This window comes from Schistocerca piceifrons, chromosome 7 (genome assembly GCF_021461385.2).
Source record: "Schistocerca piceifrons isolate TAMUIC-IGC-003096 chromosome 7, iqSchPice1.1, whole genome shotgun sequence".
NCBI lineage: Eukaryota > Metazoa > Arthropoda > Insecta > Orthoptera > Acrididae > Schistocerca > Schistocerca piceifrons.
In genome coordinates this window covers 335,216,557-335,360,735 of record NC_060144.1, presented here as the reverse complement: position 1 = coordinate 335,360,735, position 144,179 = coordinate 335,216,557, and the positions used below count along the sequence as shown (strand labels likewise).

The 144,179-nt window shown below is 43.2% G+C and overlaps 1 protein-coding gene across 1 annotated transcript; it reads left to right on the top strand.

Annotated features, from left to right (window-relative positions):
* The first annotated feature begins 25,677 nt into the window (after nucleotides 1-25,677).
* On the top strand, nucleotides 25,678-97,624 carry LOC124805685 (myrosinase 1-like). Its single transcript, XM_047266254.1, has 11 exons — nucleotides 25,678-25,813; nucleotides 40,301-40,434; nucleotides 45,216-45,350; nucleotides 53,911-54,033; nucleotides 54,103-54,286; nucleotides 67,379-67,473; nucleotides 67,718-67,865; nucleotides 71,332-71,450; nucleotides 88,665-88,799; nucleotides 88,884-88,990; nucleotides 97,504-97,624. The coding sequence occupies exons 1-11, from the start codon at nucleotides 25,678-25,680 to the stop codon at nucleotides 97,622-97,624; spliced, it is 1,437 nt and encodes a 478-aa protein (XP_047122210.1).
* Nucleotides 97,625-144,179: the final 46,555 nt, after the last annotated feature.

Sequence of the window (144,179 nt, the reverse complement as noted above, 5' to 3'; positions counted from 1 at the left end):
AGCTGGCCAGCTTGTAGTACCATAGAAGCCACGAGATGTCATTCCAGGCACCAATTAAATATGGAACAGATAACAATACTTATATTACACACTCGTCATTATTCTGATTAAAAATTATATAAACAAACCTTCCTCGTGAATCAATCAAAATATAAATGAAAAATAGAATGAAATTTTCACTCTCACGACCTACTCTCTGCCAGGAAGTTTCATATCAGCGCACACTCCGCTGCAGAGTGAAAATTTCATTCTGGAAACATCCCCTAGGCTGTGGCAAAGCCATGTCGCCTCAATATCCTTTCTTCCAGGAGTGCTTGCTCTGCAAGGTTCGCAGGAGAGCTTCTGTGAAGTTTGGAAGGTAGGAGACGAGGTACTGACGGAATTAAAGCTGTGGGGACAGGTCGTGTGTGGTGCTTGGGTAACTCAGTTGGTAGAGCACTTGCCTGCGAAAGGCAAAGGTCCCGAGTTCGAGTCTCGGTCCGGCCCACAGTTTTAATCTGCCAAGAAGTTTCAATGAAAAATATGTCAAAATCCCAACAGCAGTTCCTGAGATTATCCTTCACATAAACACAAAAAAGGTGACAGCGGACTTTAATTTATATACGGTCCACTCACGTTAAAGTGACCATCACGTATGTTCGACGTCAACGTGCTGTAACCACTCACAGACGGCAGGTGGCAGCATTAGCAGTGGATGGTATATGAAGCATGTCAGGGGGACACAGAAAACAGTGCAGCTGTCGTAATGCGGAACTGGAGCATTTTATCTGACGTCGAAAACTGCGTAATCATTGGCTTTTGGGGTAAGGGTAGAAGGATTTCCGAAATAGCTAGTCTTGTAAACTATTCGCTTGCCGCCGTGGTTAAAGTGTACCGTGAATGGCAAAATGGTGCTATCCAAAAGCTGTGGCTAGACAATTGTGGTGCACTACGGGCGACAGCTCACATGGGTGAACGACAACTGCAGAGACGTGTACAGGCGAATGGACGCGCAAATGTTGCGCAGATGACTGCCCAAGTGAGCCAAGGGGCTACCAGCTGTGTCTCCTACTCCTCAACAGCTGTTCAGCGAACGTGGTTTATGCACCCACGCTGACTGCTGTTCATCGGCGACAAAGGCCAGTACCGCAACTGGACGTCCACTGAGTGGCGACAGGTGGCTTTGTCAGATTAAGGCCGGTATTACACTATCAAATTTCTTTGTCAAAGCTTTGATCAAAGATGTGATCAAATATTCCGCCAAATATATTTGACAAAGATCTTTCACGTAGCGCTACAAGGGGTATTACACTGTCAACATATTTTTCGTCAAAGTTCAAGATGGCTGACAACAACAACTTGTTATTAACTGCAGCAGTTGCATGTACCACAATTGCACTGCGTGCACATGCGGAAGAGAAGTGGGGGAAAACAGGAAACATACCTTGGTGAAGCCGTGGGTTTTACGACAACACGATAAAAGCATTCAACAAAACTTGTTACGTGAGCTTATAGTCAAGTCGTACATCAATTACTTAAGAATGAATGAGCATACATATCTGTATGTCCTCAGTGAAGTGTATCCTCATATCACAAAGCACAATATTCACTTAAGAACTGCTACATCTGCAGAAGACAGGCTCACTGTAACACAACGATTGATTCCTTGCTACAGGGGGACCGATGACCTTTGCAGTTTGGTCCCTTTAATCTTTAAACCAACCAACCTTGCTACAGGAGAGGGTTAGGTTAGGTTAGGTCAGGTCAGGTCTCCAATCTTCTTAATCTATTTTTGTATTCAGCGTGCCTCCCGTTGTAAAGCGCCTCATCAGCTTCATACATCTCAATTAATTTTGTAGTTGTCAGCACACACCAATTCTATTTACCAGCAATGTTTATGAAAACACTACAGACGACAGAATGCTGCAGCGATGCTAGCGCTCCAGGTGGTAACATGTCACATTGCAGTGAACAGAAGACAAGCGACTTCTTTGATCAAATCTACAGCGAGGCCCTAGATTTGATCAAATATTGGACGACATTTGACAAAGTTCCCTATTACACCATCAAATGTCTTTGACAAAGATATTGGACAAAGATATTTGACAAAGAAATTTGATAGTATAATACCGGCCTAACCACGTTGTATGCTTCTTCAGACAGAAAGCAAACACTATGCAATAATCGTCAGAAGGGTCGAGGCAGGAAAAGGAGCGTTCTGTTCTGGGGAATGTTTTGGACGCATTCTCTGCGTGATCTCGGCATTCTGGAAGGCACAATGGATCAACACAAGTATCCACCTATCCTTGGGGACCATGTCCCCCCCCCCCCCCCCCCCCCACCCTTCATGCAGATTGGTTTTCCTCGAGACGATGGCATGTAGCAGGAGGACAGTTTAATGTGTCACACTGCTCGCAATGTACGTGGGTAATTCGAAGTACACCGGGATGAGTTCGCTGTAGTCCCCTGGCCACCAAACTCTGCGGATTAAAACCCAGTTGAGAATCTGTGCGACCATCTCAATAGGACTGTTCGCTCCACAGTTCTTCAACCAAGGAACCCAGCGCAGCTGGTCACAGCACTGGAGTCACCAAGGCTTTTCATCCCTGTCGGTACCTTTCAGAACATCATTGACTCTCTTCCAGCACGCCTTGCATCGGTCCGTGCTGCAAAAGGTGATTATTAAGTCTTTTGGCAAGTGATCACATTAACGTCACTGGACAGTGAAATATGTTGCACCGATATAGCGGATTCTTTGTGTTTAACTATTTGAGTATGTGTGTGTGTATGTGTGTTTTGCGTCTGAGTGTGCGTTGTGTTTTGTGACGTTGATCTTTTGTGATACGAATATATTAGTTATTTTGTAGGAGGGTTTACCAACGAGTGGTATCCAAGAACTGGGCTTCTTTCCGAAGTTACGAGTACCTGTTGCTTTTCTCTCTCTCTGTTTTTTTTATGAAACTGTCTACAAGTGTGTCAGCATATGAGTGAAAAGAGGCTAGTGGCACTAGTAATGCCCTCCACCAAGAAAGGTTCTGTTCACAGAATTGTAGACTTCAATTGACGCCTCATTGACAAATTCTCTGCTCTTAAGAAAAGAGCGATAGATTCTTTTGCAGAAAGCTTCAGCAAAAGATAGTTGTATTTCCTTATAATACTTATTTTGCTACTAATTTTAGGCAATTTATGTTAGTTACTTCCAACTTTGTAGTCCATCTACCACTCAAGATGATCCAGGAACCGCCACTGGTTGGACGAAGACAGTGAGGTACTACCCTGACGAAACCACGCCGAGTAAAGCATTTAATGTCCATGATCAGGTTCACTGACACTTCACTTTCCTTTTCCATCCTAAAGAATATGATAAATGAACTTTTTGTGGCAAACAACTGCAAAAACCTTTGATTACGTGCCTAGGTGTATGAACTATTATTTATAATCCTTACTATTATATACTAGGCCATATTAAGACTAGAATAGAAAGGATAATTCCGTAATGACGCAAGTTTCTATTTTAGGGGCAGAAAGAAGTATGTGGTTTAAAAAGGGCAACGCCTAATGTAGTCTCTGTTTGAGTGAATGTGTGTTCAATCGAGCTTTAAATTCGCTACGCTTCTGATTACCTTATGCTTTATCTCTGATAAAACAACTGAAGTTAATCTTTAGCTTTTGAAAGTGAGCTCTTTACTCGTTAGCACTTTGTTACGCTTATCTATAATTCGTCACAACTGTATCTCATCTATCGGGCATCAGAGGTAGATATTATTTGGAAATACCTCGTTCTTGATAAGAACATTCACGCTTCCACACTTGAGGTGGTACTAGGATTGTCGCGTCCCATAAGTCTGTTCATCGCTTTCACATCAAAACGAAAAATAGGAAAATTGTCAATCAGATTCAAAACTCATACTTTGGTGTGTTCTTCTTCGCACCTGTACATATAATTGACTTGACCTTTATTACTACACTCATGTTCAGGAAAAAACAGGAAACCTTCAACGACTGGAGATAGACGTTCAGATTCACAGGACATGTCCATAATTATGTTCCGCAGAAATGATAAACGTTTCGGTTACCTCGGTTCAGCATGTGTCATGTTGCCTAATAGGTACATGGCTGGCCATGAGCCCTGATAATTTGTTCCAAGCGCGTATAAGGCGCGAATAGGGTCTGTGGTATAGCCATTCATGCTGCATTCACCGCGCTCCAAAGTTCGTCTGTGGTTCCTAGCACTGCACCCGTCGTTTCACCATATCACACATTTTCGATTGGCTGAATGTCTGATGGTATGGCGGGTCAGGGCAAAAGGCTGACATCCTGTGACACCAAGAAGGCACGTGTTCTTGCAGCAACATGTGGTCGTGCATTGTCTTGCTGAAAAACGGCATCTGGTGTGTTGTGCAGAAAGGATATGCCTACGGGTCGCAGGATGTCATTCACGTAGGTCATACTGGTCACAATACCCTGGACACGCTTCAACTGTGATTTATGGTTGTACCCAATAGCGCCCCGCGCCATAAGGCCTGTATGTCTTGAACGAATGCAGTCACTGTGATGCCACTCCCCCTGTCCTCGGCGAACCAAAATGTAGCCATCATTTCCAAAGAAACAGAACCTGGTTTCGTCCTAAAACACCATCTGATACCATTACTGTCCCAGTGACGTCGTTCCATGCACCATTGCCGTCTGGCATGTTTCTGTGCATTCGTCGAAGGAAGGCGGAGAAGTGGACGACGCGCACGTAAGCCATGCCGCAATAAATGGCGACGGATTATCACCCCCGATAGTGTACGATGTGTTACACTGTTCCTCTATTGCGCCAGAGCCAATGAGGACGCATATCTGTCCTGTAATGCCATTCGGATGAGTGTCGATCTTCTCGGGGGTAAGGGGTGGTTTGGGTGGTGCGACCTGACCCATCTCGTCGTGTCCTATGACCTTCCGTGGATCATTCTGCACACACCTGTTGCGCTACAGAAACATTTCCTCCCACAAGAGCAGCAGTTTCTCGGATGGATGCATCACATTCTCTCATGTCAATAATGTGCCCTCTTTCAAACCCACCGTTTTGATGTTTCGGTTCGTGCATATGTCTGCGAGGCATGCTGCATGTCTGCTCGGGTAACACTGATTCATTTCCTTTGGTCTACAGCGACAACGAGAGCCGCATGCACATTTTACCTGTAGGTGGTGTTGCGGCGCGATATCGATGTTGACATTGAACCCACTGGTCGATATGGTTCAAACGCTAATCATTTCTGCAGAACATACTAGTGTACGTGTCCTGTAAATTTAAACGTCCTGTCTCTAGTCATTCAAGGTGTTCTGTTTTTTCTGAACACGAGTGTATATGTAACTTCCCCATTCTTGACTTCCTACACCGTTTTAGGCACACGTCAATATGAAACTGGTAAACACCACACGTGCAGGTTTGTTGATCTAGCTACAGTTATAAATTATTAACTTTGTGCTCGATCGTACTGTATAAGGCTGAAAGTCCACAAATTCAATTATTGGTTCGTTTATATGACAACTTGTAATAAAACAACACGATTAGAAATATTGTTTGTTTTGTAAACACAACAAGAAGAGCATCTCTCTTACTTAGAGCATAGATGTACGCAGACCTTGCGTGCCCTTATAAGTGATGCTGAGCCTTCAAATGAACGTCGAAGTAATGCGATAACGAGAATAAAACTGAGTGGCTGTCACTACGCGCTATCAGAAGTAGCGTTGGAAGTCACAGTTTCTCCCATTTATAGCTGAAATCTACATCTATAGCTACATCGACATTCCATAAGTAACTTTATGGAGTATGATGGAGGGTACTTTGTGTACCACCGTAACTTCCCTACTTCCCTGTTCCAGTCGCGAATGGTGCGTGGTGGTAAGTCTTCGTGTAAGATCGAATCGCTCTAATTTTACATTCACGGTATTTTTGGGAAAATAAGTAGGGTGCAGCAACGTATTGGTAGACTCTTCTACGAACTCTCGTAACTTTAACACGAAACAATGCTGTGGTGCGCTGCGCCTCTCTTGTAGTGCCTGCCACTGAATTTGGACAAGCATCTTTGTGGTGCTTTCGTTCTAGCTATAAGAACCTATGACGACAGTCACCGTTCCTCTTTGCATCTTCTCAATTTCCCCTTTCAGTCGCATGTGCTAAGGGTCTCAGACTGACAAGCAATACTCTAGTATCGGTCGAACATACCTTTGCAAGCGCTAAGTTACTTTTATGCCTGAAGATTTATCTCCATTAAGAATGGCGTGCTGTTTTCCAGGAACACTTCAGTGGATGAAGTAAAGACCTGAGGATTCTTCCAACGAATTTTAGTCTGAGATTAAGCGAGAGAAGTGGCAGAGTGGTCACCACACTGGACTGGTATCCGGGAGGACGACGGTTCAAACCCGCGTGTTACCATCTTGCTTAAGAGAGGTTTTCCGTGATTTTACTAAATCGCTTCAGGCAAAGGCCCTGATGGTTCCTTTGAAACGGCACGACCGACATCTTTCCCCATCCTTCCCTAATCCGATGGACCGATGACCTCACAGTTTGGTCCCCTCCCCCAAATCAACCAACCAATCAACCAACTTGTGATTAGTCTATGTGGTCGCTCCACTTTAAATCGCTCCGTTTGCGTAGTTCCAAATATTTAATTGATGTGACTACTTCCGCTGATTGATTGGAAGTCCTGTAATCATAAAGTAATGGGTCTTTCCGTCTGTTTATGCAATACGTTACATTTATACTTGTTGACGGTCAACGACAATGTCTGCACCCAGAGTTGACCCTCTTTGGGTCTTCCTGGATTTTGCTACACTTTTCTAGCAATACTGCTTCTATACATACAACAGCACCATCCCCAAAAGCATCATGGAACTCCGAAATCTATCCACTGGATCGGTTATGCCTATTGTGAAAAGAATGGTCCCGTAACACTTCCTCGGGGTACGCCTGAAGCTACTTTAATGCCGGAAGATTTCTCTCCATTAAGAGCGAAATGCTGTGTTCGGTTAGCTAGGAACATTCCAGTTCAATCTCTGATACGCCGTACGCTCGGTTTTTTTTTTTTTTTGTTCGTAGAGGGACAGTTGGAACTGTAATGAACGCCTTCAGGAAGTCGACGAACACGGAATCTACCTGAACACCTTTATCTACTTCCCTCTGGGACTCATGGAAGAGCAGACTGAGCTGGATTAAACACGATCGCTATTCGTGCAGTCGCCTATGTTGATTCCTACAGATGAAAATATCAAGCAGTGATATTAAAGCTGAGCAATGTAATGTTTGGCACTTAATGTGTGTAGCACTACAGTTAATATAATTTGTGCGAATTTCCCAATATTAATGCGAACATTATCGTTTTAACATTCTAACATGGAAAAGAGTAACAAATTTGGTTTGAAATACTTCATCCACGACCCCATCTGCAGCCGAAAGTCAATCCCTGTTTCGTCAATCGGGCGAGTTGGTTTTCTTAGTTCCGCCAGCTGCGGCGCTAAGTTTTGATAAATCCACGTGGCATCTGCAGCCTGGCTCTTCAGAGATACACGACTGGCTGGTGGACAAGGTTAAGGTTTTTACAGGTCAGGTGCATACTGCATACTTTGGTTCCGAATTAAAAATGTTTTTTGTTAAATGTCTTGGCCTGCTTCAGGTTGAGAGGATATTATTATGACACTGTTCTCTGGTTCCCTTTACTCATCGTAATGGTTTCACAAGCATGGTTCTTTTGGCGAATGCAGTAGTGGCCTGTACTAACATTTGGATTCTTGATCTTCTGCCAAACGTAGATGACTGTTTTCCGAGGTTCTTCCTGCTCCCTTATGTGGATAAATGGCATATTTAAAGAGAATGCTAGTGTGCCCAGTGCCTTTTACAAGTCTATAGTGGTGTTCCGTCGGCAGAAATGGTGATTAAAAATTATTCGCTCTCACTGGCAAGTGAGTCATTATCAGCTTAATATTACTTGTGCCGGCCAGAAAGGAACCTGCTTCATTTGTATTCTGAGCGCACAACCTCCGTAACAATTGTCCCGTCGTCTGGTCGTGTTAAAACCTGCTTACGAACAGCGTAAAAAATTGACTTTAGCAGCTCTTCTTCTACAAGATTCCGCAGCTGAGCCAACCCCGCTTACTGATGGTCAAAGTGGGTCTTTGAGGGGTAATGCTCATGATTGTCCCCCTCTGCCCATCCGTAGGGCCATTAACGCCGTCACTTCCGCGATGCCGGCCCGTTTATTCAAAACAAGCGTCGCAGAAAGCAAGACGATGAAGCAGTTGATGAGCATTTTCCTTTGGCTCGCCCTTTGTATAGCACTCCATTGAAGAACCCTCTCCTCCGAAGCGTTTGGTCACGAGGATGCCGCGGGTGCTTCTACAGCAGATCAGATGATACTGACAATTCACCTGGCGATTCTCCCTCATCGAGGCCACCCCGTTGGCGCCGCCTTTTCGGGAATCTGTTTCAGGCTCCCACTTGTCTCCCCCGGCCCTATCGGATACCTTTCCTGTTGTCTCAGCTTCCCAAATCACTTCTGCGCCTTCTGTCGCGGCCTCCACGTCACAAACTCTTGATGAGCACAACTTCATGAATTCCCAACGGAGGGAGGACCATATCGTTGCTAAGCAAATCTCCATACGCGAGCCCCTGTCCGTCGACGAGTGGGTGCGGATGTCTCTCCTTATCTCTCTGAAACGGATTTTCTGCTTGACTGACCCACACAACCGCATGAGGTAGCGACAGTTCCGAGGAGTCACAGTAAACACTTATTCAGCCTGAGATAGTCGCATCTGGGAAGAAGAAACAAGAATTGGAAGATAGGGCAGACGCTGGCACTTCTTCTCCCTCCATTTTGTCACTTGATTCTGCCATGGATACTGGAACATAGCTCTGTCAGATGATGGTTCAAATGGCTCTGAGCACTATGGCACTTAACTGCTGAGGTCATCAGTCCACTAGAGCTTAGAACTACTTAAACCTAACTAACCTAAGGACATCACACACATCCATGCCCGAGGCAGGATTCGAACCTGCGACCGTAGCGGTCCCGCGGTTCCAGACCGTAGCGCCTAGAGCCGCTCGGCCACTCCGGCCGGCGTCAGATCATGGTTTCGTAATTTTGAAGTTTTTGTATCGGTTCAATTGTCTATGCAAGCATATACTTTTCTTACTTTGAATATTAACAGGGCTGGTTCTGAAATGCGGCTCATCGCTTTGCGACATTTTATAAATGACTCTCGTGCAGAACTATTATTTGATCAGTTTTCAATCCTTGGGTTGTCGACCTTTTTTAATACGCATTCCGAACTTTCTTCGGAAACTGCCTTGTTTTATATTGAAGGTATTCCATTACGAAATTTAGAAGTTCTCGATGATGGTCGGATGCACCTTTTGTGATCTCACTTTGCTTCTTCTCTATGCCCCTTCTGGCTCTGGTCGTTCTATGGAACATTCATGTTTCTACAAAGAGGAAGTCATTTACCTACTTTGTAAATCCCATACGAAGATTTTATTGGGTGATGATTTTAATTGTGTTTCCGGCCGTAAAGAACTCGATGACATGGTGCGCTCCTTGCGTTTACGTGACGCATGGGTTTGTCGGTATCCTACACTTGTCCAATACAGTTATTTTAATGTCACCTCTAGCAGTCGACTTGATCACACTTTTACCTTTCTGATTCCTTGTGCGGGCACCTTTCGGACGTTGACATGATACCCGCCTGTTTTACTGATAATTGTACCGTAGCCCTCACATTTAATTACGTGGAGCAGCCGGTAAAACTGTATCGTCTTCGCTGGATGCTCAGTACAGCCTGTCTAAGAGACCGTTTCCTTGGCGTTGTCATTCAGGAGGTATGGACCTGTTGCTCTCGTGTTATATAATGACAATAGTCTATTGTGGAATGGTGAACACTGCATGTCAAACCACACATTCGTAAGGCTCTTATGCGTTTTGGTGCCGTGAAGGCGGCAGACGTCGGGCAGCCCAACAATTTTCAAATTCAGTTGGAAGGACTCCAGACGAGATCTCAACCACGTTCCTTTTTAAAAAATTGACTAACTTCACTATACCAGCTTATCCGTATGCGGGCATGTAGGAGACGCGTTTGCATTCCTTCCCTCGCTCACGCCGATGGTTGACTGTCAATTCCCATCATGACATTTTCAGTTTAATTTTTAACTACTTTACTGAATTTCATGATGCCCACATTCCGGACGAAGATTTTTCTTACGATTTTCCCCGCTTTACTGGATTGTTTAGCTACTCCCGAATTAAATGATACCTTTTTGAGTGATTTGCACAAGGACGATAATGGTGTTGTTACAGGGTCTCAGTCACGCAAGTCACATGGACAGGATGGAGTTTATAAAGAATTTTATGTTAATTTTTGGCCTCTCATAGGTGACACAAAAACGTCGATCGTCAATGGTGTGATACGGAGTGTCTCGTTTCTTGCTCCTATCAAAGAAGGTAAAATTGTGCTCATCTCGGAAACCAAGTGTCAACTTGATCTTGATTCACTTCGTCCGATTACTCTCCTAAACTTCGATTATAGAATTGTCGCTCGAGCTGTAAACACCCATCTCTCGAAGTTGGTCGACAAAATAATTGTGGTTCACACCAAAATTATGTACTTGGACCCACGATATTGAATTTTGTTACCGAATAAAGAAATGTCTTTTCGGTGACTGCAGCCACTAACATCTCGGATGCCTTGCTTTTTTCGACTTCCAAAAGGAATTTCACTGTGTCAGTCACACGCCTTTGGTTTTCCTCACCACATGTGCCATATCCTAGCCAATCTCTCCACTGGTATCCGTGCCTCATTGGTTGTGAATGTTACCCCTCGGATTTCGATCCCGGGATCTACCTCAGGGACGCCCCTTGTCTATATCACTCTTCGTTTTGTTCTCACAACCTTTGCTTCGCGATTTTCAATGCAACTACGTGGCTGGACTACATTAGGGGAACGGTTTTCGGTGCCTCTCTTTTCGGTGTGAAACGAAATGCTGACGACATTTACAGGTTCAAGGATACATTGGATTCATTCTGTCGCCTTGCTGGTGACCACATTAATGATCGCAAACGTGCGTTCCTGCCGTTTGGGGATTTTAATCAAGTGGTAATTCCTTGAGCGATAGTGGTCGATTGGCACAAGACTTCAGGGATCATAGAGGATCGCAACCCGATCAAAATGGCGGCACTTAACTGGCGAAAGGTTAAGATTCGTGTTCAGGAAGCGATTCTTGAACACAAACGCTATTTCCTTAGCCTCCTTCACCATGTGTGGGCCTTAAACACATGTATTTTCGGTACAATGTATCACATTGCATAGATATTCCCGTTTCCATCGATGATAGCCCACAGATTCGAACAATTGTCTTGTCGAGTCCTGTGGCGGCGACACATCTTTCGTGTTCGATATGAACTGGTGCCTAGGCCTCGCAAGCTCGGAGGATTAGGTCTGCCCGATATTAAAGTGACGGGGTCCATCTTGTTTGTACGACGCAATATCTTAACATGTACACTGGCGCCGTATTCCATTATGTCTCGTTTATTTTCCTATCTCCACAAGGGCAATCTGACTCCTCCCATCGATAGTGGACGGATTAACCCTAAATTGCAGCATATCCGCGAATATTTTATTAGTTTCAGTTTCTTAGGAGTAGATATCCTTTTAAAGACGCATTTCACTACTGGAGCGTTATTATCACGATGGGGTGAAACATCTTGCCTCTTATCTGTTGAAATAGCTTCCCTGTCAACATGCTGGTAAACTACGCGATCTCATGTTAGTCTTTCTGTATTACGGATGGAGACTGCTTCATCGTGGTATAATGTCATTCATGCTTTGATACCGCCTGGCGAACGTCTTTTTCGCATAGGCCCTCGCTCGACTGGTCAATGTGACGAATGCCATTACGCTGATAGCTTACTTCACAGGCTGGTGTCTTGTGGAAGGGATCATTGGCTCTGGATTCGTCGAAAGTTGGCTTTTCTTTCTCCAGGGTCTGAATCCGACTTTTCGGGTGAATTTCTTATCCGTCAGGACATATTATTTTCTCCTCAGACGAAAACCAATACGATCATATGGCTCCTGGGTCACTACGTTCACTGTGTTGTTGAGGGAGAGAACAGCCCTGATCCCCGTGTCTTTCATCAGTATCTGGAGACCGCACATTGTAAGTAGGTGCCGGTGCCACGTTATCGAACGCTTTTTGCGAATATACTTTTTCTTGTCTTCAGTTGAGAGGATGATGGTTAAATTCCCATGTGCTCTTTGATTTTTCCATGTTTCTTATGCCCAATCACCTGAAGCCTCATTTTGTTAACATTTCTTCCTTATACACAAATAAAAAACAAAAACAGAAAAATATTTTAAGAATAAAAAATAGACAAATTGTGAGAATATTTTTCTTTTGTTTTGTTACTAATAATTACTTTTCTCAATTTGCAATTCATACTACATGATGATTTTGACTATGCACGTCTGAATGTTCATGAATGTAAATTTGATAATAAAAAAAGACAAAACAAGTTTATCGTCGCTGCCTTTGGGGTGAAAGGAACCGCTTTGGGATCCTAGTACATTCTCAAATTTTTTCTGAGGTGGGGATTTCTGCAACGGAGTCCACTCAGCCCCATCAGGCCAAATGAGGAACTGCTTGAATAAGGAAGCAGCTGCATCACCAGAGTTCATCTACTCGCAATAACGGCTGCAGGGACAGGCGAAATGCGCGTCACATGTCCCGCCATCACAGATCGCTCCTCATACTGCCTGGTAAGTAGCAGTTCTTTAGGTTTATATTGGATTTACATTTCTGTCTGTATACATTATTTGTGAGTGTCAGAATCTTCTTTTATTCAGAGGATACTCATATGGTTCGTCGTTCTGTAGTGGCTATAAGACATTATATTAGTTCCAGAGGAAGCACTTAGTTTTCAGACGAATTCTGAAAAATGTTTTTGATGCTGTTATTAGATTTCATGCATAACGTGCCAGCTTTACAAGAAAATAAGAAGGCTTTTACGTTCTATGGCTATTACTAAGCTGAGGATTACTGAACCAAGAAGCAGAACATATTAGAAATCGTTGTAATTGAGAAAACGTTTCTAGTGAGACAGATAATATTAACATTTTTTTCGTTTCGAATCCTTCGGCATTTATTAAGTTTTGAATGTGAAGGGCAAAATATATCACACCTTCCTGCACTGATTCAAAATACAAATAAAAAAAATATTGCTAGTAACGTATACAATTATGTAAACCACGTTATAGTATTGAATCGTCCCTTTAAATACTCTTATTTATTACGCTCTGATGATAGCAGCTCTTATTCGACAATTCCAATCATTGTGCTTCTAATAGATTTTTACGAAGACTACACCAAATGAAGTTTCAGCTGGTATGAAACTGCAATACTCATTTAAACTACTGTAACTTGTGGATAACAGTTTTCTTCTTATACATCGATAAAAGTGCGCATAAAATACTTCTTTCATTTCACTGTCCATTTCACTTCTCCAGTATTTCTGTGAAATGATGGATTTATCTTTTTTCGTAAGGTGCTAAATTCGAAGAAAACTTGGAATTCATCCGACAACAAAGACCCATTGTCATTAAACAGAAGCGAAAAATCTTTACGTCATAGCTTTGTATTTTCATTTCCGTAATTTTCTTCTGTTTTTCTTAGCAAGGCTACAAACATTTCACCTTACTTCAGCAGTGCGTAAGTTGTTACCAGTATTAACATATACGTAAAAAGAAGTTACGAAGCACATATAGTGGACAATCTAATTGAAATTTAATAAATATCCATATATTTTTATGAGTGTAACAATGGGAAAGCCATTACCTACCTCCACAGAAGATTGTTTAGTTGTAACAACATTAGAATTCTCAGGTCACAGCTCACACACGACGCGGCGCACAATCACTCTCTTGTAGATTTAGTCGCAACCAAAAAGACTGACAGAGTAAGAAATATCGGTCAAACTTCGGTCCCAGGCCTCTCAGAACGTGACGTAACATTCTACTTCTCACACCCACCCAACCTGTCACGTAACTTGCAGAACTATTAAACATACAGCGAATCGCTCTGAAACTCAATAAAGTCAAATAACCGGAGAGACAAATTCATGAGCTTACTGATAAGATCTTGGCGCTCTACGACAAACTTGGTCCTATAGTACAATGTGAGTAAGAATTACTCCTGCACCATGACTGACAACTAACTTATGACAAACGGTGAACAACACGAATTCTGCTCACAGACATTTCAAGTCCAACCCAAAACCCGAACGATGCGAAAAATAAAGAAAGATACAGAACAGCAATACGTTCGCAATGCCAAAATCAGGCACGCTCGTTCCGCTGTCTGCAGTGAAATGAGTCCTCCGATCCTGCGGAAGAACCTGAAAAACTGTTTTTCACGTGCTAACAGATGAACTGAAAGAATTTCTTATTGTAGTACCAGCGAGCCCCCATTCTGGGAAGAACTATCGCCCGTAAGAACACAAAGATCGCACATCTAATCTTGACACTTTCTGCCTAAAATGTACAATAAGCGCAATAAGCAAAGCCACAGGCAATTACGGCATCAGCATAACCATGATCAAGGATGTCGCAAACAGTTCAGTACTAATATTGACAAACATATTCAATTTTTCTATAGGGCATGGAATGTGTCCCACTCAATAAAAAAGAAGCCTACTTCGACCTACCACTAGGAATGAAAATTCACAATGATCTTGTGATTATCAACCAGTCAGCATCTTACCCACTATATCAAAAAGCCCTGGAATATATCGCATTTTTCATGACCAAATTATTGAATTCTTACGCGAATCCAGCTTCAGCTTACATGACAAATACCAGTCCGACTTTCGTTAACACCATTAACACGAACACATTACTAACCAATGTAACCGATGATCTGTTGTTGACAACCGTGAAGTGAGTATTGACTCTACTAGACTTCAGCGACGTGTTTAATATCGTCAGTTTGGACGAACCGCTCAGAAAAATATGACAGCTAAAGTTTTTAGATAGTTCCTGAGGAGGTTCGAAACCTACCTGAGAAACACACACCAGCATGTTGTTTGTAGCATTGAAAAGCTGTCTTGGAAGCATATTCCCTCAGGAGTGCCACAGAGGTCAATGCTGGGCCCATTCATGATCACATGAGCAAAAGTGACATAAAATCGGTAAAATTAGGAACCGATGGAAAATAAGTATACTGTAAATTCGAGAAACCACGACAAATTCGGGAGAATTGAGGGGAACGAGAGGATACTTACATGTCTGCTTGTTGCAGAAAAATTGTTGCACATGGAAACTAAATTGTGACAGCAAGAGAAATACGAGAAAAAGTCGACATGTAACCACTGGGAACCAAGGAAACAGTAATTTTTCATGGACAGCGAAGGGAAGAGAGGAACAGATTGTTTATCGTTGAAGACTACCAATTCTAGAGTAATAAATTTAAATATTAAGTTATTGGCAACCACCTTATAGATTTTTATAAAGTGGTCGAACATGTGACTACGATAAACTTTATGTCCTCCTTAGCTGAAGAGCATTGTATTGCCAGCTTGCGGCTGCAATACACAACTACCGAATCGATCACATGTTTGACCATGTGCAAGACAGTTTAAGTGTTTTTAACTCTAACGAACAGTATTTACAATATGCTTCTCTGTACTCTCTACCAGTCACAATCATGCGGTGTCGGCTAACAAATACAGAACAGTTGTTCCATTGTTTGTAACACCATTCTGCAGTATTCGTACTGAGGTAACAGGAATGCACGCAAGTTGACTGCTGTCTTGGATGTTTCCCTGGAAAAGAGAACCGATCTCCTCTAAACAGACATGGATCTGCGTTAAAGGTCGATAGCAAGTAGATGGAGTAATCTGCTGAGAGGGGTTGTAACGATTTGGGGTTTAATGGTAGACTGACAATGCATTCAAGATAGATAGAGATGTTGTGGTACGTCATTTACCGCACATTTAACCATTTTTTCCTTTGTTCTCTCGGGGTGTATCAATTGTGTAGTATAACCTGCGTTCGATTCGTATACAACTGCATGTTCTGTTCGTGACTTAGAGCGTTATTTACCTGCAGTCCTTAACAGGAACCCTCCCCCTACCCCGGCTATACCACAGTCAGCAGAGGACTTCCAGTGCATGTGTGATGCATTATGTCCACCAAACCAACGGAAAATCTATTTCGCACCCTCCTCTAGACGAACGAAGATTAAGCGAAGTACTTCATTTTCCTGTTGCATCTTGGACATAAACTGCGTCTTCACTTTCATAACTGCAGCGGTTTTAAGTCAGTGACAAAGGTTTTTGAGGTACTGCAATCCCTGTGTATACATTTGCTTGACAGATGATGTCTGTGGAAGCGACTGTGTTCTGTTCCCGGAATTAGTGCAACACGGCGTGTAATTTCACATGTCAAACACTGCTGCTATACACGTGAGTATTTTCTCATAAGATGTCGTTGTTTTATGCACCTTTCCTTTGCCAACCATCATTTTATAGGACTGACGCAAACGTGGCGTGATTTCTGAATCGTAATTGGATGTGGACAGTGAGCGCTATACACCTCCGGAAAGCTATACAGTACATATCACAAGGAATCTATGTTCTTTTTCCTTTGGTGTAGCAGGTAGTGGTTTTATCATCTTACAGTTTCTCGCCTTAGTGAGTAGGATAGAAAGCTTGCAGGATTAATGCATGTCAAGTGTTGGAAATATATTTCCTGCATTGGAGTATTAAAAACTTTGCATTCCGCACGACTAATATATCGGAAACAACACTGCTTTAACATTATAGCACGTTTAAGTACAGAACCATGTAGCCTTAGGAGTGTGTGTTTATGTTCTACAATCATTTTTCTCTTACCAGTATCTTCTTGGTATGGAATCCAAACATTACAACAATACTACAAAATTGATAACACAAGAGATTTACGCAAAATGTTTCAAGCTCTTACATCTGGAGCTCCATCATGCGTAAACCTTTCGTTTCTTCTTCTTTTTAACTGTCTGTTATACCGCCACAATACTCTCTAATGTATCAGGCTCATATCTACTATACACCAAAAGGAGTGCTAACCTTCTCAACATGCATACATGAAGAGAGATCGTGTGTAATTGGATGGGTGACGTAAGATTGGAACGGAACAGTCTTCGCAGAATGGCAGTAACAGTACTGGAATGAGAATACTGGTCTATATCACTTGCATCAGTCGGTTGTGCCAGTTTGGAAAACGTGTTATGCTCTTTCCAAAAGTAAAATATCGAACTGTATTGTTTACGTGGAACTCATTTCGTTCAGTTCCTACACAAGACGTTGAATGCAACGTGTATAGTGCCCTCCTACTTCTGGTCAGCTCCAAATTAAATCGGAGACAATGTTGCAGGGTGGGTTGGTTAAAGCCAGAGGAACTGTTACAAGATGCATATAGAGACCATTTAGAGGTTTGCTCAGGATCCACGAATGCGAGAATACTTTGTGACCCCTATCCACATGAGGAAAGATGGGTAACCATAATGAAATCCCACCGAATTTTCGGTAAAGGACAGTAGCTTTTGCATCTCCTCTCCGCTATTTCCTACACTAAGAATCAATATTTGTGTCATGTGATGTAGGCGGCGTAACAGTGTTCGTGATCCGTCCACATTCATATAAACCTCACACAGAATCGGAGGGGGTGGTTTAGCAATGATACAGAAACTGAGAATCATGCTGCAATGTCACTGGCTGATAGCATAATGAGACTGACTTGATGAGACATTTTGTTGACTTGACAGGTCGTCGAGAATGGTGGTTTGGAACTCAAGTAATTGGGTAATATGTGTTTCAATCACTGAAAACGTGGTAAAATTGCGAAATTCGATGGAAAAAACACATAAAATTGAGGTACATACGTAAAAAATGTGAATTATTGAGGGTACTTACATGCTCACCTGAGTGTATGAAAATCAGTCCATTTCTCCACTGGCATTATTTACAACTGGTTCATAATATCCGTGCTCTGTGCGTATAAGTCTCTCAGGATACCCTCTTGTTCCACATTTGATTATGCATTTTAAGCCATAAAAATGAAAGACAGAGTGGTCAAAGATTTGGAGTTATGATGACCACCACGTAGGACACCAAAACAGTGATCATATACCTGATTGTTCAAATGGTTCAAATGGCTCTGAGCACTATGCGACTTAACTTCTGAGGTCATCAGTCGCCTAGAACTTAGAACTAATTAAACCTAACTAACCTAAGGACATCACTACAACCATGCCCGAGGCAGGATTCGAACCTGCAACCGTAGCGGTCGCTCGGCTCCAGACTGTAGCGCCTAGAACCGCACGGCCACTCTGGCCGGCACCTGATTGTATTATGCATTGCCAATATGAGTAATCAATGCTCTTGGTCTCTTTGAAAATGGAACACTGAGACATCTGCTACAACATCACTGTGGGAGATGGGTTTAAATGTAGAGGTCGTCATCTTTTGAGAGCTGTTTGGAAACACTCCACAACACAGCAAACTCTCCCATACGTTGCGATGTCTTCCACATTTTAGTCGGTAAGAAACGCCTCTGTCTTTTATTTCAACTATCCTGTATGTTGTGGGAGCAGCTTACCTTACACCATGCGATGTCCAGCTTTCTGTGAGAGCCAACGGAACGAAACATGTTAATGTCAGTTTAGCAGCTGACATGTACCTCAAAGTCGTAGTAGAAAAACAAAATGTATGGTCGTATACAAAGATTTAGTCATACACTGCTTGGATGTGTTATAGCGAAAAAAAGTATTAAACCACTTATGAAACAACAACACAGCAATCCTCCATTGTGACTGATAGTCTGTGGGATTTGGTCTTCCTCCAGTACAGGTGACAAAACTTTACACAGGTCTGTAGAAGCGACTCTGATCACTTACTACCTGCTCCAGTGGACCGGTACATGTATGTTCAATGGGATCACCACATAAGCTCGGTATCAACACGTGGACAGTATTTGTTTTTTATATATCAGAAGAGAGAGTCACAGTAAAGTCTTATCAAGTTCCCTACAAGGTGAAATTAGTGAAGTTTTTATGGTTTGTAGTATTACTCTGTTGGTTGTTATAAAAATAAAGATGAGACAGAGAGAGAGAGAGAGAGAGAGAGAGAGAGAGAGAGAGAGAGACTGAGAAAACACTGTACTGTCAATGAAGACTATGACATCATTGCACTGTAGTAATCATAAGAATATGATAAAGGAGATTAGGATATGTACAGGGAGATATTTGTAGACATACATTCAGTATCGATGAACTGTAGGTGTTATGCTTCTGAATTTCTTTGTGCTGTCTGCATTTACTCTGAATGGTTGTGGAATTCCTTCAGTGCATTAGTGTGCTATTTTTCTCATTGTGATAGCTCCCTACCTGTCAGCCTTCTAATAATGAAACAGTACTATCGGAACATGATGAGGTTTCACGAGAATTATCAGGGGTCTGCGACTTGGTGGCGAGACATCTCTTACTCATCGAAATCAGGTGGATTCAAATGCTATATACCGCAAACTGGAAGATTCGTGAGAATATAGTAGGTAAGTGATACTCTGACGAAAAGAGAGTTAATAGGTGAGCTCTATACCACTTCTAAGTGTTGTGGGCAACCGTATTACAACCTCTGATGTATGGCTCGTGACCTGACTGCAATGAGAAAATTAGGGGCTAATACGAAGATTTTTCCTGAGAGGCAATCAGCAGCAGAATTTCTGTCATTTGTTTTCTCGATAAATAAGACAAGATTCTTCCATGAGTTTCGTGTACCTGTAAATGGATGGAGAGACGTCCATGTAGACTAAATTTACATTTACATTTACAACTATATGCTTACTTTGCAAGCCATCGTATGGGGTGTGGCGGAGGGTATCCTGTAATTTCCTTCTCTATTTCACTTGCAAATAGAGCGGGGGAAGAAGACTTCTATATGCCTCCATATGAGCTCTAATTTCTGGTACCTTATCTTAGTGGTCGTTACGCGAAATGTACGTTATTAGCAGTAGAAACGTTCTGCAGTCAGCTTCAAATGTCAGTTCCCAATTACCACCACACAAAATGACTCTCATGATCAATTTAATTAATTCTTCAGTCAATTTGACATCAATGATGTGCCGCTGGGTGGGTAAAAGCGAGGGCGTGAGTATCACAGATATGATTTGAGAGTTGGAGCGGTAAACATGCGTTTCTTCGTTGCAACAAGATCTTTTAACGAAATTTCAATTTCCCACCGACACAGGGATAGATGACCATAGCAATAAAATTGCTATATTACCGAATATATACACTCCTGGAAATTGAAATAAGAACACCGTGAATTCATTGTCCCAGGAAGGGGAAACTTTATTGACACATTCCTGGGGTCAGATACATCACATGATCACACTGACAGAACCACAGGCACATAGACACAGGCAACAGAGCATGCACAATGTCGGCACTAGTACAGTGTATATCCACCTTTCGCAGCAATGCAGGCTGCTATTCTCCCATGGAGACGATCGTAGAGATGCTGAATGTAGTCCTGTGGAACGGCTTGCCATGCCATTTCCACCTGGCGCCTCAGTTGGACCAGCGTTCGTGCTGGACGTGCAGACCGCGTGAGACGACGCTTCATCCAGTCCCAAACATGCTCAATGGGGGACAGATCCGGAGATCTTGCTGGCCAGGGTAGTTGACTTACACCTTCTAGAGCACGTTGGGTGGCACGGGATACATGCGGACGTGCATTGTCCTGTTGGAACAGCAAGTTCCCTTGCCGGTCTAGGAATGGCAGAACGATGGGTTCGATGACGGTTTGGATGTACCGTGCACTATTCAGTGTCCCCTCGACGATCACCAGTGGTGTACGGCCAGTGTAGGAGATCGCTCCCCACACCATGATGCCGGGTGTTGGCCCTGTGTGCCTCGGTCGTATGCAGTCCTGATTGTGGCGCTCACCTGCACGGCGATAAACACGCATACGACCATCATTGGCACCAAGGCAGAAGCGACTCTCATCGCTGAAGACGACACGTCTCCATTCGTCCCTCCATTCACGCCTGTCGCGACACCACTGGAGGCGGGCTGCACGATGTTGGGGCGTGAGCGGAAGACGGCCTAACGGTGTGCAGGACCGTAGCCCAGCTTCATGGAGACGGTTGCGAATGGTCCTCGCCGATACCTCAGGAGCAACAGTGTCCCTAATTTGCTGGGAAGTGGCGGTGCGGTCCCCTACGGCTCTGCGTAGGATCCTACGGTCTTGGCGTGCATCCGTGCGTCGCTGCGGTCCGGTCCCAGGTCGACGGGCACGTGCACCTTCCGCCGACCACTGGCGACAACATCGATGTACTGAGGAGACCTCTCACGCCCCACGTGTTGAGCAATTCGGCGGTACGTCCACCCGGCCTCCCGCATGCCCACTATACGCCCTCGCTCAAAGTCCGTCAACTGCACATACGGTTCACGTCCACGCTGTCGCGGCATGCTACCAGTGTTAAAGACTGCGATGGAGCTCCGTATGCCACGGCAAACTGGCTGCCACTGACGGCGGCGGTGCACAAATGCTGCGCAGCTAGCGCCATTCGACGGCCAACACCGCGGTTCCTGGTGTGTCCGCTGTGCCGTGCGTGTGATCATTGCTTGTACAGCCCTCTCGCAGTGTCCGGAGCAAGTATGGTGGGTCTGACACACCGGTGTCAATGTGTTCTTTTTTCCATTTCCAGGAGTGTAAAATGACACATAGTATAAACTTGATATCTACAATTCCTCTGTGCTGCTACCCTAAGGGACTTCATGGGTGACTTTTGAGAGAGTTCGAAAGCGAGGGGGCATCGTATGCCAGAGGTAGAGCATGCTCTTAACACTTCATTATAATCCAAAAAGGACATTAATATTCTATTCTTATGGTGCTGGGTGTAGCAGACATTAAGCTGATAAGAAGAGATATTTTTTACCTGATGAAAGAATACTTAGAGGAAATATAACCTTATGCCATACTGTTGTATAGGATTGTCACAACAAGTACCAACACTTGAGTAATATGTAAACGTCTGTATGCTTCGATTTCTTCTTTCTTCGAAAATAACTCACATAGAAGGGAAGAATCTACATTTTGCCTGAAAACTTTGAGGTGTATGGACAACAACATCCCTGAAACTTTCTGGCAGATTAAAACTGCATGCCGCACTGAGACTGGAACTTGTGACCTTTGCCTTTTGCAGGCAAGTGCTCTACTGACTAAACTACCCAAGCATGACTCACGACCTGTCCTCGCAGCTGTACTTTCGCCAGTACCTCGTCTCCTACCTTCAAAACTTCACAGAAGCTCTCCTGCAAAACTTGCAGAACTAGCAGTCTTGGAAAAAAGAATATTGCGAAGACATGGTGTAACCACAGCCTGGGGGATGTTTCCAGAATGAAATTTTCACTCTGCGGTGGAGCGTGTGCTGACATGAAAGTCAAATTCAGGACCTTCATATCAGCGCACACTCCGCTGCAGAGTGAAAACTTCCTTCTGGAAACATAACTCAGGCTGAGGCTAAGACATGTCTCTGCAATATACTTTCTTCCAGGAGTGATTGTTCTGCAGTTTCGCAAGAGAGCTTCTGTGAAGTTTGGAACGTGGGGTACAAGTCCTGGTGGAAGTAAAGCTGTGAGGACTGGTGTTTGGGTAACTCAGTAGGTAGAGCACTTGTCAACGAAAGGCAAAGTTCCCGAGTTTGAGTCTCGGCCCAGCAAGCAGTTTTAATCTGCCAGAAAGTTTCATATCAGTGCACACTCCACTGCAGAGTGAAAATTCCATTTTGGGAGCAACATCCCTGTTTCAGACTGTATAAAGTGGATTTTTTAAAATAGGGAAGTCTACGTTATGGGTGGAATTGCAGTTAAAATGTTACATCCAGGCTTCACCCGTTTGTGTCACAGCATCTATGGCCAGCAGCCGACGGGAAGCCATGGCTTAGTAGCCACTTGAAAGGAAGTGGAGATGGTTTCCCAGGTATCAAATATCAATGGACGCCATCTTCTGCTCCACAGTCATTGGACTGTCCAGGTGATGACACTTAAGGCAGTTTCTGGGTTGCTGAATAGCAAACTACTGCTCGGTATGTATTTGGTTGACTTCATGATAGCATGGGTTACAGGCAAAGCACGGAGGAGGGTGCTTGTGTTCTCAAACATCCCTACATACAAGACTACCAATGTATTATTAATATTATTATTATGTAGCATTTTGCCTAGTGGCTGGTCCATGTCTTTATAGGGAGAATTTCTGATTCCACTGTTCCCTGTCTTCAGCTTCTTCCTTCAGTCTGTTGTATCTCCTTCCATCTTTCATGTCGTCCAGATGTTGAATTCTTATTCTTCCTCGTCCTGCGTTTCCTCTGAGTTTCCTTTCGAGGACATCATGTATAAGTCCCTCGTGTCTAAGTACAATTTTAATCTAGTTTGCCTTTCTCTGAAGAATTGTACGCAGAATACTTCTCTTCTCTCCTACTCTTCGCAGTACATCGTCATTTTTTATGCGATCTGTCCACTTGATCTTTTCTATTCTCCTCCAGCACCACATTTCAAAGCTCTCTAAGTTTTTTTCTCCTTCTTTCTCATGGTCCATGTCTCTGCTCCATACAGTGCAATGCTCCAAATGTAGCACTTTATCAGTTTTTTCCTCAATGCCAAACTCACTTTGCTGGTAAGCAGAGTCCTCTTCTTGTTGAAAGCAGCTTTGGCCATGGCGATTCTTGCTCGAATTTCGTTGGTGCAATGGCATCCTTTGTGATGAAACTTCCCAGTCTGATATCGCATGTGGCAAAGATCATTGCAAGAATACTAAATAGACGGCTGGAAAACAAAATTGAAGAAGTGATGGGAGAAGACCAGTTTGGCTTCAGGAAAGGAAAAGGGACCAGAGACGCCATTGGCATGATGAGGATATTGCCAGAGAGAGTTTTGGCCGTTAACGAAGAAGTTTGCGCTTGTTTTATAGACTGGCAGAAGGCCTTCGACAGAGTCAATTGGAATACATTGATGAACATCCTTAAGGAAATAGGAATCAACTGGAGAGATCGGAGACTAATAAGGAACTTGTACCTTGGACAAAGGGTAAAGGTACGAGTGAACTATGGAGAAACGAACAATGTGGAAATAGGAAAGGGGGTGAGACAAGGATTTTGTCTGTCGCCAAGTCTCTTCAACCTGTATGGAGAAATGCTGGCGAGAGAAGCGCTGAAAGGATGCGGAAACTTCAAAGTAGGAGGACGTCTCATCAACACCATCAAGTATGCAGACGACCTGGTAGTGCTCGCCAAAAATCAGAGATAGCTGCAACACATGATGAACAATTTGGTGGAAACAGGAAGAAAATACGGCATGGAAATCAACATTGAAAAATCAAAAGTGATGCGCATATCAAATCGTGAGAAACACTTGAAGATAACTGTTGACAATTGGGAACCAATGTATGGTGAGTGTTTTTGAAATTTAATTAGCTGATCTGCCTTCTTCTGTCTATACATGTGAGGACTGATCATGTCACTCTTTGTGGTGCGATCACCAGTCAGTAGTTCCCACCAATGTCGCTTGGAGCCCTGGTATCCCTCGCTAGTTGTCTGTGGGCCTGGGCACAAGGCCTCCAGACACTATGGGAAGCAGATATGTTGTCGTGACTGTTCCAATAAATTGCAGTAAGGGAGTTATTTTTTTAGCACGGCGCATGTGCTTGGAATTGTTACCACATGCATGTTTTATAGAGTCTATCTGCAGTAAACGTGATGGTGGGGTTCTTTTAAGCTTTGTGGAATCATTAGGTCTTTATTAGAGATGTTTTTTGTGATATGTTACACCCGCCACCAATATGTAGCACTGTAACCAGAGTAGGACACCACATCTGTATCAGCAGAACGCTAGTGCTTCCTACCACATCTTACCTGTCTGCATAACCACGCAAAGGGTTGTCGTCACCTGACATTTCGTTCATGGATTATTATGACTTCTAGTCTGTGCATCACCTGAGCCAACCTCGTGTGCGGGTCTCTCTCCCGACCTGTTGGGATACGTGAGGCGGCCGGCGTGGCTGCGGTTCCTACTTTAACACGAACTGTGAAACACCGTGTATAAAGGGAAAAAAATCTACTTTTGTACAGTTCGCTACAGCATACCCGGTATTACTTCTGTTTCCTATGATTGTATCCGTCCAGAACACCACATTGGTTTCTGCTTGACAGTAAATCATCGATATATTGGGGTATCGGGCATTCCACAGTCATATACGTTATCGATTAAGAGATAGCGCCAATCAAAAAGTGCCAAAGTCATGGACAACGACATTCACCTGTTCGCTGATATCTCAAGAGTACAGAGACCGCGACGTGGTTCTCAAGATCCTCGTCTCCGAAATCTATTCTGCTTTTGACATGGAAGATAGTAATGGTAATGGAAAATCGTTATAGACAGAGTAATCTCCTTCTCCTTTCATTATCCTAGCTACTATATGCAACATCGCGAAAATGTTCATGACGTAAATCTAATCAAAATCTTTCATTAATTGGAGTGCTGGCAGATTACGAGAAGTAAACACCACGTTATCTTCCTGAAGCACGAATTCAGTGCGACAGCCATCGTTCCCACTTGAGTTCGCAATTGCTTCCCTGACAATGTTGGTGCATGTGCTCTTCGCAGCCGTTTTAGCTGTGGGTTCTGCACAGACTCCAGCTAACACGTTTCCGGATGGATTTCTTTTCGGTTGCGCAACAGCTGCCTACCAGGTAGAAGGGGCATGGAACGAGGATGGTAAGTTGATATTAACGGAACATGTCCACACACTACTACTAATAGAGGGGTGACTGAAGACTAACGTGAGAAGTACGATCTCAGCAACTGACTGAATGGATCCTTAAACACTCTTTTTCATTGTGATCATTGGTAGGTGAGAACGAATGTGAAACCCATACACACTGCAACTGAGAGTATTTGCTTGAATTTTAATTTTATTTGCGATTATTGGCGAGTGTAAGAACACATTTGCAGCCACTGACGGTACATTCCCGATATTTCATCTTTACTCATTAAGTGTAGGCTATTATAAGAACACGATTATAGCAACCACTTACGTTACTGACTTTGTCCCTTCACTACCACAAAAATGAGTACCATTCCTAGGAACATATTCGAAACCGCTGACTATATACGAGGCTTATTCGGAAAGTAAGGTCCGATCGGTCGCAAAATGGAAACCACAGTGAAAAAAAATGTTTTATTTACAACAATTAGACACCTTGCCGCTACTTCTGTACAGAATTGCCGCGCCGATTCAAACATTTGTCGTAGCGTTGTGCCAACTTTCCAACACCCTTGTCGTAGAAGGAAGTCACCTGCGCTTCCTACCAATTCTCTACGCTGGTGTACAACTCGTTGTCTGTGTCAGAACGTTGTCTTCATGGCTAGGGGGTCATGTAAGCAGAGATGAAACTCAGGAAGAGTCAATTACGAGCTCCATTGTGGGTGATCAAATACTTCCCATCGAAAACGCTGCAGGAGCGTCTTCATTGCCCCTTCAGAGTGTGGCCGAGAATTGTCATGCCGAAGGAAACTTATGACAGTTATGTTATGTGGGCAGTATGACATCAGGCGAAATCTCACACCGGACCCTCATACTTGGCGGGAGGCACCGTTGTCCTAAGCATCTTTACATGCTCACTGTACGCTCAGTACTGAAAAGAGCGACGTGACGCAATCGACGGGCATACTAGAGACACTGCCCAACACGTCTGAGCAAAGCTTCATCGGATTTTCACTGTGGTTTACATTTCGCACCCCATCGGACCTTATTTTCAGACTAGCCCTCGTAACCCCCCCATGAACCATGGACCTGGCCGTTGGTGGGGAGGCTTGCGTGCCTCAGCGATGCAGATAGCCGTACCGTAGGTGCAACCACAACGGAGGGGTATCTGTTGAGAGGCCAGACAAACGTGTGGTTCCTGAAGAGGCGCAGCAGCCTTTTCAGTAGTTGCAGGGGCAACAATCTGGATGATTGACTGATCTGGCCTTGTAACAATAACCAAAACGGCCTTGCTGTGCTGGTACTGCGAACGGCTGAAAGCAAGGGGAAACTACAGCCGTAATTTTTCCCGAGGGCATGCAGCTTTACTGTATGATTACATGATGATGGCGTCCTCTTGGGTAAAATATTCCGGAGGTAAAATAGTCCCCCATTCGGATCTCCGGGCGGGGACTACTCAAGAGGATGTCGTTATCAGGAGACATTAAGCTTTTGACAATGTTGACTGGAATACTCTCTTTCAAATTCTAAAGGTGGCAGGGGTAAAATACAGGGAGCGAAAGGCTATTTACAATTTGTACAGAAGCCAGATGGCAGTTATAAGAGTCGAGGGACATGAAAGGGAAGCAGTGGTTGGGAAGGGAGTAAGACAGGGTTGTAGCCTCTCCCCGATGTTGTTCAATCTGTATATTGAGCAAGCAGTAAAGGAAACAAAAGAAAAATTCGGAGTAGGTATTAAAATTCATGGAGAAGAAATAAAAACTTTGAGGTTCGCCGATGACATTGTAATTCTGTCAGAGACAGCAAAGGACTTGGAAGAGCAGTTGAATGGAATGGACAGTGTCTTGCAAGGAGGATATAAGATGAACATCAACAAAAGCAAAACAAGGATAATGGAATGTAGTCTAATGAAGTCGGGTGATGCTGAGGGAATTAGATTAGGAAATGAGGCACTTAAAGTAGTAAAGGAGTTTTGCTATTTGGGGAGCAAAATAACTGATGATGGTCGAAGTAGAGAGGATATAAAATGTAGGCTGGCAATGGCAAGGAAAGCGTTTCTGAAGAAGAGAAATTTGTTAACATCCAGTATTGATTTAAGTGTCAGGAAGTCATTTCTGAAAGTATTCGTATGGAGTGTAGCCATGTATGGAAGTGAAACATGGACGATAAATAGTTTGGACAAGAAGAGAATAGAAGCTTTCGAAATGTGGTGCTACAGAAGAATGCTGAAGATTAGATGGGTAGATCACATAACTAATCAGGAAGTATTGAATAGAATTGGGGAGAAGAGAAGTTTGTGGCACAACTTGATCAGAAGAAGGGATCGGTTGGTAGGACATGTTCTGAGGCATCAAGGGATCACCAATTTAGTATTGGAGGGCAGCGCGGAGGGTAAAAATCGTAGGGGGAGACCAAGAGATGAATACACCAAGCAGATTCAGAAGGATGTAGGTTGCAGTAGGTACTGGGAGATGAAAAAGCTTGCACAGGATAGAGTAGCATGGAGAGCTGCATCAAACCAGTCTCAGGACTAAAGACCACAACAACAACAACAGCCCTCGTAAATCCTTCATTATAGATCCTCCATTGTTCCTCGCTATAACGTTATGTGGGTTAGGACTAGTGAGGGAAACAAACATTCAGCAACTGACTGTGAAGGTAAGCAAACTTTCTTATTCATGTATAGAGTGGAATTGGAAAACGTTTTACGTGGCATCTTTTTCACAAAACGCGTTTTCAACACTATTTCTGTAACGTCCCCTTTGAAAGTTAAGAATGACTGTGCTGATAAACTTCTACGTTATTTGCTTTTCAGACAGCTGAGCAAAACTGAACGTACTCAGACATTTCTCTCTTTACTCATTCTGATCATCACTAAACTGACACACAATATTATTTTAGCGCAACGCAATCTGACTTTCAATAATTCCTCACTAACAATAACCTATACCTTTCATGAATCACTTACCTCACAAAAATCTTCTTTACTCGAACTACTACAATACAGCGAGCGCCAATGCTGCCAGCTAAATAAAAGATTCTAACTACTGACAGCACTAACCACTGATAGGCATAGTTAGCAAATGAAAGATTTTGATAGAGAACAAACAATGTATTTACCTTAATAATGTTCAAAAGTCATTATATATATGACATCCATGTTTACAAATTTCCTTTTTCTGGCGGACACACGTCCAGATCGTCCGCTCATAGTAACCTCTCAAAACTCTGGCATCTCTCTCTCCACATCCACCACTGCTGGCGGCTCACATCCAACTGCCCAACACTACATAAGAGAATATTGCAACAATGAGTCCAACCAGCCACAGACTGCACACAGCGCAGTCAGCGATTTTCATACAGAGCACTACGTGGCATTACCAACAGCCTACTTACATTGTGTTCTTGATGCTCTGTTGCATGTCCGTAGACTTGAACTAGGTGCCAGACAATGGAGAAAATTTTAGTATAAGGGGCAGTCAGACGAGAACGAGACAGATAACAAACTAGCTAAACTGTTTATTATTTCGAAAGTAATCGCCATAACTGTTGATACATTTATCAATTTGAGACAGACGGTCAGTGCCTCCATGGAAAAATGTTTGTGGTTGCCTAAGGTACCACGATTGTACCCAGGTGTGCACCTTCTTCTCCGAAGCAAATCGACGGCCAAGAATGTCTTTCTTTAGGGTTCCAAAAATATGAAATAGCGTAGGGAGAAATCGGGTCTGTATTGAGACTCTATAAGGGCTTACCAGCGAAACTACCGTAGCATAGTCGAAGCAGCCTTAGCAACATGTGGACACGGCTGTTAAGAGGCGGCTTTCTAAAATTACAGCTTTTAAACTTGCGCCTGCACCGGTTGTTTGCTACTCGCTCCGTCCCACTGGAGCCACCTAAGGCTTGTTCAGTGGAGTGACAACCAGAGCCCTGCTATTCGCGAGATGCTGAAGACGAGGAAAGAGGAGGGGGAAGTGGTCACTTCTGCCATAAGTGTTTTAAAATACTATTCGAGAACAGTTACGTAAGTCTACGCGAAAGATACTAGAAAAGTACTAAGCAACATGAGTACGCAATGTGTTAACCTCACACATACATACGCTATATTAAAGGCATTTTCGTGTTCACATTCTGCAGCTATATATATGCCTCAAAATCAGAATTAATGAACCTAATGAAATGAAGAATAATTATGAAATCAAGTTAATGATTTTCAATTTACAATTTAATCATTGCAATCACGTTGAAGAATAGCCCATCTGCCGGAAATGTACTTCATAAAAAAAGAAAGCTTACAACACCGATGTTAATAATTAACTCATTGTAGCACTGTACAGTACAGTATTTCACACTATAGCTTATTTAGTATAGAGTTTGCAGGAAGCTGGTGTTTTGAGAACTAACCATCGGCCCTACGAGTGGTTCCTGGGCTGATAAGATAACTTGCCCTTTTCCCTAGCAAGCCAGATCAAGCGCTGCAGGGAGCCTCCATGAAACTAGCAAATCATGTTTGTGAACTAACTGTGCGCATAAAGGGAACGCCTTCTCTCTTGCAAGATTTGATCGTGGCCGTAATCGCTAGTTTTTGATGAAAGAACCCGTTGCAGTCAATGTAAAAAAGGTTCCTCTCCCAGTTACCAAACGAAATTATAGATCTGGTGAGACACAATTTATTCAATAAATTAATTATTTGCCTGACACAAAAATGAATTAATACAGAATAGCACAGTGTCGCCACCAGAGGAAGTCGCTGGACAATTAGTATCCGAATGGCGGTCACTAAAAATATGGCACTACATTAAAGTTCATAAATTGATAATTTTTTGAGTACAAAAACAAAACCGAGGACAAAACCCATAATTAGAATATTAGGGAAAAGAAACTCACCTACATTTAGCATCAGTATTTTCGCGGCTATCTCTGCCCTTTATTAATAACGTGAGTGACTATTCGATAAGTTACCCTCACAAGAAGAGTAAGGGAATACGAATGCTCGTACTGCCCTCTGAACATGCGCACTGCATAGATGCTAGGAATCCCCGTGAATTTAAGCGTTCTAATAAAAAGATCCGTCTCCAAACTATTCCACGCTTTTGTGTCTGTCTCTCGCGTCTTGGCGACCGATGACGCGGCTCTGAGCGTTTTTTAGTCGTGAGCAGGACTGCCCTTACAGCGGCACTGCTTGTAGACTCAGCGCTCCGTCTTAGCAGATGCCGTTCCGAGAGAAAAACTATAAGACGCAAAACTCAAATGGCCAGGTCACTTGCCGCCCCGGAATGGGCAACCTACAGTTCGTAACACTTCGTGTAAACGTGACGTCATTTTGACGTCACCCGTTGTATCGAAGACGGAAAGAGCTGTTTGTCGACTTTCATCATCGTTCGGTTCACAACACACGAGTCGAACATGACGTTCAAAACAGTAACGTTCACCTCAAGGAGAGGGAACTGGAGAATATGCTTTTTCTTTACTGCTGGATACGTTAACCTCAAAGATGCGTCGTTCATAACTACGTAAAGTAATGCATTCATGTACATTAGATTCTGGATAAGGAAGAAATTAAATTTTTTGGCAAGAATTAACTATGAAACGTACTGAAAAAGTACTTTTTCTGATTTCCCTTCGTCTACACGGTAAGTAAGACGAATTAATGATTTACAAGACAGAAGAAAAAGCCGAAGCCAGGCAGCACTGAATCTAATAACGTATTATTCACCGGTATTCAACAAAATAAGCTTACTTTTAGAAACTCTCAAAACTAGTTTCACGAAATGGTTTGTAATCAGAAAGCATCGGTAGCCATTCCGGCAGACGAATTAAACCAGTAATTTATTTTCTTAGGTCCAACGAATAAATGCTGTTTCAAAACTCCTCGTTGAGGATCTCTCGGTAACGCGTCGACATTGGTAAAATTCGTTGTAACAAAATTACAAAAACTTCTTATTGGTGGCTGAAGATGTGCTTTAATGGAAGACATTTTTGTTTGGCAAAGAAGTGTCCTAAAAGAATTAGCTCGTCAGTTTTCTTTTATACTTTATAGACGGCTGAGACTACATCTACATCTACATGGATACTCTGCAAATCACATTTAAGTGCCTGGCAGAGGGTTCATCGAACCATCTTCACAATTCTCTATTATTCTAATCTCGTATAGCGCGCGGAAAGAATGAATACCTATATCTTTCCGTACGAGCTCTGATTTCCCTTATTTTATCGTGGTGATCGTTTCTCCCTATGTAGGTCGGTGTCAACAAAATATTTTCGCATTCGGAGGAGAAAGTTGAAGACTGGAATTTCGTGAGAAGTTTCTGTCGCAACGAAAAACGCCTTTCTTTTAATGATGTCCAGCCCAAATCCTGTTTCTGTGACACTCTCTCCCATATTTCGCGATAATACAAAACGTGCTGCCTTTCTTTGAACTTTTTTGATGTACTCCGTCAGTCCTATCTGGTAAGGATCCCACACCGCGCAGCAGTATTCTAAGAGAGGACGGACAAGCGTAGTGTAGGCAGTTTGGTACATTTTCTAAGTGTCCTGCCTTTCAATTCTTTTACAAACGTGTCAGGCTTTTCTGAGCTTTTTATTCTGAGTGATAGTTTGTTTTAACAGATGGTCAATGTGTTTTTAATATTTAGTCGTATTTGTGTGTTTCATGTTTAACTTATAAATTATTGACAATAACAGTTCATTCTGAGAGAGAGACTATTATATTTACATAACATCAAATATTACAGAACGTACTTCTATCAACTGAGTAAGGTAGTCTCAGAACATTTTAGAAACGTGAAGGTAAAAAAAAAAAAAAAACTGTTTAGATATGACAGGATACGAACGTGCTGCAAAGCTACACTACCCTCCACCACTCAACGCTTATGACCATTACACTACGATCAACCAGCAAAATTTTGTTTCATGTACTGTAACTTGCAACTAATAAAGGCTTTGACGGCCAATACGTCATTATTTGATATTTAATATAACAAATTGTACCAAGAATGACGTGTTTTTGTAAAATCTTCAATGTTCCATTTCCCAGGAACAGCATACTTGCATAACACTCCAGTTATGATACAAAATTAGGGAATCCAAAATAATGTTGCCCAACTAGCCACCATCGACTGTTAACGAAAATCTGTAAGTGGGTGTGGCGTCAAAATGGCGTCATTTTTGTGCAAAGTCTTGTGAACTGTGGATTACCCTCCCAGAATAAGAGTGGCCAGACTTCACCTATCTGACTTCCCATCTAAACTTAGAGCAGTGCTTACGCCTCTCCCTTGCGGTCAATCCAACGCCAGCCCCGAAATGCTCTTCCAGTTACAGCTAATTTTAATGAACGTTTGCCTCCCACCAGTATGGTAACCGTGAACCAACGAGTCAGCAGCCGGACGTCTAGCTCGATTCCCCACGCTATGGCGGTCGTTCGCCCTGGTCGTAAGATTTTGAACAGAAACGGGAAATTTTAAACGTGTACGTCCGCACGGAAGGCTCTGAGTCTGTATTCACCAGAGTATTCTCGAGACGATATTATTTCGACTAGCGAGCTGTGTTACGCTGCCTTCGAGCAGAATGTTTACTATTCAGGTCAGCTGAACCCACTCCACTCTTGCTTTGGCTGATGGGAATGGCTCGACCTTGCCCTGCCCCTCTGCTCAGGTACACTATTGTGTGGACCGCATTTTGAGGAAACTGGAACCAAAGGTCCACTTTTGTTTCCCCTATAAGCGGCTTAGCCAAGGTCCGCTGAGCGCCAGACTCTTCGTGTCTGGCGCGGAGGTCGCTTGCCGAAAGGATGTTATGAAGGTACACCTACATCAGACCCACGAGAAATGCGAGCTCAGAGAATCACACACGTAGCTCCAAAAACCACTCCCACATGCAGAAATGTTAGATACAAAAAAAAATATAGTACTGAAAACATACAGAAGGTTGTAATCAGGATAAAACTAACTACAGCACTCTTAGAATCCAAAAACCATTCATTTTTCATGTTATCATTAAAACTGGAATGCAAGACTGAATTATTTACACGTGATGCGGTTCTAAGTTAACTGAAAAATATGAGGAAAAGGCCAACACTAGGCCAAAGGCTCAAAAGTCTAATGTCTTCTAATAGTTTTTGGTGGAAGTGAATTTCAGCATAGTTATTTAATTTCAGAGATTTGGCGGCACTTTTATCAGATAGAGTTTACGTAAGCATACCACTTGCATTGTTCGGGATTACAGTACAGACACACACGGTGTCAAAGAATAGGATTGGTTGGTTGGTTGGTTGGTTGGTTGATTTGGGTGAGGGGACCAAACAGCGAGGTCATCAGTCCCATCGGATTAGGGAAGGATAGGGAAGGAAGTCGGTCGTGCCCTTTCAAAGGAACCATACCGGCATTTGCCTGCAGCGATTTAAGGAAATCACGGAAAACGTAAATCAGGACGACCGGACGCAAATTTGAACCACCGTCCTCCCGAATGTGAGTCCATTGTGCTAAGTACTGCACCACATCGCTCGGTCAAAGAATAGAAAACCAATCCAATATAATTCACAATATAAAACCTCTTAACACAAGTTACACCGCAACGGCGGCAGCCACATTGCAGTAGTTTTGCATCTGTCTCAGGCCTGTTGCATTGTGGGTTCTGTGTTGTCCGTTTCGGTAACTATACGTTACAGGATTTTGTAATGTTTATTCGAAACAAAAGTAATACTCAAATATTCTTGTGCAGTGTGGAGCAGACGACATGCTGTTGATAAAAACATCTATGTAACAAAAAATATTAGCTATCTGAAGATCGGCATGGTAGCGAAACAGGTTATGGCACTAAAATAAAACATTTAAAAAGTATATGTGGCTGGTTGCCTCATTCAGGAACTGTCATTAACGGCCGCGGAGTTCACCAGATCCAACATGGATAAAGTAATATCAAAAGTAATTCGGATTAATATCGAATATATGTGTAATGTCTTGGGACTGACGACAGAAACAACAAGTAGAAAATGTTTCTGTGCTGCCTCCGAGATTTTGTCGGTTTTTTGTCGGGTTCACCAAGTATATTGCAAATTTCATTTCTACAGAAGGGTATAACATCAACGCAATCAAACTAAGGATACTGATTCTGATGCCTGGCGACCCTAAATGGAGATGGTATTAGGCTTTTAACGTACTCTCAGCCGTATGACCATGCCACCCACTCAACCCCACTTTCATTCCTCTCGCCCACGACTCCCCATCCGGCGGTCTGCTTGCCAACAGCCGACAATTACATCACAGCAGTACACAATACTCAATTACCGAATCTCTCCCTGACCAAAGAGTTGACCTTTAATATTTCGATTAAAGTTCTAATACAACTTTGAAATTAATTTCTGCCTCAAGGCAGGCTGCACAGTGTAATTGGATTTTAGTGAGGGTAAAGCCTCTAGCGAAATGGAGTCCACTGTTATTGACCTAGAGTCAGAAGGGACATGGAATGTTTGTAGGGAAACACGTCGATGCGGAGGCTAAAAACAATTTACTGTGTGGGAACAGTTAGACTCTCGCGGTGAAATGTATTGTACATTAATAAAATTAATGATGTGGAAGGCCTTACACTAAGACTTGTTTGAAGTGACTGTAAGTTGTGGTTCTGCGGCTACATTTATGTTGTGAGGACTGTTTTGATTGAAAGCTAGGCACAAACCTGAAAAGGAGTGAAGAGTTACATATACAGCGCGCTGTTTAAAAAAAGTGTCACATTTACCTAAAGGAGGTAGTATTGGTCAAAAATAGAAGAAATGTTAATCTTATTATTTGCCGGGAAACCAATACCTGTTGAAATACGGGTCAATTTGTCCTTTCATGCCGGCCGGAGTGGCCGTGCGGTTCTAGGCGTTCCAGTCTGGAGCCGAGCGATCGCTACGGTCGCAGGTTCGAATCCTGCCTCGGGCATGGATGTGTGTGATGTTCATAGGTTGGCTAGGTTTAATTAGTTCTAAGTTCTAGGCGACTGATGGCCTCAGAAGTTAAGTCGCATAGTGCTCAGAGCCATTTGAACCATTTTGTCCTCTCATTGCCACCTGTCTGTTACGTAGAAGTAAGCACTATAGGCAGTGCTGTATTTGTTTACATCCTGTCACATCCTTCAGTCACCATTCGCAGTGAATCATGCACCCTTTCAGATATACCTGGCTTCATTCGGACTGCGTCACATGCATTGATCACACATACCCTCCTGCAGCATCTGGACATTGTAGATGCGTTGGGAATACACCAATGCCTTTAAGTATCCTCGCAGTCAGAAATCCAACGTATTCAGGTCTGGTGAACAGGCAGACCATGCTACCGGACCGGCTCGGCAAACACATCACCCTGAAGCATTGCGGTGACCTAAAGTCGCGCTATCCGCAGAAAATGGGGTGCTGCCGCGTCGTTCATAGACAGTAGTCGTTGTCTTGCTATAAGGGTACCCGGTAAGGATTGTAACTCTCTGCGCAGGAATCCTGTTAATCACTCAGATGAAATTAGTGTATCGCTAATCCCTGATCATACACCGATACGGGGGTGATCCTTATGTGTCACCTCCATGACTGCACGAGGATTTGCATATGTCTACAAGTGCATATTGCGGTAATTTACGAGTACTAGGCAGTCTCTTCGAGATCCTGCTTACACCATTGAAAACTACACATTACTCGTCATAAACTACGCCCAGGAAGAAAACCGTTGCTGAGCTACTGGCAGAAAAAGGTAGCCAGTCAGCGACGAGCGAGCGAAAGCGTGTACAATTAAATCAACTTAATCCGACTAACAGCTTTTTTTTGCTAAAGAACGTAGTTATTGTTTATATTAGTTCTAGATATATACGAGGGTTATTTTTTGTTAAAAGTTCTATCGGTTGCAATATCCAAATCACAGTGAAAATCAATAATGCTTTATTTGCAACATTTAGCTACACCTTTTAGCTACTTCTGCTCATAGTCACCACTTCGACTTACAACTAGTGGTACCCTGTACCACTAGTTGTCATATCCTTTCCTGTTCCACTCCTAAATAGAGCGAGGGAAAAACAACTGTCTATATGCCTCCGTATGAACCCTAATTTCCGTATCGTATCTTCTCGGTCCTTACGCCAATGTACTGTATGTTGGCGGCAGCAGAATCGTTCGGCAGTCAGTTTCAAATGCCGGTTCTCTGAATTTTACCAGAGGTGTTTTTCTGGAAAAGAACGTCGCCTTTGCTCCAGGGATTCCCATTTGAGTTCCCAAGCATCTCTGCAACACTTACGTGTAGTTCGAACCTACTGGTAACAAATCTGGCAGACCGCCTGTGAATTGCTTCGATGTTTTCCTTCAGTGCGACCTGGTGCGGATCCCAAACACTCGAGCGGTACTCAAGAACAGGTCGCATCAGCGTCCTAGATGCGGTCTCCCTTGCAGGTGAACCACTCTTTCGTAAAATTCTCTCAATAAATCAAAGTCGACCATTCGCCTTCCCTACCACAATTCTCACATGCTCGTTCCATTTCATATCTCTTTGAAATGTGACGCCCAGATATTTAAACAACTTAACTGCTTCAAGCATGATACTAGTAATACTATATCCGAACATTACAGGTTTGATCTTTCTACTCACCCGCATTAACTAACATTTTCCCACATTTAGAGCTAGCTGTCATTCATCACACTGGGAATTTTGTTTAAGTCATCTTGTATCTTCCTACAGTCACTCGACTTCGACACCTTACCGTACACCATAGCGTCATCAGCAAACAACCGCAGATTGCTGCCCACCCTGTGCGCCAAATCATTTACTTATATAGAGAACAACAGCGGTCCTATCACACTTCCCTGGAGCACTTATGACGATAACCTTGTCTCTGATGAACACTCGCCCTCGAGGACAACGTACTGGATTCTGTTACTTACTAAGTCTTCGAGCCACTCACATACCTACACTACTGGCCGTTAAAATTGCTACACCACGAAGGTGACGTGCTACAGACGCGAAATTTAACCGACAGGAAGAAGATGCTGTGATATGCAAATGATTAGCTTTTCAGACCATTTACACAAGGTTGGCGCCGGTGGCGACACCTACAACCTGCTGACATGAGGAAAGTTTCAAAACCGATTTCTCATACACAAACAGCAGTTGACCAGCGTTGCCTGGTAAAACGTTGTTGTGATGCCTGGTGTAAGGAGGAGAAATGCGTACCATCACGTTTCCGTCTTTGGTAGAGGTCGGATTTTAGTCTATCGCGATTGCAGTTTATCGTATCGCGACATTGGTGCTGGCGTTGGTCGAGATCCAATGACTGTTAGCAGAATATGGAATCGGTAGGTTCAGGAGGGTAATGCGGAACGCCGTGCTGGATCCCAACGGCCTCGTATCACTAGCAGTCGAGATAACAGGCATCTTATCCGCATGGCTGTAACGGATCGTGCAGCCACGTCTCGATTCCTGAGTCAACAGATGGAGACATTTGCAAGACAACAACTATCTGCACGAACAGTTCGACGACGTTTGCAGCAACATGGACAATCAGCTCGGAGACCACGGCTGCGGTTACCCTTGACGCCGCATCATAGACAGGAGCGCCTGCGATGGTGTACTCAACGACGAACCTGGGTGCACGAATGGCAAACCGTCATTTTTTCGGATGAATCCAGTTTCTCTTTACATCGTTATGATGGTCGCATCCGTGTTTGGCGACATCGCGGTGAACGCACATTAGAAGCGTGTATTCGTCATCGCCATACTGGAGTATCACCCGGCGTAATGGTATGGGGCTACACGTCTCGGTCACCTCTTGTTCGCATTGACGGCACTTTGAACAGTGGACGTTACATTTCAGATGTGCTACGACCCGTGGCTCTACCCTTCATTCGATCCCTGCGAAACCCTACATTTCAGCACAATAATGCACGACCGCATGTTGCAGGTCCTGTACCGGCCTTTCTGGACACAGAAAATGTTAGACTGCTGCCCTGGCCAGCTCATTCTCCAGATATCTCACCAACTGAAAACGTCTGGTCAATGGTGGCCGAGCAACTGGCTCGTCACAATACGCCAGTCACTACTCTTGATGAACTGTGGTATCGTGTTGAAGCTGCATGGGCAGCTTTACCTGTACACGCCATCCAAGCTCTGTTTGACTCAATGCCCAGGGGTATCAAAGGCCGTTATTACTGCCAGAGGCGGCTGTTCTGGGTACTCATTTCTGAGGATCTACGCACCCAAACTGCGTAAAAATGTAATCACATGTCAGTTCTAGTATAATATATTTGTCCAATGAATACCCGTTTATCATCTGCATTTCTTCTTGGTGTAGCAATTTTAATGGCCAGTAGTGTACGTATTCCCTGTGATCGTACTTTCGTTAACAACATGCAATGGTGCACCGTGTCAAACGACTTCCGGAAATCTGGAAATACGGCATCTGGCTGTTGCCCTTCGTCTACAGTTCGCAGTATATAATGTGAAAAAAGGGCACGCGGAGTTTCGCACGCGCTGTCAAAGACCAATGTAGAATCCACTTTCCAGTTTCCATCGTCATAGTGAACAGCCGTCTGTGCTTTCCGCCAATTTTCTACGCCGGTCTGCAGCTCGTCTGTGCTAAAATGCTGTCCCCATAGCCTGCGGTTGACGTAATCAGAAGGACGAAAATCAAATGGAGCCAAGTACAACTACTGGAGCGCTTTTGTAGCACCTGCAGTGTGAGAACGTGCATTGTCATGAAGGACAATGGCTGTTGATAACATTCTTATTCGATTGGTCCGAATTTCCCTTCGTAGAAGATATTCTGGAATCGTCTGACCCACACGCCGAACAAGATCATCAGTTCACGCTCGCTTCCTTCCCTGGCCTGCTACGTCACGAAGGTCTGTTAAGTCCTGCTTCAAAGTTTCCAAGAGGATTTCATCACTGCCGGCTAGAGTGACTAGGCGGTTCTAGGCGCTACAGTCTGGAACCGCGAGACCGCTACGGTCGCAGGTTCGAATCCTGCCTCGGGCATGGATATGTGTGATGTCCTTAGGTTACTTAGCCGGCCGAGGTGGCCGAGCGGTTCTAGGCGCTACAGTCTGGCACCGCGCGGCCGCTACGGTCGCAGGTTCGAATCCTGCCTCGGGCATGGATGTGTGTGATGTCCTTAGGTTTAAGTAGTTCTAAGTTCTAGGGGACTGATGACCTTAGAAGTTAAGTACCATAGTGCTCAGAGCCATTTGAACCATTTGAACCTTAGGTTAGTTAGGTTTAAGTAGTTCTAAGTTCTAGGGGACTGATGACCTCAGAAGTTGAGTCCCTTAGTGCTCAGAGCCATTTGCACATAGTGAACTTCACATGGACCAGATTGTGCTATCATTGTATTCAAAATTCCTTATTTCACACTGCTAATACTTTAAGACTCCTCATATCTCGACTAACTAGAAATAACTTACCATTTTTTTCAGTCTTTCTATCCATGCACTTTGCATTGCAAAACTTGTCTGGTAATACAATGTCAAATGAGGTTTGTGTCATTTACAGGCAAGGGCGAGAGTATCTGGGACCACATGCTGCACGAACATCCGGAATATGGAAACAACGGAGATAATGGAGATGTGACGTGCGACTCTTACCACAAATACAAGGAGGATGTACAAATGCTGAAAGCCATTAATGTGAGTGAATTAAAATGACGTTATGTGCTTTTTTTATGCGAAGTAAGAATCAGCGACAAGACGATTTTATTTTTCTTGACGAAAGGATACGACAGATCGCACCCATTATAATTACAACAATCTGGCGATGTGGCACTGTGAAATCAGCTAATTTGTTTTTACTGTGGTAGTTGGAGACCCGTGGTCTAGGTGTGGCGTCTTTGACATATCAAAACGTCCTTTGACACAGGTTCGAAACCCGCCACCGCTTACATTTTGATTAATAATCAGTGTTAGTGGCCAAAGCACCCTCATTTTGATAACGGCCTTGTCAAAGAGGGCGGAGGAGCGGTCAGAGTTTCAGGGCACTCTCCTGTCCTTGTTTTGGAAAACTGCCCTCTAAAGGCGGAAGATCAGCAATGAACAACGTCATGAGGATGCAGAACTGGAATCACTGCATTAAAGGCGCGTAACGAGCATCCGCAGGACATATGGCCTGTAATTGAAAAAGTGTCATGATGATCTCTCCATCAGCAAAAGATTCCGGAATAGTCCCCCATTCGGATCTCCAGGAGGGGACTGCCAAGGGGGAGGTGACCGTGAGAATAAGACTGAATAACAAACGTCAGGATAGCGTTCTACGAGTCGGGGCGCGGGAAGTCAGAAGTTTGAACGAGGTAGGGAAGCTAAAAAATCTGAAAAGGCTCAATCTAGATATAGTAGGGGTTAGTGAAGTGAAGTGGAAGGAAGACAATGATTTCTGGTCAGATGAGTATATGGTAATATCAACAGCAGCAGAAAATGGTATAACAGGAATAGGATTCGTTATGAATAGAAAGGTAATGCAAAGAATGTGTTATAGTAAACATTTCAGTCACAGGGTTGTTCTTGTCACACTCAATAGCAAACCAGAGCTGGTCTTGCGGTAGCGTTTTCACTTCCCGCGCAAGGGGTCCCGGGTTCGATTCCCGGCGGGGTCAGGTATTTTCTCTGCGTCGTGATGACTGGGTGTTGTGTGTTCATCATCATTGACGCACGCAAGTCGCCGAGGTGGCGTCAACTACAAAGAACTTGCAATACCGCGGCCGAGCTTCCCCGCATGGGGCCTCCCGGCCAACAATGCCATACGATCATTTCATTTTTTTCACCGACAACGATGGTTCAGGTAAACATGCCGACGTCTCAAGCTGAAGATGAAAAGAAAGAGAAAATATATGAGGATATTGAAAGGGTAATACAGTACAGGGAGATGAAAATCTAATAGTCGTGGGGAAATGGGATGCGTTGTAGGGGAAGTAGCAGAAGTAAAGGTTACAGAAGAATAGGAATAGTAATGAGAGAGGAGAAAGACTAATTGAATTCTGTATTAAATGTCAGCTAGTAACAGCGAATACTCTGTAATAAGTTTCAGCTAGTAATAGCGAATACTCTATTCAAGAATGACAAGGGGAGCAGGTATACTTGGAAAAGACTAGGTGATCGAATAGATTTCAGTTAGATTACATCATGGTCAGACAGAGATTCCGAAAGCAGATACTGGATTGTAAGGCGTACCTAGGAGCAGATATCGACTCAGATCACAATGAAGTAGCAATGAAGAGTAGGCTGAAGTTGAAGAGATTATTCAGGAAGAATCAGTAAGCAAAGAAGTGGGATACAAAAGTTCTAAGGGATGACGAGACACGCTTGAAGTTCTCTAAGGCTATAGATACAGAAATAAGGAATAGCTCAGTAGAAAGGGTATTGAAGAGGAATGGACATGTCTAAAAAGGTCGATCATAGAAGCTGGAAAGAAAACATAGGTACAAAGAAGGTAACTGCGAAGAAACCATGGGTAACAGAAGAAATACTGCAACTGATCGATGAAAGAAGGAAGTTCAGAAATGTTCAGGGAAATTCAGGAATACAGAAATACAAGTCGCTGAGGAATGAAATAAATAGGAAGTGCAGGGAAGCTAAGACGAAATGTTTGCATGAAAAATACGAAGAAATCGAAAAATAAATGTTGGTAACATGAAGGGTGCAACGGGAATTCCACTGTTAAATGCAGAGGAGAGAGCGGCTCGGTGGAAAGAGGGGGAAGATTTGTCTGATGTGATAGAAGAAGAAACAGGAGACGATTTAAGAGAGATGGGGAATCCAGTATTCGAATTATTAGCATTTAAAAGAGCTTTGGAGGACTTAAAATCAAATAAGGCAGAAGTGATAGAAAATATTTCATCAGAATTTCTAAAACCGTTGGCAACAAAACGATTGTTCACGTTGGTGTGAGGCAATTCTGACGTTGCGGTTGATAATGGAAGCAAGACTAAGGAAAAATCAAGACACGTTTATAGGATTTGTTGACCTGGAAAAAGCGTTCGACAATATAAAATGGTGCAAGACGTTCGAAATTCTGAGAAACATAGGGGTAAGCTATAGGGAGAATCGGGTCATATGCAATATGTACAAGAGCCTCGAGGTAATAACAAGAGTGGACGACCAAGAACGAAGCGCTCGTATTAAAAAGGGTGTAAGACAGGGATGTAGTCTTTCCCCTCTACTGTTCAATCTGTACATCGAAGATGCAGGAAATAAAAGAAATGTTCAGGAGTGCAACTAAAATTCAAGGTGAAAGGGTATCAAGGACCCGATTCGCTGATGACATTGCTACCCTGAGTGAAACTGAAGAAGAATTACATGATATGCTGAACAGAATCAACAATGTAATGAGTACAGATTATGGATTGTCAGTAAAACGAAGAAAGACGGAAGTAATGAGAAATAGTGGAAATGAGAACAGCGAGAAACTTAACATCAGGATTGATGTTCACGAAGCAGAGGGAGTTAAGGAATTCTGCTAACCAGGCAGCAGTATAACCAATGACGGACGGGGCAAGGAGGACATCAAAACCAGACTGGCACTGACAAAAAGGGCAATCTTGGCTGAGAGAAGTTTACTAGTGTCAAACGTAGCACCAAATTTGAGGAAGAAATTCCTGGGTATGTACGTCTGGAGCACAGCATTGTATGGTAGTGAAACATGGCCTGTGGGAAAACCGGAACAGAGGAGAATCGGAGTATCTGAGATGTGATGCTAGAGACGAATGTTGAAAATTAGGTGAACTGATAAGGTAAGGGACGAGGAGTTTCTGCACAGAATCGGCGAGGAAACGAACATGTGGGAAGCACAGACACGGAGAAAATACAGGATGACAGGCCATCTGTTAAGACATCAAGGCGTGACTTTCATGGTACCAGAGGGAGCTGTAGAGGGCAAAAACTGTAGAGGAAGACACAGATTGTAATACATCCAGCAAATAACTGAGGACGTAGGTTGCAAATGCTACTTTGAGATGCAGAGGTTGGCACAGGAGAGGAATATGTGGCAGGCTGCATCAAACCAGTCAGAAGGCTGATGACTCACAAAAGATAAAAGATATGGTATCCATTAAATTTCGACGCGAGGACACACAAGTAACACAAAATAATCATTGTATTGTATGTATTGTATTGTATGTTAACCGGGGGCCCAGAAACGATGGAGAGGCTCTGTCCCCGCCGTAGCCACAGTGGTCCACAACCGCACGACGACTACCGCAGCCCACCCCTCCGCCGCCCCACCCCTCTTTCAGGGTTATTGTGGGGTTCGGCCCCGGTCGACCCCCCCACCCCCACCCCCACCCCAGGGAACGTCTCCACCAGACGAGTGTAACCCCTATGTTTGCGTGGTAGAGTAATGGTGGTGTACGCGTACGTGGAGAACTTGTTTGCGCAGCAATCGTCGACATAGTGTAGCTGAGGCGGAATAAGGGAACCAGCCAGCATTCGCCGAGGCAGATGGAAAACCGCCTAAAAACCATCCACAGACTGGCCGGCTCACTCGTACCTCGACACAAGTCCGCCGGGCAGTTTTGTGCCGGGGACCAGTCGCTCCTTCCCAATCCGGAAAGCCGTGCTGGACTGGCAAATAGTCATAATTCGATATGAATCTTTTTAATGGACTTCACGGTGACCTTAACTATAAAATTCACTTTATTTACAAATCCCTCGATGGCCGTTTCAGTCTTTGGGACCATTTTCAAGCGGAAAAATTTCGCTCTTTATCTTAAAGACTGAAATTACAATCGTAGAAGAATGTTAGGGCGACAATCAAGACCTAAAAAATATTATGAAAAAGGATTAGTGTGTATTTTATCCATTCTACTGGAACGATGTCTTCTGCTAGATTGTGAATCAAAAATATCTTCCCACACCAGCACTAGTTAGGCGTAATGGAAGTGAACAAAATTAATTTTTTCTAACAACATTGTGATTATTTCCAAACAATTTACGCAACAAATGATTTGTTCTTACAGTTTTTTTTGTTGTATTCATTTATTATTTTTAATATATTTGAAACTACTATAGGAACTACATTTTAAGCTACCTTTTCTGTACAACGACACACAACAACATATGCCACCATTAATTACGTTGATTTTATTTGTACTGAACCGGCCAGAGTGACCGAGCGGTTCTAGGCGCTTCAGTCTGGAAACACGAGACCGCTACGGTCGCAGGTTCGAATCCTGCCTCGGGCATGGATGTGTGTGATGTTCTTAGGTTAGTTAGGTTTAAGTAGTTCTAGGGGACTGATGACCTCAGAAGTTAAGTCCCATAGTGCTCAGAGCCATTTTTTATTTGTACTGAAGTTGAATTTGTATGTTTAAGAAAATGTGGTATTAATCAGTTTGAAGTCTGGAATGTTTTATGCTGTGACTGGGGTGTGATGTTTGTATACCTAATTTTTCCATAGCTGCGATTTTCTTTTTTTTTTTCAGGCGGACGTGTACCGCTTTTCCATCTCCTGGTCTCGCATTCTGCCCACTGGAGACATCGACGTCATCAATCAACCAGGCATCGATTACTACAACAACCTCATCAATGAGTTGCTGGACAACGGGATCCAGCCTGTGGTAAGGAAGGCGTCATCACATCAACTCCAGTCAGAAGGCGATAAATGTCTCACGCTTCTTGTTATTTAATGAAAATGGTCTAGATGACACGAAGGTACAGCGTGAAATAAGTTTATTCGCGGCATGTATCCTGCCGTATTTTAAATATTTGACGCACCTACTTGGGAAACGGGCATGACGACTGTGTGCCAGGGGATGGCCTGAGGAAAGTACTGTGTACCGAAACGTTAGCCAGTAGGCAAAATACGAGGGTTATTCGGAAAGTAAGGAACGATCGGTCGCGAAATGGAAACCACAGTGATAATCCGGTGAAGTTTTGCACAGGTGTGTTGGGCAGCGTCTCTATTATGCCCGTCGATCCCATCACGTTGTTCTTTTTAGTTCTGAGCACACAGGGAGCGCACTGAGATACCTAGAACAATAGTGTCTCCCGCCAAGTACGAGGGCCTAATGAGAAATTTCACCTGAAGCTATGCAGCCAACATTACATAACTGTCGTGCGTTTTCTTCTTCAAAACAATTCTCAGCCGCATTTTGCAGAGGCAATGAAGATGCTCCTGCATCGTTTTCAACTGGAAATGTGTGATTACCCACAATATAGCCCGTAATTGTCTCCCTCTGAGTTTCATCTCTGCTCACATGAACCGTTGGCTATGAAGACAACATTTTGGCACAGACAACGAGCTGTAGGCCAGTGTAGAAAATTGGCGGAAAGCACTAGCAGCTGCCTTCTATAACGAGGGTATTGGAAAGTTGGTACAACGCTACAACTAACGTCTATGTCGGATCGGCGAGTATGGAGATACGTAACTGGATGTTGTAGTTAACTGATGCTAATAAAACAATTTTCATTTTCACTGTGGTTTCCATTTCGCAACCTATCGTTCTTTACTTTCCGAATAGCCCTCATAAATACATTCCGACTATAGACTAAAAAATATATTATTCTAAAACGAATATCGCACAAGACTAATTTGAGACGCCTGTATCGAGAGGGCAAGTAAAATTTCACTTTAAAAATAGTTTTGTTTGTAACTAGATACAAAACAATACTGTCCGTTGGTACTGGGCTTCACATAAAAGACGTGATAAGCAGTATTTATTTGGGCTGACTCCAGCTACACATTGCAAAAACGAAATTGCAAATAGTTTTGGAAACACCAAAGAATAGGCGGCTGACAACCCGCAAGAGAGACACCCAGTATACACGCTCTAAGAAAAAAAAAATAGACCCACAACAAAGCAAAGAAATTATCCCAATGTGATGGAAATCAGGACGGGAATTAGTGTACCCTGGCTGTCAGCATCTAGTGTAAGCCATGAAATAGTGCAAACGTTTTCAAATGTCTGCGAACCGTGTAACTGAGGCGGGACGTGAGGCCCAGCCAGGTATTCACCTAGTGGTATGCAGAAAACCGCCTAAAAACCACAACTAGGCTGACCGGCACACCGGCCCGCCCTCGTCGTTAATACGCTGGGCGGTTTCAAACCTGGGCCGGTGCGCCTACCCGAGTCCAGGAAGCAGTGCATTACCGCCCTCGGCTAACCTGGCGGGTCCATCTGTGGCCCACATGCAAGCGGTTATTTGACTTGGAATTTATTGACAGAATTGTTGTATGTCCTCGTGAGGGACAACGTGCCAAATTCTGTCCAACTCGCTCGTTGTTGTTGTTGTTGTTGTGGTCTTCAGTCCTGAGACTGGTTTGATGCAGCTCTCCATGCTACTCTATCCTGTGCAAGCTTCTTCATCTCCCAGTACCTACTGCAACCTACATCCTTCTGAATCTGCTTAGTGTATTGATCTCTTGGTCTCCCTCTACGATTTTTACCCTCCACGCTGCCCTCCAATGCTAAATTTGTGATCCCTTGATGCCTCAAAACATGTCCTACCAACCGATCCCTTCTTCTAGTCAAGTTGTGCCACAAACTTCTCTTCTCCCCAATCCTATTCAATACCTCCTCATTAGTTACGTGATCTACCCACCTTATCTTCAGCATTCTTCTGTAGCACCACATTTCGAAAGCTTCTATTCTCTTCTTGTCCAAACTGGTTATCGTCCATGTTTCACTTCCATACATGGCTACACTCCATACAAATACTTTCAGAAACGACTTCCGGACACTTAAATCTATACTCGATGTTAACAAATTTCTCTTCTTCAGAAACGATTTCCTTGCCATTGCCAGTCTACATTTTATATCCTCTCTACTTCGACCATCGTCAGTTATTTTACTCCCTAAATAGCAAAACTCCTTTACTACTTTAAGTGTCTCATTTCCTAATCTAATCCCCTCAGCATCACCCGATTTAATTTGACTACATTCAATTATCCTCGTTTTGCTTTTGTTGATGTTCATCTTATATCCTCCTTTCAAGACACTGTCCATTCCGTTCAACTGCTCTTCCAAGTCCTTTGCTGTCTCTGACAGAATTACAATGTCATCGACGAACCTCAACGTTTTTACTTCTTCTCCATGAATTTTAATACCTACTCCGAATTTTTCTTTTGTTTCCTTTACTGCTTGCTCAATATACAGATTGAATAACATCGGGGAGAGGCTACAACTCTGTCTCACTCCTTTCCCAGCCACTGCTTCCCTTTCAAGCCCCTCGACTCTTATAACTGCCGTCTGGTTTCTGTACAAATTGTAAATAGCCTTTCGCTCCCTGTATTTTACCCCTGCCACCTTCAGAATTTGAAAGAGAGTATTCCAGTTAACGTTGTCAAAAGCTTTCTCTAAGTCTACAAATGCTAGAAACGTAGGTTTGCCTTTTCTTAATCTTTCTTCTAAGATAAGTCGTAAGGTTAGTATTGCCTCACGTGTTCCAACATTTCTACGGAATCCAAACTGATCTTCCCCGAGGTCCGCTTCTACCAGATTTTCCATTCGTCTGTAAAGAATTCGCGTTAGTATTTTGCAGCTGTGACTTAGTAAACTGATAGTTCGGTAATTTTCACATCTCTCAACACCTGCTTTCTTTGAGATTGGAATTATTATATTCTTCTTGAAGTCTGTGGGTATTTCGCCTGTCTCATACATCTTGCTCACCAGATGGTAGAGTTTTGTCATGACTGGCTCTCCCAAGGCCATCAGTAGTTCTAATGGAATGTTGTCTACTCCCAGGGCCTTGTTTCGACTCAGGTCTCTCAGTGCTCTGTCAAAATCTTCACGCAGTATCTTATCTCCCATTTCATCTTCATCTACATCCTCTTCCATTTCCATAATATTGTCCTCAAATACATCGCCCTTGTATAAACCCTCTATATACTCCTTCCACCTTTCTGCTTTCCCTTCTTTGCTTATAACTGGGTTGCCATCTGAGCTCTTGATATTCATACAAGTGGTTCTCTTCTCTCCAAAGGTCTCTTTAATTTTCCTGTAGGCAGTATCTATCTTACCCCTAGTGAGATAAGTCTCTACATCCTTACATTTGTCCTCTAGCCATCCCTGCTTAGCCATTTTGCACTTCCTGTCGATCTCATTTTTGAGACGTTTGTATTCCTTTTTGCCTGCTTCATTTACTGCATTTTTATATTTTCTCCTTTTATCAATTAAATTCAATATTTCTTCTGTTACCCAAGGATTTCTACTAGCCCTCGTCTTTTTACCTACTTGATCGTCTGCTGCCATCACTACTTCATCCCTCAGAGCTGCCCATTCTTCTTCTACTGTATTTCTTTCCCCCATTCCTGTCAATTGTTCCCTTATGCTCTCCCTGAAACTCTCTACAACCTCTGGTTCTTTCAGTTTATCCAGGTCCCATCTCCTTAAATTCCCGCCTTTTTGCTGTTTCTTCAGTTTCAATCTGCAGTTCATAACCAATAGATTGTGGTCAGAATCCACATCTGCCCCTGGAAATGTCTTACAATTTAAAACCTGGTTCCTAAATCTCTGTCTTACCATTATGTAATCTATCTGATACCTTTTAGTATTTCCAGGGTTCTTCCAGGTATACAACCTTCTTTCATGATTCTTGAACCAAATGTTAGCTATGATTAAGTTATGCTCTGTGCAAAATTCTACAAGGCGGCTACCTCTTTCATTTCTTCCCCCCAATCCATATTCACCTACTATGTTTCCTTCTCTCCCTTTTCCTACTGACGAATTCCAGTCACCCATGACTATTAAATTTTCGTCTCCCTTCACTACCTGAATAATTTCTTTTATCTCGTCATATATTTCATCAATTTCTTCATGATCTGCAGAGCTAGTTGGCATATAAACTTGTACTACTGTAGTAGGCATGGGCTTTGTGTCTATCTTGGCCACAATAATGCGTTCACTATGCTGTTTGTAGTAGCTAACCCGCACTCCTATTTTTTTATTCATTATTAAACCTACTCCTGCATTACCCCTATTTGATTTTGTATTTATAACCCTGTAATCACCTGACCAAAAGTCTTGTTTCTCCTGCCACCGAACTTCACTAATTCCCACTATATCTAACTTCAACCTATCCATTTCCCTTTTTAAATTTTCTAACCTACCTGCCCGATTAAGGGATCTGACATTCCACGCTCCGATCCATAGAACGCCAGTTTTCTTTCTCCTGATAACGACGTCCTCTTGAGTAGTCCCCGCCCGGAGATCCGAATGGGGGACTATTTTACGTCCGGAATATTTTACCCAAGAGGACGCCATCATCATTTAATCATACAGTAAAGCTGCATGTCCTCGGGAAAAATTACTGCTGTAGTTTCCCCTTGCTTTCAGCCGTTCGCAGTACCAGCACAGCAAGGCCGTTTTGGTTAATGTTACAAGGCCAGATCAGTCAATCATCCAGACTGTTGCCCCTGCAACTACTGAAAAGGCTGCTGCCCCTCTTCAGGAACCACATGTTTGTCTGGCCTCTCAACAGATACCCCTCCGTTGTGGTTGCACCTACGGTACGGCCATCTGTATCGCTGAGGCACGCAAGCCTCCCCACCAACGGCAAGGTCCATGGTTCATGGGGGGCTCGTTAGATAGTCAAAATCCCGAGCTGGTGACGAGTTATGACGCGTTTGTGTTAACTTCTTACGATGGAGTTAGCGGCTGAGTCCTAACAAGGGAATTATACCCGACCAAGAGGGAGATACAGTATTGCATTGCATAGGAGTACTCAAGGTGTGAGCTGATGAGGTTCAAGCAAATATACTGAAATATTTACCCATTTAGTTTTTGTTGCTTTCAATAAGAGCATGCCGCACTCCTAAACTCGACTTCTGAACCTTGCCTCTTGAATGCAAATGTCACACGACGGTTTAGTTATCGCAGTTCATCATATATGTCAGAATCGAGACTTGCTGAAAGCTGAAAATCGTTCATGCCACAACGATTTTCTTGAAAGTAGCAAATTCTGTTCTGACGTGCTTTGCACGAAAGCACTCGCCCCATATACAATAAAAAGGATCAGAACTGCCACCGCTGTCTTCACCTCTCTACTAAACCGCCGCTGCCGCTATTAAACCCAAAGCGAAAAATATGTCACAAATGTTAGACATTTTTCCACTTAAGACTCTATTTTATAGTACTTACATAACGTTACACGTTCCAAGTAAGCGAAATTCAATAGGTACCTGCAAGATACATACCAGGACTTCAAACAAGACAATGACAGTTGACGAGCCGGCCGGAGTGGCCGAGCGGTTCTAGGCACTTCAGTCTGGAACCGCGCGACCGCTACGGTTGGAGGTTCGAATCCTGCCTCGGGCATGGATGGGTGTGATGTCCAAAGGTTAGCTAGGTTTAAGTAGTTCTAAGTTCTAGGAGACTGATGACCTCAGATGTTAAGTCCCATAATGGTCAGAGCCATTTGAACCATTTGACAGTTGACGAATACACTCACCACGCCTTTGTAACCTGGTCGAACGGCACTTGTGAGGCGGCGGCTGCCATGTGGCCTGCTGCCGGTAGATGACGGCCGCGGAAGGGAGAGGAAACTTTCGAGGGGGTGCTGCTGTGACCTCGATGCAGCCGCTAGCTCGTTTGCGGAATTGTTTCCGGAAGTTTTTGCTATTACTGATGGGTTAAGATGTGAACCGAATTATTTTTTAGGCTCCATCATACTGATAACTTCGGCAGATAGCCGAAATGCGGTGTGAAAAATAAGGGAGCGTGTGGATCCGACTTCGTGTTTACTTTTCGCGATCTTTACCAGTAGACCACGAGCTCATAGAACTTTGTAACACCTCGAGAAAGAGACACTTCCTTCAGACACTGCCGCATTCTACAACGTTGCCAAATCATGCGTGTGGCCCGACTTGGAGTTTTGACGGGCGATCGGTTTTATTGGCCGCATTAAGTGAAAGACTCGGACTTAGGCTATACGGCGACTGGCTGGCAGCCAGGTTTTACGTTTAAGACTGTCCATTATCTTGGATGTTTCAGCTTTGTGATTCAGTTTGTCTAAATGAACTACTTTCATTATATATTCGTTCCTCACTCATCTTGGGTACATTTAAAAGTAAAGGTGTAAGCATTAAGGGTAGAATGGGAATTCCACTGTTAAACGCAGAAGAAAGAGCAGATATGTGGAAAGAGTACAGTGAAGACCTCTGTGAGACAAACAAGCTGTCTGAAGATGTGATAGAAGAAGAAACTGGAGTCTATATGGAACAGAAAGGGGATCCAATATTAGAGTCAGAATTTAAAGGAGCTTTCGAAGACTTCCAAATGTGACAGATAACATGCCGTCGGAATTTCTGAAGTCATTGGAGCTGTGGCAACCAAACGACTGTTCCAGCTGGTGTATAGAATTTGGGACAGGCGACATAGTGTCAGACTGCAGGAAAAACATCATCCACACAATTCCGAAGTAGCAACTAATGAACATTCTGCTTAACGGCCATGAATTCAAGTTGCTGCCAATAATAATATACATAAGAACGGAAAAGAATGTTGAGGATCCATTAGCTGATGATCGGTTTGGCTTTGGGAAAGGTAAAGGCACCAAAGAGGTAATTCTGACGTTGCGGTTGATAATGAAGCAAACTCAAGACACGTTCATAGGGTTTGTAGACGTGCAAAAAGCGTAAAGTGGTACAAGATGTTCGAAATTCTGAGTAGTAAGGTGTAAGCTATCGGCAAAGACGGGTAATATACGAGATGTACAAGAACTAGGAGGGAACAATAAGACTGGAAGTGCTCGGATTGAAAAGGGTATAAGATAGAGAGGCAGTCTTTCGCCCCTAGTGCGCGAAGACGCAATGACGGAACTAAAAGAAGGTTTGAGAGTGGGACTAAAATGGAGGGAGAAAGAATATCAACGATGAAATTCGCTGATGACGTTGCTATCTTTAGTGAAGTTGAAGAAGAGTTACAGGATCTGTTGAATGGAATGAACAGGCTGACGAGTACAGAATATGCATTGAAAATAAATCGAACAAAGACGAAAGTAATGAGAATTAGCAGACATGAGAACATGAGAATAGCGAGATGCGTAACTTAATATCAAATTTGGCGATCACGAAGTAGACGAAATTAAGAAATTCGACTACCTTGGAAGTAAAATAAACATGACGAACGAAGGAAACAGGACATAAAAAGTAGACTAGCACAGGCAAAATGGGCATTCCTGGCCAAGAAGTCTACTGGTATCAAACATGGGTCTAATTTGAGGAAGAAACTTCTGGGAATATACATCTGGAATGCTGCATTGTATGGCAGTGAATTAAAGACTGTGGGAAAATCGGAACACAAGAGAATCGAATCATTTGAGATGTGGTGCTAGAAAAGAATGTTGAAAATTAGGTGGACTGATAAAGTAAGGAATGGGGAGGTTCTCCACAGAACTGCCGAAAAAAGAAACATATCTAAAACACCGAGAAGAAGAGACAAGATGATAGGACATTTGTTAAGACGTCAGTGAAGAACCTCCTGATACTAGAGGGAGCTGTAGAAGGTAAAAATGATAGAGGAAGACCGAGATTGGAATACATCTAACAAACATTTGAAGACGAAGGTCGCAAGCGCTACCCTGCAATGAAGAGGTTGGTGCAGGAGAGGAATTCGCAACAGACCAATCAGAATAGTGACGGATAAAATACCTACACAATATATGTGACAGGCTGCTCCTACCGAGCAATACACCTACTGTTTCAGCCGTTTTGTTTTCACCAGTAAATATGAAGGGTACAGCGGAACAGCTGTAGTAACTGTGATTATTTTATGATTTTAGGTTACTGCTGGTAACACAAACAGATGTAATATCATTTGGTTCAGTATAATAGTAGCTAACGTAAGTTTGTTTCATAATAGTTACTATTGACATTATGTTTTTTGCGAAAGTGATGCTAATGTTATGTTTCCTGTATCTAGGGGCCTGATGAAGGGGCTTGACCACCATAACCACTGAAAATTAAATAAGTAACAAAAACAGACACACAGCAGACGGTGTTATTCAGAGGTTCACACAGCAGCTGTTAATTGTTTTGAGCTCAGTCGCCATGCAGATTGCTAATAATCAGACACTTGTCTGTTACTGCGGCTTTTTGTGGCACAGTGTTACAAGTGCGAGCTGCACAAGCTTGATAAGTGTCATCAGATGCTAACCACAAAAATGATTTTTATGGTGCAGGTGACTATGTACCACTGGGATCTACCACAAGCGCTTCAGTACCTCGGTGGCTGGCCCAACGGGCTGATCGCAGACTACTTTGTGGAGTACGCCAGAGTTCTATTCGACAACTTCGGTGACAGGGTGAGTGAAGGTGGCGACAACCGCCCAACAAAGCCGCCACAGCTCGGCTGACGGTGCGCGTTTCCGCAGGTGAAGTGGTGGATAACGTTCAACGAGCCGGGTGTCTTCGTCTCGGGCTACGCTGAGGTGGGCACCGCGGCGCCGTCGCAGCCCGCGCCTGGCATCGGCGACTACCTGGCCATTCACACGCTGCTGAGGGCGCACGGCCGCGTCTACCGCCTGTACGACCAGCAGTACCGGGCCACACAGAACGGTCAGTACCACAGCACAGCCACTGCCACGCCAGGCGCACATAGGGGCGTGCGCGAAGCAAAGTGAAGAGCCTTAAACACACTTCAATTCATCGACCGACCGGCTGACAAGTTATCCTAATGGCCATTAAAATTGCTATACCAAGAAGAAATGCAGATGACAAACGAGTATTCATTGGACAAATATATTATACTAGAACTGACATGTGATTACATTTTCGCGCAACTTGGGTGCATAGATCCTGAGAAATCAGTACCCAGAACAACCACCTCTGGCCGTAATAACGGCCTTGATACGCCTGGGCATTGAGTCAAACAGAGCTTGGATGGCATGCACAGGTAAAGCTGCCAATGCAGCTTCAACACGATACCACAGTTCATCAAGAGTAATGACTGGCGTATTGTGACGAGCCAGTTGCTCGGTCACCATTGACCAGACGATTTCAATTGGCGAGATATCTGGAGAATGTGCTGGCCAGGGCAGCAGTCGAACATTTTCTGTATCCAGAAAGGCCCGTATAGGACCTGGAATATGCGGTCCACTGTTCAAAGTGCCGTCAATGCGAACAAGAGGTGACCGAGATGTGTAACCAATGGCACCCCATACCATCACGCCGGGTGATACGCCAATATGGCGATGACGAATACACGCTTCCAATGTGCGTTCACTGCGATGTCGCCGAACACGGATGCGACCATCATGATGCTGTAAACAGAACCTGGATTCATCCGGAAAAATGACGGTTTGCCATTCGTGCACCCAGGTTCGTCGTTGAGTACACCATCGCAGGCGATCCTGTCTGTGATGCAGCGTCAAGGGTAACCGCAGCCATGGTCTCCGAGCTCATAGTCCATGCTGCTGCAAACGTCGTCGAACTGTTCGTGCAGATGGTTGTTGTCTTGCAAACGGCCCCATCTGTTGACTCAGGAATCGAGACGTGGCTGCACGATCCGTCACAGCCATGCGGATAAGATGCCTGTCACCTCGACTGCTAGTGAAACGAGGCCGTTGGGACCCAGCACGGCGTTCCGTATTACCCTCCTGAACCCACCAATTCCATATTCTGCTAACAGTCATTGGATATCGACCAACGCGAGCAGCATGGCGCGATACGATAAACCACAATCGCGATGGGCTGCAATCCGACCTTTATCAAAGTCGGAAACGTGATGGTACGCATTCCTCCTCCTTACACCAGGCATCACAACAACGTTTCACCAGGCAACGCCGGTCAACTGCTGTTTGTGTATAACAAATCGGTTGGAAACTTTCCTCATGTCAGCACGTTGTAGATGTCGCCACCGGCGCCAACCTTGTTTGAATGCTCTGAAAAGCTAATCATTTGCATATCACAGCATCTTCTTCCTGTCGGTTAAAATTCGCGTCTGTAGCACGTCATGTTCGTGGTGTAGAAATTTTAATGCCCAGTAGTGTATGTGTTAGGCTTGTTGGCCGACTGACCTACCGGTTTTTCTTGTCAGTTAGTCGGTTAGGCACTGCCCATCAGTCAGAGCTCTGTCGGAAGCCAACGCAGATGGACGTGCGCCTTTCCAGCTATATCCCGAGAGGTACTTGTCGGCCATCTACGCCGAACGCTCAACCTCCGTCGTCAGGGATTATCAGTGGCATAGTCTTCACGTCCCACTGCGTTCATTCACTGTGTCTTAGAAGTTGAATTATTTATTATTGAGAAGAGTTCTCCTTTTGTTTTTAAGGTCTTGTTTGGCTTATTTTTTATATAGCATCTCTCCATAGGATATACAGCAGCGGGTCAATTTCATCCTTTGCATTAGCCATTTATTTGCTTACAGCTTTCTCTCGGATTTTTTCTGGCCCTGTTAGTTCTAAAACAAATTTCAGTTTTGGTGTGTGTGTGATACTAAGTGGCACCTCATAGAACATTATCTCAAGGCACGTAAGATAAATAATTTGCATACAGCGATAGGAACAGGGCAGCGCCATGTGCCCAGGTAGCAGTTCCTGGCCAGGAATTCACTGACATGAATATCAGTACTTCCTTATCATGGCAACTGGCCACATGTACCAAGGCCATTCCCATAATCCTGATATCATCGTGTCTTTGCCCTATGTACGCCATTGTGTACGCGATACTACCGCTATCTGCAAATACACTCCTGGAAATGGAAAAAAGAACACATTGACACCGGTGTGTCAGACCCACCATACTTGCTCCGGACACTGCGAGAGGGCTGTACAAGCAATGATCACACGCACGGCACAGCGGACACACCAGGAACCGCAGTGTTGTCCGTCGAATGGCGCTAGCTGCGCAGCATTTGTGCACCGCCGCCGTCAGTGTCAGCCAGTTTGCCGTGGCATACGGAGCTCCATCGCAGTCTTTAACACTGGTAGCATGCCGCGACAGCGTGGACGTGAACCGTATGTGCAGTTGACGGACTTTGAGCGAGGGCGTATAGTGGGCATGCGGGAGGCCGGGTGGACGTACCGCCGAATTGCTCAACACGTGGGGCGTGAGGTCTCCACAGTACATCGATGTTGTCGCCAGTGGTCGGCGGAAGGTGCACGTGCCCGTCGACCTGGGACCGGACCGCAGCGACGCACGGATGCACGCCAAGACCGTAGGATCCTACGCAGTGCCATAGGGGACCGCACCGCCACTTCCCAGCAAATTAGGGACACTGTTGCTCCTGGGGTATCGGCGAGGACTATTCGCAACCGTCTCCATGAAGCTGGGCTACGGTCCCGCACACCGTTAGGCCGTCTTCCGCTCACGCCCCAATATCGTGCAGCCCGCCTCCAGTGGTGTCGCGACAGGCGTGAATGGAGGGACGAATGGAGACGTGTCGTCTTCAGCGATGAGAGTCGCTTCTGCCTTGGTACCAATGATGGTCGTATGCGTGTTTGGCGCCGTGCAGGTGAGCGCCACAATCAGGACTGCATACGACCGAGGCACACAGGGCCAACACCCGGCATCATGGTGTGGGGAGCGATCTCCTACACTGGCCGTACACCACTGGTGATCGTCGAGGGGACACTGAATAGTGCACGGTACATCCAAACCGTCATCGAACCCATCGTTCTACCATTCCTAGACCGGCAAGGGAACTTGCTGTTCCAACAGGACAATGCACGTCCGCATGTATCCCGTGCCACCCAACGTGCTCTAGAAAGTGTAAGTCAACTACCCTGGCCAGCAAGATCTCCGGATCTGTCCCCCATTGAGCATGTTTGGGACTGGATGAAGCGTCGTCTCACGCGGTCAGCACGTCCAGCACGAACGCTGGTCCAACTGAGGCGCCAGGTGGAAATGGCATGGCAAGCCGTTCCACAGGACTACATCCAGCATTTCTACGATCGTCTCCATGGGAGAATAGCAGCCTGCATTGCTGCGAAAGGTGGATATACACTGTACTAGTGCCGACATTGTGCATGTTCTGTTGCCTGTGTCTATGTGCCTGTGGTTCTGTCAGTGTGATCATGTGATGTATCTGACCCCAGGAATGTGTCAATAAAGTTTCCCCTTCCTGGGACAATGAATTCACGGTGTTCTTATTTCAATTTCCAGGAGTGTATATACAGGGTGTTACAAAAAGGTACGGCCAAACTTTCAGGAAACATTCCTCACACACAAAGAAAGAAAATATGTTATGTGGACATGTGTCCGGCAACGCTTACTCTCCATGTTAGAGCTCATTTTATTACTTCTCTTCAAATCACATTAATCATGGAATCGAAACACACAGTAACAGGACGTACCAGCGTGACTTCGAACACTTTGTTATAGGAAATGTTCAAAATGTCCTCCGTTAGCCAGGATACATACATCCACCCTCCGTCGCATGGAATCCCTGATGCGCTGATGCAGCCCTGGAGAATGGCGTATTGTATCACAGCCGTCCACAATACGAGCACGAAGAGTCTCTACATTTGGTATCGGGGTGGCGTAGACAAGAGCTTTCAAATGCCCCCATAAATGAAAGTCAAGAGAATGAGATTTTCACTCTGCAGCGGAGTGTGCGCTGATATGAAACTTCCTGGCAGATTAAAACTGTGTGCCCGACCGAGACTCGAACTCGGGACCTTTGCCTTTCGCGGGAAAATGCTCTACCAACTGAGCTACCGAAGCACGACTCACGCCCGGTACCCACAGCTTTACTTCTGCCAGTATCTCTGCAAAGTTCGCAGGAGAACTTCTGTAAAGTTTGGAAGGTAGGAGACGAGATACTGGCAGAAGTAAAGCTGTGGGTACCGGCCGTGAGTCGTGCTTCGGTAGCTCAGTTGGTAGAGCACTTGCCCGCGAAAGGCAAAGGTCCCGAGTTCGAGTCTCGGTCGGGCACACAGTTTTAATCTGCCAGGAAGTTTGAAAGTCAAGAGGGTTGAGGTCAGGAGAGCGTGGAGGCCATGGTATTGGTCCGCCTCTACCAATCTATCGGTCAGCGAATCTGTTGTTGAGAAGCGTACGAACACTTATCAGGCACTTCATTTATTTAATATATAAATTTAAAATTTTTTTAAAAAATTTGTTTATGTATTATTCGACTGAAATGTGCAGGAGCTCCATCGTGCATGAACCACATGTTGTGTCGTACTTGTAAAAGCACATGTTCTAGCAGCACAGGTAGAGTATCCCGTATGAAATCATGATAATGTGCTCCATTGAGCGTAGGTGGAAGAACATGGGGCCCAATCAAGACATCACCAACAATGACTGCACAAACGTTCACAGAAAATCTGTGTTGATGACGTGATTGCACAATTGCGTGCGGATTCTCGTCAGCCCACACATGCTGATTGTGAAAAAAATGGCTCTGAGCACTATGGGACTTAACTGCTGAGGTCATCAGTCCCCTAGAACTTAGAACTGCTTAAACCTAACTAACCTAAGGACATCACACACATCCATGCCCGAAGCAGGATTCGAACCTGCGACCGTAGCGGTCGCGCGGTTCCAGACTGAAGCGCCTTTAACCGCTTGGCCACACCGGCCGGCGATTGTGAAAATTTACAATTTGATCACGTTGGAATGAAGCCTCATCCGTAAAGAGAACATTTGCACTGAAATGAGGATTGACACATTGTTGGATGAACCATTCGCAGAAGTGTACCCGTGGAGGCCAATCAGCTGCTGATAGTGCCTGCACACGCTGTACATTGTACGGAAACAACTGGTTCTCCCGTAGCACTCTCCATAAAGTGACGTGGTCAACGTTACCTTGTACAGCAGCAACTTCTCTGACGCTGACATCAGGGTTATCTTCAACTGCACGAAGAATTGCCTCGCCCATTGCAGGTGTCCTCGTCGTTTTAGATCTTCCCCAGTCGCGAGTCATAGGCTGGAATGTTCCGTGCTCCCTAAGACGCCGATCAATTGCTTCGAACGTCTTCCTGTCGGGACACCTTCGTTCTGGAAATCTGTGTCGATACAAACGTACCGCGCCACGGCTATTGCCCCGTGCTAATCCATACATCAAATGGGCATCTGCCAACTCCGCATTTGTAAACATTGCACTGACTGCAAAACCACGTTCGTGATGAACACTAACCTGTTGATGCTACGTACTGATGTGCTTGATGCTAGTACTGTAGAGCAATGAGTCGCATGTCAACACAAGCACCGAAGTCAACATTACCTTCCTTCAATTGGGCCAACTGGCGGTGAATCGAGGAAGTACAGTACATACTGATGAAACTAAAATGAGCTCTAACTTGGAAATAAAGCGTTTCCGGACACATGTCCACATAACATCTTTTCTTTATTTGTGTGTGAGGAATGTTTCCTGAAAGTTTGGCCGTACCTTTTTGTAACACCCTGTATATCGCTATCCCATGACTTTTGTTATCTCAGTGTTATTACAACACTGTCTCAGTTTTCGGGAATTGTCGTTACACAATATCATAATATTTTTGATAATAATCGTAGGCGTACTGAGTCAAATACTTTTCGGAAATCGCGAAATACTGCATCTACCTCACTGTCTGGATCCATGGTTTTCAGGATGTCATGTGAGAAAAGTGCGACTTGTGTTCCACATTATCTATGTTTTCGAGATCCATGTTGATTGACATGGAGGAGGTCGTTCTGTTCGAGATACCTTATTATGTTTGAGCTCAGAATAAGTTCTAGGATTCTACAACAAATGGATGTCGAGGATACTGGACGGCAGTTTTGTGGATCACTTCCGCTACTCTCCTTGTACAGCAGATCTGGCTGTGCTTTATTCCAACTAGTTTTTTTCCTAGGGATCTACAACAGGTAGCCTCACTCATACTATGAGTACACTTTAGCACAAACACCTTGTGCATTTTCCACCCCTATAACTACTTCAGAATCTTCGTTGGGTGCTACACCTACATTCATGCGGTCAGAACCATTGGCAGTCACACTGTATGTGTTGACAAATGAGAGTACTCCTGCAGGACTTAGCTGAGACTCGAGTTGTGGTAGCTGCTGCCGCTGTGGTACGGCATAATCGAAAAACACCGGATCCAAAACTTCGGGAAGACATGCTATGGAGAGTGACTGTTGTTGGTGCTGCTGAGGCGCTAGTATGTTGTAGAACACTGGAAGTCCTCAGCCAGCACTGGATCAGGGGTTCATTGCTGCTGCTGCGGCTTTTGCATAGTCGAACGACACCAGGTCAGGCAGAGATAATGTGGTCAGTGGTTTCTGCCGTTATGTGTGCAATGCCTGTGTGTCCTCGTCTGTAACAATAGTAACAAAGCCCTAAGTATAAAGACACTCACACACAATACTACTACTACTACTACTACTACTAATAATAATAATAATAATTTGAGACTGATTGACAAAATACTGTACTTACTGATAGCCTTCTCCTTTCCACCTGATGGCTACTGTTGAAGGCACTTCTTGCTGGGCAGCAATCAAATCACCAAAACAATTGTTCGAAGGGTGTGGAGCTGAACCTGCACGCCATTAACTAAGAGGGGCACAAGGACGCGGGGGGGGAGGGGGGGGGCGGAGAGGGGGAGGGGGGTCGCTGGGGTTGGGAAGAGATTTGGGGCGGGAGGCTCGGGGTGGGTGTGGCCTTTACAGGGCAAAGACACGATGATGTCAGGATTCTGGGAAGAGCTTTGGTGCACGTGGCCGGATGTGATAATAGGAAAGTGCTTATGCATATGTCATTGAATTCCTGGCCAACAAACACACACATACACACACAATTATCAGAACCCCTGGTGGATGCCTTGGAGAGCATTTACTGTTGAAGATGGCCGACTATGCTAGGATATAAGCCCGCTCTTTTAGCCGTGTGGTCTAACGCACTGCTTTCCGGGCGTGAAGGCGTGCCGGTCCCCGGCACGAATCCGCCCGACGGATTAGTGTCGAGGTCCGATGTGCCGGCCAGTCTGTGAATGGTTTTTAAGGCGGTTTTCCATCTGCCTCGGTGAGTGCGGGCTTGTTCCCATTATGCCACCTCAGTTACACTATGTCGGCGATTGCTGCGCAAACACTGTCTCCACGTACGTGTACACCATCATTACTCTACCATGCAAACATTTGGGGTTACGCTCGTCTGGTATGAGACATTCCCGGCGGAGTCCACCCGGGGCCGAACAGCACAAAAACCCTGGGTCGGTGTGGGGCGGCTGTGGGGTGAGTGGACTGCTGTAGCCTGTTGTCGGGTTATGAACCACTTAGGGCTATGGCGGAGACGAAGTCTCTCCGTCGTTTCTAGGTCCCCAGTTCAATACAATAGAATACAATGCTAGAATATTCGTAGCTTCTGAGAACTGTCTGTAGATAGCAGCACACCAAGTCACTCATTGTACATGAGTACGTGGACTTCTCGCAAAGAACGCAATATACAACGGACAATCAACCTACATTTTATAAGAAACCCATGTTTGATCATCGGTCATGATGTGAGGAAAGAATTCCTCTCCATCCCACCTGAATCGTCGATAAATTCATGCAGAGATATTTCCAGTCCGTGTTGTGCGCAACTGTCGAAATTTCTAGTATTGTTTTTCATCCAGTTTAGACAAATTCAGTTTCAGTCCGTTCGACTATGTCCCCGTACTTACAGTGAAGGCATGCAGAAAGAAAAGAATGGGAAGCAACGTGACAACACATTCACCATCAATATTACAATTTTCTGACTTTTACCTCAATAAAATCGTGATTTGCGGCTAGGACATATGGCAGACAGCACCTAACTGCCTTCATTAAAGTGATACACTTCCATCACGGCAACTTCTCAAGTCACCTTCACAGAATGGGCTCGGAAACTCCCAGAATATTTCGTGCGACTCAACTTTAATAGTTGACTTAAACGGTCTATCCCTTTCGTGTGTGTGATGTCGCGACTATCAAGTTCCTCTGTGGAGGGAGATGAGAAAAATGGAGCACAAATTTTTCATTAGTATTACCACTATACCTACACCAGAAAATGCAACAATTCATTCAATCAACATGGATTTTTTAAGAGATTGTAACCTGCATTTATAATCGAATGCCTCTTAAGACGGAGAATGTTTGTACTGCTGGTCTACAGTGCAGTAGCTACATATTGTGCAATCGTTATCGTATGAGATCCAGCGTGTAACTAGAAGAATAGGTAAAATTATAATTTCACATTAAATTAATGTATTTTTACTGCACTTCTTTACCTTTCTTCTTCAATAACCTGAAAGAATTATATTTGTTGTCAGTTACTACAATGTATTAAAAATACTTGTTATACCTGATGTATGTTCTGTGTGTCAGTACCCACGTCCTTTAATCATCAGATGTATCACATTTGTAATACTGAACTAGCTGCATGATACGTACACCATATACCAATAAATTAAAAGAAAAAGTTTGCAGCGGTCTGAAACAGACGCATAAGTGTGGCTCAGAGCAGAGCTCCTATGCGTCAGCTCCAGTGACGCTTTCATACTTGATTGGGAACAACTTCTTTTGCTCAAAAGGTCTGCTGGTATCTGTGGCTGGAATGGAACATATTCAGCTGAAATTCCATCCTGATAGGTATTCTCATGTTGACATTTTTAGGAGTAGTCCTTTTGCAGCTTTTAGTCATAGCTGCTACTAATGTCTGCATGCGTTACGCGCTTGGTGGAAGAACAAGCTCCGTGATTATGAAATAACATTCGAAAAGAGACTCTAGCATTTCCGATTTCGTTTCATTTTTGTCGCTTTGAGTTCTAATGCTGTAACCGAGAGTCTGGGGAGTAATTACTGTACCATTCACTGTCTTTACGCATCAATACTAGAAATAAGAATAAGCTTCACAAGGATTTAAAGTCACTTAGTTTTGTACAAAAAAGGTGTGTATTATTCAGGAACACCCATTTTCAATAACTTGCCAGCACCCATAAAAAGCTTAACAACCAATGAAATTCTGTTTAAGAGAAGCCTAAAGGATTTATTGGTGGCCAACTCCTCAGTAAAACCAACTGATTTTTATATATATTTAACTTCTGCACAATTTCAGTGCAGTAATGTGTTCACACACACACACAGACATATATATATATATATATATATATATGTCTGTGTGTGTGTGTGTGTGTAAGTACAATCTAACTTCTGCACCATTTCAGTGCAGTAATGTGTTCATTGTAAATAAGTATTATAGTAGTTGATTACATGTTTATTACCTTATAAATAAATAAATAAACTTTTTTATTTTAAATTCAGTGCATTAGTATTTGTAAAATGACTCTTTCATATTGTATTCATTAAAAAATGACGATCATTCTACTTGGGACCTGTGGAATGGTACATTAGCTTATATGTTTTAGTTGTAAATATTTGTCATGTATTGTTGTTTTTCTGACATGTTCTACATCGTGGAGGACCTCCTCACTACGGATCAATTGAAATGAAAGTAAATCTAATCTAATCTAAGCCTATGTGTGAAGCACGTGAGACACATCTTTAAATAAGGGCGCCATAACCCTTCTCTTAGGAGCTCTCGAAACGTAAATATAAATTCCTTAAACACAATTTACTGACATCTAGATTCGCAGGCAATAACAGAGCCACACTAACTGAGAGATTAACTTCCCTACGACCCACCTACGTCAAAGCATTTTTCTCATATTTTATGTTCTATAGATAAAATTAACAATTTTATTGTGGTCATTACTAACGTTCTGCATTTTTCTGAACTACGACCTGACAATTTTGATTTTATTGTAGAGAGATCTTCCTTTAAGAGTGAATTCTGGAAAAAATCTTCAGCTGTGAACTGGACACGACAGGTATTGGACGTGTTAAGCGCGCTTAGCCCTGATTTTGTAGCTATCTGAATTGACAGGAACTCTTAGAACGCGGAGAATGTACCTGGAAGGCCATCATTACATTTTGGAATTGCTAATAGTTATTCTAATGGGTCCATTTTTTTCCAGAATGCGTGAAATAGTTCCACCCGTTTTCTCCCAAATAAAGCACGATTGAATGTAGTTACTACCGTTGAACAAAAACTTCGACTTCAGTTAAAACTTCCAGGCTGAGAGGCCGTGGCCGATGTATAAAATTTCCACCTTTGGCAGTAGCCGGACGATCTCAGAAGATGTCTCCCGCAGATGGAGACGAAACGTAGGTGGAAATTTTATACAGCGACCACGACCTCTCAGCCCGGAAGTTTTAACTGAAGACAACACCGGCCGTAAAAGCCTACATTTTACGACTAAAAACTTCGACTGGCACATCTGTACCTCTATGTAAGACCAATATACACTGTCCAGTCACATTAAGGGGGGGGGGGGGGGGGTACGACGTCAAACGGGCCGACTTGGAGCAGGAGAGGCACCACAGGACAATTTAATTTCCACTGTCTATACTTTTACAAAAAAATTCATAAAACTTTGTTAGCATGACCAGGAAGAATTCAGAATTCACACTCATAGCAGTGGAAGTTCGAAAACATAACTAGATAATTTTTTTTACAAGTGAAATTTCATCATTTTTTTCACTTACTAATGGCAGTTATTGTTACTATAGGTACACTTTTCTTCATAAGTAAGAGAGATTCTTCGATGAATTGTGGACAGCATACAAACCATCCTTAAAGGTGTATGAAACTCTAGAATTTTCCAAATCTATTAAAAACTGTGGTAAAAATTGAGGTAATCAACTATAAAATTTGCGTTTTTGCTAAACATGAAGTTTAAAATATAACAGTTCATTTGTTTTTTCATAAATTAAACAAATTCTAGAGTTTCATACAGCTGTGAATATGGTATGTACGATGTGCAAAATTCATCGAAGAATCTCTCTAACTTATGTAGAAAAGTGTACCTATAGCAACGAATGCAGCCATTAGTAAGTGAAAAAATGATGAAATTTCACATCTAAAAAAAATTTATTTTGTTACGTTTTGGAACTTCCACTGCAATGAGTGTGAATCCTGAATCCTTCCTGGTCATGCTGACAAAGTTTTATGAATTTATTTGTAAAAGTATAGACAGTGGAAATTAAAATGTCCTGTGATGCCTCTCCTGCTCCAAGTCGGCCCGTTTGGTGTCCTACCCCCCTTTAATGCGACCACATGTCCAAAGCCTGAATAACCACGTTTTGCAGCGCGGATCGTTGCGAGGCGTGTACGGAGAGCGTCAGTGAGGTTCTGGAAGGTGGAGCCGTGCCCACTCGAGTTCTGGAAGGTGGAGCTGTGCCCACTCCAGTTCTGGAAGGTGGAGCCACCCCCACTCCAGTTTTGGAAGGTGGAGCCGTGCCCACTCCAGTTCTGAAAGGTGGAGCCGTGCCCACTCCAGTTCTGGAAGGTGAAGCTGTCCCCACTCCAGTTCTGGAAGGTGGAGCCGTCCCCACTCCAGTGCCGCGGTCAGCTGCTCTAGGTTTCTCGGTTTAGAATTCATGGTGCATACAGTCCGATCGAGGTGGTCTCTCAGATTCTAGATTGGATTTAAACCAGGGCAGTTTGGCGGCCAGGAGAGCACAGTAAACTCGTCCTGGTGCTCTTCAAACCATGCTGTACACTGGAAGCTGAGTGACACGTTGCATTATCCTGCTGGTAGATACCTTTCTGCCGAGGAAAAACGAACTGCCTATCGAGGTGGACATGCTCCCCAAGGATAGATGCATGCTTTTGTTGATCCATTAAGCCTTCCAGAATGAAGAGATCACTAACGAAACGCTACGAAAACATTCCCCATTCCATAACGCTCCCTACTTTGGCCTGGACCCATTCCAGCGATTGTTGCAGGCTATTTGCTTCCAGACCTTTCACGCGCCGTACACGCCAATGGCCATCTGTCCGATGGTGCATAGAATGAGATTTATCTGAAAAGGCCACCTGCCACACTCAGTGGACGTCCATTTTGCGGTATTGGCATGCTAATTCCAGCTTCGTCGGCGATGAACAGCAGTCAGCATGGATGCTCGAATCAGGCGCTTGCTACCAAGGGCCATACGGAGCAACATTCGCTAAGGGGTGTTGAGACACTGTTGGCAGCAGCTTGGTTCAAAATGGTTCAAATGGCTGTAAGTACTATGAGACTTAACATCTGAGGTCATCGGTCCCCTAGACTTAGAACTACTTAAACCTAACTAACCTAAGGACATCACACACATCCATGCCCGAGGCAGGATTCGAACCTGCGACCGTAGCAGCAGCGCGGTTCCGGACTGAAGCCCCTAGAACCGCTCTGTCACAGCGGCCGGCAGCTTGGTTCATCTGGACGGTCAGTTGTTTAACGATTGCACGTCTTTCCAACCGTAAACATTTTACCAACCGTCGTTTACGACCATGCTGCACCACAGTTGCCTCTGCGCCTGTTTTGGGTAGCGCCATTTTGCCATGCAAGTTGTACTGTAAACATGGTGGCATGCGAACAGTTTACAAACTTCACCGTTTAGGAAATGGTTCTACCCCTGGCCCCAAAGCCATTACGACAGCAGCTGCACTGTTTTCCGCATCCCCCCAACATTCTTTATACGCCCACCACTGCTAGTGCTGCCCCCTGCTCACTGTGAGTGGTTATTGCGCATTGACGTCGAACGCAGGCGTAGGTCACATTAACGTGACCGGACGGTGTATTTAATAGCAGACTATGTTTTCATCCTGGTACAGATACTATGATTGCTGGAGAATGTCGTTAATTTACTCATATTACGTTTCAGGCAGTGTGGGAATCACGCTTAACATCCAGAATATAGAACCAGCTAGTAATTCTACTGAGGACTTAGAGGCAGTCGACAGATACATGCAGTTTGAAGTAAGTATAGTGTGAAGGTCGTTTTACGACCTTTATGCTCTGAACTATTGGTTAGAGTATAGCTGGAATAATTAAAAATGGACTCTTATTATTACAGTGGCACATTCGTATGGCTAACACAAACACTTTTTCGCATATTAGTCAATATCATGCAAATAAAATGACATCCATACTAAATTATCAATCCCTTAATTATTAAGTTTCGTGGTTGTGACAATAACAAGTAACATTTGCTTTTCTGTAGGATGGCATCTTCGCACATCCGATCTTCAGTGAAGACGGGGATTATCCGGCAGTCGTCCGTCAGAGGGTAGACGCCAATAGCGAAGCGGAGGGAAGACCTCGTTCAAGGCTGCCAACTTTTACACAGGAAGAGATCGAGTACCTTAGAGGTGAGTACTGTAGCTGTCCTACAATTCAACACTGACTCGCATTATTTCATTACGATAAACACTTTAGTAGTTTAGTCGTGTACTGACACAGTTAATTTAAAAGTGTTATAAATTAATGGATAAGATCATGAACAACACTACTGGCCATTAAAATTGCTACACCAAGAAGAAATGCAGATGATAAACGGGTATTCATTGGACAAATATATTATACTACAACTGACATGTGATTACATTTTCAAACAAATTGGGTCCATACATCCTGAGAAATCAGTACCCAGAACAACCACCTCTGGCCGTAATAACGGGCTTGATACGCCTGGGCATTGAGTCAAACACAGCTTGGATGGCGTATACAGGTACAGTTGCCCATGCAGCTTCAACACGATACCACAGTTCATCAAGAGTAGTGACTTGCGTATTGTGACGAGCCAGTTGCTCGGCCACCATTGACCAGACGTTCTCAATTGGTGAGAGATCTGGAGAGTGTTGCTGGCCAGGGAAGCAGTCGAACATTTTCTGTATCCAGAAAGGCTCGTACAGCTCCTGCAACATGCGGTCGTGCATTATCCTGCTGAAACGTAGGGTTTCGCAGGGATCGAATGAAGGGTAAAGCCACGGGTCGTAACACATCTGAAATGTAACGTCCACTGTTCAAAGTGACGTCAATGCGAGACGTATAACCAATGGCACCCCATATCATCATGCCGGGTGATACTCCAGTATGGCGATGACGAATACACGCTTCACCGCGATGTCGCCAAACACGGATGCCACCATCATGATGCTGTAAACAGAACCTGGATTCATCCGAAAAATGACGTTTTGCCATTCGTGAAACCCTGGTTCGTCGCTGAGTACACCATCGCAGGCGCTTCTGTCTGAGATGCAGCCATGGTCTCCGAGCTGATAGTCCATGCTGCTGCAAACGTCGTCGAACTGTTCGTGCAGATGGTTGTTGTCTTGCAAACGTCCCCATCTGTTGACTCAGGGATCGAGACGTGGCTGCACGATCCGTTACAGCCATGCGGATAAGATGCCTGTCATCTCGACTGCTAGTGATACGAGTCCGTTGGGATCCAGCACGGCGTTCCGTATTACCCTCCTGAACACACCGATTCCATATTCTGCTAACAGTCATGGGATCTCGACCAACGCGAGCAGCAATGTCGCAATCGCGGTAGGCTACAATCCGACCTTTATCAAAGTCGGAAACGTGATGGTACGCATTTCTCCTCCTTACACGAGGCATCACAACAACGTTTCACCAGGCAACGCCGGTCAACTGCTGTTTGTGTATGACAAATCGGTTGGAAACTTTCCTCATGTCATCACATTGTAGGTGTCGCCACCGGCGCCAACCTTGTGTGAATGCTCTGAAAAGCTAATCATTTGCATATCACAGCATCTTCTTCCTGTCGGTTAAATTTCGCGTCTGTAGCAGGTCATCTTCGTGGTGTAGCAATTTTAATGGCCAGTAGTGTATATACTCAATTAAGTCAAGTTGTCTTGATCGTGATTTGTCGACCTATTGTGGGAGGAAGCCCTTCTTTCGTTAAGTTTATTGCTTTATCTCAGCTTCGTAGGAGGTACCACGTTTTAACGTGGTGTCCAACTAAGGGTATATTGTAGGAAATACTGAGATTCATTCGATGCATCTTATGGAAATGTAATTCATCCACTGAAGGAGTGGATTACAAAACACTTTTCCGACTGATTCTTGAATATTGCTCAAATGTCTGGGGCCCTTACCAGAGTGGATTAACAGAATAGATGGGGAAGATCGAACGAAGACGGTGAAACGTTAATTCTCTCAAATGGTGCTTGCCGACTGCCCACCTGTGCTAAGAGAACGGCCAGTGGTACACGATGTGCCAAGCACCGATCAATTTCGGGGCCCAGTCCTAACCTCCGCTTTGACACCCTAACGAAACCGCCTTGGCCACAGTTCGGCCGTTAGACCAGCAAATACATACAGACTCACTACGGAAAAAAGCCTTACAAAAGAAAAGGAAAGGGTTACTTCCCGCAATCTTTATTCCTGTCCCATATACCAATCAAGTAACACATTACACACACATTACTCTATCGAAAGCAGAAACTCTGCGTATCACATCATTGAATTAATTCAAGTGCTTAATGAAAATGAAACGCCAGGCTGGCTACAGCCGAACGCTTTTCACTTGAAAGGACAATAAACCGTGACAGATGAAGCAAGAAGGACATAAAAAGCAGACTAGCACATTCAAAAACGGCATTCCTGGACAAGAGAAATCTACTATTATCAAATATGTTCCTTAATTTGAGAAGAAATTTCTGAGAATGAATGTTGGGAGCCCAGCATTGTATGGTAGTGAAACAATGGAGTGTAGGAAAACCGAAAAAGAAGAGAACCGAAGCGTTTGAGATGTGGTGCTACAGAAGAATATTGAAAATTAGATGGACTGATAAGGTAATGAATGATGAGGTTCTCCGTAGAATCGGTGAAGAAGTGAACGCATGGAAAACTCTGGCAATGCGAAAGGACGGGATGTTAGGACACGTGTAAAGACATCAGAGAATAGCCACCATGGTACTAGAGGAAGCTGTAGAGGGTAAAGGCTGGAGAGGTAGACAGAGACTGCAATACACACAACGAATATCTGAGGACGCTGGGTGCAATTGCAGCCCTGAGATGGAGAGTTTGGCACAGGAGAGGAATTCGTGGCGGGCCGCATCAACTCAGACAGAACACTGATGACGCAAGAAAAAAGATTCAACACTTAATTCAAACTCCTTACTCGCCGTATAAGGATAATCAATCGCTTAGACAGCTGCTTGGTACCATAAAACAAAGGGAAGAAATTGCATGTGCGGCGTCTACCTCGGAATCTTGTAAATTCTACTTTGTATGTTTTCATACCGTGGCTGTTTGTGTGTTGTGCCTACGTTATCCTGACACTGAACGAAAAAGCACCTGAGAACACCACTTTTCCTTGTACAGCTTTAGAAGGAGATCCGGGCGCGAAAGAAGACTAGCTCTGTCGCTCCAGCAGATAGTACAACAACCTTTTTGTTCGTTAAGGTTGGCAGCGAGCCGATATACAACACCAAAGTCCCGGACTTCCATCTTCAGAACTAGGGACCCAATGTGTGGAAAAGCAAAACGAGGATTGTGAGGAAATGACATCAACGGTTTAAGAGACGCGACGGGATTCGATCCACACCCGGCCACTGTTTTATAAAATGCACTAATACATAACGATTAGGGCTAAATAAACTAGGAAAGAAGTACACGGCATGTATGCTGCATACGTCTCACAAATATTACATGAAAGTATAGTCTCTCGCGTTTCTTGGAGCTGCTCTGGTTGTTTATCGAGATCTGCTGTTCGTGCTGAGTGCTTAAAATGGTAGTGTAAATGTTTCTGTTGCATAGACTCTGGAGATATAATCTATAAATCTTACGTTCTTTTTTTTATTTCAGGGTCTGCTGACTTCTTCGGACTGAATCACTACAGGACGTACTATGCGGCTGCCGGAGAGACAGGATCAGTCCCTTCAAAGAGGCGAGATTCTGGAGCGTACACCACAAGCAGCAACGAGGTTTGTTTACAGGCTGTTCGAGAACCGTTTCACACATAAAATTCGTCCTCACTGGGATCTTTTTATTTGAACAGGTTTCAACCTGCTTTTACCGTGTACGTAATATCTGTGTCTGCAAAATGATAAACTGCGATTTAAGAGCATATTCAGTGGGCTTTAATACAGGGATTGAACAAACGATTTTCCCATAAGTTTCTTTACGTGGTAATGTACGGTTTCCATTTAGGAAACAAACTGTTGCGAAACTTTTCTGCTTACATTCGGTCGGCTTGTATCTGGAAGTTCATGTAGCGGTTATTACTCCTCCTTCGCCCGCCATAAACAGTAAAAGATACACCACACCGAGGACATATCACGGACCGATTATGCAACGTTTTTGAGGGAACTGCCACCAACATCGAAGCGGTGGGAAAATGTTTGTTATGACGCTGACGTACACGTACAAGTGCCTCAAATGCCTTTATCGTTCACGACTTCCACAGCTCTGAAATATTCAATCCAGATCTTTGATTCCGTATTTTCAAACGCTCAGTTTAGGAGCATCTACCATACATAAAACTTTGACCGTAAATGTGTGGGACACCCTGTGTGTTATTTCATATCCTTTCCACTGCACTCCTCTAGACATCAGCCAAAACTGCATTTACTTTATGTCTCGCAACTAATCACAGCGGGATCTTTAATTTCTAATGTCATAGTAAAACGTGATTTATCCGATTAACAGCCAAAAAGTGTGGCAGATCGGATACGTCCGTGTTGCATAACAATAAATCTTCCTTCATTTTCTTGTCCACTTCAGTCACACGGCTGCGGAACTAATTACACCCTAGTCTGCGTCCTATTCTAATCCACTCTACGTTTAAGACGAGGTTAATGCTTTATCTGATCCTTCTCTCTCGGCTTATATCAGATGTTTTCTTTCTGTCCAACGGGGGCCAATATCTGCTCTGCTCATCCGTTTCTATTTATGTTTTCTTACTTTAATCTCGTCTATTTATCTTACCCTATTATCCTCGCTCTTCATCCGATCACCTTCTACTCCATAACGATTCCTTCTGTACTGTTGATACACGATTCGCTTAGAACTTATTAGTCACATTTGACAAGAACGTAATGCGGAAATTTCTTAATACAGTGTTAATAAAATTGACACTTCTCAAACTCCATATAGTCATTACTGTATGTATTGATAATATGATCATTTCCATGGTAATTATTATTAACATAAATTATAATGTACCATACAAATTGTAATGTTGCCCCACTATGGATGTCTGCTTAGATACCAGAGAGGGCCTGAAGCCCTAATCTTGCTAGATGAAATATGAGAGTGGTTTGAAAAGTTCGCGGAACGGAATAGAAAAAAAAGCACTTACATCACTGAAACTTTTTTATTTTTCAATGTAGTCTCCGTGTAGATTAATGCACCTGGTCCAACAATGTTTCCATCTCGAAAATGATTTTCCTCCAGGCCTTCAAAATAGTTGTCAACTCCGGTTATCAATTCTTCGTTTGAGGTGAATCTTCGTCCACCAAGAATAATTTTCAGTTTTGGGAAGAGATGGAAGTCTGGCGGAGCCATACCAGGTGAATAAGGTGGGTGTGGCAACAATTCATACCTTAGTTCGTGTAATTTTGCCATGGCGACGGCACGTGTGTGCGGGCGCGCGTCAAGAGTCGCGGCACCCATCTTGTAGATAATTTTAAATTTCTAATTCTTCAGTTAAATTGTGATATACCCTTTGAGATGACGTCTGGAAAGCGTGAGCAATTTCAAGCACTTTCAATCGGCGATTCTCCATGACCAGTTTGTGCACTTTTGTAATGAGTTCTGGAGTAGTGGTACATCTTGGCCGACCACTGCGCGGATCATCATCTAAGCTCTCCCGACCAAATTTAAATTCATTTGTCCACTTGGCAACATTTGAATATGAAGGAGCAGAGTCCCCCCAGAGTATTCTGGAAATTCATATGAATGTCCTTTGCTTTCATACCTTTCTTTACGAAGTACGTAATCACTGCTCGAATCTCGATTTTTTCCGTCTTCGCAAATCACTACGCGGGAAGAACAACAGAGCCACGTCACCGCTACAGCTCTCTTCCAGGAGCAATGATATGGCACGTGTTTACAGGCAACAGTCCAATGAAAATCACGCGAACAACTCGTTGCGCTAGCGCTGACCTCTGGTGGTGATTCAGAGAACTTTTCAAACCACCCTCGTAAATGCATGAAGATAAATAAATAAACAGTTACTTGTGATGCAAAAAGAGACAGCCACAGTTGCAACTAAAATGGATGTTTATTTAGTTGGTGACCAGCTTCGAACTACACCTACTCTCAAGCCAACAAATGTTTGCCAAGTAAAATGTCCATCAAAACAGCAGTAAACAAAGTGCGTACATATAAGTATGGTCTCACTTAACGTTCGGTAAATAACTTTAGTTGGGACCATATTCATATGTACGCACTTTGTTTATGGCTGCTTTGATGAACATTTTACTTTGCAAACATTGGTTGGTTTGAAAATGGACATAGCCCAGAACTGGTCACCGACTAAATAAACATCCGAGCCCGCAGCTCGTGGTCGTGCGGTAGCGTTCTCGCTACCCGCGCCCGGGTTCCCGGGTTCGATTCCCGGCGGAGTCAGGGATTTTCTCTGCCTCGTGATGGCTGGGTGTTGTGTGATGTCCTTAGGTTAGTTAGGTTTAAGTAGTTCTAAGTTCTAGGGGACTGATGACCTTAGAAGTTAAGTCCCATAGTGCTCAGAGCCATTTGAACCATTTTAAACATCCGATTTAGTTGCAACACTGGCGGTCTCATGCATACATACATACATTAATGCTTGTTCCATAGATTATGAATACGACATTTCGTAATGATGTGGAACGAGGCACTTTAACAAACGTTTTCTTTACACAAATTAATTAATTTTCTTACAGTTACTACTTCCTATCTTAGAAATCATCTATTGAGTAGAAGGAGTTGTCATTCAGAAATTCTTTTAATTTGCTTTTAAATGTTGGCTGGCTATCTGCCAGACTTTTAATACTATTTGGCAAATGATCAAAGATTTTTGTGGAAGCATAATTCACCCCTTTCTGTGCCAGAGTGAGATTTAATCCAGAATAGTGAAGATCATCCTTTCTTTTATTGTTGTAGCTATGCACTTCGCTCTTATTTTTGAATTGGGATGGATTATTAATGTCAAATTCATAAGTGAATATATGTATTGCGAAGGTACTGTGAATATTCCGAGTTCCTTAAATAAATGTCTGCAAGGGGACATTGGTTGGACTCCAGCTATAATTCAGACTAAACGCTTTTGTGCAACGAATACTTTTTCTCTTAGTGACGAATTGCCCCAAAAATATGATGCCTTATGAAAGCAGTGAATGAAAATAGGCATAGTAGGCTAATTTACTGATATGTTTATCACCAAAGTTTGCAAAACCCCAAATATCATAAGCAGTTGAACCTAACCGTTTCAGCAGATCATCGATGTGTTTCTTCCAATTCAATTTCTCATCAATGTACACACCCAGAAATTTTGAGTATTTTGCGTTAGCAACAGACTTCTGTTAGTAGTCTATATTTATCAATTGTGTTATGCCATTTACTATACAGAATTGTATAAACTGTGTTTTCTGAAAATTTAGTGAGAGTTCATTTGAAGAGAACCACTTAATAATTTTCTGAAAGACATTATTTACAATTCCCTCAGCTGATTCTTGCTTGTTGGGTGTGATTACTATACTTGTATCATCAGCAAAAAAAAAAAAAAACTTTGCATCTTCAAACATATAGAGTGGCAAGTCGTTAATATATATTAAGAACAATAAGGGACCAAAGACTGAACCTTGTAGGACACCGTTCTTGATACCTCCCCAGTTAGAGGACTCTGGTGGTTTTTGCAGACTATCTGTACTGTAAATTTCAACCTTCTGCATTCTTCCAGTTAAGTATGAATTAAACTATTTGTGCATTGTCCCACTGGTTTTTGCACCACAATCTAAAAATGAGTTGCTTTCCCACTATACCCAGCAAGCTGGAGCTATGCAAATAATTAATTGAACTGTCAGGATACATTCAAGGAAGAATGTTTCATCTGCCACAACTGGACTTCAAACCATGCTGCGAACGGTGAGTGGTGACGCAGGTAGTGCTGAGCCTGATATAGTGCAAGACGTTCCAGTAGCGCAGCGATTTTCGTGCAATGATGTATCATGACTACAAAAATAAATTAAATGCAGAAAAATGCTACTATTCTCTGATAAGTATGTTTGGTGAGCCGGTCCCTTCTTGGGCCACTGCTGGAAATTGTTTTCCAGAATTATCAGAGACTCCAGAGTTTCTTGATGACAAACTTATTGCTGGTTGCCCAGAGACGTCAGTGACCCAAGGAAACATTAATGCTCTGAGAAAATGTTTGAATATGATCCTTGTTGTTATATTGAAGGGACCCTAAATATTGGATCTACTGCGACACAGACTATTGTTCACTATCATTTAGGCTTAACCAAGAGACGTGACCGTTGGGTGCCACATTCCCCGACAAAAGTCCAAAACCACACGGAATGGATTGGTGTCGTCATATGCTTGAAAAATTCGACTAAGAGCGGTCGAAAGACACAATATTGTCATAGGTGACGAAACATGGAGATATCTTTATGGCCACGATACAGCGCTCTTCAGTATGTGCTTTCGAAGTGAAGAACTCCCCAATGAAACTTCGGAGAAGTAGGAGCTCTGGAAAGAAGACGGTGGCGACTTTCTTCACCAAGAAAGGTCATCTTGGACGTGTATCCTTGGACACACGTGGCACAGTCAATGCTGAGTGGTATGTGACTGAAAGTCTGCCGGAAGTCTTCGGCACATAGAGGTCGCAGAATCCAGAGACGAAGAGCGGGCACCTTCTTCTGCATCACGACAATGCTTCCGTACTCACGAATGCCATATCTATGAACTTCCTGGAGCAGGAAAAAATGCATTTGTTACCGTACCTACCCTATTCACCTGACCTGCCCCCCTGCGACTTCTTCCTGTCCCAAAAGACGAAGAACAAAATCGTGGGCAATATTGTTCATCCGATGAAGAGGCTGTCGCGACCACAACAATGCTCTAAGTGACTTTCCTAGAGAAGCTTGTCTGAGGCGTGTTCGAAGAGATTTCGAAGGATGGAAAGACGAGTAAGTGCTCGTGGAAAATGTTTTGAAAAGTTATAATACCTATATTGTAAATGAATTCTCAATTTCTGCTAAAACATTTGTCATAACCCTCGTATAGAAAGTGAAAAAAATTCCGGTGAGCTAGACATGTAAAACAGGCACACGCCAGAAATCGACACCAGCACAAATCGATTGTTCAAGCCACAAACAGCTAGCCTTGGTTCCCGAGAAAGAATTGTTTTGACAGAAATATTTGAGGAGATAATGGTGGACCGAGTGGCGCAAGGCTCCTTAATAAGCACCGGTCAACATGTCGCTGAAGTTATTACTTCGAAGAATACTGTATGAAGAGTACTGCTGTGGTAACAGTAACTCCCTCACTATGAACTATGTGCGCGAGGATTGGGGTTAAATGATTTTGAATGTACGTAGTTTATCCAGTGCATTACTGCATTACCGAACTACCTATGTTGTATTGTTCACGTATGAGGCCCTTCTTAACCGCCATGGTGTTTTGGACTATGCCAACAGGCATGTTAGGAGTGGTCGGCACTGAACACCAGCAACGTGAGCTGGAATAGTACATCAACTACAGTCTGTTAACTGTAGATTGGTTGCTCTGCTCCACAGACCTGATGGAAGACCTCAGCCTGTAGTTGTTCGTTTTTGATTGCAGCTATGTTACCTAGCTGAGGGTACGAGGCTACCATTGTTGTCTGCTGTGTTCCTGTTTTGTACTTCACTGTTCTCAGAGATTTTCCTTCTACAATACAACTGTTGCGGTTAGGATCCCTAAGACAGTTTTAGTTACAATTGCAAACAACTTGTTACTGATCTTTACACCCGTGCGTGACTTCTGCTTTCGTGGAGGCATGAAGCTCGGTTAAGGTGCCTGCACTGTGGGAGGCAGGCGGAGTGCTTGAATCCTCACCCCGCTGCGGTCGATCTATAGGCCCGACTAGCTTCCTCCGCTCCCCGCAACCCCTTCTGGCAATCGGCCAACTTGCATTATCACTCCGCATTACGATTTTAGCAAATAGTCACGTCTGGAGTGATGGAAATCATTACGTTGTGCACGACTTGCGTGCGAGGTCGCAAGTTCAGTCTTTAGCGAGGTTTACTTGAAAGTGTGTGCTAACAGTCATGACAGGATAAACATTAGTTGGCAATGACTCATCATGTGCATCAGGAGGGCGACAGAAAACGAGTGTTCAGAAGGTGAAGAGATCAACCTTCTATGGGATGCATGTGTTACACTTCACAAAAATGGACATCGATGACATTCAAGAAGTCTTCAAAACAAACCGTTAACTTGCGCCACGAACACCGAATGATAAATGGCGGGCCACAGTGATCACAGAGGTTCACACCAGTAAGATCGAAGGCGAACTCCTTAGGGGTCACAAATCTTGCAGGACGTTCAGCTAGGTATCCACTCTTAAAGAATGCATATGGAAACATATTAGTCTAACGGGATGTTGAGAAGTGATGGAATGTGAGCCGGCCGCGGTGGTCTCGCGGTTAAGGCGCTCAGTCCGGAACCGCGCGACTGCTACGGTTGCAGGTTCGAATCCTGCCTCGGGCATGGATGTGTGTGATGTCCTTAGGTTAGCTAGGTTTAAGTAGTTCTAAGTTCTAGGGGACTGATGACCACAGAAGTTAAGTCCCATAGTGCTCAGAGCCATTTGAACCATTTTTGATGGAATGTGATGGCATGCAACCGAATGCCAAACAGTCTGTCGTGGAACTTATCTTGAAACTGGCTATCCTTTAAGGTGTAGTTGCAGATAGTGTGATAATATGTTTTGTAGGCAAGGAAGAAAACCATCCAGAGGCTGAATTTATCCAGTGGTTCCAGGTGGTATGAACTTCAGTGTCACACAGTTTTCGGGAGTGACAGTTTTCTCTAAAGGAGTAACATTTTTATACGCCAACCAGGAATGAAGCAAAAGCAAGTTATTTTGACCCGCCATTGGCCAAAAGCAGTGCTCACACCACAAGTGTAGTTCTCTTCTGCCCATTTTCCCACTCTCGCTTTCTCTGGCGTGAGTATTCCCTACCGCCCTTGCAAGATCACCACACGAGAAAGAATCGTAGGGGGCAGTGCCCTTCCAACTTCTCGCAGCGGAATAAATAACTTTCCAGGCAATTTACCATCCAGATTAACAGTCGGCATAGTTCTATATGAATGCGTTAAGGCACTGATGTTAGTTTATCTTAGTACAACTCTCTTGGTACCTATGATTTCCAGGGTTCCTTTCGTACGCATTCCCGCTTAAATCCCGATTGCTCAGAGTTGAAATCAAATTCCTTACTGGACGATCGGATTAGTTTGTTTATCTCGTCTAAAAATTTTCGGGCCGATTCTGAAGTTTGCTGCGCATCGTCAACTTGACGCTTTGTTTGGAATTTCGTTCTCTTACGTCTTCCAATTCTGTAGCACTGTTAGAAGTTACGCAACCATCCACTGCTTCACTTGAAATCATTGTAATCCATGTCGCGTGAAATTTGATGTGCCTAACAAATAAAAGAAAGATTCAAGAGTGGAATTAAAATTCAAGGCGAAAGGAAATCAATAATAAGATTCGTTGATGACTTTGCTATCCCCAGTGAAAGTGAAGAAGAATTACAGGATCTGCAGAATGAAATGAACAGTCTAATAAGTACAGAATGTGGATTGAGAGAAAAACCAAGATAGATGAAAGTAATGAGAAGTGGTAGGAACGAGAAACTTAACATCAGGATTGGTGATCACGAAGTAGATGAAGTTAAGGAATTCTGCTACCTAGGCAGCAAAATAGCCCATACGGACGGAGCAAGGATGACTTAAAAAGCAGACTAGACTGGTAAAAAGAGCATTCCTGGCCAAGAGAAGACTACTAGTGTCAAATATAGGACTTAAATTCTGAAAATGTATGTTTGGAGCACAGCATCGTATGGTAGTGAAACATGGATTGCGGAAAAACCATAAAAGAAGAGAATCGAAGCATTTGAGACGTGTTGCAACAGAAAAATGTTGAAAATTAGGTGGACCGTTAAGGTAAGGAATAACGAGGTTCGCCAGAGAATCGGTAGGGAAGGAACAAAAAGGATTTGTGGAAAACACTGACAAGAAGAAGGGACAGGATGCTAGGACATCTGTTAAGACATCACGGGATAACTTTCATGGTACTAGAAGAAGCTATAGACGATAAAAACTGTAGAGGAAAGCAGAGATTGGAATATATCCAGCAAATAATGGTGGACACAGGACGCAACTGCTATTCTGGGATGAAGAGGGTGGCACAGGAGAGGAAATAGGTGCTCCTCCTTCTCTCTTTAACATCCGTATTTCTTATTATGCACTACACGGTCATACCGCTGTGGACTTATTAGAAATCATAATTGTTTTTTTTACTATGCTGCAGATGATCATCCTGGTACATAATTTGTGGCTCCCAGTCCGACATGGATGACGAACTACATGAGTCGACACCTGTTACACTGTAACTTTCACTTGTTAAACACATATCGTTATCATTTACTCCTCAATACACTGTCCGCACAGTAGATATACTAATATATCATTTGCCATTTCTTTCTCATTGCGATATTCTTTGGGTTCCTTTCCGACGAAATATCAACTTCGGTAACTGTTGTTGTAGATGTAATGCCCTGCTTTGTGTCAAAAGCACTAGTACTGTAGCACTGTCGTGGGTTACTCGTCGACTAAGCAGCTCAACTACTCTCTGTAGCCTCTTCTGTTCTCACACACATTGGATACCTCCAAGTGCGCCCCTGTTGCCATCAGTAGCCGATATCGTGGTTGCGTGGTAGACAATACGACGGGCGTCAAACGCCGTAAACATCATTGGTCTTTCGCGACCTCGCACTGATTGGGTTCTTTGACAGATCACCAGCAACAATTATCTAACAAGTCGTGAATTGGAATATTACAACATCACGGTCCGGTGTGGGCTTTAACTGTCGTATGACTCCGAAACTTGGTAGATATTCTAATGCGTTAATGCGGAACCGATTTACGTTGGAAAAAATTACTTCCAGTTTTGGCCATCAGGTGAAAATATGGCTCTGTGAATGCAAGAAAGACTTACAGGAGTGTTTCCATAAGTAATGGATGAGGAATGGCACGTGGGCAGAAAAGGTCAAACAAGTGAGAAAGGCATAATGTTGATATTATTAACTGTCAGTTACATAATTTGTTCAGTATGAACACCGGAGGCCTCGACGAGATGTTGCGTTTGTAAAACGACGTGATGAACAGTTGCTTACAACATTTCCGGTGGAGTCTGAGCAACTTGTTTCTGTATACTGGCCTTTAAATCAGGTAGAGACGGAACGAGTCCCTGGTAAACGCGTTCTGTTTGATATTCCCAGAGCCAAAAGTCACATGGATTCAGATCAGTTGTTCTTGCAGGCCACACATCTGGGAAACCTCTGGAGATAATACGTTCGTGGAAGATGTACTAAGCAGATCTTTCTGGACGAGCGACATGAAGTGGCGCCCCATCTTGCATGAAAACAGTGGTTTTCACACAGCTGCGCTTTTCCAAAGCAGGAATCACATGCCGTACAAGGTCTCGATAACGTGCAGACATAACGGTATACCTGACAGGCCATCTGCACGCATTCTGTTCGAAGACGAACGGACCGAAAATAAAGGTGCTTGTGAATTCACACCACACAGTCACATACGGCGAGTACAATGACTCTTCAAGCACAACATGTGGTTTAGCAGTACCACAAATTCGGCAGTTCTGCGTATTCACTGCACCCTGTAGTGTAAAGTGTGTCTCATCACTCCACTGAATATTGCCGGCCATATCTCATAACTTTGGTCCATACCAGAAACCGCAGAGCAAATTCAGAATATTGCTTCGGATTCGTACTGTTGATTATGGGATGGACAATTCTCGTGGCACTGCACGAGCATTAGCAGTACCTGGAGCAAGTGCTGCGTGGTCAGTTACAGCAACAGCGATCTCGTCAATAACTTCCATTAGGATAGCACTCCTTCCTTTTCCAGATGCCACACCAAGCTCACCTGTGTTTTCAGATTTCATTGTCATCTTCTTTAAACCATTTAATGACTTCGATCCCCTCAATGCAACACTGAAATTGCTGCCGTTTGCATAAAACAGCGGACGTCTCTCTTCGCGATACCTATGTTATTCACTCACGTTATGGCTTGTGAAATGGCAGCGTGGATGTCATACTGTCGTACAAACAGTGTACAGCACTAGATTTGCACCTGGTGGCCGCACTTGAAACTAATTTGTTTTCTAGTGTAAATCAGTTCCGCATTAACGCATTGGCATATGTACTGAGTTTTGCTGCCATACGATGATTACAGGCCACAAAGGACCTCCATGAATAGCTGCACTTGAGTTACAGCCATCCCGGTATTAACTTGTTGTATACTAATTTTTATTTTAGAGATAATTGCAGAAGATGATTACAGTCACTCCCAGTTTATACCATGAATTGCACAATGGGAAAGAACAAAAAGTTAACAAGAAAATTTAAAAAGTTTTAAGATGTTTGCCACTTGTAATTGTGACAGAAAGCAAAAATCAAAATGTATGCAACTTACATACGCTCATAACCTGCTGACTATGTCTTATGGGTATAAGGCTGTGAAAGACAGTGTAAAAATTCACAATAAACAGTCAGCCCAAAAAGTTTCGAGACTGGATTAATAAAAAAATAGAGAAAAGTTAAGATGGTGGTTAAAAAAAAATGCTTCAGTTGTTCTACATCGTCTCCCTCCACTTGAGTACAATGCACAGAATGTTCATACAACCATGTAAAACCGTCAGAAAAGTCCTTCTTTGGGATGTTGTTCACCTCGTACGTCACAATCAGACCTTCTTCGGTCTTGGCGAACTACCAGAGACTCGTTCTGGAATCTGTCGTCGTGTGGGAGATTCGTATTCATAACACAAAACCTTGTCGCTCGTGATGATTTTTACCAGAACAGAGTTCTCGACATTTTTTATTTCAGTCGAGCAGCGGAAGGCGCCCATACGTCACTGTCTTTGTTCTGCAAGGTCTGTAGGACAAATTTCCCACACACATTTCTCTTCTTCTAAACAGTGACCCTTTGCGATTTGTGACACAGCAACATTGTCACATTACACTAATTAAACCGAGCAAGGTGGCGCAGTGGTCAGCACACTGAACTCGCATTCGGGAGGACGACGGTTCAAACCCGCTTGCGGCCATCCTGACTTAGGTTTCCCGTGATTTCCTTAAATCGCTTCAGGAAAATGCCGGAATGGTCCCTTTGAAAGGGCACGTCCGATATTCTTCTCCATCCTTCCCTAATCCGATGGGACCGACGGCCGCGCTGCTTGGTCCCCTCCCTCAAATCAACCAACCAGACATCCTCTAATTTAACACTGCCTGCTCAGAACTGATTGGTCGGATGAACATTTGTTGTTTATAGCTGTTAGTTCAAATGGTTCAAATGGCTCTGAGCACTATGGGACTTAACTTCTGAGGTCATCAGTCCCTTAGAACTTAGAACTACTCAAACCTAACTTAACCTAAGGACATCACTGATATCCATGCCCGAGGCAGGATTCGAACCTGCGACCGTAGCGGCCGCGCGGTCCCAGACTGCAGCGCCTAGAACCGCTCGGCCACCGCGGCCGGCAGCTGTTAGTTCAACTTGCCATTGTAGTTACTGCGCTAACGTCGTGTACACGTCCGGAAAAATCACCTTGGAAAGTTTTGGACGGATGGTGTATGTTGGCCTTTCATTTGATTCACCTTATGAAATACGAAGAAGTTGCGTCTCTTTACTAATGTGGCGAAATATAATAACTAACAGATTAAAACAGCAATAAGCCCCACATATTTATTGAAGGTGTGCTATCACCGGTTCCGAATTTCTAAAACTGAAGTTCAGACGGTTTTCACATACTTAAATGCTGAAGCTTAGCATCGACGACTATTCATGGTGTGCTGTCGTGGAAAAAAGTTTTTATACCATTGAACGATGCAAGTGTCAATTGTGAAAATCGCAGCCTATTTAAGGGATGTTGTGGCATTCATCTAAACTAAAGATAATCAGTCCCATCACACTTTATAAACTGTATGGAGGTCAGAAGGTGCCTATTAAAGTCCGCAAGTGCGGTAGATTTTAAAGAAGCAACATCACTGTATGCTTAGCACCATTATACAGATCTTCACTTGCGATTATTTTTGTCGTTCAAGAGCTTTATCCGTGTCACACCAGTCATGTCTCTAACAAAGTGCTGTACGAGGCTCCAACAAAGCATGAGAAAGCCGTTTGAAGATAGATTATAGGATATCTGTAGAGACTATAGACGGTATACGGTCGTCATATGAAAGGTATCTATATAGATTATGAGGAATATCTATAAAAATCATGAATTGTATCTATTAAAATTCCGCAAACAATAAATGATTTTAATTTACCACACGGAGGCTAAGGCTCTCTCATCAAATGAGAGTGTGCATTTTATTCTCAGTCAGGCAATCGATCTTTCACAGACATAATGTTCCCAGGGAATGTACGTTATAAAATCGAAATTTCACTTAACAAGCAATTGGATGAATTGTGTAAGGGACAAACGCTGTAGAACGTATCTTATGAAACAGCGATTGAGATATGTGAGATAAAACATTAATAGTGAAATTTAACTAAAACTAGATTTAATATTTATTTTACGTAATCAAATTAGGAAAGCGCCACACATTTATATAAAAACATAACAGTGGTTGGTACTGTTTTAAATAACCACGTGAGTTCAACAAATAATCAGATACATTGCCTGATGTGCTTGTAAATCATTACCGTCTCTTAAAATAGGAATCACACATGCACTTCAGATTCATAGTAACACCACACAGTACATAGAAAAGGAAGTAAAAGAACTACAAAATGCACCACAAACACATACAGTCGACAAAAGGTTTGCTCCACCGGCCTAACGAAAAGTACGGGAGACTCATGCCCTGGAATTGAATGAAAATTACGACCCGAAATGCAGATCAGGTCCGGAATGGCTGTAAAACACGACACACATGTGACGTCAATGTAATTTAAGCCCTACAAGTGTAGAATAAGAACGGAAAACCGACGACCTGAAATCTCGTTCGTTTTTCAAACACATGGCCATAGCCACAGAAAGTCAGACCAAGAAAAAATATAAAAATTGCGAAAAGGAAGTTATCCGTCGGAGGAAGTGCCCATATTAGTAAATTATTACGGAATAACTGCATGATGAAACAGATTCCGAGAACTGAAGGTTCTCCAAAACGACGAAAACACTGGACTGAGCAAACAAAGCACATGCACTAACGGACGGAAATAATAGAATACCGACGAAAGAAACGAAACAGAAGAAGAAACAATATATGAAACACAAACATACGCACATTCACTCTGTGAAACACGAATTCTAATTGAGACGAAACAGAGTGCGCATGCCACGCTCCCAAGGTTGAAAAAAGTAACTACTAGTAAAACCGAACAGTTACAAAAAACCCAACCAGTTTCCATTCCGAATGGAATTTTCTGCATGATTATAAAGGTCTGAAGCTAGAAAATGATTAAAACTTCGACTAGACTGAAATTTACACAGGCTCAGTTATGACAATCAGTACTGTAAACGAACTGCCAGAAGCAACATCTCTCTTCAAAATCCCAAGACTGAGTGTCCGGTACTCTGACCTAATCGGGATTCCCACACACATGTAGCGCAAGTTGGCAGAGAACACCCTTACCGCATCTTGCCTACTTAAGGAAACTAGCACTTCGACATTAGGGAACAAAACCTCTTCGTCACTCCCCAACTTTACACCTAAGTTGGCTAAACTGCTACAGTAGCAGACAGGAAGTTTACCTGCCACCAGACAGTATTAGGGCTTGGTAACACTGCTGGTATCCAGTACTGAAGTATTGTCATCTGCAACAATTCTATACGTACATAGTGTCACTCTTATTCCCGCATCAGTCTTTGTGTTGTAGCAGACAGTGAAACATGGCAGCTCCGTTCTCGATCTGCACCAAGGAGGGCAGTGATTCGCATTTCGTATCGCGAAGGTGTTAAAGTTGTGGAAATTATTCGTCGAATGAAAGCGCGGTGTAGTAATAGCTCTTTATTGCAGCAATATATCCATGTGAGGAGGAAAGATCGGGCAGGCCATCGACATCAGTAACTGAGGACAAATTGGAATTCGTTGAGGATATGGTGATAGAAAACAGACAAATTATAGTGGACATTTTCGGAAAATGTGTGCAAGATAGGTACCTAAAGAATTCTCAGCGCAGCATAAGGCATAAAGGCAGGACATCTTTCGTAAACATTTGGCCCATTATCGTCACGAGGGAGATTGGTTTTTACAGCAAATCATTACTGTAGACGAAACTTGGGGGCATCATCACAAACCGGAAAGTAAGGCAGCGAGCATGGTTTGAAAACACACATCATCACTAGAAGTTAATAAATTTAAACGTCAACCATCAGCTGGTAAGATTATGCTAACAGTATTCTGGGACATGGAATGTGTGATAGCCGTTCATTTCACCCCATGAGGCGAGACTGTGAACTGTGAGAACTATTGTGATGTGTTGCGAACTAAACTGAAACCTGCAATCAGTTCCGAACGTCGCGGAAAACTGTGAAAAGATATCATTCTGCAGCAAGACAATGCTCGGAATCTGCCAAACGGACTGCCGAAACAATGAAGGAGTTGGGATTCGAATTTCTGGAACACCCACCACACGATCCAGTCCTGACTCCAAGCGATTTCCATATGTTTGGACCGTTGAAGCAAGCTCTCAGGAGAAGAAGCTTTGCAACCGATGCAGAAGCCATTGACGCAGTGCAAAATTGGTCACAGGTGCAACCAAAAAACCTTTTTTATCGCGGAATCCAGAAACTTGTGAAACGTTGGACAAAGTCCGTTGAAGTGCAGGGAAGGTACGTAGATAAATAATGTATGCTATAATTTTCTATCATTAAAATAAATATTTTTCGTCTCAAAAGTCCCTTTACTTTTTCACTTCCCCTCGTACATACGCATTCACTCCCTCTGTCGTGTAAGATGGTAGGAATGTGAAATAAACTTAGCGGTAGAATATAAATACATTGTAATTAATCGTGGGGAAGGTGTACGAAGCCCAAATGCGTAAAATTAATACATGAATATAAAATATACATACAAGAAAAAAATTTTGCATGACCTCGGTTCCGAGAGTTCCGGAACCTGTACAGAAAAATGGAATAGAGATCAACATAAACATCATTTCCGCCCTTCTTATTGCTCATGAAAACCACACATCGCATGTTGTACCACCATACGGTGAGACCTTCAAAGGTGGTGGTCCAGATTGCTGTACATACGGGTACCTCTAAAACCCAGTGTCACGTCCTCTTGCATTGAAGCATGCCTATATTCGTCGTGGCATACTATCCGCAAGCTCATCTAGGCACTGTTGGTCCAGATTGTCCCACTCCTCAACGGCGATTCGGCGTAGATCCCTCAGAGTGGTTGGCGGGACATGTCGTCCATAAACAGCCCTTTTCAATCTGTCCCAGGCATGTTCGATAGGTTTCATGTCTGCAGAACATGCTGGCCACTCTAGTCGAGCGATGTCGTCATCCTGAAGGAAGTCATTCACAAGATGTGCACGATGGGGGCGCGAATTGTCGTCCACGAGATGAATGCCTCGCCAATATGCTCTCCATATAGTTGCACTTTCGGTCGGGGGACGGCATTCACGTATCGGACAGCCGTTACGGCGCCTTCCATGACCATCAGCGGCGTACGTCTGCCCCACATAATGCCACCCAAAAATAGCAGGGAACATCCACCTTGCTGCACTCACTGGACTGTGTGTCTAAGGTGTTCAGCCCGACCAGGTTGCCTCCAAACAGGTCTCCGACGATTGTCTGGTTGAAGGGATATGCGATACTCATCGGTGAAGAGAACGTGATGCCAATCCTGAGCTGTCCATTCGTCATGTTGTTGGGCCCTTTTGTACCGCGCCACATGGTGTCATGGTTGCAAAGATGGACCTCGCCATGGTCGTTGGGAGTGAACTTGGGCGTTATACAGCCTAGTGCTCACAGTCTGAGTCGTAAAACGATGTCCAGTGGCTGCACGAAACGCATTATTCAACATAATGACATTGCTGTCAGGGTTCCTCCGAGCCATAATCCGTAGGTAGCAGTCATCCACTGCAGTAGTAGCCCTCGGACTGCCTGAGCGACGCATGTCATCGGCAGTTCCTGTCTCTCTGTATCTTCTCCATGCCCGAACAACATAGCTTTCGTTCACTCCGAGACGCCTGGACACTTCCCTTGTTGAGAGCCCTTCCTGGCACAAAGTAAAAATGCGGACGCGATTGAACCACGGTACTGACCGCCTAGGCATGGTTGACCTACAGACAACACGAGCCGTGTACCTCATTCCTGGTGGAATGATTGGAAATAATGGGCTGTCAGACCCCCTCCGTCTAATAGGCGCTGCTCATACATGGTTGTTTACATTTTTGGGTGGGTTTAGTGACATCTTTTAACAGTCATAGGGACTGTGTCTGTGATATAATATCCACCGTCAACGTTTATCTTCAAGAATTCTGGGAAAATTTTTTTTCTTGTTTGTAGAATAAGCATGAATTCAGCGAGTATGCAGTTGTGGCTGACTGGAGCATACACAGATGCCGATTACTTCTCCTGCCATGTTTACCGAATGCTCCGGAAGTATAACATGCTAAAGAACATGTGAAAGGGCATTAAATTCTATTTAAACATTATGAAGAGGTTAATATGGAACCCTTCTATGGTTTGTCCCAATGTAGAGCTAGTAATTGAACCTTCATCATCTTTAAATAAAGATTTGGGATAAAAGTTGTCGCTGGGTGCAGTTTTGACATCGCGTACCTATTTTTATGACAAATTAACGCGTTGATATCTTTAATACTGTCTTACGACTACTGGGCTCATATTGACGTTAATCTTTGGCGGTATGAAATATATCGTTTAATCAAACCATTCTGCTTTTCTTCAGAACAATCCCGCAGGCTTGAGGAAAATACTGAACTGGATAACTGCAGAGTATCCCGGTTACCCTATCTTCGTGACGGAGAACGGCTATGGCGACTCAGGAGGCCTGAATGACACGGGCAGGGTGGAATACCTGACTGTAAGTACAAGTCCATAAGAGGTTGCTGAATGTCACGTGTAGATGTTGTTGATGTTCCGAAACACTCATATTACCTTGCTGTAGAACTACCTGAGCGCGCTGCTGGAAGCGATCAACACTGACGGAGTGGATGTACTCGGCTACACCATGTGGACCCTCATGGACAACATGGAATGGACCAGCGGCTTCTCGTAAGTAGCTTGCGGCTTAATTAAGCGGCTTGATTATGCCTAGAAACCTAGCAGGAAAATGAAATGAAACAGAAGTAGATGGATTTACTAATAAGGTAAACATTATTGTCTAAGTGAAACGAAAAACTTTTAAACGAGAAAACTGTAAGTGATGTTTCTGTGGCGGTAATTCCGATATTTCGACATCACAAGTTACTCACTCCGAAAATGAAAAAAAGAACGAGTAAATCAGTGGAGCAAGGATTGAACGCCGGGACATCTGAGAGCACAGTTTTCATGATTACATCTCTAAGCCACTCGTTGATACCCGTTGTTAATATACCTGTCGAACCACAGCAGGGCACTGTTTGAGAAATTCAACTGTTTCACTTTCATTCATAATATATCTAAATCAACGTTACAAAAGGGTCGCTGAAATCAGTGTTAAAATGGTAGGTTGACGCCACTACTTGGCGAGGTTGATGTCGTCAGTCACTTTCATTGACGCAATTCTGCTAAGGTGTTTCCAAAAGTCTGACTGATATTTATCATGTAAGTTGCTAGTTTTGAGTAATGTCAGCTGTCCATGAGTAATTTACTCCAAGGCTTTAGATACTGCAGGTAATATGCTGATCGGCCTATGGTCACTTGCTGATTTTTTATTATCATTCTTGGTTATTTCCCGAATTAAGCATTGTTTACACTCAATAATGAATACTGTGTGGCAGCAAGAAGCAGTAGACGAACCACAATAATGAAAGTTTTTGAGTATACAAAATTTTGCGTACTAAATATGGAAACTTTTTTACAGAAGCTCTTATAAAATGGCACTGCTACAATTGTAAACTTTAAGGCCACTACCATCGTCGTCATCATCATAGGCCATTTGGCATCGGTTCGTAGATGTCGGACACCACTCTGTCTTCTCCTTGCATTATTATCTTCAGGTATACGCATCCATGATTCTCCTGCATGGCATGTTAATAACATAAGTTCACTGGCTGGTCGTTTAGTAAATTTAGTAATATCTTCCAGGACATTATTTCGTTTTTCTCTTGGTGAGTATGACGCTTATTTACCTAAAAGATTTTAACCTTGTCTTAAGGCTTCTACCGCTAAGCAGACATGCCAAACCTGCATTGTTGCACTGCGAATCTGCGCCTATAAACCTGGAGTAAAATTTAAATGTTTGCCACGAAGTAATTACGCAAATTTCGAAAAATTTAGTTAATATGCATTTCTATTTACTGTTTTGCAATTATTCAGTTGAATGTTGTACAGAATGTCTCAACTGCTTACAATGGCGGTTGGCTTTCTTAAAATCTCACTTCCAACCAATGAGAGGGAGATTCATGTTTACATCACTGTCACCTGCCTTCTTATTCTTACTCCTTGGGTGACCAAATGAAACTGAGATGGCAACAGAGATATACCCTAAATAGAGTTAACAATCGGTAGCCAAAAGTGAAGATGAAGAAATGTAAACGTTACTGTGAATCTAAACGGATCAGTTTACGCCACGGCAGGGGGAATTTTTGTATGACCCACAGAACCTCACTGAAAGAGTCATAATTACCATGTTTCTTTCACTCTTTTCGTGCATTGTACAGTTGACAGTTACGCTCTTTCACACTTCCTATGTGTTACACAATTCCTCACAACTTCGAGTTCTCAGATACTACAGCAGTATCTTTTCCAAGTAACCTGAAGAATACCCGGTTTGAATTCTCAGACAGTATCTATGCACCCTGAAACAGACCAGGTCGTCGATTGCAGTCACTTCCCACCAACCTATATCTGTTCCTAGGCAGGCTCCTTCCATGCAGTGGTTGCTGGAGGATCGAGGTGAAGAGCCGACATCCATTCCCCAAACGCGTTCAGTGCGTAACGTCTCTGGCAAAGGTCCTGGTCAAGAACGCTTGTACCCTATCATTCTACATTCACTGAAAAAAAAGCTCCTAGAACAAGAGGAAGGAGCGAAACGAAACTTCAAGGACTGAGAAGTTACGTGGTTTTATTTCAGTGATTAATCAAGCTAAATATCCAACGAAATTGGCAATTTGAGCGCACTGCTGGTTCCTTATCTGTAGGATATTGGGTTATCTTGGGCCTGGGTACATGCGCTGTTTCACTTGAGAAGAATGTAGTACAACCGTTATGTCTTCGCCTAAGGTGAACCGCGACGTATCTGGCCGTCGATATCCTGGAAATTGGCATAGGGATTGAATCGATGTCTCAGTGCATTCCACATGTGCTCTACTGGCGACAAATCGTGGAACCTTGCTGCCTAAGGGAGTACCTCGACATCATACTGGCATTTCATAGAGATGCGTGCAGTGGATAGGCAATTGTTGTCCTACTGAAAGATGATACGAGAATATTGTCTTATGACAAGTAACACATGAGGCCGGTCACAAGCGTCTGTGCCTTCAGAGCGTCTGTGCCTTTAGCGCCTACCAGGGATGATCTGAAGTCCACCTGAAGGCTTCCCCCCCCCCCCCCCCCAACATAACGTTAGAGGTCTGAAAAATGGTTCAAATGGCTCTGAGCGCTATGGGACTTAACCTCTGAGGTCATCAGTCCCCTAGAACTTAGAACTACTTAAACCTAACTAACCTAAGGACATCACACATGCCCGAGGCAGAAATCGAACCTGCGACCGTAGCGGTCGCGCGGTTCCAGACTGTAGCGCCTAGAACCGTTAGAGGTCTCTCCAAGACATTAGCAGAATGTGACATTTTCCGTCGCCCCGCCATAGTTCCAGGCAACAGCCACCGGGAATAGTGGAGAACCGAGATTTATCGCTGAAAATGATGCATCGGCACTCGACAACAGGCTACGCTTCCGAGAATGGCACCAGAAGCAGCCATCTGTCCTGTGGTGTGAATGGCAGCCAATATCTGGAACACTGATTCAGCAACCCGGCTTCGACTAGTCTCCAACGAATAGTTCATGATGAGACAGTGTGTTCTAATGAGTCCATAACTTGTGCCCAGATCGCAGGCGTAAATGTAAAGGGGTTGCGATGTGCTTGGCACCCAGTAAGGCGATACTTCCTTGCTGCGGTCGAACTTGTTCGACCAGAATCCTGCCCCATTCAGTTCAACGTTGTTTGAGTGTGACATCTGAATGCCCCACGAGACTGGATAATTCACGATTCGTTGAGCTAGCAGCATGCAGACCCTTTCTTAACCTGTTAAATACTGGTAACATTGTCTCACACGAGCACGGAGCTTTCCCCATTGGTCTTCAGAGTGTCCAACCAACGGTCCGACGTAGCACATGCCAATTACATAACTTGTATGCTTTGGTAAAATGGTCACGTGGTGATAACGGTAAAGCACTCTGGTGGTCATCGTAGCCGTGAGACGCCACTGCAACTCTAACCATTCACATACCCACTGCATCTACATCAGACCATTGCTTCCATGTGTTTAACTTTTGTTGTCAGTCAGTGTCTGAGGGTACTGCATGCGGCTGAGCACTGCCATGCTGAACAGTAGAGCAAGGAATTGTTTGAACGACAGAAAGTATCTTAGGCTATAAAACATTCCTCACGTATCAGTTGCTATTGTGATTACCCTCAGATCACAGGAATCGAGTTTGCATATTGGACGCTTGTCTGGTGAGCAGCTCAGTAGTCCTTCCATTCACATCTCAACTCTCAACAAAGACAAATCTGCACGCAGCAGTACAGCTCAAATTTCCAAAACTGGACAGAGCTTCAGGACCCACTGGAATCTCTATCAGATTCTATTCAGATTTTAGGGCCGAGCTAGCCCCTCTTTTAACAACACCTTAGATCACTCAAACTAAAAACTGTGCCCAGTATTTGGACAAAGCATAGGTCACCCCATCTACAAGGAAGCTACCAGGAATGATTTACAAAACCATCGTCCAATATCCTTGACGCTCATTTAGTGTTGAATCTTAGAACATATGGCGTATCAAACAAAATTTTTAACTGGACTGAAGATTTCTTGGTAGAGGGGACACAGCAGTAATTCTGGATGTCGAGTGTATGTGAGTTTTATCGCGACCGCGATATTTCTGCCCCTGTCAGTTGGGATTCCACGACTTTCAAGTGAACAAGGAATGGATGGACTGAAGAGGACCGTACTCAATGCTAAGCGGAATTACAATGGCCCAATATGTCTATCAGCTGGGAGGACAGACATATTGTTCACTCTGTCGTGCAAGATCGTAGAGCCACATGATATAGCTCGAGCCAGCAAACTGCAGTGAATCAAGTACTGCTTGTCCGTGACAACTTAACGATTTTATTGGTGCAGCCAGAAACGGAGAACAAGAACACTTGTTGAAACATATTCATTTACCTCCAAGTGCTGCCAACGTTACGATGTCGCTAGATGCCAAGTGTTAATGCGCACATTGTTAAGGATTACGGGGCCAGGACTGCGGCAGGCTGCCGAAGCTGCCCCCCCCCCCCCCCCCCCCCGCTCTTCTGTTCTCAGCAGTCATAAAGTGAGGGTAAGGTTGCCATACTGCAAATCCTGACAGCCATTGAGCAAATTGTCTGCGTATCGTGGACAAACCGCATCAACAAGGACTATGTGGCGATGTTTGGAGGACCACGGACTGTCAGCAAGGCGACCACTGTTACTGCTTTCCTTGATGCGGCGGCAGAGACGCGCGCTGATAGCGGTGCGCCCGACGGCATCAATGGACTCAGGAGTGGCACCACGCCGTCCTTTCAGGCGAGTCGCATTCTGCATACAGTATCACGATGGACTTACGCCTGTGCGGCTGCTCTGAGGAGTATTTAATCAAATGAATCTATAAACATCTGTGATGCATTTATGAAGACTGAAGTGACGGGTGGAAAGTAGAAATGAGCGTTTGGTATCGTTGGCCGGGAGGCCCCTGCCAAGTGCAAGTCTTATTTCATTTGACGCCACAATGAGCGACATGCGCGCCGGTGATGAGAATGAAATGATGATGAGGACAATACAACACCCAGTCCCCGAGCGGAGAAAATGTCTAACCCGGCCGGGAATCGAACCCGGGCCCTCTTGCATGAGAGGCGAGCACGTCAGCACCTAACTAAGCAGGCGGTCGTGACGAATGAAAATTTGTAAGAAGGATTTGATGCAAACTTGGATTGCCTGCTCACTAAGCAGATACGCTAACCACTACGCCACCTCAGTACAGTTGCTCTGCACAACTGCACGGACTACTCTAGCACGCCTTCCTCCTCAGTCCAAATTGCCATTCGTGCCTCAGTCCTTTTGGTATTTCCCCAAAATCAAATATCATTGCAGAGTCTCTCCAGCTATATTGGTACAGCACCTGAGCACTGAACGAAAAAGGGGGATCCTGCATGAAATCCAGGCATAGGTGCTTTAATCAAATGAAACTATATGGTGTTTCAAGTCGCAAACATCTATGATGTGTTAATGCAGACTGAAGTGACGAATGAAAATTTGTACTAAGGCCAGGATTCATACATGAATCTCCTACTCACTAGGGAGCTCCGCTAATCACTACGCCACCCTTGTTCTTATGCCTGGGTCTTAGGCAGGATCCTCTATTTCGTTCGATGCTTAGGTGTTATTCTAGTACAGTTGGACAGTCTCTACAATGCTGTTAGAGTATAGGGGGAATACCAAATGGGCAGAGGTATGAATTGGAATTTGGATTGGGGAGAGAGGTGTGCTTGAATAGTCCATGCAGTTGTGCAAAGCCTCTGTACCAGGGTGGCGTATTGGTTAGCGCATCTGCCTAGTGAGGAGAAGACCCGAGATCGAATCCTGGCGTTGGTACAAAGTTTCATTTGGCGCTTCATTCTGCATACATTACTTATTGTCATACAACCCAGTACCTGGCATAAAAGTATTGGGTCCATTAGGTACTCAAAGTGATCACCTCTGGTGCACGGGACTACTGAGTGTTCCCTTTCTTTGAAGCCTTCGTGACGGTATCGTTCAACAAGATCACATAAAACTGCATGTTATCTGTACTGTCTTGATCTGCCTCGAAACAGATGGTGTCGGAAATGATGCTATGGCCCCCTGAAAACATCTGGTTATCGACTGCCAAGAGATTGAGACACTACCACTCGCTGGACACTATGATCGATGAACCCTGGCGTAGACTTGAAGCTGCATGGAATGACGTAGCCCTATCTCTCGTCCAAGCTCTATTCGAGTCGATGTCCAGTCGGATTAGAGCCACTGTTGGTGCCAGAGGTGGCAACTCTGTGTACTGAATTTCGGACCCAGAATATCCCCAAATGTTCTGCAAGTTTAATCATGTATTCTTCCTAAATATTGCATACGCACAATAAGTAAAATTTTTTTCGTTCCTGGCGTTCGGGTTTTAATGTCTATCATTGTATGGTAGAATTATGCGCCTTGCTCTGCAACACTACTGTTGGAAAGATGTCTCCTGCCAAGACGACATGTTTTCAGACCCCCTGCTGAGAGGGCACAGTGAAAAGTCAGAGTGGAAGACTGTTGTAGCGCGGCGACAGCCTTTACGCTCTATCTAAGTTATCACTGATGTTTTCCCTTACAGTGACACAGCTATTTTACAATGCACGAGGGGCATTCAATAAGTACTGCAACACATTTTTTCTCCTGAAAGCAAGATGGGATTATTCAAGATTCCAATACGTCATATTATGCCCCACTCTTTTGGCTACAAAATCCTTTTTTCTAACATTATCTCCGTTCAATGCGATGGCCCTGTACTACCTTACAGGAAAGGCCTGTATGCCCTCATGGTTCCACTCTAATGGTTGACGTCGAGGCTGCATCAGTAACCTCCCCTTCGTCCACGCACTGCTTCCCGCGGAAAGCATCCTTCATTGGGCCCAACAGATGAAAGTCGGAAGGTGCGAGATCTGGGCTATAGGGTGAATGAGGAAGAACAGTCCAATGAAGATTTGTGAGCTCCTCTCGGGTGCGCAGACCTACGTGAGACTTTGCGTCGTCATGGAGGAGAAGTTCATTTGCATTTTTGTGGTATGTACACGCTGAAGTCGCCTTTTCAATTCCTTGAGGATACCACAATACACTTCAGAGCTGATCGTTGCACCATGAGGGAGGACATCAAACAGAATAACCTCATCAAAGTCCGGGAAGAGCTCGCCATGACTTCACTGACTGAGGGTGCAGCTTTGAACTTTTTTCTGTGGAGGGGAGGTGGTGTGCCGCCACTCCATGGACTGCCGTTTTGTTTTCGGTTTGAAGCGATGAAGCCATGTACATCACCTATGGCAATGTTCACGATCAGCCTCGTCATGCACAAGTAATTTCGCACAGGTGTTCCTTCGTTGCTCTTTATATCCTTCTGTTAGGTGGCGAGGAACCCAGCAGGCACACGCCTTTGAATGCCCCATGTGGTGGACGTGTGCATCAGCACTACCAACAGAGACGTCCAGTTGAGCAGTGAGGCCTTTGATTGTGATTCGTCTATCACCTCGGATGAGAGTGTCCGCACGTTCCAACATTATAGGAATCACAGCAGTGTGCGTACAGCTGGCATGCGGGAGGTGATGGCAGACGCCTAGCCCAACGACTCAATGCTTTTGTTCAATGCCAGGTTTCCGTAAACATTTTCAGGGACTTATGAATGTCTGAGATACTCTGCTATTTCGCCAAAAGCAACTCCAAAAGCAACTCACTGACAGCTCTCTGCTTAGAACGCACATCCGTTACAGATGCCATTTTGAAAGCTACATATAGCCCCGTCACGAATGTCATTAAAGTAAAGGGGGTGAAGCGGGAATATTTCGCTATGTCCCACAACAAATCCCGAATTTTTAACCGACATTGGCAGAGAAAAAAAAAGTGCTACATTACTTATTGAACGCCCCTCGTATGTAGTGTTGGAAGACTATGTGGCACATAGCGTGCTAGAGTTATTTTTGTGGATATTGTGATAGCTGCTTTACTGCGAATAGAACTATAGATATACGGCGTGTCCCGGGAGAAGTGGTCAATATTGAGGGACATGACAGAGACGATCATTCGAAATAAAAAAGTGTCGTACATATAGGCTCTAACATGAATACATTAGGAGCTATGAGTACTTCTGCATCTTCGATACTGTGAAACAAATCTGTTCTACTGCAAGCTCTTTGCTTATCATATTTTGCGAGGTGGTAGCATGGATTGAAACAGGAAAAAGTTGTCTAATGAACATGGCTCTAAAATGCATATCTTGCTATGAACACTTGTTGCGTGGAAAAAGTGCGTTTCATGCTAGGGAAGATGAGAGTAGCCCTCAGGGAATACATCACAGAGCCTATGTTTACTAGACCTTTTTTGCTTCGAATGATCATTCCTGTCATGTCCCTGAATATTAATCACTCCTCCTTGGACCCCCGGTTCAAAATGGCTCTGAGCTCTATGGGACTTAACATCTATGGTCATCAGTCCCCTAGAACTTAGAACTACTTAAACCTAACTAACCTAAGGACATCACACAACACCCAGTGGGGACCCCCTGTATACTAAATCTTAAATGCAATGGAGGGTATCTCGACTTGTGATCTTTTTTGTTCACAGGATCAAGATGGGCCTGTATGAAGTCGACTTTGACAGTGTGAACAAAACCAGAACGCCGAGGCTGTCAGCGTACGCCATGTCAGAGATTTTCGAGAGCAAGCAGTTGCCAGTCTTGAACTAACAATGGCGTGTGTCCCAGCTGACGTAACAGCATAAATAAGACCCATGTTTAGCATTGTTCTATGTGTTCAAATAAAGAAACTAGATCGACTACCTAAAACGAATATCGTTACTGCGTTGTTCAAATGTATTTCACGTTACAATAATTCGTTGTGTAAACTTATCCGTCACTGTACTCCTTAAGGTAGTGAGTAATATGCCAAGAAATCGAGCAACTGTTTGTAGCTTCATTGACCGCATATACAGTATAGACAACATTTTCTCGCACGATCATTCGCTGTTCGGTATTTTTAACTGCAGGGCTGTGATTTTTCCTGAACGATGGGGTGCGGTTTAAATGGACAAGTTAACTCAGTTTCGTTTACAATTTAAAAATTCTATTGTTTATGACAAAATACGGTTTGTTACACTTTGTTTACACCGCAAATTCAACAGTTCTTTTGCGAAATCTTACAGGTATCATCGCCAACAAGTGGACAAGGACGTGAGTCAAATGTTATATGATTTCAAATTTGGAAACTTGGACCACTATTTTGCCACGCCAAACTTGGAGAAAAGTGGCGTCCTGTCACAAGTTGACCCTGTCCTGAAAATTAGAAATAACACAAACGATGCTGGTGTTATGGAACTAATTTGTTATCTACAAGGTGTTTAGAAAAAACTACGATTTGATCAATATCAGTGAGATATCAAATAGTTGACATACTGCCGGTTGGACTCTGTCTCGGGTTATTCGCTCGATGTTTGTTTGCTGGTGGCGGAATTGGAGGACGTAGCGTTAACGGTGGCAGCCATTCGTCCTAGCGAAACGTCAGAAAAATCGTCAAACAAACGTCGACCGAAGAGCCCGAGACAGAAGCAAACAGACAATACGTCAACAAGTGGCCATGAAAGCCTCAATAATTTTGTAGGTGACAAATATTTTCAGGAGTTACATTTTATCTCATTCCTGGTGCATATGTTCGGAACTAATATTTTTCAGACGTTGGGCTTTGATCTTTGTTGCTGGTACCTGTTCTCTCAGTATACTTCCTTCCTTTCTCCTTCGTGGCTCCTTCGGATATTCTCTTCTGACGTCCCGATGATACTTCGAGATCGTGCTGCCTTGTTGAGTGCATTAACTTTAGTACTTTCGAATTTTTTGCGGTCTTTTTCAAACAGAAACTATGTACTTCCTGTCTCACTAAAGAATAAATATGATATGGGTGAAGCTGTCTCCTGGATGTGGAACTCTTATCCTCGTTTCTCTTTTCCTTGGTACAGTCCGAGGATACCCCAGAACACTAGTAGATCTTTCAGTTAAGAAGTCTCCCAATCCTCCATTTCTCAGAGCCGGCCTCAGAATATTACTGAAGTTTCTGCTCTCTCTGACTTCGAGTTTTAGTGACGGACACTCAATGGGCTTTTGGGATGACACTACTAGCGGACTTCCGAAACGAAGTTCCACATTATAATGGCTGGGTAAGTAGCTATTTCTGAATGCAGCAAATGACACTATTTTCTGAGATGGACACCAAGTATCTAGAACGAAAATTTGTTGAGCGCACTTCGGGCCCGCGCTGTGAATTTTTCGCGAAGACGTCGGGATAAAATCAAAACAAAGGTTTCGTATTAACATGTTTAATTATCAATCTCTTTAACGCAGTGGTTATACACAGTTGTGCAATAGTTACAGAACAGATAAGTCACAAGTTTGGATTGCCGCTGGGAGCTATGTGTCCGATGGGCTAGCTGTGTAATCGCTTTGCGCCTTTTTTCATTTGCTTTTCTATACTATCGCAGCTCTCGCAACTCGAATATTCAGTTATTCTGGGTTCCTTTCGACGCGATCTTTCCTATAATTTGCATTGTCTATAGTTCCAAGCATATTTACGATCGTATCAGAGGATATCTTTCATTTTTTTGTAGTTTTCAATTCAACACCGATTTTCACTTATATTCCGACGAATATTTATATTGTCTCACTTTTGATCCGAGTAGTGTCTGGCAAGCTCTTCACAAAGACAACCAAATCAACATCCTAACTAAACGTGTTTCCACGGTACACCAATTTTTAGCACAGAGGTGCACGGGTGTTTAATAAGGGGAGTTGTCATGACGTCACACACTTGAAGCCGACGTCCGCCATGTCAGTGCTTCTGCTGGACGTGTTTTGATAAGGAAAAAAAATCCCAGCTCGCGTCATTTATGGCTGTACTAATCATTCCTGTTATAGCCTAAGGTGAAAAGGAATCGCATTTCATTCGTAAGTCGAGTCGTTCAAGTGATATTTTCTTTTACTTGCAAGAATTTTGTTTACGCTGTTTGCTTTTACTGTAGTGGTTTTATTTATATCATTTGACTTTAGATTTCCTGCCAGTCCAATTCGAAAAGCTCTGTGGGTGAACGATGTGAGAAAGAAAGAATGGAAACCGACCAAATATAGCAAAATATGTTCTCAGCATTTTCGGGAGGAGGACATTGACCGAACATCAGTTTCGTCAGTCCGTATTAAGGAAAATGTTTAATTTCGAAAGCAGCCTTTTCACATCACATACTTATCTTCTTGGTTATACGAAAGGTGTAACAAGAAGAGTGTTACATTAACGAGGCGAAATACGTCGTATTACTGGATCAAATATGCATTCACGACGAGAAAAACGTCTGAAAATGCCTTCCTAATGCTGTGTTATTCACCTAAACATTTTAACATTTTCTGTTTAAAATAGCTATTGGGTGAACACAACAGAAATTAAGAAAAAGAAGCAATCGTAAACAGTAGTCTGCTAATGTTTTGTGGTGTCTATAATTGGCGGACTGGCGTCAAATCAACTTACAGCGTTAATCCGTAGGTCATCTCCCCTTATTATATCTCATCGAACTTTACACAAAGCTAAATCGTACAGACACAGAGGAAACCGTGACCAACATGACATTTAAAAAAAGCGGAATAGATTCCGTCGTCCAAAACGCAGAGGAACACATGTCTATCTCAGATGAGGTCCTGCCAGTAACACCAACCTCCGAGTCCCAATCAGATGATGTAAAAGACTGAACTGAACACTGCCAGTCTGGAACCCATCCCGAAAGGGCAATGTACCGATCAACCCTTTCAGGTTGTGAAACACAAACGAAGTGAACTCCAGCCAAAAAACAGCCAAGCACACAAAATAAACACCAAGAAACAAGTTCCGATTCCGACATCAAACAATTTCGGCACCTGCAGGCGGAAAATGACATAACGCCAGAACAAACTAAAATCAAGGCCCAGCAAACAATCACCCCGAATAAGACGAAGCCAAATGAACGAATGCACGAGGTACCACCTATCAGGATTCAGTACACTGTGACGTTCCTAAAAATTAGTACTGAACTCAAAAAGCGCATCAAGGGATCGATCAAGGCAATCTTTACAGGAGACACGGTCAAATACCACTTTGATACTATGACCGACTAAAGAAATGATTTAAAATATTTTCAAGTGGACGAAATCCCCTTTTACACGTTTCAGCTTACATACATACATATACATACATACAGTAATCCTTGTTCCATAGATCATGAATGTGACATTTCGTAATGATGTGGAACGTGTCACGCTTGCACGATAAGACCACAAGCGAAGCACATACTACACGACAGACACAGAGAAAACCGTGACCAACATGACAGTTACTATTTCAATCTAAGAACTCATCTATTGAGTAGAAGGAGTTGTCATTCAGAAATTCTTTCAAAATTGCTTTTAAATGTTGGTTGGTTATCTGTCAGACTTTTAATACTATTTGGCAAATGACCAAAGACTTTTGTGGCAGCACTTTCTGTGCCAAAGTGAGACTTAATCCAGAATAGTGAAGATCATCGTTTCTTCTAGTGTTGTAGCTATGCAATTCGCTGTTATTTTAGAATTTGGATAGGTTATTAATGACAAATTTCATAAGTGAATATACTATTGCGGAGGTACTGTGAATATCCCGAGTTCCTTAAATAAATGTCTGCTAGGTGATCTTGGTTGGGCTCCAGCTATTATTCAGACTAAACGCTTTTGTGCAAAGAATACTTTCTCTCTTAATGACGAATTGCCCCAAAATATGATGCCATATGAAAGCAGTGAATGAAAATAGGCATAGTAGGCTAATTTACTGATATGTTTATCACCGAAATTTGCAATAACCCTAATATCGTATCCAGCTGAACCTAACCGTTTCAGCAGATCATCAATGTACACACCCAGAAATTTTGAGTATTCTGCCTTAGCAACAGATTTCTGTTCGTATTCTATATTTATAAATGGTGTTATACCATTTACAGTAGAGAATTGCATAAACTGTGTTTTTTCAAAATTTAGTGAGAGTCCACTTGCAGAGAACCACTTAACAATTTTCTCAAAGACATTATTTACAATTTCCTCAGATGATTCTTGCTTGTTGGGTGTGATTACTATACTTGTATCATCAGCAAAAAGAAATAGCATTGCATCTTCATGCTTATAAAGTGGCAAGTCGTTAATATATATTAAGAACAATAAGGGACACCATTCTTGGATGTCTCCCCAGTTAGAAGACTCTGCTGATTTTTGCATACTATCTGTACTGTCAATTTAGATCTGCTGCATTCTTCCAATTAAGTATGAATTAAACCATTTGTGCACTGTCCCAATCATACCACAATACTTAAGCTTATCTAGAAGAATTTCAAGATTCACACATTCAAAAGCCTTTGAGAAATCGCAAAATATCCCAATGGGTGATGTTTCGTTATTCAATGCATTTAATGTTTGATCAATGAAAGCATATATGGCATTTTCTGTTGAAAAGCCTTTCTGAAAACCAAATTTGACACTTTTTTAGTATTTCATTTGTACAAATATGTGATGCAACTCTTGAATACATTACTTTCTTAGTATCTTTGGATAAAGCTATCAGAAATGAGATTTGGTGCTAGTTGTTATCATCAGACCTGATCGTTCATTAATATGCAGCTTGTATCAAAAAGAATCATACGATTTGGCATGCCTATATTTCTGAAACTAATAAACATATACAATGAATTCTGTTTTTTTTATGAATGGGAAACTCAAAAAGTGTTTTTCATACCTTTTCATAGATGTTCAATATGCCCCCCTTGAGATGCACTGCAGATGCCAATGCGGTACTCAAATTGTTCCCACACTGCAGCGAGCATGTCTTGAGTTACAGCTTCCACAGCTGCTGTTATGCGATGTCTCAGTTCATTCATTGTTGTTGGTAACGGAGGCATATGCACAGAGTCTTTTATAAACCAAACAAGAAATAATCACATATAGTCAGGCCCGCTGACCTTGGAGGCCAGTAATGTATGGTTGAATCATTTGGCCCAGATCGACCGATCCATCATCTAGTAATCCTTTGATTTAAAAATTCCCGCACATGCAGATGCCATTGTGGTGGTCCCCCATCCTGTTGGTAAATGAAGTCGTTCGAATCAGTCTCCAACCGTTGGAAAAAAAAATGGACCGTGTACGTTTTTCCGTGAAACTACACAAAACGCAAATTTTGGAGAGTCCCTCTCATGTTGTACAACTTCTACACAAAACACAAATTTTGGAGAGTCCCTCTCATGTTGTACAACTTCAAGTGTTTCTTCTGTACCCCATAGTCTCACATGACGGTTCACCTTCCCATTTAAATGGAATGTTGCCTCGTCACTAAATACTAAGCGTGGAAGAAAACTGGAATCCTTTATCTTGCCAAGAACGAAGTTACAGTGCTCCACACGTTGTTGTTTGTCACCTTCACGAAGAGTTTGCAGTAGCTGAATTTTGTATGGTTTCATGTGTAAACGTCGACTCAACACAGGTCAGACACAGACGGACACAGGGGGTATGCTGAGTTGTCGAGCTGCACGGCGAACGGATTTCTGCAGACTCCTTGTGAAACTATTGCGGATGCGTTCGATGTCTGTCTCGAGGACTCTGGGACTGCCCGGCGATTTGCTCACACAACTTTTTCTCGTAATTGTTATGCCATCATCTAAAGCTGTGTGCTGTAGGAGGATCCACGCCATTACCTAGTACGAAAGTCGCGCTGAACAGTTATTACTGACCCGCACTGCCCAAAACGTAAAACAGAAAACGCTTTCTGTTGTCCCGACACCATTTATACTAGAACTGAAGTGGGCGCACACTACTGTTTCCTAGCGAAAACCATGTAAAATTCGAGAATTTGCTCTTTCCAACAGTACGTTGTTCACGCACATATCTCAAATAACATAATAGTTATGATTTTTTTTAAAAATCGGATGATTCTTTTTGTTACACCCTGTACAGTGTGGTGGGCGAAAAACCAGCCACGAGTACAAACTGCTACCCAGTTACGCACGAATTGTATTCTGCCACCAACAGTTACAAAAACAAACAGATAAACATGTAATACTTAGATGATAAAGACGTAACAAGTAAGCTCTGATCGTGTCTTTTACATTACATTAGGTGCTGAAAATGACCGTCTTGTGCTTAAGTGAAAATGACTTTCTTGTGCTTCAACGAACTTCTTTGCGCCCTCTAACATGTTAATACACTCCTGGAAATGGAAAAAAGAACACATTGACACCGGTGTGTCAGACCCACCATACTTGCTCCGGACACTGCGAGAGGGCTGTACAAGCAATGATCACACGCACGGCACAGCGGACACACCAAAACCGCGGTGTTGGCCGTCGAATGGCGCCAGCTGCGCAGCATTTGTGCACCGCCGCCGTCAGTGTCAGCCAGTTTGCCGTGGCATACGGAGCTCCATCGCAGTCTTTAACACTGGTAGCATGCCGCGACAGCGTGGACGTGAACCCTATGTGCAGTTGATGGACTTTGAGCGAGGGCGTATAGTGGGCATGCGGGAGGCCGGGTGGACGTACCGCCGAATTGCTCAACACGTGGGGCGTGAGGTCTCCACAGTACATCGATGTTGTCGCCAGTGGTCGGCGGAAGGTGCACGTGCCCATCGACCTGGGACCGGACCGCAGTGACGCACGGATGCACGCCAAGACCGTAGGATCCTACGCAGTGCCGTAGGGGACCGCACCGCCACTTCCCAGCAAATTAGGGACACTGTTGCTCCTGGCGTATCGGCGAGGACCATTCGCAACCGTCTCCATGAAGCTGGGCTACGGTCCCGCACACCGTTAGGCCGTCTTCCGCTCACGCCCCAACATCGTGCAGCCCGCCTCCAGTAGTGTCGCGACAGGCGTGAATGGAGGGACGAATGGAGACGTGTCGTCTTCAGCGATGAGAGTCGCTTCTGCCTTGGTGCCAATGATGGTCGTATGCGTGTTTGGCGCCGTGCAGGTGAGCGCCACAATCAGGACTGCATACGACCGAGGCACACAGGGCCTACACCCGGCATCATGGTGTGGGGAGCGATCTCCTACACTGGCCGTACACCACTGGTGATCGTCGAGGGGACACTGAATAGTGCACGGTACATCCAAACTGTCATCGAACCCATCGTTCTACCATTCCTAGACCGGCAAGGGAACTTGCTGTTCCAACAGGACAATGCACGTCCGCATGTATCCCGTGCCACCCAACGTGCTCTAGAAGGTGTAAGTCAACTACCCTGGCCAGCAAGATCTCCGGATCTGTCCCCCATTGAGCATGTTTGGGACTGGATGAAGCGTCGTCTCACGCGGTCTGCACGTCCAGCACGAACGCTGGTCCAACTGAGGCGCCACGTGGAAATGGTATGGCAAGCCGTTCCACAGGACTACATCCAGCATCTCTACGATCGTCTCCATGGGAGAATAGCAGCCTGCATTGCTGCGAAAGGTGGATATACACTGTACTAGTGCCGACATTGTGCATGCTCTGTTGCCTGTGTCTATGTGCCTGTGGTTCTGTCAGTGTGATCATGTCATGTATCTGACCCCAGGAATGTGTCAATAAAGTTTCCCCTTCCTGGGACAATGAATTCACGGTGCTCTTATTTCAATTTCCAGGAGTGTATATACTTTGCGCAATTCTGCCGCATCAATTCTCAAAATTTCATTACGAATATTGTCTTGCAAGTCTTCTAACGCTATTGAGTTATTTAGGTTCACTTTTCCCTTTAGACTGCACCGCAGATAAAAGTCACAAGGGCGCCCACAGTCCTCTGCTGAGAGCAATTTCTTCTGTGAATCTTGAATAAATTCATGTGATAGACCCGCGTGAAATGTCAGAGATCGCCCCACACCAGACTCTGATTTTTTTTATCGTGAAGATGTTCCTCATTAATCTTATAGGGAGTATTTGTACACCTGTATCTGGTGTTCTACCACAAGACCAGATGTCCCTGTCAGAAGGAACCACTCTTCATCACTCATGAAATACAGCAGCGGATGCAACATTCCACTCTCAATTTTTTTGACATAGCCACGTACAGTAATTCACATGTTTTTCATTATATTTCTCCTTCACTTATTGAACGCATGTCATGTTGTAGGGCTTCATCCCTATTTGCTGTACAGACATTTTTTTGAAAAAATGTCCCACGTTTCCTTAAATGATTATTTCCTGAAGAAAATAGATCTCGCTGAAATATTTACTTCATACGTCTTAACAAAGTTGGGTTACGTATCGCAACGAAGAGGGTCCTCCACAGTGAAAACGATGTCAAAAACTCATTCAAACGGCAAAATACTGCACACTCTCGGCACGCTGTGTCAGATGTCCAGGGCATTACATCTCTCAAAACTGCCCACTTTCCCGTGGTCAGGACTCGAAATGTACAAACTGCGACCAAGCACATCCAGCCTCATGAAGGGACTGTATGCATTCCAGAAAGCCCTACATACGCATAATGCCCAACAGACAATCCGAAATTGAGGGACTCAAGCACAGCCTCATACTGAGCGCCAATCGTCAACAGCCAGCAGCATTTCCCGTCTTTGAACAGACCAGTAATTTCCGTAACTCAACAAGATAACACAGCGTCAGGATGTGTGCGATGTCCTTAGGTTAATTAGGTTTACGTAGTTCTAAGTTCTAGGGGAATGATGACCTCAGATGTTAAGTCCCATAGTGCTCAGAGCCATTTGAACACAGCCTCAGACCACAGAGGCTGGCCCACGACAAATAAGCAACAAAACGCGTCGACTCTCACCAAACATCACACTCGGCCTTCTATTCTGAAATTATGAATGTCATTTCTGGCTTAAACTCATTCGTTATCTCAATGAAACAAAGGAACGTATGGACAGCTCTTTCATCAAATATAATCGCCTTTTGAGATTGTTACGCAGTTCTGTTGCCCTCAAGGTGGCCCATAGGCCTATTCGGAAAGACAGCCTTACATTTTGTATCTAGAACTCCAGTGGCATCTCCAATAAGCAGACCGAATTAAACGACTTTTTAACAACATGTATGAGGCGTGTTGGGAAAGTAAGGTCAGATTTGGCGCAAAATGGAAACCATTGTGAAAACCTATGGAACTTTGCACAAACGTGTTGGAGAATGTCTTTAGGGAACCTGTCCATCCCTTCACGTTGCTCTTTTCAGTTCAGAGGGCAAAGTGATCATGTGGAAATGCTTATAACAATAGTGTCTCACGCCAAGTATGTGGATCTGGTGAGAGATTTCGCCTGAAGCTATGCAGCCCACATAACATAAATGTCATGCATTTCTTTCTTCAAGACCACTGTCAGCCGCATTCCGCAAGGGCAATGAAGACGCTGCAGCGTTTTCAATGGGAAGTGTTTGATAACCCACAATACAGCCCTTAATTGGCTCCCTCCGATGTTCATCCCTGCTCACATGAACCGCTTGCTACGAAGACAACATTTGGGCACAAACAACGAAAGGCAGACCAGCGTAAAGAATTGGCGGAAAGCATAGACGGCTGTCTTCTGTGTCGAGGGTACTGGAAACTTTGTACGAGAGTGGTATGAAAAGTTCTTGGATTCAACACGAGAGGTCAGCGCTAGCGCAACCAGTTGTTCACGTGATATTCGTTGGACTGTTACCTGTAAACACGTGTCACATACGTGCTCTTGGAAGAGAGCTATGGCGGTGACGTGGCACTGTTGTTCCCGCGCAGTGATATGCAAAGATGGAAAAATTCGAGATTTGAGCAGTGATTAAGTACTTCGTAAAGAAAGGTATGAAAGCAAAGGACATTCATGCGGATTTCCAGAATACACTGGGGGACTTTGTTCCTTCATATTCAACTGTTGCCAAGTGGACAAATGAATTTAAATTTTGTCAGCAGAGCTTAGATGATGATCTGCGCAGTGGTCAGCCAAGATGTGTCACCACTCCAGAAATCATTGCAAAAGTACACAAAATGGTCATGGAGGATCACCCATTGAAAGTGCATGGAACTGCTCACGCTTGCCAGATGTCATCTGAAAGCGTATATCACATTTTAATTGAAAAATTAGAAATGAAAAAATTATCTGGAATATGGGTGCCGCGACTCTTGACGCTAGATCAAAAACGCATGGCAACAGACGTTCACTATGTGATCAAAAGCATCTGGACACCCCCAAAACATACATTTTTCTTATTAGGTGCATTGTGGTGCCACCTACCGCCAGGTATTCCGTATCAGCAACCTCAGTAGTCATTAGGCATCGTGAGAGAGCAGAATGGGGCGCTCCGCAGAACTCACGGACTTCGAACGTTCAAATGGTTCAAATGGCTCTGAGCACTATGGGACTTGACATCTGAGGTCATCAGTCCCCTAGTACTTAGAACTACTTAAACAGAACCAACCTAAGGACATCACACACATCCATGCCCGAGGCAGGATTCGAACCTGCGACCGTAGCAGTCACGCGGTTCCAGACCGAAGCGCCTAGAACCGCTCGCCACCGCAGTCGGCACTTCGAACGTGGCCAGATGTTTGGGCGTCACTTTGTCATATGCTGTAACTGAGATTTCCATGCAGCTAAACATCCCTAGGTCCACTGTTTCCGATGTGATAGTGAAGTGGAAAAGTGAAAGGACACATACAGCACAAAAGTGTACAGGCCGACCTCGTCTGTTGACTGACAGAGACACCCGACAGTCAAAGAGGGATAGGCAGACATCTATACAGACCATCATACAGGAGTTCCAAACAGTTACGCGGGAGGTGAGAAAACTTGGATTTCGTGAACGAGCGGCTGCTCATAAGCCACACATCACGCTGGTAAATGCCAAACGACGTCTCGGTCGGTGTAAGGACCTTAAACATTGGAAAACTGACCAGGGGAAAACGTTGTGCGGAGTGACGAATCACGGTACGCAATGTGGCGATCCGATGACAGGGTGTGGGTGTGGCGAACATCCGGTGAACGGCATCTGCCAGTGTGTGTAGTGCCAACAGTAAAATTCTGAGGCGGTGGTGTTATATTATGGTCGTGTTTTTCATGGAGGGGGCTTGCACCCTTGTTGTTTTGCTTGGCACTATCACAGCACAAGCATACATTGATGTTGTAAGCACCTTCTTGCTTCCTACTGTTGAAGAGCAATTCGGGATGGTGGTTGCATATTTCAACAAGGTCAAGCACCTGTTCATAAAGCATGGCCTGTGGCGGAGTGGTTACACGACAATAACATCCCTGTAATGGACTGGCCTGCACAGAATCCTGACCTGAATCCTACAGAACAACTTTGGGATGTTTTGGAACGCCGACTTCGTGCCAGGCCTCACTGGCCGACATTGATACCTCTCCTCAGTGCAGCACTAGGTGAAGAATGGACTGCCATTCCCTGAGAAACCCTCCAGCACCTGATTGAAAGTATGCCTGCGATAGTGGAAGCTGTCATCAAGGCTAAGGGTGGGCCATTACAATATTGAATTCCAGTACTTCCGATGGAGCGCGCCAGGTGTCCAGATACTGTTGATGACATAGTGTATCGGAACAATGCTTGACCCGTTTTAGGAGAAACAAACAAGATTTTTTGCCCCGGTTTGTAGCCACAGGTGAAACTTGTGTACTCCAGAGACAAAACAACAGTCAAAGCAGTGAAAACATGTTGATTCTCTGCCACCAAAGAAAGCAAAGAAAATTCCTTCAGCAGGAAAGGTTGTCTGGGATGCGAACGGGGTTCTGTTCGTATTTTATCTCTCCACTGGACAAACAATTGCTGGAGAATATTACGCTAACCTCCGGGACAATCTGCAACAAAAGATAGGCGAAAAAAGGCCAGATTTATCAAGGAAGAAAGTCATCTTTCATCAAGACAATGCGCGCCCGCAGACATGTGCCGTCGCGATGGTAAAATTACACTAAGTAAGGTATGAATTGCTGCCACACCCGCCTTATTTACCTAAAATGGTTCCGTCAGATTTCCATCTCTTCCCAAAACTGAAAATTTATCTCGGCGGACGAAGATTCTCTTCAAACGAAGAATTGATAGCTGGAGTTGACAACTATTTTGCAGGCCTATAGGAAACTCATTTTTGAGATGGGATCAAGGCACTGGAACATCGTTGGACCAAGTGCATTAATCTAACAAGGACACTACACTGAAAAATAGAAAAAAGTTTCAGTGATGTAAGTAGTTTTTTCTGTTTCGTTCCGCGACCCTTTCAAACCACCCTCATACAACGCTACGATAAATGTCAAGCCGCGGCGGTAAATTTTTAGAGAGATAGTTGGAATTTGTGGCTAACTGCCGCGAATAAAAAATTTCTGGTTTTCACTGTGGTTTCCATTTCGTGACCGATCGGACCTTACTTTACGAACAGCCCTCGTAAGTTGATGTTCTCCTCGGTTCAAAAGCGCACTTAACGACAGGCGCCAATACTTAAGTTACGAAACACGGTCGGATATCGAACAGACCGCATAAAATATAAATGGTGGCGGAGCGGCTCTCTATATAAAGCAGCACGTTACCCACTGCCACGAGACGCTACATCCTATGGCGAGTCTCCAAGCCACCACCACAACAATGGAAACGGCTCGTGGCAAAATAACGTCAATAGCGGCACACCTCGGCCTTAACAGTCCTCTGGAAGAGGCCGACGCATGTTCCATGGAGCTCGAGGTCAGACACCCTGCAGTGTGTAATCTCTCCCCTCCTTCCTGATTCCATCTATTGTCCACATTAAACAATACAGTCCAAGTAATTAATAAGCAAAGTCATTTATGAAGGTTGAGAGGAACGCAAGTTACAATAAACTATCAAGTTTACTTAACTTGTTATGTTGAGATGGCGCCAATCCTTCTCGTCTATGGGTCTGATTCTTGAAGCTGAAAATCTTACGTCAGACCCCCACGGTTGATTTGAACTAAATAAATTTGAAGATTGTTGTTGCAGCATTTTCTACGTAAATATATTTTTTCACATGTTAGTATATCATACAGAATTTTGATTTTTCACATCAACAAAGCCGAAATTACATTGTTCTTACAAAAATATAAAAATACGTCCGATGATATCACAGACATGCTTACGACTCCCACACTCTGCGGAAATAACAATATTACAAAGGGTTTACAATTCTTCTTAACAATTTTTGTTGTTGTTGTTGTTGTGGTCTTCAGTCCTGAGACTGGTTTGATGTAGCTCTTCATGCTACCCTATCCTGTGCAAGTTTCTTCATCTCCCAGTACCTACTGCAACCTACATCCTTCTGAATCTGCTTAGTATATTCATCTCTTGGTCTCCCTCTACGATTTTTACCCTCCACGCTGCCCTCCAATGCTAAATTGGTGATCCCTTGATGCCCCAGAACATGTCCTACCAACCGGTCCCTTCTTCTCATCAAGTTGTGCCACAAACTCCTCTTCTCCCCAATTCTATTCAATACCTCTTCATTAGTTATGTGATCTACCCATCTAATCTTCAGCATTCTTCTGTAGCACCACATTTCGAAACCTTCTATTCTCTTCATGTCCAAACTATTTATCGTCCATGTTTCACTTCCATACATGGCTACACTCCATACAAATACTTTCAGAAACGACTTCCTGACACTTCAGTCTATGCTCGATGTTAACAAATTTCTCTTCTTCAGAAACGCTTTCCTTGCCATTGCCAGTCTACATTTTATATCTTCTCTACTTCGACCATCATCAGTTATTTTGCTCCCCAAATAGCAAAACTCCTTTACTACTTTAAGTGTCTCATTTCCTAATCTAATTCCCTCAGCATCGCCCGATTTACTTCGACTACATTCCATTATCCTCGTTTTGCTTTTGTTGACGTTCATCTTATGTCCTCCTTTCAAGACAATGTCCATTCCGTTCAATTGCTCTTCCAAGTCCTTTGCTGTCTCTGATTGAATTACGTCATCGGCAAACCTCAAAGTTTTTATTTCTTCTCCATGGATTTTAATATCTACTCCGAATTTTTCTTTTGTTTCCTTTACTGCTTGCTCAATATACAGATTGAATAACATTGGGGAGAGGCTACAACCCTGTCTCACACCCTTCCCAACCACTGGTTCCCTTTCATACCCCTCGACTCTTATAACTGACATCTGGTTTCTGTACAAATAGTAAATAGTCTTTCGCACCCTGTATTTTACCCCTGCCTCCTTTAGAATTTGGAAGAGAGTATTCCAGTCAACATTGTCAAAAGCTTTCTCTAAGTCTACAAATGCTAGAAACGTAGGTTTGCCTTTTCTTAATCTTTCTTCTAAGATAAGTGGTAGGGTCAGCATTGCCTCACGTGTTCCAATATTTCTACGGAATCCAAACTGATCTTCCCCGAGGTCAGCTTCTACCAGTGTTTCCATTCGTCTGTACAGAATTCGCGTTAGTATTTTGCAGCTTTAATTTTCACATCTGTCAACACCTGCTTTCTTTGGGGTTGGAATTATTATATTCTTCTTGAAGTCTGAGGGTACTTCGCCTGTCTCATACATCTTGCTCACCAGATGGTAGAGTTTTGTCAGGACTGGCTCTCCCAACGCCGTCAGTGGTTCTAATGGAATTTTGTCTACTCCCGGGGCCTTGTTTCGGCTCAGATCTTTCAGTGCTCTGTCAAACTCTTCACACGGTATCGCATCTCCCATTTCCTCTTCATCTACATTCTCTTCCATTTCTAATATTGTCCTCAAGCACATCGCCCTTGTATAGACTTCTATATACTCCTTCCATCTTTCTGCTTTCCCTTCTTTGCTTAGAACTGGGTTTCCATCTGAGCCCTTGATATTCATACAAGTGGTTCTCTTTTCTCCAATGGTCTCTTTAATTTTCCTGTAGGCAGTATCTATCTTACCCCTAGTGAGATAAGCCTCTACATCCTTACATTTGTCCTCTACCCATCTCTGCTTAGCCATTTTGCACTTCCTGTCGATCTCATTTTTGAGACGTTTGTATTCCTTTTTGCCTGCTTCATTTACTGCGTTTTTATATTTTCTCCTTTCATCAATTAAATTCAATATTTCTTCTGTTACCCAAGGATTTCTACTAGCCCTCGTCTTTTTACCTACTTGATCCTCTGCTGCCTTCACTACTTCATCCCTCAGAGTTACCCATTCTTCTTCTACTGTACTTCTTTCCCCCACTGCTGTCAATTGTTCCCTTATGCTCTCCCTGAAACTCTGTGCAACCTCTACTTTAGTCAGTTTATCCAGGTCCCATCTCCTTAAATTCCCACCTTTTTGTAGTTTCTTCAATTTTAATCTGCAGTTCATAACCAATAGATAGTGGTCAGAGTCCACATCTGCCCCTGTAAATGTCCTACAATTTAAAACCTGGTTCCTAAATCTCTGTCTTACCATTATATAATCTATCTGATACCTTTTAGGTATCTCCGGGATTCTTCTATGTATACAACCTTCTTTTATGATTCTTGAACCAAGTGTTAGCTATGATTAAGTTATGCTCTGTGCAAAATTCTACCAGACGGCTTCCTCTTTCATTTCTTAGCCCCAATCCATATTCACCTACTATGTTTCCTTCTCTCCCTTTTCCTACACACGAATTCCAGTCACCCATGACTATTAAATTTTCGTCTCCCTTCACTATCTGAATAATTTCTTTTATCTCATCATACATTTCATCAATTTCTTCATCATCTGCAGAGCTAGTTGGCATATAAACTTGTACTACTGTAGTAGGCGTGGGCTTCGTGTCTATCTTGGCCACAAGAATGCGTTCACTATGCTGTTTGTAGCAGCTTACCCGCACACCTACTTTTTTATTCATTATTAAACCTACTCCTGCATTACCTCTATTTGATGTTGTATTTATAACCCTGTATTCACCTGACCACAAGTCTTGTTCCTCCTGCCACCGAACTTCACTAATTCCCACTATATCTAACATTAACCTATCCATTTCCCTTTTTAAATTTTCTAACCTACCTGCTCGATTAAGGGATCTGACATTCCACGCTCCGATACGTAGAACGCCAGTTTTCTTTCTCCTGATAACGTCGTCCTCTTGAGTAGTCCCCGCCCGGAGATCCGAATGGGGGACTATTTTACCTCCGGAATATTTTACCCAAGAGGATGCCATCATCATTTAACCATACAGTAAAGCTGCATGCCCTTGGGAAAAATTACGGCTGTAGTTTCCCCTTGCTTTCAGCCGTTCGCAGTATCAGCACAGCAAGGCCGTTTTGGTTATTGTTACAAGGCCAGATCAGTCAATCATCCAGACTGTTGCCCCTGCAACTACTGAAAAGGCTGCTGCCCCTCTTCAGGAACCATTCGTTTGTCTGGCCTCTTAACAGATACCCCTCCGTTGTGGTTGCACCTACGGTACGGCCATCTGTATCGCTGAGGCACGCAAGCCTCCCCACCAACGGCAAGGTCCATGGTTCTTAACAAATGAATTTCTACTAGTTCCGTTACATTATTAATTTCAATTATTATTTCATAAATGAATCCAGAAATAAACACAGTAAACAGTACAGGACTGCGTAATTAATAATAGAAATTTTAAGTGTGCCAATATTTGGTAATTTCAAATGTTTGTAAAAAAAATAATTTTATCTACACATTCAGAATTGTAACATTGAATCTAAAATATTGTGTAAAGTAATTCCTTTTCATATATTTTAGTTTGAGATATAACATACTGTGTATAAAATTATATGAAAGTTTTCAGAAAAGCAACGGAGATAATACTGACCTGTCCAAAATTCGAAAAATAATACTGGTATCGACAACTACTGTTGAGGTAAAGTAACGCTAGAGGAGGGTGTCCCGTGACAACTGGAAGAGCGATTTCAAGTAATTACCGTCGGGTCAGCCAACCCTACACACATACAGGTGAACATCAACCATTTACTAGGTGTCTTAGACATCGTCCTTACGAAAGACCTTAGAATTTGTCCACAAATTACGACAGTGAATGATCTAACTTCGGATCGTAACCATATTATGAGAATTACAACTAGTGCGATTAGACTCACAGCACTCGCCCACGAAAACAGTTGCAAGCTTGAATCAGCACATTTCGTTTCTAAATAGTGATGTAAGGCCGACTATCAATTTAAACACCACGGACCAGATAGATGAAGCCATCGCAGCCCTACCTGGGAAAATCTAGAATGCCTTCACACTGTAATCCGTCATACAACTATTCGAAACCGACACCATGATGATTTCTGATCGCTTCTGAAAGATTTAAAACCCCTCAAAAATAGAGCGCGAAAGTGGTGGCAACTTTTCGAAACCCCGCTGATAAACGCGAAATGCGGAGGCTCAGCGAAGAAATTAGTGGGCGCGCCTTAGGATCTCTGCAGGATCCAAGAAGACTAATTCACGATCGGCTCCACAACGCTGAACTTTTTGCCGAAACAGCGAGGTTCTGTACACCCTCGAGCTTCCACAAATTCACGGCCGCGAAGCAGCCGAAAGCGGAGCCCGACAACGGGCAAAGGAGATAGAGACATGATTAGGCAAGCACATTGTTAACCACAAGAAAATAATTCTAAATTTAGAGCTGAAATCAGCCCAGGGTCAAATGAAGAACTCAAACGTCTTCCCATGAAATCAATAGTCCTACTGACACGGATATTCAACAGTTGCATGCTACGGGAACATCTTCCGATCGCCTGCAAGACATTAAGAAGTGTTCCTATCGCAGAACCCGGCAATGATTCATGGCTACCTCAAAACAGAAGACCACTTACCCTTTTATCGCCATTGCCTAAAGTTTTCGAGCAGGTCATACTTCTGAGAATAGGCAACCTCTCGATGAAGGTGAGACAGTCTGCCCAGACCAGTTTGCGTTTCAGACGACTTTTTCAGGAGAACTTCAATTGTTAAGAATGTCAGAAAATATAGCACACCATATGAATAGGGCGGACTACACAATGGCGCTGTTCTTGGACATCCAAAAAGCGTATGTGAAATGATCGGTTTCCAACTCATCTACATCTACATGGATACTCTGAAAATCACATTCAAGTGCCTGGCAGAGGGTTCATCGAACCACCTTCACAATTCTCTATTATTCCAATCTCGTATAGCGCGGGGAAAGAATGAACACCTGTATCTTTCCGTACGAGCTCTGATTTCCCTAATTTTATCGTGGTGGTCGTTCCTCCTATGTAGGTCGGTGTCAACAAAATATTTTCGCATTCGGAGGAGAAGGTTGGTGATTGGAATTTCGTGAGAAGAATCCGTCGCAACGAAAAACGCCTTTCTTTTAATGATTTCCAGCCCAAATCCTGTATGATTTCTTCTATCTCCCATATTTCGCGAATTTCGCGGTAATACAAAACGTGCTGCCTTTCTTTGAACTTTTTCGATGTACTCCGTCAGTCCTATCTAGTAAGGATCCCACACCACGCAGCAGTATTCTAAAAGAGGACGGACAAGCGTAGTTTAGGCAGTCTCCTTAGTAGGTCTGTTACATTTTGTAGGTGTCCTGCCAATAAAACGCAGTCTTTGGTTAGCCTTCCCCACAACATTTTCTATGTGTTCCTTCCAATTTAAGTTGTTCATAATTGTAATACCAAGGTATTTAGTTGAATTTACAGCTTTTAGAGACGACTGATTTATCGTGTAACCGAAGTTTAACGAGTTCCTTTTCGCACTCATGTGGATTACCTCATACTTTTCGTTATTTAGAGTCAACTGCCAATTTTCGCACCATTCAGATACCTTTTCTAAACCGTTTTGCAGTTCGTTTTGATCTTCTGATGACCTTATTACTCGATAAACGACAGCGTCATTTGCAAACAACCGAAGACAGCTCCTCAGATTGTCTCCAAAATCGTTTATATAGATGAGGAACAGCAAAGGGCCTATAAAACTACCTTGGGGAACGCCAGAAATCACTTCTGTATTTCTCGATGACTTTCCGTCAATTACTACGAACTGTGACCTCTCTGACAGGAAATCACAGATCACGTAACTGAGACGATATTCCATAAGCACGCAATTTCACTACGAGCCGCTTGTGTGGTACAGTGTCAAAAGCCTTCCGGAAATACAGAAATACGGAATCAATCCGAAATCTCATGTGAATAGCAGTCAACACTTCATGCGATTAAAGAGCTAGTTGTGTTTCACAGGAACGATGCTTTCTAAACCCATCTTGACTGTGTGTCAATAGACCGTTTTCTTCGAGGTAATTCATGATGTTCGAACACAATATATGTTCTAGAATCCTGCTGCATATCGACGTTACCGAAATGGGCCTTTAATTTAGTGGATTATTCCTACTACCTTTCTTGAATACTGGTGTGACCCGTGCAACTTTCCAGTCTTTGGGTACGGATTTTTCGGCGAGCGAACGGTTGTATATGATTGTTAAGTATGGGGCTACTGCATCAGCATACTCCGAAAGGAACCTAATTGGTATACAGTCTGGACCAGAAGACTTGCATTTATTAAGTGAGTTAAGTTGCTTCACTACTCCGAGTTACTTACTCATCTTGGCAGCTGTTCTCGATTCGAGTTCTGGAATATTAACTTCGTCTTCTTTTGTGAAGGTATTTCGGTAGGCTGTGTTTAGTAACTCTGCTTTGGCAGCACTATCTTCAATAGTGTCTCCATTGCTATCGCACAGAGAAGACATTGATTGTTTCTTCCCGCTAACATATCACATATGACCAGAATCTCTTTGGATTTTCTGCCAGGTTTCGAGACAATGTTTCATTGTGGAAACTGTTATAGGCATCTCGCATTGAAGTCCGCACTAAATTTCGAGCTTCTGTAAAAGATCGCCAATCTTGGGGATTTTGCGTCAGTTTAAATTTGGCATATTTGTTTCGTTGTTTCTGCAACAGTGTTCTAACCCGTCATGTCGTCATATCTAAATGTAATGTAGAACTTATGGACAGCTCCCTGAAAGAGAAGTTTCTTTTTTTTATTATTGAACTGGATGACAAAAAATCAAGCAACACTAGGGTCGGTGCTTTCACCGTCCCTGTTCATGTTGTATGTAAGCGACCTTCCCGTTCCATCCCACGTTGTTTTGGCCCAATTTTCTGACGATATGGCCCTCATTGCAAGCAGCAGGACAGGAAGTGTTGGTTCAAATGGCTCTGAGCACTGTGGGACTTAACTTCTGAGGTCATCAGTCCCCTAGAACTTAGAACTGCTTAAACCTAACTAACCTAAGGACATGACAACACACCCATGCCCGAGACAGGATCCGAACGTGCGACCGTAGCGGTCGCGTGGTTCCAAACTAGCGCCTATAGCCGCTCGGCCACTCCAGCCGGCACAGGAAGTGTGGTGATCCCCAGAATGCAAGAACTAGTACAATCCGTGAAGAATACGGTGGTCAGTAGATGCGCAGTCTGCAGGTCACGCCTGGGGACAGCGGTAGTGGTGGGGGCTGTGGGCAGGGGGAATGCCAAGCGCTACAGGGGAAGTGCATTTCTTAACTGACGCCTACAGTCGCATTTTTTGTAAATATTGAGCGGGGCACCTCTGCACCAACAGTTGCATGGTGACCATGGAAAAATATCTTACCTCTACTTTGGTTACTATCTAAAAAGAATTCCGCCGAAAATGCGGTGATTTATTTACATCGGGGTTGTTAATCACTTGTAACTTTCAGAGAAGTGTCATGAGTGGCAAATTTTGAGTAAAACCTACACATTTATCTTGTTGCAAAGTTAAAATTTTGCTTCTTTTGCCAAATGACAGAAGAGTTTACAAGTCTCACTTCACTAACATGTTGTACAGATGGAGTTGTGAGAGATGAGGAACAGCAATGGGCCTATAAAACAATGGTTTATTGAGTTTGTTAAGTGTGGAGCTAAGGAAAAGCAATGTCAGTTGCTTATGATACAGCACAGTCTCAGTTCAACTACAAAAAAGTAATGTCTTAACTTATGTTGTTTGAACCCACAGCATTTCTCGATTCATCAGCTATTGACGGCCCATAAAAATTACTTTCTTTTAATGGAATAACACGGTAGATAATAAAGTTTTCCATAATAACTATAAGCCAAAATGCTCTCCTCTTTGCGTGCTATCATTTGCCAAAATCTCATTTCTATATCTCATACTGTTTATGAAACATGAAGAAAGCTGTGGCTATTTCAATCTGGCATTATCGCTGGTGCGGCGCGATCGCAACTGAGTGTTCTATATCAGATCAGTTGCCTCGAGAATGGTGACAGAGACCTCCACCCATGTATAAAGAAAAATTCAATATGCTAGCTAAATTTCATACCCAGCAACACATATTTAATATGCAAAATCATAGCCACCCCTATCTTTCATTGCAAACTTTTTCGAATTTCGCGCAGTGTCTGACTTCCACGTAAATGTCACAATAACTACGACTATTGACGAAATTATGGGCATATCATAATGAACTTGACATATAAAGCTACAATTAAAGCGAAAACGAAGTTTTTAACGAATAGTTTCTGTAAAATCGCCTGAGAAACTTTGCAGAGCGTGCGCCTCCATTCTGTCAGTGCCGACTAGCCGAAGAAACGAATGAACTCTCCTAGCGCTTGGAATGAAAAGTGGTCACTGCACATCGGCCACGGCATCCTGCGCGGGCTCTACTCACGGAACAATAGGCGGTGAAAAACAAATAACTCTACACACAGATAAGACAAAAGCCGTAATGTTCAAACGGAAGAGACCACAACTCAGAGATAGACTCCAATTCAGCAATACAGACATAGCTTAGTCTGACAAGGTTGAGCAACTCAGTGTCGCCATAGACAGGGAATTAACATAAAAATAGCACATATTGAGAAAAAGGGAGAACATGATTAAATTAATACATAAATTGTACCCTTTACTCGCAAGTACTAAGATGACTATCAGGATAAAACTACAGCTTTATAAGGCAACATTCCTCCAAGCAGTGTCGGACGGATGTGCATCGTGGAGGAACAACATGACCATCCAACATAAAAAATACTCCAAACAATACAAAACTGATGCTTACGGGTTATACTGAAAGCACCGCGTTGGTCAAGACTGGGAACTTACACCAAGACTTAGGGCTACAATCTATCCAGGATCAAATTAGAGAGAAATCCTCGAAGAAGTTTTGGCTAACCACAAGACATCTTGAGTGTACTGGCACAGCGGAATCGGAACGGTGACATACGACCCTTGTGCCGTGAGCTATAACTGATAACCCAATAAGACGATGAGATCGAGAAGAAATTACCCCAGCAGGCCTAAAGAGCCACGAGTCTAACGACCTGCCAAAACGAAGAATAAAGTGCAATTAATAGAATACAGTCCACACTGTAAGTCCAACGGCGGAGGGTGGCAGTACTTCGAAAAAATGAAAGTAAATAAATAAATAAAAAATAAAAATATATTGCAAAACTGTGTGAAACTTATCTTATTCACTCAAACAAGACACTTTGTACATATGCAAAACGGTGTGAAATTTGCACCAGTAATAAAATTTGTTAAGTATAAAAATATTGTTTTAAACACGAAATGAACAACAGTTATGATAGAATTAATGGTGTTATTGAAAATACATGAATGGTACATGTTGTTGTTGTTGTTGTGGTCTTCAGTCCTGAGACTGGTTTGATGCAGCTCTCCATGCTACTCTATCCTGTGCAAGTTTCTTCATCTCCCAGTACCTACTGCAGCCTACATCCTTCTGAATCTGCTTAGTGTATTCATCTCTTGGTCTCCCTCTACGATTTTTACCCTCTCGCTGCCCTCCAATACTAAATTGGTGATCCCTTGATGCCTCAGAACATGTCCTACCAACGATCCCTTCTTCTAGTCAAGTTGTGCCACAAACTCCTCTTCTCCCCAATTCTATTCAATACCTCCTCATTACTTATGCGATTTACCCATCTAATCGAAGCATTCTTCTGTAGCACCACACTTCGAAAGCTTCTATTCTCTTCTTGTCCGAACTATTTATCACCCATGTTTCACTTCCATACATGGCTACACTCCATACAAATACTTTTAGAAGCGACTTCCTGATACATGTCTTTAGACATTATGGAATGCAAGAAAGCAGTTTTTGCCTTTGTTTAAACATAAGTTTACTTTGCAAAGTTTACTTTGCACTTCTCACACATCGCCCTTTGCAGTTAGGGCGTTTGCACATTTTTCTCTTCTTATTCCGCTCTGGCCAGTGATTAAAGGGATCTAGTCTTTGGAAGTAACGATGATCCCCTATTATGAAGCCTGCTAATCTCTACTGGATCTGTACTAACTCGTACACCTCGCTTTTTTGCCCCAGTGCCTGTCTGGCCAAGAGTTTGAGCCAATTCAATTCTAAACGTCTTACGGTTCAGTGGCATGTCTGCTTTTTTCAGTGAGTACACCTCTGTAGAGAATCCACGAATTTATTACAACCATGCGAATCAGATGGAAAAATAAACCTAATTACCATCGTTTGGAACTAATCTTTATATGACATTTTGAATAAAGATAAAGAAAACTGTACATCACAGCACTGGAAGTCAATTTTGAAGACTTTCTTTTTGTACTGATCGAACGCAATTTTTACATGCAAGTTTGAATCCTGAAATTTAGTCTTACTGCAAATTTACTTGCTATAGAGCTACCGTAATATTTCAGAATGTAATCCGTTTATGCATACTATTGAAAAAGCCGCCCAAAATTATGTGTTTTTGTCTGATGAAAAGTAAAATACCGCAGACTTTATTTAGTGCAACAAAATCAACGATGAGTACTTAAACAACATTTCAATAATTGTAAAATATATCCATACTAATATTATAAATGCGAAAGTAATTCTGTTCTGCTTTCAGGACTAAAGCGCTGAACCGGTTTTGATGAAATTTGGTATGAAAATAGCCTGAACGCTGAGAAAGAACATTGGCTACCTTAGAAAAAATGTTCAGATGTGTGTGAAATATTATGGAACTTAACTGCTAAGGCCATCAGACCCTAAGCTTACACACTACTTAACTTAAAGTATCCTAAGGACAAACACAATCCCATGCCCGCTACTTTAGAAAGTGTGTAGTACAAGATATTTATTGATTTGTGGACTATAACGCGAAATATGGCACAGTAATTACTCTTTGAAAAAGGTATTTAAGCTTTGACTTCTGAACTTTATCGTATATGAGACTTGGCATTTATTGTTTGATATCCTCTATATATACGATTCAGCGTAATGAATACAGTACTTATACAATCCTCAACGTTAAGTACGTTAAAACATGGGCCTTATATATAAGAGCTTTGCAACAGATGCTCGAAAGTAACGTGCTTGCTCCTGAAATAGCGTAAAACATCTCGGATTTATTTTATGAGCGTAACATGGAGTCATAGGAGCAACGACGTACATGGCTTAATTTACCATTGAAAAATCATCCATAAAGTAATTTATAATACACCTAATATATCTACAGATACATCAAATTCACAAGTTTCATTAATGTATCCAATATATAATGCTTCCGTTTTAGATACTTGAAAACGGCCTAAGGCCGAAATCGTACAATCGTACATGAAACAAAGAGAATGGCAGCTGAAGGCGTCATCAAAACTTTCAAAAAATTCATCGCAGCTGCAGATCCTATCGCACTGAAAATTATAGAATCCTCAACGTGTTTAATCCATACTTCTAATGTAGGCCACAAGCCCGTCGCATTGTAGCCACTGAGAGTGACGCGTCTCTTATAGCTTCCGAAATACACTCCTGGAAATGGAAAAAAGAACACATTGACACCGGTGTCAGACCCACCATACTTGCTCCGGACACTGCGAGAGGGCTGTACAAGTAATGATCACACGCACGGCACAGCGGACACACCAGGAACCGCGGTGTTGGCCGTCGAATGGCGCTAGCTGCGCAGCATTTGTGCACCGCCGCCGTCAGTGTCAGCCAGTTTGCCGTGGCATACGGAGCTCCATCGCAGTCTTTAACACTGGTAGCATCCCGCGACAGCGTGGACGTGAACCGTATGTGCAGTTGACGGACTTTGAGCGAGGGCGTATAGTGGGCATGCGGGAGGCCGGGTGGACGTACCGCCGAATTGCTCAACACGTGGGGCGTGAGGTCTCCACAGTACATCGATGTTGTCGCCAGTGGTCGGCGGAAGGTGCACGTGCCCGTCGACCTGGGACCGGACCGCAGCGACGCACGGATGCACGCCAAGACCGTAGGATCCTACGCAGTGCCGTAGGGAACCGCACCGCCACTTCCCAGCAAATTAGGGACACTGTTGCTCCTGGGGTATCGGCGAGGACCATTCGCAACCGTCTCCATGAAGCTGGGCTACGGTCCCGCACACCGTTAGGCCGTCTTCCGCTCACGCCCCAACAGCGTGCAGCCCGCATCCAGTGGTGTCGCGACAGGCGTGAATGGAGGGACGAATGGAGACGTGTCGTCTTCAGCGATGAGAGTCGCTTCTGCCTTGGTGCCAATGATGGTCGTATGCGTGTTTGGCGCCGTGCAGGTGAGCGCCACAATCAGGACTGCATACGACCGAGGCACACAGGGCCAACACCCGGCGTCATGGTGTGGGGAGCGATCTCCTACACTGGCCGTACACCACTGGTGATCGTCGAGGGGACACTGAATAGTGCACGGTACATCCAAACCGTCATCGAACCCATCGTTCTACCATTCCTAGACCGGCAAGGGAACTTGCTGTTCCAACAGGACAATGCACGTCCGCATGTATCCCGTGCCACCCAACGTGCTCTAGAAGGTGTAAGTCAACTACCCTGGCCAGCAAGATCTCCGGATCTGTCCCCCATTGAGCATGTTTGGGACTGGATGAAGCGTCGTCTCACGCGGTCTGCACGTCCAGCACGAACGCTGGTCCAACTGAGGCGTCAGGTGGAAATGGCATGGCAAGCCGTTCCACAGACTACATCTAGCATCTCTACGATCGTCTCCATGGGAGAATAGCAGCCTGCATTGCTGCGAAAGGTGGATATACACTGTACTAGTGCCGACATTGTGCATGCTCTGTTGCCTGTGTCTATGTGCCTGTGGTTCTGTCAGTGTGATCATGTGATGTATCTGACCCCAGGAACGTGTCAATAAAGTTTCCCCTTCCTGGGACAATGAATTCACGGTGTTCTTATTTCAATTTCCAGGAGTGTAGTTGACGACTCATAACTACGACAACGTCCTTTAAATGCTGTACGACAGACAGAGAGGCATAATGCTTTTAGACGTAGAATGTGGGAGACTTTTAGTGAGGCTACATTTCATTACGATATGCAAGCGCAGCCGCGACTACCAGGCATAATCATGAGGGCAACTGACGTTATTGCACTTACAAATGTTATGAAATTCGCGCTACGCGGAGCTACAAACTATTTATTTTCATTCTTCGTCAGTTTAATGCTATTTAATAATTTTAGAAAGTCCACATCTTATTTTAGTACCGGCACCGTCACTTATCATAACAAAACTACTGTTTATCGTCAAGAGATCGTGGACGTTTGGGATGTGTTGCTGATCTTTGATCACGGGGTCCCGGGTTCGATCCCCAGCCGATTCGGATTTCCTCCACTCGGGGCTAGGTTTATGTGTGGTCCTCATCATTAGTTCATCATCATCGTCGCGCAAGTCGTCGAATTGGCGTCAAAAAGACTTGCAACAAGCGGTCGGACGTCCGGAACCGGGTCTCCAGGCCCATAACGCCATACGCGCATTTCATTTCATTTTATTGATATGCGAAAGCAGCTGCGGGTAACAGCTAGTGCTATGTAACTCGGAGCTATAAAACTCGGTTTATACGTTGGGATCCGAGAGAACCCATCTCGTAGTTTACGATACAGAAAAGTCAGCTTGTGAGTTAAGAGTTAGGCCATGAATTCTTCATACGGCGTCACTCTATGTCGTCCATTTTCAAAATACGAGTATGAACCCATCACTTCACTCGAACTAGCACAAGAAACTAGAAGAATGCAGAATGGAGGAAACACTAATTTAGTATCATTCGAGTGTGGGTAGGAGCATTACCAGCGCACTACTGCATATATGAAAAAAATTATTCGTGTAGTACTTACGGTGTTTATTAACAGAAATACAAAATGAACTGGACAGTTCACGTGTTCTTGCTTGCAGCTGTTATACGGTATCATATCCTGGGGTAACTCGTCAAACCGAGCAAAAGTTTCAGCGTGAAAAAGCTTGTAATAAGACTCATTTGCGGTGTAAATTCAAGAACATTATGTAGAAACCTGTTTAAGGAACTTTGTATCATAACCACTGCTTCTCAGTATATTTATTTTTTAATGAAATTTGTTGCAAGTAATATATGTCCATTTAAAATGAATAGCTGAATATATACACTGGCCGGCCGCGGTGGTCTCGCGGTTCTAGGCGCTCAGTCCGGAGCCGCGCGACTGCTACGGTCGCAGGTTCGAATCCTGCCTCGGGCATGGATGTGTGTGATGTCCTTAGGTTAGTTAGGTTTCAGTAGTTCTAAGTTCTAGGGGACTGATGACCACAGATGTTAAGTCCCATAGTGCTCAGAGCCATTTGAACCATTTATATACACTGAAACGCCATAGAAACTGGTATAGGCATGCATATTCAAATACAGAGATGTGTAAATAGGCTGAATACGGTGCTACGGTCGGCAACGCATACATACGACAACAAGTGTCTGGCGCAGTTGTTAGATCGGTTACTGCTGCTACAATGGTAGCTTATAAAGAATTGAGTGAGTTTGAACGTGGTGTTATAATCGGGTCACGAGCGATGGGATACAGAATCTCCGAGGTAGCGATGAAGTGGGGATTTTCTCGTACGACCATTTCACGAGTGTATCGTGAATATCAGGAATCCGGTAAAGCATCAAATCTCCGACATCGGTGTGGCCAGAAAAAAATCGAGCAAGAACGGGATCAACGATCACTGAAGAGAATCGTTCAACGTGACAGAAGTGCAACCCCTTCGCAAATTACTGCAGATTTCAATGCTGGGCCATCAAGAAGCGTCAGCCTGCGAACCATTCAACGAAACATCATCGATATGGGCTGTCGGAGGCGAAGGCCCACTCGTGTATCCGTGATGACTGCACGACACAAAGCATTACGACTCGCCTGGACCCGTCAACGCCGACATTGGACCGTTGATGACTGGAAACATGTTGCCTGGTCGGACGAGTCTCGCTTCAAATTGTATCGAGACGATGGACATGTACGGGTATGGAGACAACCTCATGAATCAATGGACCCTGCATGTCAGCAGCTGACTGTTCAAGCTGGTGGAGGCTCTGTAATGGTGTGGGGCGTGTGCAGTTGGAGTGATATGGGACCCCTGATACATCTACATACGACTCTCACAGGTATTACGTATATAAACAACCCGTCTGATCACCTGCATCCATTCATGTCCATTGTGCATCCCGACAGACTTGAGCAATTCCAGCAGGACACACCTCAGACGTTCAGAATTGATACAGAGAGGCTTCTAAGTTTAAAGACTTCCGCTGGCCACCAAACTCACCAGACATGAACGTTATTGAGCTTACCTGGATTGCCTTGCGTCGTGCTGTTCAGAAGAGATCTCCACACACTCGTAATCTTACGAATTTATGGACAGCCCTGCAGGATTCATGGTGTCAGTTCCCTCCAGTGGTACATCAGACATCAGTCGAGTCCATGTCACATCGTGTTGCGGCACTTCAACGTGCTCGCGGGGCGCTACACGATATTAGGCAGATGTACCAGTTTCTTTGTATTTTCAGTACATTTACGTACACTTTTCATACTAGAAATAAGAACAATCTACATAAAGATCTAAAATCACTTACCTTGGTCAATAAAGAGGTCCAATATTCAGGAACACACAATTTCAACAAATTGCCAGCACCCATTAAAAACTTGGTTTCAGATAAAGAACAGGTAAAACAGAGTTTGAAAAACTTTGTGACAGACAACTCTTTGTACTCTGTAGATGAATGTCTTAACAGGGATTGTTAGACCAGCTTAAGTAGAAATGTCTGTTAGATTTCAGTTCTGACAGCAGTTGGTCACAACAGTCAAGATTAGTTATTCTGTGCATGATAAATTTATTAAAAGTGCATAAGTATGTTTCATTCTGACACAGTATTAATTCTGCAAATTTTAGCAATTACTGTAATGTATTCGCCTATTTGACAATCTTCTGACAAATGATCAGGGCGGCGCGGGGTAGCCGCCCGGTTTAGACGCCTTGCTGCGGTTCGCGCGACTTCGCCGTCGGAGGTTCGAGTCCTCCCTCGAGCATGGGTGTGTGTGTTGTCCTTAGCGTAAGTTAGTTTAAGTCAGATTAAGTAGTGTGTGTGTCGGGAGCGATAACAGCAGTTTGGTTCCATAGGAACTTACCACAAATGCTCAAAAATACTTCAAGAACAACGATGAAAACAGAGCTGAAACTTCACTTTTCACATCTGCAAAGCAGCGAAGTGAAGGTTTAACCATTGTTAACGCATTATTAGTCTCCTAGTCATTAGCTATTCAAATCTGACGATATTTCGTCACGCAAGTAAGTTTTCACATCAAAGCGGTGGGATCGTTCTACCAGGCGTTCAGTTCATCGACGACAGGCATCTGCTTTCTGGTTACGGTGCTATTTCGAGAACCACTATGTGAATGTCCTCATCATTCTAAAATCTCTCTCCCCCCCTTCCCCCGAAGATGTTCTTGCAGCTTGCCCAAAAAGATGGAAACCGCATGATGCAGAATCTGGAATGTATATTAATTTAGCACGTTAGATGTTACAGTTCACTATACACTCATATGTGTTAGAACGAAGTTTTACGCGTCGCCCTCTCATTTGGAAGCAATACTCAGCTCGTCTGTGCAGAGATTTCTTTCATACGAAGCTGATCATCCCGTAAATTTTGACAAGACTGTACAACTCGGTGCTCCAGTTACTCAGGCGTGTCAACGGGATCGCCATGCTCTTCACTTTTGAGATGATCCTAGACAGAAGAATTCAGAGAAGTGAGGTCACGTTACCTTGTTGGCCAAGGTACAGGCTGTACTCGACCTATCCATTTCGATAAACTCGCTCCTTAGCGGGGCCGATAGGCTTAAGCGACACAAGCCGCCGCTTGGGGCTCCAAGCTGAGAGGTTGATGATGATGATGATGATGATGATGATGTTTGGTTTGTGGGGCGCTCAACTGCGCGGTTATCAGCGCCCATACAATTTCCCAACCTTTTCTCAGACCAATCTCGCCACTTTGATGAATGATGATGACAACACAAACATCCAGTCATCTCGAGGTAGGTGAAAATCCCTGACCCCGCCGGGAATCGAACCCGGGACCCCATGCTCGGGAAGCGAGAACGCGACCGCCAGACCATGAGCTGTGGACCCAAGCTGAGAGGGGCGCCTAGATGAAAAGTTTACATTTCAAATATAATTATGCTAACGTTGTCAATATTTTAGACTGAAGTCAGTGGCGCCAGTTTTCTCGTAAGTGATTAGTTTGTGGACCCGTGTTTACTGGAACGTTTCCGCTTGAGTTATACGCTTTCACACGTTTCAGTTTCCACTATTAATCCTTTGAAGTTACGGGCATACATATACAAAGCGGTGACAAAGATCATAGGGTAACGATAAGCAAGTATACGGCCGTAGTATCGCGTACACTAGGTATAAAAGGGCAGTACATTGGCGGAGATTTCATTTGTACTAAGGTGATTCACGCAAAAAGATTTCCATCGAGATTATGGCACGACGGGAATTAACAAACTTCGAATGCGGAATGGTAGTTGGAGCTAGACGCATGGGACGTTCCATTTCGGAATCGTTAGGGAATTTAGTGCTCCGAGATACACAGTGTCAAGAGTGTGCCGACAATAACAAATTTCATGCATTACCTCTCAACAGGGACAACGCAGTAGTCGACGCCCTTCGCTTAGTGACCGAGAGCAGCGGCGTTTGCCTAGAGTTGTCAGTGCTACCAGACAAGCAACACTGCAGAACTCAACGTGGAATGTACGACTAATGTCTCCATTAGGACAGTGCGGCGGACTCTGGCGTTCAGGCGCTATGGCAGCAAACGACCGAAGCGAGTGCCTTTGATAATAGCGCGACACCGCCTCTCCTGGGCTCGTGACCACATCGGCTGGACCCTAAATGACTAGAGAACCGTGGCCTTGTTCAGATGAGTCCCGATCTCTGTTGGTAATAGCTTATGGTACGGTTCGAGTGTGGCGTAGACCCCACGATGCCCTGGACACAAGTTGTCAACGAGGCACAGTGCAAGCTGATGATGGTTCCATAATCGTATGGGCTGTATTTGCATGGAAAGGACTGGGCCCTCTGGTCCAACTGAACCGATCATTGACTGGAAATGGTTATGTTCGGTTACTTGGAGTCCATTTGCAGCCATTCAAAGACTTCATATTCTCAAACAACGATGGAATTTTTATGGATGTCACCGAACCACAGTTCTTCGTGAGTGGTTTGAAGAACATTCTGGACAATTCGAGTGAATGATTTGACCACCCACATGGCCCGACATCAATCCCATCGAACATTTATGGGGCATAATCGAGAGATCAGTTCGTACACGAAATGCTGCACCGGCAACACTTTCGCAATAGTGGACAGCTACAGAGGCAGCATGGCTCTACATTTCCGCAGGTGCTTCCAGCGACTTGTTGTCTCTCCCACGTCGAGTTGCTGCACTACGCTGGCAAAAGGAATCCCAACACGATATGAGGAGGTATTTCATGACCTTCATCATCCCAATGTATGCCCAGCAGATAGAACGTCCAGACGGCTAAGGCGTACGTGTACGTACGGCTGGTAGAAAGTCCATATTGCAACGGGCGTTCATTTACGCCAGGCAGACAGGGAGATCTGACGGCTAAAGGCGTTCCTCTACATCCGGGCGCAGAAGCAGATAAACAAGCACAAGAGAACGGCAACTCGCTGTTGTCCGCGTTTCATCAGTTCTGCCAGCGCTGTCATTATCTGCTCTTCTCGATAATGCCGGAAATGCTACATCTTTTATTTGCTCCTGGGCCCTTCCCGCGCGTTTGATGCAAACGATAACGTTTGCCTGTACTGCTTTGCAGTGTCGGTAGGTAATTTGACGTAAAAGGAAATCATGGAAATCCTCATCAATAGTAGTGACAAAGATGGTAGTGTTACTTCGGACCTTTCTTCGGACGAAGATCCGGAAGTGTCTGGACGTACTGCTGGTTCTTCAACACTACGAAGAACTTTTTCAGAGAATTCTTCTTCTAAGAAGGAAAAAGTTGAAATGGTAAGCGCATCTTCGTCACGAAAAAGAACGTATGATTGGTCGGATAATCATCGTGTGATGAAACACCACCATTTCGTGAACACATTTAGCAGTGTAAGAATAGACTTCGCTGATTCAGCAAGTCATTTAGATTTGTTTTTTCGTGGGGGGACATTATACACTTTCAACTTTTGATTTTGTCTGGCAAACAACAAAGTAAAATTTGAAAACAAACTGAAGTTTCTCCTTGACAACTCCTTTTACTCCATAGAAATATATTTTTGCTGTTGTAATGTGTAAAGAATTGTGGGTAGGAATCACTAAGTCACATCTATATTATTTAAAAAAACAAAGACCATCATAAATGTCAGCATGTAGCCATATTTACAAATTGATTTACTATGTGAATGTAAAATGACTTGTTCTACATCATTATCATTTATCATGCAAAATGATCCATGAAACATGAAATTAACTAACTAAGGGAGTAAGTGTACCGTGAGCAAGATATCAGTGTGCCAAGCTGTTTAAATAGGTGTCTACAAAAGGTTGAAATGGGCCCTTTACCAGCTGTTTAAAGGATGTAAGTTAAATTTCAGTAGATCAATGAAAAATATCACTATCGACATAAAATCTAAGAATTCAGAACATTCTGTTTCATTTGTTATTTTTCTCCTAAGTATTAGTAGTAGTAGTAGTAGTAGTAGTAGCTTTATTCATCCGTAGATCTTTTTTTACAAGGATATAGGACATGTCAAAGTATTTACAAGTTTAGACCAATTTAAAGTAAGCTAATTCATATACACATGTATTTACAGACTTCGAGTTAGAGACAGTCATTAGATGTACTCCTGGCATACAGTACTTTTTTTACAGATAACTTATTAAATAATGTAATGCCACACTGTTCACTCATATCTCACTATCAGTCACTGCACACACTATACACACATTGTTTCATAACACTTCACTCACCACACACACACACTGGTGATCTCTGGGCCATTTTCCTTACCACAACTTCCCATTTGCTATCCTGAAAAACTGAGTCAGCACCCCTCCATAATGAGTGAGATGTTGAGCTCAGAAAGTGGAAGAGGTGTTAGTATTGTGCTATGAATAGCTTGGGGGTAAGTATTTCTAGAAAGGAAAAAAAAACATAAAATGAAGGTGTTATGTGGAATGTTGGATGTTTTATAATCATTATTATTATTATTTATTTCCATAACTTTTTTTATCAAACCCCTACTCTGTTTTATCTAAGTAATCCTTCAATGTATAAAATCTATTGTACAAGATGTACTTTTTAGCTGCCTTTTTAAATAAGTGTTTTTTGGCAATTTCTTTAATCTCTTTTGGTAATTTATTGTACAGTTTTATTCCTTGGTGGAAAATGCTGTTTTATGTTTATTTTTTCTTGGTAAATGTAAGTTGAGTCTATCTCTTGTTGCATGGTCATGGACAGAGCTGTTTGTGCAGTAATTACCAAGTATTATTCGCTAAGGATGTGGTGAGATCCTTTTCAGTACTGAATTGCTTATATTGTGTTTTATCCAAGTTCAGTAGTGACAAGCCATATGCAGAGAACCAGTTTCCAAGAAAATATAATTTACATTTTCAAGAGTTAAAGTTACTCCGTTAGGCTTGATTATAATACTTTCATCATATGGGAAAGAGAACTGTTTCTGCTGCTTAGATATATGATGGAGGATCATTTACACTGAGGTAACAGAAGTTATGTGTATCTCCTAATATCATGTCGGACCTCCTTTTGCCTAGCATAGTGCAGAAACTCATTGTGGCATGGACTTAACAAGTTTTTGGAAGTCCCCTGCAGAAATATTGAGCCATGCTGCCTCTATAACCATCCATAATTATGAAAGTGTTGACAGCACAGGTTCTTATGCATGAACTAACCTCTTGATTATGTCCCATAAATGTCTGATGGGATTCATGTCAGGCGACATGGGTAGCCAAATCATTTGCTCAAAGTATCTAGATTGAACCAATCATGAACAATTCTAAACTGGTGACATGACGGTCATTGTTTGTGAACATGAATTCCAGTAATAGCTGCAAATGGACTCCAAGTAGTCCTGCTTGTCTATTAGCACTGACAACTCTATGCAGATGATGCTGGTCTCACTCATTAAGTGAAGATAGTCAGTCACTGCATTGTCTGTGGTGAGAGGTAATGCATGAAATTTGGTATTCTTGGCACTGCCTTGACACTGTGTACCTCAGAATGTTCTGAAATGGAATGACCCAAGCATTTATCTCCAACTACCATTCCCATTGTGCAGCCATAATCAAGTTGGAAATCTTTTCACTTGAATCACCTGAGTACAAATGACAGCTCTGCCAGTGCACTGTCCTTTTATAGATTATGTATATGATACTACCACCATCTGTACATGTACATGTCACTGCCCTATGATTTTTGTTACCTCAGTGTATATACAGGGTGCGTCAAAAAAATGTATACACACTTTGAACTGTCATAGACAATTTATTTCCCGTTCTACAATAGTTAAATATCTGTGAGAAAGTAATGTTATGTTTCTTCAACAGGTGGCAGCAGTGGCAAGGAAGTAACTGCAACATGGCGGACTTGCGTTTGAGCTTTGAAGCGCGGAAGCAGATAATTAATTGGTACTGGAAGTTTGAGAATGTAGCTGTGGTTCGAAGACGGTGGAGAAGTGGGTATGGTACAGAACCACCTTCAAGGTTAACAATTACACGTCTACGAGACAAACACTTCCCTTTTCCCTGTAGATGATACTTCGATTCCTTTCGCAATGTAAAACTTTTATGGTGTCTTATTGATGCCACATTTTACAGTTTCCTTGATAAAACAGGTGTTACTGATTGCTGGAACCCATCTATCAGTATGATATTGTAGTGCCTTTGTCATTCTGAATCACGATGTACAATTCCATCAGATATGCATGCGTGTCCAAAGGAACAGGCATTGTGGTGACTACAACCATCATAGAATACATTAAGTATATTAGCAGTTACGAATATGGACTCCCATCAGCTGTATAATAGAATGACAACAATGAAAATTTATGCTGGACTGGGAATCGAATCCAATGTGGTTTTCGACATATTGAAGTTTGGATCTGGCCATGAGTCAAGCTTGGGTAGCCCAAAGGTAATGCAACTGCTTGCAATAAGCAGGAAACCTGGGTTCGAGTCCCAGTCCAGCACAAATTTTCATTATTGTCATTCCATTATAGAGATGGTAGTCCATATTTGCAACTACAAATGCATTTTCTGCATCTGTAAGTAAGTCTGCTTTAAATTTAGGATTGGCATGTGTCACATTATACACATCCCACCAGTCAATTTTCGTGTAAATCTGTCTTGAAACTTTCTAAATTGTCTCTTCATTAATTAGTATGTTTTCTATACTACCACTTCAGTGTAACCGGCCTATGTGGATAATGTCTGCAAAATATGTTGCAAGTAGAGTTAGTAGCAAAGAAGCAATAAATTTAAATATTATTCACAATGTGACAGTTTTTAATGCATCTCAGTATTTATGACTCATGTCTCCTGAACTATGACAGGTAGATTGTTCTTACCTCCACAGTGATTGTTGCATGACGGTTAGCGATATGTGTTCCAAGTTTGATTGATATTGGCCCAGTAGTTTAGGAGGAGATGTGGAACATACAGACATGCATACATCCGTTTTTATGATATTTATGGCTTACATTGATGAAATTCAGGTTTTCATACGAAATTCGTAATTTTTATAGAAACAAAAAACCATATTTGGCAACAAGTAAATAAAATAAGCTGTTAACTGTGACAGTTATGGTTCATCTCTTGAAGAGAGAGTTCTAGCTCTAGGGAGATCATCACCTAATTCACAGTATTTCTATTTGGATAAATAACATCTTCACAAGATTTTGGCTGCTTGCAGAAGGCACTTACAGAAACCCTTTTATAGTTCTAGATTTCCTTCCTTTCTTGTGCTTCTCTTTTCGAATAATATGCGCCACATACTTTGCTTTTTTTTTTCAGACATATTTTCGTCTTTCTGTCGTCTTTATAAAGACAGTGGAACGAGAGCATTCTAGGAGACCAATTGAATACTGCGGTCTGGAATGAAGTGTTGCGATCATATTGTTTAGGTGATCTTCTAGGCTTCACAGCGAAGGGAGACATGACGCGTGATTCAGTGTCCGTAAGCTGTTTAATCCTCGTCGCTGAGCACTGGCGAAGCGCCCAGTTATAGGCTAAATCAAAACGTCCTAAAGTCTGACGGAACCGTAGGAATAATTCGAGGCTCGTATTGCAGTTGTCTAAATAAATGGTGTGACCTTTGTTGAGCAATAGCAACAGCAAACTCACAACAAAATCGCCCATTTTGCCAGTCAACATTTCCAGATTTTACTTCCGGGGTGACTGCATAATCTAGAATATAATTACTTTGCACGTCACAAAGAACGAAAATTTTAATACCGAAGCGGCTACGTTTCTTTGGTATAAACTGCTTGAATGGGAGACTTGCTTTGACAAATAGCAAACTCTAACTATTACTAAATTTTCAAAAGTGACTATGGCCTCACGGGTTTTTATTTTATTTTATTTTTTTTCCAGTCAGCGATATTGCACAAGAACATCTTTAGATATGGCCGAACTGTTACTAAATTGTAGTAAACGCAGAGTTAGTGTGTATCGTTCCCCGGACACTATATATGAAAATAATGGTGTTTGACATATAGGATTTGTTGACCAATATTCATTCACTGCTAACTTATTTAGGCCTTGGCACGAGCAGGGAATACGCCAAGAAGCAATAAATTTCTGCGGGGTCTATACGCTTCCACCGTGTTAACCTGATAAGTACCGTCGCCATTTTTTCGGTAAGAAGTGTGTAGGAGTTATTCATCTCTTTACAAATGTCAGAAACAAATTTGAACGCGCCGCACTGAGTGGCCGCGCGATTTGAGGCGCCATGTAATGGATTGCGCGGCCCCCGCGGGAGGTTCGAGTCCGTCCGCGAGCATGGGATTGTGTGTGTGTTGTTCTTAGCGTAATTTAGTTCAAGTAGTGTGTAAGTCTAGGGACGGATGACCTCAGTAGTTTGGTCCATTAGGAATTCACACACATTTGAGTAAGTTGTAAGAATGAAATAGTGAAGCTGAACGAACGGATATCCAGTCTACAGTTTACAATCGACGCCCAAAAGGTGGAAATAAGTAAACTACAATCTGAAAACGTGAGACGCTAATGAAGAAAGAAGACTTGGCCTTGGGAAAATGGAAGATAATGACTGAAGGAAGTTGTACTCAGAAGGTAAAAGATCTCAAAGACAGTGAAAATTTAGTGCAAAAAAAAAACTCTTTTGAAGTGCTTTCTGCCATGGATTCAGTGAACACGTCGGAAAGGGTTGAAAAGTTGAAAAACAAAGCAGGCAAACCGTTGCTCATTGTAAGTAGGTCAAACAGTGAAAATACTGCGTCAGGAGATATTCTGAAAACTTCGAAAATAAGTGCGCACACCTACACTAGCACAGACTTCGATGCAACAAAACAGACTTAAAAAACGTATCTCCAGCGAAACTGCAAACTGAAGAACATAAAAACCAACTCTAATCAGGTGAGAAGAAGAACCTTAAATCCTCCGGTTACAAAAAGTGTGAAACACAAAACAGTCTGTTTGTTAGGTGACAGTCACGGCCGTGAAATTTCTGCAATGCTGATGAGAACATTTAGTTTCAAGGCATCTGGTTTCATAAAGCTAGGTGCTCCACTGAGTGAAATAACGGACCTACCAACATCAACTGACGAATCAAACGACGTCTACAGAAACGAGACATACAAGGTTATTACAGAAATGAGGAAATGTTTGAATAATTTAACCCACACAAATGTACTCATCGTGAACATCCGACATCGTCATGATTTACCGTCCTGGTAGTGTGTGAAGCGCGAAATAAACAAACGGAGATTAAGAAGTGCTTTAGACAAGTTACAAGCTGTGCCATCAGCCAAACGCAAATTACTAAGTGGTTTAAACCGATTAGGCAAGAAACAAACAATCAAGTTGTCAGCCAAACGAAAATTACAAAATGGTTTAAACCGAAGAGGACAGATGTGGATGAAGCAAAACTTATACAAGCTCCAGAAGTTAACTCATCTGCTGATTGCCACCAGCAAACAGAAGCCACACACAAGAAAGATACCAAAAAAATTTTTTAGGGTAGGCTAAGTGCTGTGTTAGAAATGCTATTAGATAAAGAATCCGAAACCGTTTCAACTAAAGTTACTAAATACCCAGATTTTGCTACACTACACTATAACATTCAGTCACTCACAAATAAAATTTCCATGTTGGAAGCACTACTTCAGGATGCACTAAATGTAGACATAATTTGCATTACTGAACATTGGCTACAAAATAACGAAGTAAAATTAACCTCAATCTCGGGATATAGATTAGCAAGTCATTTTAGCAGAGACTTTTACAAATATGGTGGCTCTGCTGTCTTTATGAGAGAACAAATACAGTTCTGTGATGTCAGTAAAAGTTATATTGACTCAACTGAAAAAGACTTTGAATTTTCCATTACCAAACTGCCAGAGCTTAGTTTCATGGTTATTAACACATATAGAGCACCAAGTGGTAACCTGTCAGTCTTTATGAATAAACCAGAGATTCTGCTGAACAGGATCAGTACCTACTCTAAATATGAAGATAGTGCTTTGTGGGGATTTCAATATTGATTTTTCAAAAGACAGCAGCACCAGAGATGCTTTGATAAATATGACCAACACATTCAATATGATCCCAACAATACACTGCCCAACAAGATTAACAGAATGCACAAATTCCATTATTGACTAAATATTCATCTCAGAAACAAATTACAGATTCACAAGCAGAGTACTGAGCATGGGTTATAGTGATCCATGAGGCACAGCTGCTGTGTATAGAAATGCCAACAAGTAGTAGCAGTTCCGGAAAAGTAGTTGAAAAAAGAACCTTCTCTGAAGATAACATTAGAATTTTAAATCTCTTACTGGCAAAGGAAAACTGGGAAAGCATCGTCACTCAGAATGATGTTAATAGCATGTACAAGAGTTTTCAGATCATCTTTCTTCGCTATGTTAATGTAGCATTTTCAAAAGTAGTAAAACCAGTAAAACCTAACAATAGTAAGCAATGGGTAACTAAAGGCATAAAAATTTCCAGTGAGGGAAACAGATTTCTGCAGTACTGTTGTAAGAAATATAGAGTAACCCAAGAATGCGCAGATTATTCAAAAGCCTACAAAAGAATCTGTGGTAGAGCAGTCAAAGAGGCAAAAATTATGCGGAATGACAATTTAAGAAACTCATCTAACAACATGAAATCCAGTTGGAGAGTTATAAAGAAATAAACTTGCAGTTCAGTGCCAAAGGAAAAGAAGGCTCAAAAGTCACAGACTCAAATTCAGTTGTGGAAAAATTCAATGAATACTTCACTTCAGTAGTTGAACACCTCATTCAAGTACACTGTCAAGGACCAGTTCCAAGTTTCTCCAGCAACTCATTGATCTCGACTGCTTCTATGTATGTGTATGAAACAAACCCCAATGAAATTATAAGTAAAATTAAATCATTAAGCAATAAAATGTCAAGTGGTCTTGATGAAGTACCTGATTTCATATTAAAAGCATGTGCTCACCACATAGGAAACCCCTTGGCAAACATTTTCAACCTATCCTTAAAAACTGGTCTATTTCCAGATATTTTTAAAATAGAAAAAGTTTCACCACTGCTAAAAAAAGGTTCTTCTAAAAAATATCAAACTACTGACCCATGTCACAGTTAAGTTCCTTCTTAAAAATTCTAGAAAAACTCTTCTATGACAGGCTTTTAAGTTTCGTAAATAAATATGCACCTCTTACAGTACAACAACATGGTTTTAGAAAGTCTAAATCTACACAGACAGCAATTTTCGAATTCTTAGACTGCATTTTAAAATCCTTTGATCAACATAAATTAGCTGCAAGTATTTTTCTGGATCTGTCAAAAGCCTTTGACGTTCTAGACCATAACGTTCTGTTCAAAAAATTAGAAAGACGAGGAATAAGAGGTGTAGCACATAGCTGGTTGTGTCCATATCTAAAGAACCGCAGGGAGAAAGTATCACTTCAGTACGAATTCAAAAAAATGAATAAAACAAGAAACAACTCCTTTCTTTCTAGGGAATTACCAATAAAATATGGTGTATTACAGAGCTCAACCTTAGGTCCACTACTCTTCTTGATTTATGTGGACAACTTAGTTGAATATATGAGTCCCACAAAAACTATCCTGTTTGCTGATGACACCAGCATATTGCTCACTGGATCCAGTCCACAAACTTTGCGGTCAACAGCAAAAGGTTCTATGAAAAGACTTTCTGAGTGGTCCACAAAAAACAAACTCATTATAAATACTGAAAACACTGTGTGTGTCGATTTTCATTTAATTTCTCCAAGTAATCAAATGTCTGTTCAAACACAATTAAAAAATGATCCCCTAGAAAATATAAATGTCGCAAAATTTTTGGGTCCATGGGTTCAGCAAGACTTACAGTGGGACACACGTATAAATAACTTGTCTAGAAAACTATCATCTGTGTGCTATGGCCTAAGAATTTTAAAGGCTACAACTAGCGAAACAACAGTAATGCAGGCATACTATGCACAGTTCCACTCACTAATCCGATATATGATCGTTTTCTGGGGATACTCAACTCGCAGTGTAAAGGTTTTTAGAATGCAAAAAAGAGCTCTAAGAATAATTTGTGGCCTTAAAAAGATGGAGTCCTGTAAATCCCATTTTACTGAGCATGGTGTTCTAATGTTTCAAGTTTATTCATTTATGAAACTACCTTGTTCACTAGGGACTACCTCCTGAAAACAGGCAAACTGCTACAGGACAAAAATGTACACAACTATAGTACCAGAGGGAAATCAAATATACATAAAAAATATCACAGAACAACCACCTATCAGAGGAGCATAATTAACATTGGTATGATACTACACAATAAGATATCAGAGGAAATAAAAAATGCTATTCATCCTATGTTTAAAGCTAAACTAAATAATTTCTCATCAGTGAAGTGTGCCTAGATATGCAGAACTTAATGTGTTCTTTCTTTTTCAAACTAAAGGTGAGACCATTCACAGAATACTAATCAATGACACTTTTAAGAATATTGCTTAACAGTGTCATTGATTAGTATTCTGTGAATGGTCTCATCCTTAGTTTTAAAAAGAAAGAACACATTAAATTCTGCATATCTAGGATTACTTCACTGATGAGAAATGCAACACATGGTGACGAAATAAAAAATAGGGTGGAAACTACAAAATTCTTAGGTGTCCATATTGATGAGAATTTAAACTGGAAAAAGGACATTTTGGAACCCCTAAAACAACTTAGTTCAGTCAAGAGGAACAATAATGGACCTAAGGTTGAGCATTGAGAAACCCCATACGTGATTTCTCCCCAGCCACAATTATGTCCCCAGACTATTTTGGTTGAATTACTAAATACAACTTTCTGCACTTTTTTGGTTAGGTATGACATTATCTGTTGGTTGACTATACAATCAATCTCACGAACCTTCCATTTATCTAGGAGAATAATGTGATTCACACAGTCAAATGCCTTAGATAGGGCACAGAAAATACCAACTGGCACTAATTAGTTATTTAATGCTTGTAAAATTTATTGAGTGAACATGTAAATAGCATTCTCAGTGGAGCAACACTTCTGCAACCCACACTGTGGTTTTGCTGATGATATTATTGTTGCTAAGGTGAGATATAATGGGCATTTAATAAGTGATACAACTCATCTTTTTCTGACAGCTGGTTGATTTTATTCAGGATTCCAATGCACTATATTATTTTCCACTTTTTTTGGCTATTTCTCTGTACAATCTCTGTTCAATGTGATAGCCTTAAACCATCTTACTGGGAGGACGTGGGTTCCTGCATGGTACCACTCTACTGGTCAACATCAGAGCCAATATCTCTCTGCATCAATAACCTCCCAGTCATCATGTACTGCTTCCCATAGAGGGCATCCTTCACAGGGCCAAACAGAAGGAAGTCAGACAGTACGACATCGTCATTTCTTTCAATTTCCTGAGGGTAGCATAGCACACTTCAGAATTGATCATTGTATCACGAGGGAGGTCATCAAACAGAATAACCCCTTCACAGTCCCAGAAAGCCATCACTATGATTTTATTGGCTATGGGCGTGTCTTCGAAATTTTTCTTCAATGGAAAGATAATGTGCTGCCACTCCATAGATTGTCATGATCAGACTTTTAATGTGCAAACAATTCCATACAGATAGTTCTTCATTTCTAGCTATGATTTCCTGTTACGGCTGTCCGGTTCCCAGTAGAGTGGATACATTTGTGTGATCTTGTTGTTATGATGATGAGTCCGATGACTCACCATGCTTTTGTTCACTGCAAGGTCTCCATAGACATTCTGCAAGCACCTATGAAAATCTTGATGCTCTAGTTTCATGCTGTAAGAAATTCAGTGACAGCTCTCTGCTTGGAATGCACCTCCTTTAAAAATGCCAGTTTGAAGGCTACATATAGTCCTGACAACAATCAGAACTTTACAAAGCTGCAGGGGCTGAAGAGGGAATATTCCACGATGTCCCACAACAAATTCAGCATATTTAAACTAAAATTGGCTGAGAAAAAACATAGGTTGCATTGTCTATTTAAAGCCTCTTGAACTATTCTAAAGTACATCACCTTCTCAAAAATTTTGGAATTGATGTCAGCAGAGAAACAGGTCAGTAGTTATCACCATTCTTGAACAGGGGTTTGACTGTGGCTTATTTCAGTCTCTCTGGAAAAATGCCTTGAGTTACTGATGCATTACATATTTCAGATAAGACTGGCATTATTATATTGGGACAAGTCTTCAGGTTCTCTGGGAAATACCATCAAGCATATGTAGCTTGTTGTCAACAATCAGTTACAGTTTGAAAAAAATAGTAACTTTCATAAATATAGTACTAGAAGAAGAAATGACTTATACTATTCGTGACTCGTCACTACTGTTGCACAGAAGATACTGAAGTATTCAGCTATAAAAATCTGTCACCACTGTAGAAACCTGTTGAGGGTGGTGCATGCTTAAGTGTATGATGATTCCCAGGTTGAACTATAGAACTATAGACGCTCCGTGAGCCACTTATTTGTCCATGACAACAGCTCGGAGGAGGGGTTATTACACTTCCTAGCCAGGTGGACCTGTTTAGCAGTACTATTGACACTCAACGAAGCACACAGGATGTGTTCCTGCATGGGGTGGTAGAACGCTGTATACTTGACGAGGTCAAGCCACAGTTTGAGGTGTCATAGAAAGCTGATGCCCAAAATTGGATCGTCGATGTCAGCCACCAGGAAGGACCACTTCAGGTTCCACTCAGGCGAGAGTGACACTGCATATGAAGTAGAACCTAATCACGACAAACTAAATGAGTTTGCAGCACGTAGGACAGTTTTGTATAGTCGGATCTTTTTGGTAGCAAGGCGAGATGGAAGTAGGAAAACATCTGTGCCCGTATCGATGAGAAAGCTTGTGCCAGAGTTCAAGTCGCAGACGTAGACTCGTCCATTCGAAGCATTAGCATTGGACACAGAATGGAGCGTGGGACGGCGCCTGTTGTTTACGTCGCACGAGGTGGCGCCGCTGCCTGCCTGCAGTTGAACTGTGGGTAGGAGCATGGTGGTTTACAATTGAATGCTTGTTCCCCGAATTTTGCATGAAAGAAACAGTATTTATGGGCGGACGTCTGCTCCTGCGAGTGGTCAGGCGGCGGTGGCCCAGAACCTTCCGCGGAGTCAGATGTGCTGTTATTGTGTGGACGTGAAGGTGCTGGTTGTGCGGCGAGCTTGACAGGCATAGGCTTAGTGGGGCGTCCATGTTGGGGCCCTGGTTGTGGTTGGAAACTGGCGTAGCTGCCAGAATGCTGGACACGGCGTTCACGTAGTAGAGTGGAGTAAACTCGGTCAGCGGCGTGCAAGTGTTGACTATTTGATCTACCTTCGTAGGCGGTGATGGCCGTTTGGACAGACAGAGGCAGCTTTTCCGTCCAAATCTCGGTGAGCGTGGCATCTTGCATGTCACATTCACCGACGAGAAGTCGAAGGCATCACCACAGCTGCGACAGTGATCTGCTGCCAAGGCATTCTTCATAGATGAGCTGTTGGACGTTTTCCCTTCTTGTCTTGGAGACACGTTCCAGTATTGCTTGTTTAGCCATAGCGTACTTCTCGTTTGGAGGAGGTGACTTAACCAGGTCATAAATCAAGTCAACATGGTCATGGAGGTGGTTCATGAGGCACGTGAAACGGGCATTGTCATCAAGTGCACAGACACTGAAAGTTTGCTCGACCAGGTTGAACCAGAATTCTGGGTGGGCAGGTTTGAATGCCGGAAGTTTCGGTAGATTCGACAAACTGGCGGTCGAAGAATGCGGGCATCCGGTCACGGACGCAGGAGTAGGCAAGTCAAAGTTAACTCTGCGTCGTGAGGGCAGTAGAGAGGAAGCAGACGTGCTGGCTGTATTCATAGCAGCTGGAGGGGAAGCGAAATCTGTTAGCAGGAAGCCCAGGGTGGAGAAAAGCGGGACCGGTTGTTGTGGCAGAAGGTCAAAGTGGTCACGGCGGTTGCTCAACAGGTTATTATGCAATTATCCTCGACATCTGCAGCGAAATTGTCCATTACAGAGTCACTGATGAGCTTGGTGGAACCTGATGCACTCAAATTACTGCACTGATGAACACTCGGAGTAACAGGCTGGCGAATCTCATTCACGTAGTGTGCAACCAGCGGGGAGTGATACACACGTGGAGCTTGCACATTCAAAAAGGCATCCTGTTGTGGCACATTATGAAAACTATGCTCCCCACTATTTACAGTACTTGCATTAAAGTTCGGTAGCAGTGTGTAGTGGTTTCTTGTACTGCTGTGTGGCGAAAACTGAAGCTCTTCGAAGACCGCTGGCGTCATGTTCAGAACCACTGCACCTGACGAGGTCCCTGGGTTCTTGAGGCTATAGGACTGCGGAAATTCACATTGGGCACTGAGTACAGCTGGCATGCTTGAACTTAGGTGCTGTTGCTGGTGAAAACTGGTCGGCGGTGGCGTGTTGTAGAAGGCCATTGTGTAGGGGACAAAGGTCCACGCGGAATGCGGAAGCCGGCGCGGTAGTTACTTTGTACTCAGTTTGACGGATTATTCGAACTTCAGGGTCACCACTGAAGGAGATATCAAGGTGGTAAGGTAATGACCACGGTTCTCTCTTCTAATCATCAATACTGTTATTACATGACAAATGTACAGGTCGAAGACTAGGCCAGAACTGAGGTCCCGGAAGTATACAAAACAAAGATCAACTCAAAGACATAATACACATATGATGTTCTGGCCTATCGATCCTTGGATCAACACCACACATTCAAGGAATAAAAGCTAAAGAAAGTTTTGTGGATAGTTTTGGCCTAGATAATAAATTTGTTATTTTTTTTTTTTTGAGTGAACATTGGACTACTGAGGGTGAACTTGATTACTATAATACAGCAAATAGTTGCTGAAGAAAATTGCATAGAAGAGGTGGTGTAGCAATCTATATTAATCACTCAGTTGCTGCAGTAATAGGTTGCATCTAGAGTATTTATGTGATAAACAGAATTTTGAAGCTATGGGTATAGTCATTGATAGTTTTAAGTTAGTAATAATATCCTAGTAAGGGTCATTTAAGGGTATCACCAATGTATTTCTAGAAAAACTGGACATGCTGTTACATGTATTTAGAGAGCCAAAATGGTTGCATTATGACATTGTAATAGGTGGAGATCTGAATCCAGATTTTGATGTAACAACACACAAACGTAGTGTCAGTGAGCCGAAAAATCTTGTAAGACAGTGCAATTTGTACCTTATCAATAACAGACCCACAAGAGATGAAGCATGTCTTGACAACATTTTTGGCAGTTTTGAAGCTACAGAAGAATCACGTGATATG

What these genes read in the sequence shown, in the direction of transcription:
- LOC124805685 (XM_047266254.1), top strand. Translation starts at nt 25,678, where the DNA reads ATGTTGGTGCATGTGCTCTTCGCAGCCGTTTTAGCTGTGGGTTCTGCA. An exon ending in AAATGCTGAAAGCCATTAAT is followed by an intron (nt 40,435 to 45,215) that starts GTGAGTGAATTA and finishes TTTTTTTTTCAG; the next exon opens with GCGGACGTGTACCGCTTTTC. An exon ending in TCGACAACTTCGGTGACAGG is followed by an intron (nt 54,034 to 54,102) that starts GTGAGTGAAGGT and finishes GCGTTTCCGCAG; the next exon opens with GTGAAGTGGTGGATAACGTT.